General features: G+C 47.3%; 2 protein-coding genes across 2 annotated transcripts in view; both read left to right on the top strand.

The window, feature by feature from the left end:
* TMEM63B (transmembrane protein 63B) overlaps positions 1–15,312 on the top strand; it is a 68,895-nt gene extending 53,583 nt beyond the window's left edge. Inside the window, exons 20-21 of the mRNA XM_089665076.1 lie at positions 2,373–2,453; positions 8,846–15,312. Of these exons, the coding sequence (XP_089521202.1) occupies positions 2,373–2,453; positions 8,846–9,013 (249 nt within the window). The 3' untranslated portion in view covers positions 9,014–15,312. The remainder of the gene's footprint in view (positions 1–2,372; positions 2,454–8,845) is intronic.
* A 48,098-nt stretch (positions 15,313–63,410) lies between these two features.
* Positions 63,411–125,425, top strand: LOC149432666 (calpain-1 catalytic subunit-like). The gene is made up of 19 exons (XM_089665075.1): positions 63,411–63,643; positions 77,979–78,051; positions 101,359–101,612; positions 102,277–102,346; positions 106,652–106,770; positions 106,909–107,042; positions 109,305–109,473; positions 110,145–110,228; positions 110,349–110,434; positions 112,354–112,428; positions 112,892–113,052; positions 115,293–115,462; positions 116,021–116,032; positions 119,967–120,178; positions 120,618–120,657; positions 121,188–121,253; positions 121,361–121,418; positions 123,351–123,415; positions 125,306–125,425. Exons 2-19 carry the CDS (start codon positions 78,033–78,035, stop codon positions 125,399–125,401), a joined length of 1,890 nt encoding a protein of 629 aa, XP_089521201.1. The 5' UTR covers positions 63,411–63,643; positions 77,979–78,032; the 3' UTR covers positions 125,402–125,425.
* Positions 125,426–127,500: the final 2,075 nt, after the last annotated feature.

Here is a 127,500-nt window from a genome sequence, read left to right as displayed (position 1 = left end):
CCAGTGTCAGAAAGCTGGGTTTGCGTCCAAGATCCTGGGTCTTCCAGCAGGACAATGACCCCAAACATACGTCAAAAAGCACTCAGAAATGGATGGCAAAGAAGCGCTGGAGAGTTCTGAAGTGGCCAGCAATGAGCCCAGATCTAAATCCCATTGAACACCTGTGGAGAGATCTTAAAATTGCTGTTGGGAAAAGGTGTCCTTCCAATAAGAGAGACCTGGAGCTGTTTGCAAAGGAAGAGTGGTCCAAAATTCCGGGTGAGAGGTGTCAGAAGCTTATTGATGGTTATAGGAAGCGACTGATTTCAGTTATGTTTTCCAAAGGGTGTGCAACCAAATATTAAGTTAAGGGTGCCAATACTTTTGTCCAGCCCATTTTTGGGGTTTTGTGTGACATTATGTCATATTTGCTTTTCTGCCTCTGTTTTATATTTGTTCCAATACATACAAAGGGAATAAACATGTGTATAGCAAAACATGTGTTAATGCAATACCTTTTTTGTGTGAAATACTTGATTTTCAGGAAAAATATCAAGGGTGCCAACAATTTCGGCCATGACTGTATATATATATATATATATATATATATATATATATATACACACACACACACACACACACACACACACACACACACACACACACACACACACACACACACATATATATATTGTGTGTGTGTATATATGTGTATATATATATGTGTGTGTGTGTGTGTATATATGTGTAAATGTGTGTGTGTGTGTGTAGCGCTGCGTAAATTGACAGCACTATATAAGTACCTGTAATAAATAAAATATATGTGTGCATGGAGACAGGATAATATGGAGGGGCGTAAAAAAGCTTGACGCCCATAAAAGTGGCTGCAGAAACGCCCCATATGCACGAGGTCTTAAAGTGGAGCTAAAGTGAAAAAAGGCAGCTCTTGTCTCTTGCTATGTCTCTACTGCAATGATACAAGGGTACTTGCCCCTTTACACATGCACAGCTCAGTGCACGTTGTTGGCACACTTTGCTGCTTAAAACACCCACACGCATGCGCAGGAGTTATGTCATTCCCGTTGATAGACCAGCAAGACAGCGGAAGTTTCTGTAGGCCTCTTGGTAGCACCTGGAAGATGTTGGAGCTGTTGAGGGAACTTTTGGATGTTGCATGGATTAAATGGCATTCCAGCATCTGATTTCTGTTCTGACGAGCAGAGTCCACGGCACAGGCAGTAGGAGAGGTGAATGTAACGATCTTTCCAGATGCAGCTTTTCTTCTCACTCATTTAAAACTCAACTTCAATCAGAAGCAATAATGCCGTCTATTTATTTAGACAATTTTTACACTCTGCTATCTTCCCCTTATGCCTTCAGTTTGTGCGACCGTGTGCTAATTTCCACCTCCCATCACATTTCCTCCTCTTTTATACAGTGGTGTGTTTAGGTTTTGTGCTGCCCTAGGCAACATTAAAATCAGCTCCCCCCCATGGAGAGACCCTGACACCGACCAACACACACCCTCCTCCCCATGAAGAGAGCCTGGCATTGACCAACAACACCCCAGCCCTCTCTCCACCCCCACCCAAGAGAGCCTTCCACTACCACTGCCTCCCATACACTGACAACCCCCCCACCCCAGTGAGAGAGAAGACACTTACCTTCACAGTTCCGGACATCCCTGGGATCAAGAGTCAGGCTCTGCATACACCATCAAGCAGCCTGCAGCCTCTCTCAGATCCCACCTGGTCCCCATACTGTGTGTGTCCCTTCTTTCAGGCGGCGGTGCTGCCCCTTGAAAAATGCCACCCTAGGCAAATGCCTTGTGGTAAATAAGCCCCTGCTTGTGGAGACGTGTTTAACGCCATCGCTCCTTCTGTGGCTATATACAAGCTCCACCTTTCCCAGATGTGACCTACCTCCAGCCATTGATTGGTGGTGTGCAGCTGACTATCTTGGCGTCTGCCAGTAAGCGGGAAACAGTCCCCAGCACCACCCAAATCCATACCCACCCACGTCCATTCATTCCTTTGGAATCATGGGAAATGTGGTTCAGATTTCCCCCTAGAAATCACGGTGGACGTGGTGTGCACACTGTGCCTTGATCCTCCCCCTAGCATTGGACACAGTATGCATTAAACAAAAAGAGATTGGCTTACTTTTTAAAATTCGTAATTTTTCTGGAGAAAGCAATCTTCTGAAAAATTGATCTAACAGCGATTGTATGTGTATGGGGAAAGGAAGGTAAGTGTCCGAAATGGGCAGGATCCCCAGAGTTCACCTGTAAGCAGCATATTCACTTTAATGACCCTGACAATCCTCTCTATGCTGTACCGCCCTGCTACCTGAGCTGAACACGTCTCTCATCAATCCCTGTTCTCCCCTTTCAGATTGATCACACAGAGGTGAACGCTGTGGATGGAACACAAAATGGCCGCCCGTCATCCAATTCATCTTCTCAGAAGTCGGCGGTAAGTCTTGCGTCTCTCTCTTCTGCACTGGTCTGTTGGTCGCCAATATTGCTGATCACAGCCACTTTCTGGGCAGGAGATGTCTTGTGTGATTAAATAACAGCTCCAGTTTTGTTGAACATGTACAGTGGGTATAGAAAAGAATTACCCCCCCCTTTTGAAATTATCACATTTTGTTGCTTTGTAGCCTGAAATGAAGACAGACACAGTTTTTGTTTTATCCAGCTGTATTTACAACTTTTAACATCCAAGTAAAAGATATAACACCAGCATGTCAGAGAAAATGTTTAAAATTCACAGGATCACGGAGTTAGAAAAAGGATCACCCTCGCGCCCCTTCTAAAAATGACTTGTAACCCAATCAGGTGTGACTGTGTGTGTCACCTTCTCAATGACACACACAGTCATTTAACTTTCACCTGTGATAAGCTGGGGTCATTTTGATTAGCTCAGCATGAAAAGAACTTTCCTGGAGCATTTCAGTGCCTGGTAGTGCAGCTGAAGCAAACAATCAACTATGGGAGGCAAGGCACGGTCATTGGTATCTCTGGGATAAAATTGTGGACAGGAGATGGATACAAAGAAAGTCAAAGGCTTCATCAATGCCTAGAAGTAGACTGAAGTCTATTATTAAGAAGTGGAAGGTATTTGGTACAACACAGACCCTCCCTGGATCAGGATGTCGCCTCAAACTGGATGGAGGAGCCAGGAGGAAACTGGTCAGAGAGGTGACCAAGAGGCCTACGGAAACTCTGAAGCCGTGTTGGGAATTGATGACACAGAGTGGCCATTCTAGTCATGTGACACCAATATCACAAATCCTCCACAAATGTAAATTGTATGGGAGGGTGCAGGAAAAAAGCCACTCCTCAGGAAAGGCCACAAGCAGTCACCACTGAGCTTTGCCAAAACACACCTTGAAGATTCTGAGGCCGCATAGAAAAAGGTGTTCTGGTCAGAGGAGACTAAAATGGAATGATTTGGCCTCAACACTTCGAAATGTCTGGCGGAAATCCAAACTAGCTCACCATCCAAATCCCACCGTTCCTACAGTACAGCATAGAGGGGGGGATCTCCTTTTATGGGGGTTCTTTGCAGCAGGGACTGGAGCACTTGTCAGGATAGAAGGAACATGGATGGGGCAAAACACCGTCACATTCTAGAGGAAAATCTGCTGCTCTCTGCTAGAAGGTTTTCGATGGGAAGGTTTACCTTCCAACATGACAATGAGCCAAATCACACAGCAAAGATAACCCCACAGTGGTTGGAGGATGTCCTTGCATGGCCTAGCCAGAGCCCAGTCCTAGACCTCATTGATAATCGTTGGAATGACTTGAAAACTGCAGTCCACAATGGCCACCATCAAATGAAACAGAACTTGAGCCGTTCTGCAAATAAAAGTGGGCAAATATTGCAAAGTCTGGATGTGCAAAGTGAGTGGAGACATCCCAACAGACTAAAGGCTGGAATTAAGGCAAAAGGGGGTTCAACAAAATACCGACACAAGGGGGGGGGGTTCCTTTTCCCAACTCGGTGATTCTGTTTTCAAAATTTTAAAAGAATTTTCTGAGGTGTTGCTGTTATATCTTTCACTTGGATAAGTTGCACTGAGTAAATACAGCTGGATAAATCAAAAACTGTGTCTGTCTTCATTTCAGATGGCAAAGCAACAGAATGTGATTATTTTAAAGGGGGGGGGGTGATTTTCTATACCCACTGTACATGAGATATATAATAACTATATGAGGAATTTTGTGTTCTAACAATGACCCAACTGTTTTCAGTCTGTAGTCAGCTGTGAGATTTGTTTTTCCCGTTCTTGTAATTGGCTCACTTCCTCTCTTTGATGTCTAATACACACAAATCTTAAGTCACATTTCAGGCAACCATTGAACATGGTATCCCTGGTATGTCTTGTGCTGAGAGCAGGGGCGGACTGACCATTCAAGCACTCGGGCACTGCCCGAGGGCCCGGGGTAAGTAGGGGGCCCCATGAAATGCCCCTGGTATCTTTTTTTATAGGCTTTTTTTGAGTGTGGGCGAGGACATAGGGGCCCCATGATCCCCTATTGCCCGGGGGCCCCATGAGTTGTCAGTCTGCCCCTGGCTGAGAGTTCTTTCCTTGTAGAGACATTTGCACAGACTAGTATACATATGAAGTGGGTGCTTTACCTCCTGCGGCAATACGGGGGAGCAATCATGTGATATCGTTCCACTTCGCACTTAATTGCAAAGATTTCAGGTAAGGCACTGAAGCCGTTTATTTCACTATCTATAGAACAAAAGCACATTTTAAAAATGCAATAAATGTATATAGCTGACCTGGAGAGGATTTTTCTAAAATTAGAATTTAACCCTTGTTAAAAATATAATTTAATCCTTCTAACTCAACTTAAAGCGGAGCTCCACCCAAAAGGGGAAGTTCCGCTTTAAGGACTGCTCCCCATTAAGGATTGGCACCTTTGGGGGGCAGGGGGGGAGTGAGCACCTGAATTTGATAGGTACCCGCTCCCACTTCCAGTCCAATCGCCTAGGCAATCGGAAGCGGAAGGTGTCCTCCCTCCCTGTAGTCTTTTGGGACACGTGACAGGTCCCAGAAGACTACAGGACTATTCATGAAGCGCAGCGCTACTTGCGCATGCGCAGTGGGTACCCGGCTGTGAAGCCGCAAGCTGTCACAGCCAGGTGCCCGCACTGAAGATGCCGGCCTCCTGGAATAATGGACGGCCGGTGAAACGGGCTGCGGGGGACACACCACGGGACCGAGGGACAGGTAAGTGGATGTTTTTTTAAAAGTCGGCAGCTGCTGACTTTTATTGTTTGACAGGGTGAGCGGAACTCCGCTTTAAATCGTTCATATACAAGAGTCATTTTACACCAACTTTTCCCAATCGTGTACCTTTTGCTTTAGCAGTATCCAGATACCTTGCCGCCTCTCTGCTGGGCTTCCCTGTACTTTGGGTCGGGTGTTGTGCACTATTCACATCCTACTCAGATCATTTGCTCAGGGGGTTAGCTGGAACGGAGCTGTTGTCAATCACTAGCCTGGTGGGAGGAGCAGGGGAGAGATCTGGAGCAAGGGCTTGGGAGGATAGCTAGAACAGAGCTGCTGTCAATCATTGGCCAGTGATTGACAGCAGCTGTTTCATCTGTCCTCCTGAGCCTTTGCTGTAATTCCCTCCCCTGCTCCTCCCACCTATCTATCGCTGTCCTTTTGGAAAGAGAAGGAGAGGGGCTTGCTGTCAGTCACTGGTCTAATGGGAGGAGCAGGGGAGGGATCTAGAGCAAGGGCTTTGAAGGATAGCTGTCCTGTTGGGAGGAGCTTAAAGAAAGGGCTCAGGAGGATAGCAGGATTGATTGATTGCCATTGATTGACAGAAGTCAATTCTGTTTAATTTATCCACCTGAGCCCTTGTTCTATCACTGACCGTGTGGAATTGGAAGGGGAGGGACTTAGATCAAGGGCTTAGGAGGATAGATGGAACAAAGCTGCTGTCAATCACTGTCCTGGTAGGAGGCACATGGGGCGGACTAAAAGTAGGGGCTAAGGAGGATAAATGGAACAAAGCTGCTGTCAATCACTGTCCTGGTGGGAGGAGCAGGGGGCGGACTAAACGTAAGGGCTCAGGTGGATAGCTAGAACAAAGCTGTTGTCAATCACTGTCCTGGTGGCAGGATCAGGGGAGGGACTTAGAGCAAGGGTTCAGGAGGATAGATCGAACAAAGCTATTGTCAATCACTGTCCTGATGGGAGGAGCAGGGGGCGGGCTAAGGGCTCATGAGGATAGATGGAACAAAGCTGTTGTCAATCACTGTCCTGGTGGGAGGAGCAGGGGGCGGGCTAAGGGTAAGGGCTCATGAGGATAGATGGAACAAAGCTGTTGTCAGTCACTGTCCTGATGGAGGAGCGGGGGGCGGGCTAAGGGTAAGGGCTCATGAGGATAGTTGGAACAAAGCTGTTGTCAATCACTGTCCTGGTGGGAGGAGCAGGGGGCGGGCTAAGGGTAAGGGCTCATGAGGATAGATGGAACAAAGCTGTTGTCAATCACTGTCCTGGTGGGAGGAGCAGGGGGCGGGCTAAGGGTAAAGGCTCATGAGGATAGATGGAACAAAGTTGTTGTCAGTCACTGTCCTGATGGGAGGAGCAGGGGGCGGGCTAAGGGTAAGGGCTCATGAGGATAGTTGGAACAAAGCTGTTGTCAATCACTGTCCTGGTGGGAGGAGCAGGAGGCGGGCTAAGGGTAAGGGCTCATGAGGATAGATGGAACAAAGCTGTTGTCAATCACTGTCCTGGTGGGAGGAGCAGGGGGCGGGCTAAGGGTAAAGGCTCATGAGGATAGATGGAACAAAGCTGTTGTCAATCACTGTCCTGATGGGAGGAGCAGGGGGCGGGATAAGGGTAAGGGCTCATGAGGATAGTTGGAACAAAGCTGTTGTCAGTCACTGTCCTGGTGGGAGGAGCAGGGGGCGGGCTAAGGGCTCATGAGGATAGATGGAACAAAGCTGTTGTCAATCACTGTCCTGGTGGGAGGAGCAGGGGGCGGGCTAAGGGTAAGGGCTCAGGAGGATAGATGGAACAAAGCTGTTGTCAATCACTGTCCTGGTGGGAGGAGCAGGGGGCGGGCTAAGGGTAAGGGCTCATGAGGATAGATGGAACAAAGTTGTTGTCAGTCACTGTCCTGGTGGGAGGAGCAGGGGAGGGACTTAGAGCAAGGGTTTAGGAATATAAATGAAAACGGAGCTGCTGGTGAGAGGAGCCTTGAGGGACTTTGACAGCAGCTCCGTTCTATTTATCAGCCTAAGCCTTTGCTCGAAGTCCCTCCATGACTCCTCCCACCAGGCCAATGATTGACAGCAGATGGTTCATGGTTCCCTTGCTCTACATCCCTCCCTTCCTCCTCCCACCGGGCCAGTGATTTACAGAAGCTCTGTTCCATATATCTGGCCTCAGCCCTTGTTCTGTCACTGACCTCGTGGGAGGAGAGGAGGAGGGACTTAGAGCAAGGGTCAGGAGGATAGCTGGGACAGAGCTGCTGTCAATCACTGAATTGGTGGGAGTATCTGGGAGGAACTTTGACAGCAGCTTTGTTCCATTTATCAGCCTGAGCCCTTGCTCTACATCCCTGCCTGGCTCCTCCCACCAGACCAATGATTAACAGCAGCTCTGCTCCGTTTATCTGCCGGAGCTCTTATTTTAACACTCACCTCGTGGGAGGAGAAGGGGAGGGACTTAGAGCAATGGCTAATGAGGATAGATGGAGCAAAGCTGTTGTCAATCACTGTCCTGGTGGGAGGAGCAGTGGAGGGACTAAGAGCAAGGACTCAGAAGGATAGATGGAACTGAACTGCTGTCAATCACTGATCTGGGGGAGGAGCAGGGGAGGGACTTAGATGGAACTGAGCTGCTGTCGATCACTGATCTGGGGAGGAGCAGGGGAGGGACTTAGATGGAACTGACCTGCTGTCGATCACTGATCTGGGGGAGGATCAGGGGAGGGACTTAGATGGAACTGAGCTGCTGTCAATCACTGATCTGGGGGAGGATCAGGGATGGGACTTAGATGGAACTGAGCTGCTGTCAATCACTGATCTGGGGGAGGATTAGGGGAGGGACTTAGATGGAACTGAGCTGCTGTCGATCACTGATTTGGGGGAGGATCAGGGGAGGGACTTAGATGGAACTGAGCTGCTGTCGATCACTGATCTGGGGAGGATCAGGGATGGGACTTAGATGTAACTGACCTGCTGTCAATTACTGATCTGGGGTAGGATCAGGGGAGGGACTTAGATGGAACTGACCTGCTGTCAATCACTGATCTGGGGTAGGAGCAGGGGAGGGACTTAGATGGAACTGAGCTGCTGTCGTTCACTGATCTGGGGGAGGATCAGGGGAGGGACTTAGATGGAACTGAGCTGCTGTCGATCAGGGAATGCATTTAGATAAAGGGTTTCAATGCTTGCTCATGTGTGAGCCTGTCAGGAGCATGCATGTTAGGGTGGCTACACTGGGGCTGCAGAGAGACCCTAAATGACGGCGTAGCCAACCGTGAGGAGGAAGTAAGGTAGGCATCAGTTTGGATGAAAGAAAAAAAAAAAAGATGCACAGGAAAGGCACAGCAATATGAGAAGTGTGTGGATTTTGTTTTTCAATATATATGTTGTCTTTAAGGGTTTAGTAATACTTTAACAAAAGTAGAATTATAATTTAAATTAATGGCGTGAAAACACTCCAGATACTAGACCTGATGTTATCTGTCATGTGGAGTGATTATATATACTAGATCAGAGGGAGTCGCATGACATTTGTACAGAGGTTATGGAGATGGTGGGTGCAGCTTGGACCGTCAAGAGGGGACGTTTTATCTGACCGTGTCCTTTTTTTCTCCTTCTAGAAGTACATCGCTCAGGTCCTGCAAGACTCTTCAGCAGACAGCGAGCCTGCAGGGGACAGCGAGGAACCCGGTTCCCAGGATGAGGAAATGATCAATGCAGACAGCACGCAGGATGCCGAGTTCCAGTCTTGTGAGGACAGTCTCATCGAGAATGAGATTCACCAGTGACATCGAGCGGAGGAGAGAGGAGCGTAATACTGCACATGCTACAAACACTCCATCTCCTCTGCCCTGTACCTGGGGACCCGGCCCCTCCAACTTCTGGGGGCCCCCCCTCTCAGCCTGTGTGCTAGGAAATGGTCCCTTATAGACTGGCGTTGTCTAGGGCCGTCAGCTCGCCTGCTGCTCTCTGTACAGTATACGGACGAATATTTGGTGTTTGCACAGACGCTGCCTGCTGTCTATGTTCTGTGTTAGAGGAATTCATTGCACTCCTGCTGTCTGCTCTGTTCTGTTTTTGTGCTTTAAGCTATTGTGGAAAACTACTGCTGCTCCGCGGGGGCGGGCACTGTCATCGAGAGAGGCTGGCATTATGGGCGAGCACTGTGACCGCATGTTGGAGGCTGGTTCTTCACGTGAGGCACGCACTAGAGCCTGGCACTGCTATGGCAGTGTATACACATGTAGTATGATAGTATGACATTTATTGTCACTGGGATAACATGCAAATCATATATATATCATAGCTGCTCCCATGTTGCACACTATAGTTCTTTGGCACTTTTCTTCAGTCCATCTGCTGTTGCACTCACTGCAAGGGAGTTCAATCTTTCAAAGCAAGGATTCTCAGCATGGTCCTAGAATCGGTTCTCCTCCTCCTTACTCCCGTCAAACTGCAGCACCCTTCAGGCTCAACAGAATGTCAGCTGACAAAATGCATTGGGTATACTGCTGGATTTCCCTGTACACCACAAGACCTTGGAGCGAGTCAGATATGCTTTTGGGCTTTCCCAAATACCATCGAGACCTGTGAGGAAGTCAGTTGCCGAAATGCATGGAGTATGCTGCTGGGTATCCCCCACATACCAGCAAGACCTTTGAGAGAATCTGGTATACTGCATGGCCCCCTGGATACTTGTGAGACCTGTGAGTAAGTCAGCTTCTAAAATGCATTGGAATGCTGCTTGGCTCCCCCAGTTGCCAGTAAGACCTGTGAAAGAGTTGGGTATACTGCAGGGCTCTCTTGGGTACTTGTGAGACCTGTGACTAAATCAGCTGCCGAAACGCATTGGAATGCTGCTTGGCTCCCCCAGTTGCCAGTGAGACCTGGAGTAAGTTAGTTGCCGAATGCATTGGGATGCTGCTGGGCTCCCCCAGTTACCAGTAAGACCTGTGAAAGAGTTGGGAATGCTGCAGGGCTCTCTTGGGTACTTGTGAGTCCTGTGAGTAAGTCAGCTGCCGAAACGCATTGGAATGCTGCTTGGCCCCCCCCGTTGCCAGTGAGACCTGGAGTAAGTCAGCTGCCGAAATGCATTGGGATGCTGCTGGGCTCCCCCAGTTACCAGTGAGACCTGGAGTAAGTCAGCTGCCAAAACACATTGGGATGCTGCTGGGCTCCCCCGATTACCAGTGAGACCTGGAGTAAGTCAGCTGCCGAAATGCATTGGAATGCTGCTGGGCTCCCCCAGTTACCAATGAGACCTGGAGTAAGTCAGCTGCCAAAACACATTGGAATGCTGCTTGGCTCCCCCAGTTACCAGTGAGACCTGTAAGTCAGCTGCCGAAATGCATTGGGATGCTGCAGGGATCCCCCAGTTACCAGTAAGACCTGTGAAAGAGTTGGGCATGCTTCAGGGCTCTCTTGGGTACTTGTGAGACCTGTGAGTAAGTCAGCTGCCGAATGCATCGGGATGCTGCTGGGCTCCCCCAATTACCAGTGAGGCCTGGAGTAAGTCAGCTGCCGAATGCATTGGGATGCTGCTGGGCTCCCCCAGTTGCCAGTGAGACCTGGAGTAAGTCAGCTGCCAAAACACATTGGAATGCTGCTGGGCTCCCCCAGTTACCAGTGAGGCCTGTGAAAGAGTTGGGTATGCTTCAGGGCTCCCTTGTGTACTTGTGAGATCTGTGAGTGAGCTGCCGAAACGCATTGGTATTCCTGCTGCTGGTCTTCCCCAGTTACCAGCAATATCTGTGAGAGTCTGGTATGCTGCAGGGTTCCCCCAGATACTTTCAGGACCCATGAATAAGATAGCTGCCAAAACACGTTGAAAATGCTGCAGGGCTCCCCAGGACACCAACTAGGCCTGTGATAAAGTCAAGTGACAAAATTCGAGGGGATGCCGCTGGTCCATTTTTGTCAATTTTTGCACCATCGCTGCTGTGGAAGTGACCGTCCACCTACAGTGGGATCGCATGCATACTCCATTAAAGGATAAGCAAGGCTGCCATAGGAGATTAAAGCTTTTCCTTTCTGGTAATGGATGGGGCCCGGGGAGAGCTGTAATGCCCACTGTGAGTGTAAGGAGGGGGAGAGCAAATTCCAGGATCCTCAAGTCAGAAGAGTGATCTACAAGTGTGTTTAGTCCCTCAGGAATGTCTGAGCGCTGATGGTGAACAACAGGCGATGGGCTAAAACAAAGTGCCGTAGAGTCCTTATAATATACAACAGCAGCTGGCTATTTATACATTTGATTTGCATGTTATCTGAACCCAGGAGTGAGTGTGAAGGCTGCAGCCATAATTAAGGAGCGCGGTGCACGGACTGATGAATTCACTGAGATAAGCTGTGGTGTGTACATGGTCCAGGGTAGGTGGTGTGTGTGATGGAGACAACAAACTCACAAGTACAAATGGTATTCCAGTTGTGTGTCAGACGGTGGGCAGTGCGTTGTGTGGCAGTGCCGTGATCATTACAAGTTCTGTATGATGTGGGGTGAGTGACTTAGTGAATCTGGGTGGGTGTAGTGGGTAGACATTGCGGTGTAGAACAATGGGTGATGCTGTGAGTGCATATTATGGTGTGGCAGGCTCAGTAGGAGGTAGCGGGCTGGGTGGAGTAGTGGGCACACATTTGGGGTAAGTTACATAGTCTGGCTGAAAAAAGACAAAAGTCCATCCAGTTCAACCATAGGTGAGTGAGTGCTTTTTACAACATGGCTGGCCTAGTGAGCACAGGTTGCGGGGTGGGTGAGTGCAGATTACAACATGGCTGGCATAGTGAGCACAGGTTGCGGGGTGGGTAAGTGCAGATTACAACATGGCTGGTTTAGTGGGCACAGGTTGCGGGGTGGATGAGTGCAGATTACAACATGGCTGGTTTAGTGGGCACAGGTTGCGGGGTGGGTGAGTGCGGATTACAACATGGCTGGCATAGTGAGCACAGGTTGCGGGGTGGGTGAGTGCGGATTACAACATGGCTGGCCTAGTGAGCACAGGTTGCGGGGGGTGGGTAAGTGCGGATTACAACATGGCTGGCTTAGTGAGTACAGGTTGCGGGGTGGGTAAGTGCAGATTACAACATGGCTGGCTTAGTGAGCACAGGTTGCGGGGTGGGTGAGTGCAGATTACAACATGGCTGGCTTAGTGAGCACAGGTTGCGGGGTGGGTGAGTGCGGATTACAATATGGCTGGCCTAGTGAGCACAGGTTGCGGGGTGGGTAAGTGCGGATTACAACATGGCTGGCTTAGTGAGTACAGGTTGCGGGGTGGGTGAGTGCGGATTACAACATGGCTGGCTTAGTGGGCACAGGTTGCGGGGTGGGTGAGTGCGGATTACAACATGGCCGGCCTAGTGGGCACAGGTTGCGGGGTGGGTGAGTGAGGTAGTGAGTGCGGATTACTACATGGCTGATGTAGTGAGTGTTCATTACGTGGAGGAGGTCATGTACTGGCTACATTTCATGGTGTCATAACCTATGTGGTGAATGGTGCAGTGGTGTCATTATTGCAGACTATGTATCGTGATGCGGATGATACTTTGTGTGTTCATGATATGTGCGCGGCGATACGCATTGGGGGTGTATTTATAGAAAACAAAAATTGCATAGCTGTTCGTCCATTGAAATGGCAAGTAGTTCTATGTGAATGGGTCATAAGCGAATTTGCCGGGCTATATTCCCTGCAGTTCAAGTGTGTGAATGCAGAAAATGTGGAGGGGGGGTATGGGAATACGTAGAGATGTGGCAGGACAGCGCGGAATATTCATCAATGTAGTGGGATGGAGGGGCTGTAGGGGAATACACAGCCGTGTGGTGGTGGGAAGAACGGTCTCTACAGGATACACAGCCATGTGACGGGATGGAGGGGCTGTATAGGCTACACCACAGCCATGTGACGGGAGGGGCTTTATAGACTACACCACAGCCATGTGACGGGATGACGGAGGGGCTGTATAAGAATACACAGCCATGTGACGGGAGGGGCTTTATAGACTACACCACAGCCATGTGATGGGACGGCGGAGGGGCTGTATAGACTACACCACAGCCATGTGACAGGAGGGGCTGTATAGGAATACACAGCCATGTGACGGGATGACGGGGGGGCTGTATAGCCTACACCACAGCCATGTGACAGGATGACGGAGGGGCTGTATAGGAATACACAGCCATGTGGCGGGATGACGGAGGGGCTGTATAGCCTACACCACAGCCATGTGACAGGAGGGGCTGTATAGGAATACACAGCCATGTGACGGGATGACGGAGGGGCTGTATAGGAATACACAGCCATGTGGCGGGATGACGGAGGGGCTGTATAGCCTACACCACAGCCATGTGACAGGATGACGGAGGGGCTGTATAGCCTACACCACAGCCATGTGACAGGAGGGGCTGTATAGGAATACACAGCCATGTGGCGGGATGACGGAGGGGCTGTATAGCCTACACCACAGCCATGTGACAGGATGACGGAGGGGCTGTATAGCCTACACCACAGCCATGTGACAGGATGACGGAGGGGCTGTATAGGAATATGTGACCATGTGGGCAACAGAGGGGGGATCTAGAGAAAAACATGGCTATGCTGCGAGATGGTGGAGCTGTATGGGGATACACAGCCATGTGGTGGGGCGAAGGAGGTGTACGGGCCCACAGAGCCACGTCAGGAGATGGTGGAAGGGCTCTGTAGGCATATACGGCCATGTGGGGACATGGAGGTGTGCTGTATGGGAATATACTGCCTTGTGGCGGGACAGAGGGGGTCTAACGGAATACACAGCAATGTGTTGGGACAGAGGGGGTCTAACGGAATACACAGCAATGTGTTGGGACAGAGGGGGTCTAACGGAATACACAGCAATGTGTTGGGACAGAGGGGGTGTAACGGAATACACAGCAATGTGGCGGGACAGAGGGGCCTTGCGGGAATATACGGCCATGTGGCGGGACAAAGGAACTGTGTGGGAATACACAATGATGTGTCGGAATGGATGGTGCGTACAAGAACACCCGGCGATGAATGGTGTGCGCATGATGGGATTTGGCGTGTATGCATTACAACGCAGTGCTTGAACTCGGATGTGTTTTTTGCTGTTTTTGTCTTTTCCCTCTGCTGTACTGTAGTTTATTCTTTTGCCAGCCTCTGAGATGGAACAGCGCCCCCCCCTCTGGTGACACTAACCCTCCCCTGACAGAGCGGGACTCTACTATGTATTCATCGATCGATGCCCCTATTGCACACACCTGGAGCCGCTATCCTCTTCTCGGCCGTCACTTACCCAGAATGCTCCCACCACAATGGAACTCTTGAGCGATGGTTCTTCTATCTCTGCCAGCGTTTTCACAATGGACTACTGCAACGCCACCCAGGGCGTCTTCGGAGATGGCAGCCAATCTGGGGGGGGGACAATGGACCTGGGAGGCATTCGGCCCAATTGGAAGGGAACGTGTGTAGCAATGAGCGTGTGCTGATGTCAAGACTGTGACAGACCGAGCGTCTTTTTTCTTAGCGGCTTTTTGGGCGTAACTTCTAAGACATTTAGCGGAATAAGCTGAAATGAAGACTGACCCCCCCTCCCCCTGGGTGGAGCTTCATGTGCTGGTCGCGGTGTTTCCGAGAGGCAGTCAGGACGTACTTCGCTCTCTATGTTTACTTGTAGATTATATATTTGTCACCTGGCATCGTTCTCTCCATGCGATTCATCCGCCATCACTCTGACCGATCGCATCGGTTTGTGGAATCCGCAGGGTAACGCAGCCTAACCCGCCCTGCGCCATCTAATGACATTCCTACACTAACGTGTCCCTGTACTGACGTGACCTTCTGCACTACCACCATTAAACAACAGATCGGTTTCTTTTTTTTTTTTTCTTTTTTTTTGTAGGATTGATTGATTCTTCTTTATTATTGCTGGGATTTTATGTCTTTCTCATTTCGGATGGTCGCACCTCGGGGCCCCCAATTCCTGGGGCCTGGCTTTTCCTTTTTTTTTTTTTTTTTTTAACTTATTTTTAAACATATTTATTGAGTTTTCAATGATGTTGTATGATGTAAGAGCAAATAAATCTCAGATATGTAACGATAAAGTGGCGGGTGCGGCGAGAGAACATCTCTGCTTCTAAACTGTTACCGTTAGGTAGAGGAGGGGCCAACAATTGGTAGTCCGTTTACATCGAGACGATCGTTTTCTGTCATTGTATAGAAGCACGTCTCGGAAATGCGGATTCTACGGCCGTGAAGGGTTCTTTATTCATTTGTACGATACATAGGTTTAACAAAGAAATGTGTCCAACACTTGTAACCAATAAAAACTTTGATAGAAGACAAAAAAAAAAAGTGCAATCTTCAGAATCCTGTGGACGGTCCAGCTGAAAGGATTTAGAGTAGTTGTAAGCCCCTGAAAAGAAAAATGAACAAAGCGCATCTCTGTATGGTGTGTACTTGCCTCAACCCAAAGCACTAAGTGTGATTTCTGTTTCTTCTCTCATTCCTCTATCTCCATGAGTCACATATGACACCCTATGCCAGCAAGGAGCGATCATGGGAGACAGCCCCAGCACACAGCATGTGGTTGACAGCCTCAGCTGTGCATGTTTCCCTATGAGACTGTGTAGAAGGGGGGTCCATTCCCTCCACTCAGGTTTCATATTACACTGCTCAATGTTGTGCAGTATGTGACATCAGATCCCTGCCTTCTGAAGCTAAGAAATGCTGTCTAAATTCTATGCTTTTAATGACTAGAGAACAGAGGGTTGCAGGTAAACTGGTACAACCTTTGGAGGAGGATTTGTTTCATCTCTGTATCACCTGAGGCCAGACACTTCAGTTGGGATTAGTAATGCAACATTTTAAACTAGTGGTGCACCGAAGTGAAAATTCTGGTGCCAAAATTATACCACAAATTCAGAGTGCATGTGGCCAAAAACCGAAATGTCTGCGTATGTGGGGGTGGGGAGGCTCCAATATTTTTTTTTTACTTTCATGTATATATTATTTTTTTGTTATTTAAGCGTATGATTTTATTGCTATCACATAGGGGACCAATAGTCCGCTAAGTGATAACATGTAAGTGACAGGCCCTCTTTGTAGGGGGGAGGGGCAGTGTGTGCAAGGAGAGGAGCAGTGTATACAGAGAGGGTCCCTCACTGGCTGTCACTATAGGTCAGTGCAGGTATTTAAATGCAATCACCAGCTTTTTTTTTTTTTCTTTTCATCACTATAGCTCTCAGAATGAGCTGTCACATTCCCCAGAGCTAAAGGAAACAATGTTTTTTTTTTTTAGCTCTGGAAAGAAACTAAAACTAAACTTTGTTTCTTTTAGCCAGGAAAAGTGACAGCTCATTCTCTGCTCTATAATGAAGAAAAAAAAGACGGCAATTGCATTTAAAAACAATGCCATTTTTTAAAATGTAATTACCCCTTTTTTTTTTCCCTTCATTATAGCTCGGAGAAGGAGCGGTCATTCTGGGAGGGCTCAAAGAAACAAAGGGGAGGGGTCACCTTGTGACATTACCCTGTGACCCCGCCCCTTTGTTTCCTTTAGCTCCGGGGAAAGTGACAGCTGATTCTCTGAGCTATAGTGAAGGAAAAAAAATGCGGTCATTGCGTTTAAAAACTGGCACTGACCTATAGTGCCAGCCAATCACTGTACACACTGCTCCTCTCCTGTCTTTCTCCGCTGCCACCCCCGATAGGGCTATTTTCGGCTGATATGTTTCGGTGGCCGAAATTTTGGTGCATCTCTACTTTAAACACTGATAGTGAGGTCCTCATGCAGCGATTTACGTATTGTACATTCACATCAGTCCCTGCCCTCGAGGAGGTTGCAATCTTCATCTCACATACACATACTAGGACCAATGTAGACCGGGGCCAAGTAACCTACCAACATGCTACTGCTCTGTGGTAGGAAACACAAACAATGCAAACTGCAGATGGCACCCTGGTAGGGATTTGAACCAAGGTCTCCAAGTGCTGCTGTGGGTCACTAACACCACTGCCGTAAAGTGTAAGTAGCCTGACTGGTCGTTTTACCGCCCCCTTGTAGTTCTTGTAAGGCAGCACTGGTTATGCTTTCTGGAGTGGATCTCTCATCCTGAGATCAATGCCAGTTTTAACTACAGTGAAGGAAATGCGTATTTGATCCCCTTATGATTTTGAATGTTTGCCCCTCACAAAGAAATGATCGGTCTAAAAATCGAATGTTCGGTGTATTGTAACACTGAGAGACAGACGCATTTCTGCTGAATTTGTTGTTGTATTCTAACAAATGATGACTGATCTGCATGTTCATGAGGGAAATAAGGATTTGATCCCCTATCATTCAGCAGGATTTCTGGCTACCAGGTGTCTTTCATACAGGTAACAAGCTGAGATTAGAAGCAATCTCTTAAAGGGAGTGCTGCTAATCTCATTTTGTTACCTGTATAAAAGACACCTGTCCACAGGAGCAATCAAACCATCAGATTCCAAACTCTCCACCATGGCAAAGACCAAAGAGCTGTCCAAGCTCTTGTCAGGGACAATGTCAGGGACAAGATGGTAGACATACACAAGGCTGTACTGGGCTACCAAACTATGGCCAAGCAGCTTGGTGAGAAGGTGACAACAGTTGGTGCAATCATTCACAAATGGAAGAAACACAAAACAAGTGTCAGTCTCGCTAGGTAGGTGCACCTACCATTCGATTGTTAGACCGATCATTTCTTTGTGAGTGGGCAAACATTCAAAATCAGCCGGGGAGCAAATACGCATTTCCTTCACTGTAGATTGGCTCACAGTACCTATACAGAGATCAGGATAGGAGAGGAAGGAGCAGTACTTGGGAACAAATGGCATGTGCTAACAAGGAGCATGCTGATAGGAGGAGAAAACAGAGTGACAAAGCATTGAATTCACCAGTCTGTTGCTTCACCTTTCAGTGTCCAGCAACAGGAAAGGGGGTGGGGAAAAGACCTGCAAGTAAAAGTGAAACAGTAGCAGAAAAAGTTCAGGTCCTCCACTGCCTGGCAAGGATGTTTAAATCTCAGGACTGATGGACAGACATATAAGGTCGGTTTTACTTGCCAAAGAATTGATCTATGTCATTTATCTGTGTATTTAGCTATTCATCTGACATTCGGTTTTAAAACCTAGTTTGAAAGGAACTCGTGGACAGGTGAGGAGCCGTGCAACCAAGTCAGTGACCATATTTATTTATTATAGGTGCTTATGAAGTGCCATCAATTTACGCAGCGCTTTACATACACTCACCGGCCACTTTATGAGGTCCACCTTCCTAGTACCGGGTTGGAGCGCCTTTTGCCTTCAGAACGGCCTTCATTCTTCGTGGCGTAGATTCAACAAGGTGTCGGAAACGGTCCTCAGAGATTTTGGTCCATATTGACATGATGGCATCACGCAGTTATTATTATTATACAGTATTTATAAAGCGCCAATAGTTCGCTCAGCGCTGTACATTACAATGGGAGACAGAACATGTGACAGAACAATACCAATACAATGCAAAACATGAGGGGATTGAGGGCCCTGCTCCTTGGAGCTTACAATCTAGGAGGGAGGGGATGGTGGCACAGGAGGAGATAGCTGTGGGGGATGGAGTGGTAGGAAGAGTGGAGGAGGTCGGCAAGTTAGCAGGAGGTGGGGTAGGCTTCCCTGAAGAGATGGGTTTACAGGGTGCGCCGAAAGGAGAGTAGGTGATAATCTGATGGGTTGGGGTAGGGAGTTCCAGAGGATGAGTGACACCCTGGAGAAGTCCTGGAGGCGGGCATGGGAGGAGGAGACCAGGGAACTAGAGAGAAGGAGGTCTTGTGAGGAGCGGAGTGTGCGTGTTGGGTGGTACTTGGATATTAGGTCAGTGATGTAGTTCAGGGCAGTATGGTGGATGACTTTGTACATCAGTGTTAGGATTTTGAATTTGATCCGTTGCGCAATCGGAAGCCAGTGGAGGGATTGGCAGAGGGGGGTGGAGGCCAGTGGAGGGATTGGCAGAGGGGGGTGGCAGAGATGGAGTGGTTGGAAAGGTGAATGAGTCTGGCAGCCGTATTCAGGATGGACTGAAGCGGGGATAGCCAGCGGCGAGGCAGGCCAGTGAGGAGGGAGTTGCAGTAGTCGAGTCGTGATATGATGAGGGAGTGGATGAGCTGTTTAGTGGTTTCTGGGGTTAGGAACGTGCGGATTTTGGCGATGTTGCGGAGGTGGAGTCTGCACGAGTTTGTTAAAGATTGGGCTTGGGGCTGGAAGGATAGGTTGGAGTCCAGAATGACACCCAGTACTCTGGCCTGCAGGGCGGGTTTGATGGTGGCGTTGTTGGATGTGATGGAGAAGTCAATGGGGGGTGGTGTCCGGGCTGGGGGGAAGACAAGAAACTCGGTTTTGGCAGAGTTGTCGGCTGCACATCCATGATGTGAATCTCCTGTTCCACCACATCCCAAAGGTGCTCTATTGGATGGAGATCTGGTGACTGTGGAGGCCATTGGAGTCCAGTGATCTCATTGTCATGTTCCAGAAACCAGTTGGAGATGATCTGAGCTTTGTGACATGGAGCATTATCCTGCTGGAAGGAGCCATCAGAAGATGGGGACACTGGAGTCCTAAAGGGATGGACATGGTCAGCAACAATACTCAGGTAGGCCGTGGTGTTTAAACGTTGTTCAGTTGGTACTAAGGAGTCCAAAATGTGGCAAGAAAATCCCCTACACCATTACCCCTCCACCACCAACCTGAACCGTTGATACAAGGCAGGATGGATCCATGCTTTCATGTTGTTTATCCCAAATTCTGACCCTATCATCTGAATGTCGCAGTGAAATAGTGTCATGTACCTGATTGGAGACTAAAATGACGAGGTCGGCCTCACTTGTGTCACTAGCCCTGACCCCACTGGAAGTGGAACAGAGGGTGTCTAGGGACCAGGGGGACAAGAGCGCCAGCAGATGTTGTTTGCAGCTGGAGACTTTGGAAGACTGATGAACCCCTGATTCAGGATCAGTAGTGATATGCAGAGCTGGTATGGCGGGTTGCTAGGTGTGCACCAGAGCAAGGCAAGAAGCTGGGATGGGAGACAGGAGCAATGTCATAGGAATAGCCAGGGTCATCAACAGGCGGACAGCGAGGTACCAAATCTTAAGCAAGCCAAAGTCAGGTGCAGAGCCGAAGTCAGGAACAAGTATCAAGCAGGAGAGTAATCAGAGTCAGGTCAGGAACAAGCCGGGTCAGCAGCAAGGAAATCACACACAGGAACGAGCAGGAAACAGGGAACAGCTGAAGACCAGTCAGCACTCAGCACAGGCAGAGGCACCTTTTAAATAGTCTGTCTGGCGCCAATCTTCACTGTGCGTGTGCGCGATCACGCATTTCTGTGCGCACGTGCACGTCTATTCGCCAGCCGTCTCACGGGAATTCCCTTACAAATAGATTCATCAGACCAGGCAACTTTTTTCCCAAACTTCTATTTTCCAATTTTGGTGAGTCTGTGCGAATTGTAGCCTCCATTTCCTGTTCTTAGCTGACAGGAGTGGCACTCGGTGTGGTCTTCTGCTGCTGTAGCCCATCTGCTTCAAGCTTCGACGTGTTGTGTATTGAGATGGTATTCTGCATACCTAGGTTGTAACGAGGGGTTATTTAAGTTACTGTTGCCTTTCGATCATCTCGCACCAATCTGCCCATTCTTCTCTGACATCAGCCACGTGTTTTCCTCCACACAACTGCCACTCGCTGGATATTTTCTCTTTTTCAGACCATTCTCTGTAAACACTAGAGATGGTTGTGCTTCCAAATTCCAGTAGATCGGCAGTTTTTGGAAATACTCAGACCAGCCCGTCTGGCACCAGCAACCATGCCACGTTCAAAGTGATTTAAATCTTTGGAGTGTGAGAGGAAACCAACAGAGACACAGGAAAAATATGCAAAGTCCAGGCAGGTTGTGCAGTGCTTGGGATTCGAACCGACATCCCCAGTTTACCAGGAGGAAGTGCTAAACACTTAAGCCACTGTGCTGTACTGCACCATATTGGCTACATCTGTGCCACTCTGAATTCCTGCAAGTGACTGTCAAGTAATACTGCTGTGGATTGGTCACTGGCAAGTAATAAATGTGTGGGCCACCCAGTATAACCCCTTCTACTACCAGCAAGCTTCAGTTTTTTTGGTAGTGTCCCAGGAAGAGGGGCACCTTTTCTTGGCTCTGCTGAGAAAATCTTTTTTTGCCAGTTTTTTATTCCCTTCAATCAAGATTCTTACTACATCACCCCTGAGCTGATCTCTTTATTATCTGGATCAGGCGTTCCTCAGCTTGACCTTGGAGTGCTGTACCCAAACCTTGCTGGACTGGACGTTGCAGGGCTTGTCTGGCATGTGACCTTCCTGCTCTGGTCTCTGCATTGCGGCACTTTCAAGGCCAGAGTGTACTGGCCAAGTTAGCTGTGGAGCTTTCTCCAGGTCAAGAGCCATTGCATAGCCACAGGTGTGACCCTCTTCCTGAAGACTCGCTTTGTGAGAAGACTGCAGACAGAGTATACTTTACAGGGGTGGCTAACCTGTGGCTCTCCAGCTGTTGTGGAACTACATTTCCCATGAGGCATTACAAAGATGGGAAGTTACTGACTTGCAGAGGCATGATGGAACTTGTAGTCCTGCAGCAGCTGGAGAGCCGCAGGTTGGCCAACCTAGGAGCTGTGCTAACCTAGGAGTCTTTCTTGGCTACTTTTTAGTAGCTAGCTTCTTGGCTATACTGTGTCCCCAAGATTTCACTGCAGCCATGCAAGATTTTATGGGCGAAATAGCACACTGAATGGCTGATCACAGAAGCCATAAGCATGCTCCCACCTCTTCATGCAGAATCCTTATCTGTTCAAGTCCTCTGAGCCTGTAGCTGCAGAGACTTTCTGAAGCCGAGTCTCTCAAGTCCTTATTGGCCAAACCTACTCTTGAGAAGTCAGTTTTTTGTTATTACTCCCAAACTAGAAGAGACCATTCAATCCATTATTGATGCAAATCTCAAGGATCAGCTCCCTAGCTTCCACTAGTGCTGTCCCCAGGCTACTCCTTTTTAGGGCTCCTAAGATTGCCAAGACTGTTTTGTTGCACCCACTGTTCCTCACAATCTTCCTTTATGGAGATTTGAAAAACCTTAACAAGTAGTTTGTGCCTCTTAAGCGTCTAATAGACCTCTACCCATTTGAGGAGGAGTTTGTAAAAAAAAAATGCCCCCTCTGTGGATCTGGCAGTATCCCATAAAGATTGTATGTACTTTTCAGTGGAGGATGCATCTGTTTTTGAGGACCCCATCTAAGAGATATAGCTCTGTTCTCTATGTGTCATGCACTGCAACCTGTCATGGTTGTGTTCTTAGACTGTCAGACTCTAGTTGACCAGGGTAAGACCAATAGTACAGAGAGGATCACAATGGCAGTTGAACCCTTGATCATAGAATGTTTGGAGCTCATGTCCACAGCCTAGAACTAGCGTGGACATGTTGATTGTCTCCTGCCTCATCTTCTGTATTAGTCTCCTGCCAATGAACATGAGGAGGATGGCACCTCTTCAGAGCTGACTAGGAAAACTTATTCCTGGTTAGCATCCGCGAAGAGTCCTTTTCTCCTAGCCCTCAACTTCCAAAGTCAAACCCCAGTCTGACTCCCAGTTCACCCACTAATCTTGAACTTCAAGTCCCCCCAAACCTCCAGATAAATCCTAGGGGCTACAACTAGAGTTTTGCTCCAACCCCCTCCCCTGTTCATTGTGTATAACCTGCCTGTGTCATTGGTCATATTAGCAACTCTCCATACAGCCCTGCCAGGTCTCCTGGAGTGGGAACATCATTGTCCCAGTCCTGCGGCAGAAGGAGGCCTACTCCAACCTATTCAAAGTTCCCAAACTAAAAGGGGGAATCCATGCTGTTTTAGATTTCAAGGCTCTAAATGTCTTTTGGGCCCAGAAATTCTTTTCAGAATCCACCATGTCCATTATAGCTTCCCTTCATCAAACAGACTTTGTGGCCTCTGTGAACATCAAGGACCTGTACCTGTATGTACCCAATTTTTCAAGCCACCACTGATTACTTCGATATGCTGTGGGCCCTCTGCAGTTCCAGTTTGTAGCCCTGCTGTTTGGCCTGTTCTCTGAACCACAGCTGTTCACCAAGTGCTGCCTACTCTACTAAACTTGCACTCTCAGTACTTACCATTATAGGTTATCTAGATGACCTCCTGAAACAATTGATATTTGTTCTAATAGACATTGTAGCCATGACTGTCCAAACCTTGCAGTGGTTTGCTGGGTCCTGACCTCTCATGAAGTCAGCACTGGAACCAACTTGTTGCTTTGAATATCTGGGTCTTATTCTAGACACAGCTCCCCAGGAAAAACGTCACTCTTTGCTCCCAGAGGTAGCATTTTTTCAGGCAGTTCCATTTGCCCCCCCAGACCTCTACAACACAATATCTTGTTGGCGTGGGACAAGTCACACTAGTCTTCAGGCAAACCAATTTAATTGCTGCCAAAGACCAGGTTGTCCATGGCTTGGTGACTCAGGAAGCCTGCTGTGGAGTCACGGAAGTCCTTCCTTCTGGTCTTCTGGAAAATCCCCAAAATAGATGCCAACCTCTTGGGTTGGACACAGGGCAGTTAAACAGAGGAATCTTTCCTGAGTACTATTCTGGAACTTTGGGTAATTTTGGTTGTTCCTGCAATGTTAGACCTCCCAGCTGGAGGGTCATCTGATCCAAACTCAGTTGGACAATGCCATGGCAGTGGTGTACATCAACCATGATGGAGGAACCAGCTATTTTGCCATGACAAGAAAGGCAGAGCAGATCTTGTCTAAGGGCTAGTTCACACCAAGATCACACAGGAAGGTGTACCACATTCCTGTAGGGTGCACTTTTGCAGGCCATTCATATGAATGAACTGCAAATCACCCCGGAACAAGAGTGGGAAATTCTCACAGAATGTGCCTTTCCTGTACTGCGTTCTGGTGTGAGCCAGCCATGAGGCAGAACTGTATGTTACAGCCTCAGCCTGCACTTACATCCCAAGTATGGACAATTGGCTGGCAGACTTCCTCAGCCAACTGGACCCGAAGGGACCTGTCACAGATGCGTGGCACACTGGATGTTGACCTCCTGGTCTCCAGGTTCAACAAACTGGACAGGTTTGTCTCCAGGTACAGGGATCCTCTAGCAGAAGCAGTGAATGCTATAGTGGATACTTGGGATCAGTACACCCTTATCTTTGCCTTCACTCCCCTAAACCTCCTTCCTCATATGCTTTGCAGAATTGAAATGGAGGTCATTTTAGAGATCCTCATAGCTCTGCACTAGCCCAGGTGAGTGTGGTACTCCAACCTGAATCAGACCCCTGGCAGATGCTCCACGAGCTCTTCCAGCTCATTTGGTCCTTCCCTCTGTCTCGAGGACAGTTTGCTTCATGGTCACTGACTTTAACATGTCTGTTGAAGCCCAGGTTCTAAGAGACAGAGACATTTCTTGAATTGGTGATCCTAACAATCCTGAAAGCTAGGAAGTCTAGTTTCAGCAAGGTCTGTCACTGAATATGGAATACATACAGTGCATCCAGAAAGTATTCTCAGCGTTTAACTTTTGTCACATTTTGTTATGTTACAGTCTTATTCCAAAATGGATTAAATTCATTTTTTTCCCTCAACATTCTACAAACAATACTCCATAATGACAACGTGAAAGTAGTTCGTTTTGAAATCTTTGCGTAGGTTATCTCTAATGTGGCTCCCCCTGACTCCATGGGCTCGAAATTTGGTCTCCCCACACTCCAAAACCAGCCTTTCGAGCCGCCCAGGGATAATCTTCTCTCGAGGTTGCTTTCCTCGTTGCCATAATCTGGGAGACAAGTGTCTGGGCTGGCAGCCTTATCCTGTAAAGAGCCTTCTCTGGTCTAACACAATGACAAGGCCCAAAAGGCTTCCTACCTACAGTAGTTTAGGCCTTTCACCCTTAAATCAGGACATTATTCTTCCATCACTCTGTCCAACTCTAGTTCATGAAAAGGAGCTATTGCCACTGTATAGTTCATGCTTTGAGGGTTTATCTCGTAGTCACTGCTCTTATTCGAAAGACTGGCTCTCTGCCATTCCCAAAAGTCCCTGTATAGGAGAACCAGCCTCTCATTCAACCATTTCTCCATAGCTCAAACATTCATTCAAACTTCTGGTCGTAAGGATCTGGTTCCACCCTTTCCTTTTAAGGGGCACTCCACCAGATCTGTGAATATTTCTTGAGCTTCTCCAAGTTTTACTAGGTGGATGTTCAAACCTCATCTGATGTTATCTTTGGGTGTAAGGTCCTTCAGGTGACTAAGTTGGAGGCAAGGCCCGGTTCCTTTTTTTTTTTTTCTTTTCTTGTGGGCTTGTTTTGTTACCCACGCTCAGTTGGACTGTATTTGGAGATCCCACAGTCTCTGAACTTCAGTGTTCTTCAGTGGACAAGAAAATGTGATTCTTGTACTTAAAATCTATTTCTTGGAGTCTGTTGAAGTACACTGGTTCCACACCTCTGATTATGCTCCTGGTACTGCTTTACCAGAAAACCGAAGAATGTTGACAGTAGGAGGGGTTATGCTGGGCTAGTCTACATTTTTTGCTTGCTAGGGTCCTGTCCTCCTGTTGTAAAGGGCTCTGAGGAAGAGGCTAGTCCTCGAAACATGTTAGTCTGTTGGAGGTCCTACTGTATTGTCGGGTTCCATGACAAATCGCGGATTGGACTGTGCTGTTTCTGTATGATGAGATTGTGATATTTGCTGTTTTGTGAGTATATTACCTACCACCCTTCTAGAAATAAAAATGTTTTAAGGATGATGCATTAGGCCATTGTTCCCTCTGTTTCTGAATTGTGTGGTCCAACAAATGGATTTTGCAGTAACTACAAAAATCATATCTTGTCTTCTCTTACACTAACAGGCGTGGTTGGTTAGGCCGAAAAATCTTGTTCATGGATTGGGCACTTGTTCTTGGCACCTGAGAGTAGTCAGATTACAGGGTTTATCTCCCTTGCTGGCCTGGGGGTGGCCTTGTTTGTCCTCAGAAGAAGAAAATTCCTTCCTGATATCTCATGATGATCACATAAATCCTCAGATTAACTCTCTTCTTTGCTAAATGCAATATAATTCCTCCTTTGAATAGAAAGGTCTAATTTGCATCAACACGTTTGAAGATCTGGGCTGATTCAGACCAGCCTTTCTCAACCAGGGTTCCCAGGCACCCCGGGGTGCTTTGAGGTTTCTTCAGGAGTGCCTTGGCAAAATGTCTAAAAAAAATTTCCCAAAACTTGTATACAAGCCAGTGGGTGGAACAAGCCTGCCTTTTAGTTACACAAAGTCACAGATTTTCATTGTGCGCCATTACGACCTTCTAGCCGCCGGCATCCTGACAACCAATCACATCATCCATTGATAAGGAGGATGTCAGCTGCCTGCACAGCATCCTAGTTTGACCCTCCCCCGCCCTTCTCCATCAGTATTGGGGTCACATTAGCTCAGTGATGGATAAAAACTGAGGGAGAGGAGAAACCTAGGAATACTAGCAGGGTCGGACTGACCATTGGGGAACTCGGGCACTGCCCGAGGGCCCGGGGTCAGTAGGTGGCCCTATGAGATGGCCCTGGTACCTTTCATAGGCTTTTTTGAGTTTGGGTAAGGACACAGGGGCCCCATGATCCCCTATTGCCCGGGGGCCCCATGAGTTGTCAGTCTGCCCCTGAATACTAGTCAGTACCAGTGTGCAGGAGTGTATTTGGTTTGGAAGAATAAATCACCTCTAATGCTGGGGGTCCTACATGTGTGGATGTTGCTGCGTTATATAAAACGATTAGAATAGTTTTTCACATTTTAGGATGGGGTGCCTCAGGACTCTCCATAATTTTAACCCCTTGCCTACCGGACACTTATACCCCCTTCCTTACCAGGCCAATTTTCAGCTTTCAGTGCTGTCACTCTTTGAATGACAATTGCGCGGTCATGCAACATTGTGCTCATATGACATTTTTTTCATTTTTTTTATCACATATAGAGCTTGCTTTTGGTGACATTTACTCCCCGCTGGGTGTTTTATTTTTTGCACTATAAAAAAAAAAAAAAGCAAAAAATTTGAAAAAAAAAAAGTTTCTTTGTTTCTATTATAAAATTTAGAAAACCGGTAATTTTTCTCCTTCACTGATGGACGTTGATAAGGCTGCACTGATAGGCAGCACTGATGATGGGTACTGATAGTCGGCACTGCTGGGCACTGATGATAGGTACTGATAGTCGGCACTGACTGGCGGTACTGGTGGGTGGCACTGCTGGGCACCAATCATCAGTGCCCTGATGATCGGTACCGATCCCTGGTCCTGCGTGAGGAAAGTGCAGCCAAGAACTGGCAATTGCATTTCCCTGTGATTAGTATGTCATTGGACACGGCTGATCACGTGGTAAAAGGCCGCTGTGATTGGTCTTTTACCACATCATGTGATCAGCTGTGTCCGTAGGACACAGTGATCACAGAGATCGCCGGGTGCGCGCCACTGGGGGCGCGCAGGAGAGCGCGTTCTGGGAGGATGTCATATGACAGCCTCCCAGAACTGGACGGCCGCAGTGCAGCTGTCATTCGGCAATCTGCGGTCGGAAACTAATTAAAGGGTGCCTGGACTGAAAAAAGGTTGAGAAACACTGATTTAGACGATGCCATAGAGCTGTATGGGTGATTACATATAAATAGATTCCAGTTCATTGTAAAAATGTGGCCGATTGACCTTTTATCCAAAGGGCTGTGTGAATGGAAGATGAGTTTTCTTTCTGTGTAGGAAAGGGTTCTTCGCATTGCTGGGTGTAGGAGATCTCTGCTTAAAGGAGTGGGTGAGCAGCCACTGCTGGCCTCCGCCTAGGAAAAGGAGTGTTCGGAAACGCTGGGTATGTTCCGGATGCTTTTCTTTTTATTGGTTTTACAATTTAGCAAAACACAATAAAACAACCACAATGGTCTCGTAGGGCCCGAGTTGTACAGATAAGGTACAAAAACACATTTGTGGCTACAGTGCCACAAAAAAAAAAGTACAATACAAGAACCCAGAGGCAATACAACCTCCCCCCCCACCCAATCCAGGCAACACCCCCATGAGATACACTCCCTTGCAGGATCTGGTGGACCCCCTAGGGGGTCTTCAGGAAGAATAACACTGAGACTAAATGTGCAGCATGTTCCTGAAAGTGTTCCTAAACCCACAACAGTACAATCAGTCTGTATATACAGTAAAGCATGCTTGTTATACTAACTGTGGAATCTAAGGGGTTAATCCTCCACATTGTGTACAAAGGTTGTTTGATCCTGACTTCTCTAATCCTCCTCTTCTTCTATTGTCCTCAATCCATCTGATAGTACAGAGCCCTAGGTGTCACACTGCACATGCTCAGTTTAGTGTGGATGGCTAGAGTGTGTTTTTGTCTTCCTTTGGGAGGGTGCATGTGATCAGCACAGGCCCAATCAGCACTATCCAGACAGAGGGTCAGAGGTCATGCAGTCTCATAGGGCAGTCAGAAGAAAATGAAAACTCCTCCTACAAGCTTTAACCAGTGCACAGCTGGACACTGATAGACGTCACAAGACTGCTATATACTGCTGATGAGAAAAGGTATTTAGTAGTTTATATTCACTAAAATAATGAATTGCCATGTGTTGTGTGTACTGTGGGAGACCAGATATAGTGAATGCGGGGTCCGGGGAGAGCGGATATAGTGAATGCGGGGTCCGGGGAGACCGGATATAGTGAATGCGGGGTCCGGGGAGAGCGGATATAGTGAATGCGGGGTCCGGGGAGAGCGGATATAGTGAATGCGGGGTTCGGGGAGAGCGGATATAGTGAATGCAGGGGCGGACTGACAACTCATGGGGCCCCCGGGCAATAAGGGATCATGGGGCCCCTGTGTACTTGCCCAAACTCAAAAAAGCCTATGAAAAGGTACCAGAGGCATCTCATGGGGCCCCCTACTGACCCCGGGCCCTTGGGCAGTCCCCGAGTTTCCAAATGGTCAGTCCGCCCCTGGTCCAGGGGGAGCGGATATAGTGAATGCAGGGTCTGGGGTTTAGTAACACTGTAGCCTCCCTGGCGGTATTCCCGAGTGTAGCTCGGGGTAAAGTTTCAGCACCACAAGCGGTAACCCCCCCGAGCTACACTCGGGAATACACTGCAGCGTTGCTCCGGGATCTCTTCTGCACTTACCTTGTCCTGCACTCCCGCGATGTCCCTCCTGCAGTGTCCCCAGCAATGTCCTCCGGCCGATGCCGGCATCTGTCATCTGGGTTCCGTTCCCTGCGACGTCGGGACATACGGGGGACAGAACTGGCGGGAAATTTGAAAATGACCAAAAGTGACATTCACTAAATACACTAAAATCACATAGTATAACATTCCTGTATCAAACCATTTCACATACATTTTGTCCCGAGTGCTTTGTCCGGCGCCCTGCCTGCATTTTTACCGCCCTTTCTGCCTGGAAACTGAGAAACGTCCATGGCGTCCAAAAAGCGTCCCTTTAGGTCAGACGCAGTTTTAGACCGGCTAGAGAACAGCGATAGTAAATCAGAACCACTTGCAGAATTGAGTGATAATGATTCGTTGGGGAAATTCCTCATCAGACACTGAAAACGATTCTGCGACTAAGCTCAGCGATGTGCGAACTTGGCGCTCTATTTCACATTTCAGTGTTTTTGGTTTGATTATATTATTGAATGAAATTTATTATTATTATATTATTTTTTGATTATTTATTATATTATAATTTATAATTTCGTGTTTCAAATTTTATCATCCCCGGGATGTTTACTAGACTCTTGTTCGGACAGATTTCAGTGAGTTATTCCTAAGAATTACAGGCCTACAATAAAAAAAAATACATATTTCCATGCAAAAAAATGTACCGCTTTGAGCACAAAAATACTGACATAATCAGACCGCTAGGGAGGTTAAGGATGCCATGTGGATAAATGACAAAACATCTTCAATATAACAAGTCCAGCTAAATGTTGTCATCTGTTTCTGGCTGTGTTTTACAAGGTTCCACCAATTGGAATAGCTTATCCTGAGAAATTAAAAAAAAATGGAATAAAACCCTGCGCTATTAATACTCACAACTAAAAATAGATAACAAATTGGTGGTAGCTGCTTTCTCCATACAATTTGACTTAATTTATCCTAACTGTGCAATCACTCCATTGTGTTAATGAATCAGAATCATATACTGGTGAAGTGTTTCCAGAAAGACATAACAAACCAAATATCATATAAACTCACACATAACCCTTTATCATAAACAGATCCCCTCGAGTATTCACTATCCTTTTGTGAATGTGCAAAAAAAAAATATATATATATATGTACAGTCAGGTCCATAACTATTGGGACATCGACACAATTCTAACATTTTTGGCTCTATACACCACCACAATGGATTTGAAATGAAACGAACAAGATGTGCTTTAACTGCAGACTGTCAGCTTTAATTTGAGGGTATTTACATCCAAATCAGGTGAACTGTGTAGGAATTACAACAGTTTGCATATGTGCCTCCCACTTTTTAAGGGACCAAAAGTAATGGGACAATTGGCTTCTCAGCTGTTCCATGGCCAGGTGTGTGTTATTCCCTCATTATCCCAATTACAATGAGCAGATAAAAGGTCCAGAGTTCATTTCAAGTGTGCTATTTGCATTTGGAATCTGTTGCTGTCAACTCTCAAGATGAGATCCAAAGTGCTGTCACTATCAGTGAAGCCATCATTAGGCTGAAAAAACAAAACAAACCCATGAGAGAGATAGCAAAATCATTAGGCGTGGCCAAAACAACTGTTTGGAACATTCTTAAAAAGAAGGAACGCACCGGTCAGCTCAGCAACACCAAAAGACCCGGAAGACCACGGAAAACAACTGTGGTGGATGAGCGAAGAATTCTTTCCCTGGTGAAGAAAACACCCTTCACAACAGTTGGCCAGATCAAGAACTCTCTCCAGGAGGTAGGTGTATGTGTGTCAAAGTCAACAATCAAGAGAACACTTCACCAGAGTGAATACAGAGGGTTCACCACAAGATGGAAACCATTGGTGAGCCTCAAAAACAGGAAGGCCAGATTAGAGTTTGCCAAACGACATGTAAAAAAGCCTTCACAGTTCTGGAACAACATCCTATGGACAGATGAGACCGACATCAACTTGTACCAGAGTGATGGGAAGAGAAGAGGATGGAGAAGGAACTGCTCATGATCCTAAGCATACCACCTCATCAGTGATCATGGTGGTGGTAGTGTCATGGCGTGGGCATGTATGGCTGCCAATGGAACTGCTTCTCTTGTATTTATTGATGATGTGACTGCTGACAAAAGCAGCCGGATGAATTGTGAAGTGTTTCGGGAATATTATCTGCTCATATTCAGCCAAATGCTTCACAACTCATTGGACGCTTCACAGTGCAGATGGACAATGACCCAAAGCAGACTGCAAAAGCAACCAAAGAGTTTTTTAAAGGAAAGAAGTGGAATGTTATACAATGGCCAAGTCCATCACCTGACCTGAATCTGATTGAGCATTTCACTTGCTGAAGACAAAACTGAAGGGAAAATGCCCCAAGAACAAGCAGGAACTGAAGACAGTTGCAGTAGAGGCCTGGCAGAGCATCACCAGGGATGAAACCCAGCGTCTGGTGATGTCTATGCGTTCCACACTTCAGGCTGTAATTGACTGCAAAGGATTTGCAACCAAGTATTAATAAGTGAAAGTTTGATTTATGATTATTATTCTGTCCCATTACTTTTGGTCCCTTAAGAAGTGGGAGGCACATATGCAAAGTGTTGTAATTCCAACACCGTTCACCTGATTTGGATGTAAATACCCTCAAATTAAAGCTGACAGTCTGCAGTTAAAGCATATCTTGTTCGTTTCATTTCAAATCCATTGTGGTGGTGTATAGAGCCAAAAATGTTAGAATTGTGTCCATGTCCCAATATTTATGGACCTGACTGTATATACACAATACACACACAGTATAGCTCTTAAAGCATAAATATGTGTGTGTGTGTATATATATATATATATATATATAGTCCAATGTGAGTGTCCCATACACCAACCAATCTTTGATCAATATATTCAATCAATCAATGCATCCTGATTGATGCAGCAGTAGATATACAGCGCTTTGAGAAAGTCTTCCTCCCCCTTGAAATGTCCCCATGTTGTCATGTTACAACCAAAAACGTAATAAAAAAACAACAAAACAAAGTAAGTGAGCGCTTGAATGAATATGCAAATAAACAGCAGCTGTACACCAAAAAAGGCACCGTATACAACCTTCAGAGACGTACATATAAAAAGAGGGGAAGGTGCAGCGCTATATAACTTAGTAGACAATAATAAAATCAAACACACATAATAAACAGTGACTATGTGCTAATAAAATAAAGCCACTAAGTGGTGGCTGTGAAGTAAAAGAAGTGCAAAAATAAATAAAAGTCCAGTAAAGGGGTGCTCTTAAGATCCGAGATGATCCTCAGACGTCCAATATTTGGAACTGCCAGGTGATAAAAATTGTAAAGATTGCGCACTCACCAGATACGCAATCTTTATGCGCATTTATATATGATGTCACTGGACCTCCGGTGTCATCAAACTGGTCTGGTCAGGTCTGGTCAGTATGACTCTCACCGCCTGGTACTTGGATAGATGCGGCTGCTCTGAAGGTCTGGCTGGTTCCCACCAAGACTCAAATAAACAGAGAGGGCCACATAGTGTGATATCCTTAGAGTATCTTTATTATATGCAGGTACAGGATAGCAGAGACAATCCAATAAACAAAGAAAAGTACTGACCCAGATGTAAACAAAGATGGCCGCCGGGGCCCCTCGTGGAGATTTTATGTGATAGATCAACACAAAGTGGCACATAATTGTGAAGTGGAAGGAAAATGAGAAATGGTTTTCAAATGTTTTTTTTACAAATAAATATCTGAAAACTGTGGTGTGCATTTGTATTCAGCCCCTTGTATTCTGATACTCCTAACTAAAATCTAGTGGAACCAATTGCCTTCAGAAGTCACCTAATTAGTAAATAGGGTCCACCTGTATGTCATGTGATCTCAGTATAACTACAGCTGTTCTGTGAACCCCTCAGAGGTTCGTTAGAGAACATTAGAGAACAAACAGCATCATGAAAGCCAAGGAACACACCAGAAAGGTCAGGGATAAAGTTGTGGAGAAGTTTAAAGCAGGGTTAGGTTATAAAAATCTCCCAAGCTTTGAACATCTCACAGAGCACTGTTAAATCCATCATCCAAAAATGGAAAGAGTATGGCACAACTGGAAGCCTACCAAGACATGGGCGTCCACCTAAACTGACAGGCCGGGCAAGGAGAGCATTCATCAGAGAAGCAGCCAAGAGGCCCATGGGAACTCTGGAGGAGCTGCAGAGATCCACAGCTCAGGGGGGAGAATCTGTCCACAGGACAACTATTAGTCGTGCACTCCACAAATCTGGCCTTTATGGAAGAGTGGCAAGAAGAAAGCCATTGTTGGAAGAAAGACATAAGAAGTCCCGTTTGCAGTTTGTGAGAAGCCATGTGGGGGACACAACAGACATGTGGAAGAAGGGGCTCTGGTCAGATGAGACCAGAATTGAACTTTATGGCCAAAATGCAAAATGCTATGTGTGGTGGAAAACTAACACTGCACATCACCCTGAACACACCATCCCCACCGTGAAACATGGTGGTGGCAGCATCATGTGGTGGCAGCAGGTACAGGGAAGCTGGTCAGAGTTGATGGGAAGATGGATGGAGCCAAATACAGGGCAATCTTATAAGAAAACCTGTTAGGGTCTGCAAAAGACTTGAGACCGGGGCGGAGGTTCCCCTTCCAGCAGGACAACGACCCAAAACATCCAGCCAGAGCTACAATGGAATGGTTCAGATCAAAGCATCTTCATGTGTTAGAATGGCCCAGTCAGAGTCCAGACCCAAATCCAATGGAGAATCTGTGGCAAGACCTGGAAATTGCTGTTCCCAGACGTTCTCCATCCAATCTGACAGAGCTTGAGGGATTCTGCAAAGAAGAATGGGCAGAAATGTCCCTCTCTAGATGTGCAAAGCTGGGAGAGACACCCCCAAAAAGACTTGCAGCTGGAATTGCAGCGAAAGGGGGTCCTACAAAGTATTGACTCCGGGGGGCTGAATACAAATGCCACCACACTTTTCACAGATTTATTGGTCACAAATGTTGGAAACCATTTCTCATTTTCCTTCCACTTCACAATTATGTGCCACTTTGTGTTGGTCTATCACATCCAATCCCAATAAATACATTTACATTTTTGGTTGTAACCTGACAACATGGGGGAACATTTTGGGTAGGGGGGAGACTCACATTCATACATACACATACAAGGGCCAATTTAGACAGGAGCTAATTAACCTACCAGCATGTCTTTGGAGCGTTGGAGGAAACCGGAGTACCCGGAGGAAACCCACGCAGGCACAGGGAGAATTGGGATTTAAATCAACAAGTCTAGTGCTTCCAGGCAGAGGCGGTAACTACTAAGCTGTTGTGGTTTTACATATCTGTGATGAAAGCAATGTGGTTATACTGCCACCTTCAGGAGGTTGGGACACTGGCAAGCAGACTGTAGGCTCGCCCAAATATAAGCCCCCCCCACCATAGCCAGCATATCTCAGTTTTTGCTACTGCCCTTTGAGATTGGATGCCTTTTCCTCTGGATTGCCAAAAAAAGTATTTTGCTAGCCTTCACACAATTAAGATCCATCATTGAGTCATCCCTCGTCTCTGCCCAACTCTGAGCACCAACCCTTGGTTCCACCCCATACCCACCTCTCAGTACCGCCCCTTATAGAGAATACAGAACCAAGTAGCATTTTGTAAGTAATTTGTATGGAGTGTGTTAATCATAACAAGAAAATCAGTAAAACAGATCCCCTGCAGCCAGCCCATGGGGCCCCGGGGCAATAGGGGATCATGGGGCCCATGTCCTTGCCCAAACTCAAAAAAGCCTATGAAAAAGGTACCAGGGGCATCTCATGGGGCCCCCTACTGACCTCGGGCCCTCGGGCAGTGCCCAAGTTTCCAAATGGTCAATCCGCCCCTGAGCCAGCCACAATAGATCCCCCAGTAACCATAGATCCAACACAGCCAGTAGACCCAATAGATCTCCCAGCATCCAGCATGAATAGTACTGCCAGCAATAGCAACAATAGATTCCTCCCAGCAACAACTGACTCCCTCAGCAAAATAAGACCCCCTCCTCCAACAACAACAGATCCCCACCAGCAATAATGAACCTCCCCAAATACAAAGGACACCCCCTCCCATGTCCTCACTGAAATAAAAGTCCTGCCCTATACAACTAAGGGTCTGGTTTCAGATTACAGTCGTCAATGTCATTTGGAAATACCAGCTAAATGCCCCCTGAACCACTGGGGGAGTATGGGGTCACCCGTAGCAGCTCTGTGTTTTTGCTAAGACTTTTGTTGATGAGGGTTTCAGGTGGCCAGAGGTGACCAAGTAACTGTAGGCAGACTGTGTCACCAAACCAGAGGACCAAAGACCCATGTGGTGGTTTAGCAGCAGGAACGGGATGGTGCTTCCTTCAGGCTGAATGATGAGAAGAGTATCCATGGAGCACTCCACCTAGAGAATGTTGCCAGTGCTTTGATCCCTGAGCCCTAACTGCTCTTGGTAAGATCTGGCCGATGTGGGGATTATCGAAAAGACTCCCATTGGTAGGTAGCTAACCATGCTTCAGCCTGACCAGCTTTACTCTCTAAGTGAGTCTTCAGAGACCAGGTCACACCTCGGGCTGTGCAACAGCTCCGAACCTGGAAAGTACTCTGTAACTACCACAGTACACAAATATTTCAGGAGTGCCACAATGTAGAGCCCAGTGCTTGAAGGTCACATTTCAGGCTAGCCCTGCACCAGTCCAGCGAGGTCCACGTGGGTACAGCCTCCAAAGGTCCACGTGGGTACAGCCTCCAAAGGTCCACGTGGGTACAGCCTCCAAAGCTGGTGTTAAGGACACATCAATCTGGATAGCCCCTGAAACCGGGCCTACAGCCCCTGTTCTCAAGTCAGATTCTGAATTCCAGGAATCTGTATTGGTAGAGGCTTTTTTTTTTTTTCAAATGACCACAGTTGACCCACACATAGAGGGAGTGTGTATCACCTTGCATCTGGAGAATCTGTCTGCTGTTCCACTTTGGATCTTTTAGAGCTCCAACAGCTATAAAGACCTTTTTGGCTACACCCGCTTTTTGAGGCAATCCTCTACGCAGACTGGAAACACCATAAATGATCCTGGGTCCATCTGAGAGTGTTCTGTTTATGAAGTGATTTTTCAATATACAGTCTGTTCCTGCTGTAGATGCACCAGCAATCCAGGATAACAGAGAATGGGTACCCTACCAAGGGTTCAAAGTGCCTTCACCTTTCAGGACTTCATTGACCAGAAGTTGAGTTCCCTCCTTAGGAATAGACAATAGAGAAAATACAACTCACCGTTAAATATTTTTCTATGAGTCCATTGAGGGATATCGGTCCCGACTCCCAACCCTCTGTGCTCTTTGCCCTGTGTATTGCTTTATCGCAAAACTGAGGCATGCTGGGTAGAGGAATTATACTGGGGCTGGCTTACAGGTTTTCGGTTTGCCAGTGTCCCATCCTGCTGAAGATGGCAGTATAACCCAACTGTTTGTGAATTCCTGCGCTTTCCATGGACTCAAAGGAATAGATTTACATGGTAAGTGCAAACATCTTATTGTCTATATCTTTGGACTCATCTGCAGCTCCTATTGGAGGTTTTTGTTTAGAATCTGATACTTTCTGCTGATATCCACTCCCGCCCACACTTGGAGAATGATTTTGTGATGGGAACAGTAGCTGTAAGAAATTTGTATAGGGATTCCTGAAAACTCAAATTCCACACATATATTTACAGGGTGGGGTCCCCACACAAAGGACCCCTCCCCCAGGAGAAATCACAGGCAAGCTGCTATTTTTGTAAAAAGCTGAGAAACCAGTTCTTTGCTACACTGTCCTGACCTGGAGGTGTCTGAATGTGGCCTGATTCTGAAAATGGCCCTCTCTGGCTTCGTCTGTGTAATGCTCCGTCCCACTATTTCCATTCTGGTCTGCATTATTCTTCTTCCTATCCTGACCCAGTCCATGTAACCCCTTCATCATTCCCCCCCAACCCCACTCCATGTAACCCCTTCATCATAGTCCACTGTTCCCACTTCCTGTAACCCCTTCATCATTCCCCACCACCCCACTCTATGTAACCCCTTCATCGTACTCCACCGCCTCCACTCCATGGAACCCCTTCATCGTACTCCACTGCCCCACTCCATGGAACCCCTTCATCGTACTCCACCGCCTCCACTCCATGGAACCCCTTCATCGTACTCCACCGCCCCCACTCCATGTAACCCCTTCATCATTCCCCTCCATTCCACTCCATGTAACCTTCCATCATACTCCACCGCCCCACTCCATGGAACCCCTTCATCGTACTCCACCGCCCCCACTCCATGTAACCCCTTCATCATACTCCACCGCCCCCACTCCATGTGACCCCTCCATCGTACTCCACCGCCTCCACTCCATGTAACCCCTTCATCTTACTCCACCGACCCCACTCCATGTAACCCCTTCATCATTCCCCTCCATCCCACTCCATGTAACCTTCCATCATGCCCCACCACCCCACTCCATGGAACCCCTTCATCATACTCCACTGCCCCCACTTCAAGTAACCCCTTCATCATTCCTCTCCATCCCACTCCATGTAACCTTCCATCATACTCCACCGCCCCACTTCAGGGAACTCCTTCATCGTACTCCACCTCCCCCACTTCATGTAACCCCTTCATCATACTCCACCTCCCCCCCTTCATGTAACCCCTTCATCATACTCCACCGCCCCCACTCCATGTAACCACTTCATCATTCCCCACCATTCCACTCCATGTAACCTTCCATCATACTCCACCGCTCCCACTCCATGTAACCCTTTCATCATTCTACTCCATGTAACCTTCCATCATACTTCACCACCCCACTCCATGGAACCCCTTCATCATACTCCACCACCCCACTCCATGTAACATATTCATCATACTCTACTGCCCCCACTCCATGTAACCCATTCATCATTCCCCACCGTTCCACTCCATGTAACCTTCCATCATAGTCCACCGCCCCACTCTGTGGAACCTCTTCATCATACTCCACCACCCCAGTCCATGTAACATATTCATCATACTCTACTACCCCCACTCCATGTAATCCCTTCATCATACCCTACCACCCCACTCCATGTAACTTTCCATCATACTTCACCGCCCCATTCCATGGAACCCTTTCATTATACTCCACAGCCCCACTCCATGGAACCCCTTCATCATACTCCACCACCCCACTCTATATCACCCCTTCATCATTCCCCACCGCCCCACTCCATGTAACCCCTTCATCATAGCCACTCTACCCATCTGTATGATCCTTCATTCTCCCTAGTCTGTGTTCTCTCTATCCCACCCCCTCAGACCTGGTCCCAGTCCATGTATTCCTCTATCCTAACCCCTAACTTCTCGAACCCTTGTATCCTTCTACTCTACACCACTACCCAATCTATGTACTTCCCCATCCTACTCCATCCACCTCGATCTGTGTAAACATTTCATCTTACACCCTCAACCCCAGTCTATCGAACTCTCCATCCTACCCCCCTCCCAGTTCAGTGTAAGCCTTCATCCTACCCTCCCCACTACAATCCAATAGCTTGACCATGCTTTAAGGAGATTGCAGGGTGTTGATCTCATCAGCAGGTTTTTGCATCCTCATTGTCCAATCACAGGCAGCGTGTGGCCTGCAGGGAGGTCCAGGACCTGGCTATGCTGTCTTGGAAGGTATTTGTCAGAATAAGATTGCCTGAACAGAGTTATGAATCAATTGCAAAATCAAAGAGTTCCCATAGACTTACTTCAGCTCTGTATGTAGCTGTTTGCCTGGAGTTCAGCTCTATAAAAAATAATACAGGACAGGAAGATGTAGTGGGAGGGAACGGTATTATGAACACAGATCTGCATATGCAGGAAATCACCTAAATTCAGGCATGTGAATGAGGCTTAAAGTGAACCTGAATGTCAGTTAAAGTGGTTGTAAACCTCAGACATGAAATATGAACAAAGCACATCCCTCTACAGTGTGTACTTGTCTCAATCAAGAGCACTAAGTGTCATTTCTGCCTGCTGCCTCCTTTCTCTGCTATCAGCATGAATCACTTCTGACAAGGTTTCCAGACAGCAAGAGAAAAAAGGTGACAGTGGTTGGAGCTCCAGCTCACAGCCTGTGATTAACAGCCTCAGCTCTGTTGATGTGTGAAGGGGGTGTGCGTCCTTTCCCTCCAATTAGCTCTCAGAGCTCACCTCACCTCGCTGAGCTCTGCAGTGTGCAATTTCAGCTCTCCACCAGGGGCACACTGACAACTCATGGGGCCCCCAGGCAATAGGGGATCATGGGGCCCCTGTGTCCTTGCCCAAACTCAAAAAAGCCTATGAAAAAGGTACCAGGGGCATCTCATGGGGCCCCCTTCTGACCCTGGGCCCTCGGGCAGTGCCCGAGTTTCCAAATGGTCGGTTCGCCCCTGCTCCTCACCCCCCGCTTTCTGACAGCTCAGACAAGCTGTATAAATTCTGGAGTTGGAACAGCTGTAGAGGAGAGATGGCTGCAGATAAACATGTATAATGTATGCAGGATGATTTGATTCCTCTCTGTGTATCACCTGAGGCCAGTCACTTCCCTGGGTAGCTTTACAACCACTTTAAAGTGCTGCCTAGAAGCAGATATCACCAGATGTTCACTATTACATTTATTAGCCGGAAATCGCCTTTTTTGTGTGCCTCTCTGATCTAGCGTCACTGTCGTACTGACGGCTCGACTTTCCCTGTCTCCATAGCTAAGCCACCTCTTGTCCAATCAGACTGCCTCAATGGTAAGTAAGGCTAATCTCAATGAAGAGGAGGGTGGTAGTTGGTGGGGCATCACCAGAGACAGTCGATAAAAAAAAATGGACGTTTGCTTTTAAAAGCTTGGAATTGATTACAGGTTCTTTTTTAAAGTCCCCGACAAAAGGATCTCACAGCAGTACATAAGGTGACACCTCAGGTCTCAGCTGTTATCAGTGCTCTATAATCAGCTTCTGCGTCACCAGCCAGAGAGACCCCTGAGGACAATTGCAGGAAACGTCTCTAGGGTGACACCAAACATAAAGGCGTCAGTAGAATGCTGATGGGAATGTAGGTTGGGAGGAACCCTTACACCTTCCATAGAGGAGGAACCGGCTCAGCCATGATATTCAGCCCAGAAAAACCCCTCAGAGGCCCAACCAGAAGATGGATGGAAAAAATACAGCAGAGAAATGTTGTTTCATTTTGTGAATCATCTGCTGTAAGGCAGCCCAAGCCGACCGCATAGGCCCAGGGGTAGCGGGACCCCCTGCATCCTTTGTAGGTACCAGGGGTGGACTGACCATTCGGGCTCTCAGGCACTGCTCAAGGGCCCGGGGTCAGTAGGGGGCCCCATGAGATGCCCCTGGTGCCTTTCATAAGCTTTTTTGAGAGTGGGCAAAGACACAGGGGCCCCATGATCCCCTATTGCCCGGGGGCCCCATGAGTTGTCAGTCCGCCCCTGGTAGGTTTGGCTGTGAGGAAGAGGTACAACCTCAAAACATGTCAGTCACCAGCTATCCAGAGGTCTACAGTCCCCCACCAGACTACCTTAAGGGGTTTTTTGGACCACATTGCATTCCCTGTGACATGCTTTCCCATTTGATTTTATTTCTTATGTAAGTATTATACTTTTTATTTTATCAATAAATCTCATCTTTTAAGGTAATGCACTAGACCCGTGCGCCCCCTTTTTGTCTCTTTATATACAACCCTGGTAGGTACCCCCTAGTCTACCACCCTACCTTCCTTACAGCAGCAGTAAAGTCCACTGCCAGCCCCCAGGATTTAACCCCAGGTTCACAACTAAGCGCTTTTCTGCTGCGTTTTGCAGAAACGCACTACAGTCCATTTAATATGATTTCATATGGGACAGGTTCACATCTCCGCGTTTTCACCCGGTGCGTTTTTTGGAAAAGGTCAGGGATATTTTTGAATGCAAAAAGTTACGTTTTTGGTTCTATAAACTTCAATGGAGACACTGCAGAAAAACATGTAGTGCGTTTTTGATGCGTTTTGCATTTTAAATCTGCCCAACAACAAGAACATTAAAAAAAAAAATTAAACGCGCAAAACGCGTCAAAAACGCATGTGCAAAAACACAAAATGCAATACAGAAATGGATCAAAGGCAAACTGCATGGGGTGTACCTAGACTTAGCAATAGTGTGCAGGTTTGCATACCATATTATTATATTAAAGCGGAACTCCACCCAATAGGGGAAGTTCTGCTTGTCGCTACCCCTAACCCCCCCCTCTCCCCCCGCCAGGCCCACATTTTGGCACTTTTTTTTGGGAGGGGAGCTGGTACCTGGTTTTGAGAGGTACCCACTCCCACTTCCGAGCTAGATCGCACTGGCGATCTGAGCCGGAACCTTTGGCTCCCCCTCCTAACCCCCGCAGTCTTCTGGGATACTTGAGGGGTCCCAGAATACTGCGGCCCAATCATACATTACAGCACATTTCACGCCAGTGGTGTCCCTAGGCAGGTGCGGATTGGGGAGTATAATGGATCAGATCTGCGGATTGGGGAGTATAATGGATCAGACTCTGATCCATTATGCTCAATCCGCAGATCCGATCCATCCTGCGAGGATCGTCAGCATGCAACCTATACGGGGTGACACCGGACCCGCTCCACGAAAAGGTAAGTTGTAAAGAAAGCCGACGATCCCCGCAGGATGGATCGGATCTGCGGATTGAGCATAATGGATCGGACTCCGAGCCATTATGCTCCCCAATCCGCAGATCCCATCCATCCGATCCTAACCACTGGGGAGGATAATGGATCAGACTCCGATCCATTATGCTCAATCCACAAATCCGATCCATCCTGCGGGGATTGTCAGCATGCAACCTATAAGGGGTGACACCGGACCCGCTCCACGAAAAGGTAAGCTGTAAAGCAAGCCAACGATCGGATGGATCGGATCTGCGGATTGGGGAGTCCGATCCATTATGCTCACTCCGCAGATCCGATCCATTCTGCGGGGATTGTCAGAGGGGGTGTCACCAAGTGTTATCGCACCGGGTGACACCAACCCTAGGGATGCCCCTGGTTCATGCATGCGCAGTAGGAACCCGGAAGTGAAGCTGCAAGGCTTCAGTGCAAGTTTCCCTTACTGAAGATGCTGGCGCCAGCGCCCGAAGCTGATTGAAGAATCACCTTGGGTGGGGACGTCGCTGGACCCCCGGGACAGGTAAGTACCCTTGTACTAAAAGTCAGCAGCTACGGTATATGTAGGGGTTCACTTTGAATTTTTTTTTGGGGGGGAGCTTTAAGCAGGGGCGGACTGACCATTTGGGAACTCGGGCTCTGCCCAATTTAGACAGGAGCCAATTCACCTACCAGCATGTCTTTGGAGAGTGGGAGGAAACCCGAGTACCCGGAGGAAAGCCACACAGGCACAGAGAGAACATGCAAACTCCAAGCAGGTGGTGCCGTGGTTGGGATTCAAACCAACAACCCCAGTACTGCCAGGTGGATGTGCTAACCACTTAGCCACTGTGCTGCCCCAGAAAGGAAGAAAAATGCCTTCCATAGTGTAATCATTTATTTAAAACCAAAACGCACACCAACAAATGTGCTTAGAAAGAGCCGCAGGTCCACAGACCCCGATAAGCTGATAGGCTGATAAAAAAAACAGCATAAATCACATACAGTCCTACGATTGGGACCAGAAATAACATCCGTTTCTTGACGCATTGTGTCACAACCACGTGACGACCTCAGGAAAAACACAAAAAAATCTGCTGCCTGTTTGCTCGCCTGCCGCACGCAGACATTTTATATTGCAACTTTTGTGAGTATATTTCTTAAATCAATAAAATGACCAATTGCTTACTGAGGTCATGCGCAAGGTTGGTGCGCTTTGTTTTTGTTCTTTCCTACGGAGACAAGTATGCGCCTGAACAAAAACAAAGCGCACCAACCTTGCGCATGACCTCAGTAAGCAATTGGTCATTTTATTGATTTAAGAAATATACTCACAAAAGTAGTGATTATAAAAGGCGCATAAAATCCAAAATCGAAGCACCGGATCAGGAGACACGTGCGAATCCCATTGAGAGGGGGGACTCTCAGGGTTAATCTGCCACATTTGGAAGGGGATCCCTTCTTCCTCAGAGCTCCCCCCCCCCTTTACCCTGAGAGTCCCCCCTCTCAATGGGATTCGCACGTGTCTCCTGATCCGGTGCTTCGATTTTGGATTTTATGCGCCTTTTATAATCGCTACTTTTGTGAGTATATTTCTTAAATCAATAAAATGACCAATTGCTTACGGAGGTCATGCGCAAGGTTGGTGCGCTTTGTTTTTCATTACAGTTTGTATCGAGCTTCCCCAGCTTCGTGTTAGGAGCCGCACAACCTTCGATCGGTTTTGGATGAACTTTCATATATCCTACTGTGATGGATTTGGTAAAATGTCTATTTCGTTTCCTATTGAATATATATATATATACGCTATTTCTATAAGTTTTATACATATTTACTTTTATACTTTAATACATATGTTGTGTGAATATTTTCTGCCTGCTGGGCTTTGTGGTACTATAAGAAATCCTTGCTTAAGAAATGCTCACACACACAGACCCCCTCCCACCGTGTGATTTGGAAGACAAAAGGAATGTTTTTTTTTCTATAGATAAGACCTGGAAGATCACACCTATACCATGACAGAGATTGTTTTCGTGTGGAAATGACCAATCAAAGACTAATATAATGCTTATGCTGTTCTCACATGACTCTCGCATCATTCTGCATATATAAGTTCACTTTCTCATTATAATAAACTAGAAGTATTCATAGACTGAACTTGTGTGTCAGCGTGAGTCTCTTCCAGTGTGCGCACATTCCAAAGCTAGCGTCATAAATTAGGACAGGAACAGATAAGCACCGGACATTTTTAGTCCTCTACTAAATCACTACCATATATTGTTCCATCGGCCCTCTTCTGATCTGGGTTCCTGAGCCCAGGAGGTGTTGTATTTGTGCATACTTGTCTCCTTCAGGGGTAGTGACCTGGTATGTTGTATATAGTCGGTTGCAGGGGCCCAACCACAGATCATGGGGCCCCAAAGTTATGGGAAATAAACAAGTTTGAAAAATACACCTAACCACTTCAGTACTGGGCCCTTTTCACCACTGTCATGCTTTGAATGACAATTGCGCGGTCATGCAACACTGTACCCCTATGACATTTTTAATCATTTTTTTCACACAAATATGAGTTTTCTTTTGGTGGTATTTAATCACCTCTGAGTTTTTAATTGTTTGCTTAACCTCTTGCCGACCGCGCATAGCCGAATGACGGCTTCACCGCGGCCGGCCAGTTCTGAGTGGACGTCATATGACGTCCTCCCAGAACGCGCTCTCCTGCGCGCCCCAGGGGGCGCGCACCCGGCGATCTCCGTGATCGCTGTGTCCTACGGACACAGCTGATCACGTGATGTGGTGAAAGGCCGATCCCACCGGCCTTTTACCACATGATCAGCGGTGTCCAATGACACGCTGATCACAGGGAAATGCAAGTGCCGGTTCTCGGCTGCACTTTCCTCACGCTGTCAGATCGTGAGGAAAGTACTGCCGAGAACCGGCAGTTGTCAGAGCGGGGATCGGCACCGATCATCAGGGCACTGATGATCAGTGCCCTGATGATCGGTGCCCAGCAGTGACACCCGCAAGTTCCGCCCAGCAGTGCGCCCACTAGCCCCGCCCACCCGTTCCCAGCAGTGCCCCCACCTGTGCCCAGCAGTGCCCCCACCTGTGCCCAGCAGTACACCCACCTGTGCCACTCTGCAGTGCCACCTACCTGTGCCCAGAAGTGCCACCTACATGTGCCCAGCAGTGCCACCCACCTGTGCCCACCCACCTGTGCCCACCAGTGCCACCCACCTGTGCCCACCCACCAGTGCAGCCCAGCAGTGCTGCCAGTCAGTACCACCAGTCAGTTCCCAGGGGTTGTGCCAGTCAGTGCCGCCAGTCAGTGCCCAGAAGTGATGCCAGTCAGTGCCGTCTATCAGTACCCATCATCAGTGTCACCTATCAGTGCTGCATATCAGTGCCGCCTATCCGTGACCCCTAATTAGTGCTGTCTATCAGTGCCGCCTATCCGTGCCACCTCATTAGTACTGCCTATCAGTGCCCTTTAGTGCTGCCTATCAGTGCCCATCAGTGCCGCCTCATCAACGCAAATCAGTGAAGGAGAAAAAATACCTGTTTGAAAAATTTTATAAAAGAAACAAATAAACTTTTTTTTTTTTTCAAATTTTTTGCACTTTTTTTAATTTATAGCGCAAAAAGTAAAGTGCCCAGTGGTGATTAAATACCACCAAAAGAAAGCTCTATTTGTGAGAAAAAAATGATCAAAATTTCATATGGGTATAATGTTGCATGACCGCGCAATTGTCAATCAAAGTGCGGCAGCGCTGAAAGCTGAAAATTGGCCTGGTAAGGAAGGGGGTATAAGTGCCTGGTAGGCGAGGGGTTAATAAATAAAAAAGGCTCAATATTTTGAAAATAATAACACATTTTCTTTGTTTCTGTTATAAAATGTTGCAAATAAATCGTTCTTCATAAATTTAGGCCGAGATGTATTCTGCTACATGTCTTTGGTGAAAATAACCCAAATTAGGATGTATTATTCAGTCTATAGGAAAGTTATAGAGTTCACAAACTATGGGAGATATCTGAAGATCGATCAATCCTGAAGTACTGACGACCAATCTAATTTCATGAGGCAGAAAAGTGCTAGGACAGTTCAAATACCCCCCCCAATGAGCCGTGTACAGCGCTGGTTCAATTGAGGACTCAGGGAAGGATTTAGGGCGGCGGGGGAGCACAGCGAGCTGTAGGACATTTGTTACCCGGATGCAGGGGTCAGGGAAAAAAAAAAAAAATGGTAGTTTTATAGACATTTTAGTGTTAAATTGCTCTGTGATCTATTTTTCATGAATTTGTTTCTTACTGTGTTCTTCTTCCTCTTTGTAATGTCCTCCATGAGCTCCAGAACCTCTCCTCTTCCCTCTCACTCCCACTTGTTTGGTACAAGCAGTGCAGGTTAGCTGTGTCCTGTGCTCTGCTCTGTGCACATTACACCTTCCATAGTCCTTCTTGGGGATGAGCAAGAGATGGCGGCTACATTCCTACATACAGGGGGACCATGAAGAAGGAGCCTAGGCACCCTCTAACAGGAAGTCAGATCACAGCAGCTGAAAAGGAACGGAATTTGGAGATTTGGAGGAGACTGAGAACAATAGGCGGGACTTTACGTACCCGCCTCCCGCACCCCATATAAGGAACTGACAGGTGGGCGGCGGCTCTCTCAGTCTGGGAGGACTTCATATGGCATCCTCCCACTATCTGCGCATGCGCGCCCGGGGGAGCATGGTGATCAGCGGTGTGCAGTGTCCCTGAGATAGAGAGGATCACCGATTACTGTAAAGAGCTAATGATGTTGGCTCTATCATGTGATCAGATGTGTCCAATCACAGGTGATCGCATGTACGTAGGAAATGCCGGTTATAGACAGTCCTCTCCTCACACTGACAGCACATGGGGAGAGGAGAGCCGGCAATCAGCATTCCTCAGAGGGGACATCTACACTGATCATCAGGGCCCCATCATTGCTGCCTTTCAGTGCCCATAATTACCACCTGTCAGTGCCCATCAATGCCACATACCAGTGCCCATCAGTGTACATCAATTCCACATACCAGTGCCCATCAGTGTACATCAATTCCACATACCAGTGCCCATCAGTGTACATCAATTCCACATACCAGTGCCCATCAGTGCCACATATCAGTGCCCATCAATGCCACATACCAGTGCCCATCAGTGCCACATACCAGTGCCCATCAGTGTACATCAATTCCACATACCAGTGCCCATCAGTGCCACATATCAGTGCCCATCAATGCCACATACCAGTGCCCATCAGTGCCACATACCAGTGCCCATCAGTGCCACATACTAGTGCCCATCAGTGTACATCAATGCCACATACCAGCACCCATCAGAACTGCCTTTCAGTGTCAGCTATCAGTGCCAGTCAGTGACACATATCAGTGCTTATCAGTGCCACTTATCAGTGCCATATATCAATGCTGCCTTACAGTGCTCATCAGTGATGCCTGTCAATGCCCATCAGTGTGGCCTATCAGTACCATCTATGAGTGCTGTCTTTCAGTGCCCATCAGTGCTGCCTAACAGTGCCTCATCATCAGTGCAGCCTATCAGTGCCCATCACTGCAGCCTCATTAGCGCACATCAGTGAAGGAGAAAAATTACTTATTTACAAAATTTTATAACAGAAATTAAGAAAGAAAAACTATTTTTTTCAAATATTTCAGTCTTTTCAGGTTTGTTTAGTGAAAAATAACCCCCCCCCCCCCCAACAGTGATTAAATACACTAAAAGAAAGCTCTAGTTGTGTGATCAAAATAGAGTTTGGGCACAGCGTCGCATGACTGCGCAATTGTCATTGAACGTGAGACAGCGCTAACAGCTGAAAACTGGCCTGGCCAGGAGGGGGTAGAAGTGCCCTGTAGGCAGGAAGGGGGTAGAAGTGCCCGGTAGGCAGGAAGGGGGTAGAAGTGTCCGGTAGGCAGGAAGGGGGTAGAAGTGTCCTGTAGGCAGGAAGGGGGTAGAAGTGCCCTGTAGGCAGGAAGGGGGTAGAAGTGCCCTGTAGGCAGGAAGGGGGTAGAAGTGCCCTGTAGGCAGGAAGGGGGTAGAAGTGTCCTGTAGGCAGGAAGGGGGTAGAAGTGCCCGGGAGGCAGGAAGGGGGTAGAAGAGCCCTGTAGGCAGGAAGGGGGTAGAAGTGCCCTGTAGCCAGGAAGGGGGTAGAAGTGCCCGGTAGGCAGGAAGGGGGTAGAAGTGCCCGGGAGGCAGGAAGGGGGTAGAAGAGCCCTGTAGGCAGGAAGGGGGTAGAAGTGCCCTGTAGCCAGGAAGGGGGTAGAAGTGCCCGGTAGGCAGGAAGGGGGTAGAAGTGTCCGGTAGGCAGGAAGGGGGTAGAAGTGCCCTGTAGGCAGGAAGAGGGTAGAAGTGCCCGGGAGGCAGGAAGGGGGTAGCAGAGACCTGTAGGCAGGAAGGGGGTAGAAGTGCCCTGTAGGCAGGAAGGGGGTAGAAGTGCCCGGTAGGCAGGAAGGGGGTAGAAGTGCCGGGAGGCAGGAAGGGGGTAGAAGTGTCCTGTAAGCAGGAAGGGGGTAGAAGTGTTCTGTAGGCAGGAAGGGGGTAGAAGTGCCGGGAGGCAGAAAGGGGGTAGAAGTGTCCTGTAGGCAGGAAGGGGGTGGAAGTGCCCAGTAGGCAGGAAGGGGGGTAGAAGTGCCCGGTAGGCAGGAAGGGGGTAGAAGTGTCCGGTAGGCAGGAAGGGGGTAGAAGTGCCCTGTAGGCAGGAAGGGGGTAGAAGTGCCCTGTAGGCAGGAAGGGGGTAGAAGTGTCCTGTAGGCAGGAAGGGGGTAGAAGTGCCCGGGAGGCAGGAAGGGGGTAGAAGAGCCCTGTAGGCAGGAAGGGGGTAGAAGTGCCCTGTAGCCAGGAAGGGGGTAGAAGTGCCCGGTAGGCAGGAAGGGGGTAGAAGTGCCCGGGAGGCAGGAAGGGGGTAGAAGAGCCCTGTAGGCAGGAAGGGGGTAGAAGTGCCCTGTAGCCAGGAAGGGGGTAGAAGTGCCCGGTAGGCAGGAAGGGGGTAGAAGTGTCCGGTAGGCAGGAAGGGGGTAGAAGTGCCCTGTAGGCAGGAATAGGGTAGAAGTGCCCGGGAGGCAGGAAGGGGGTAGCAGAGACCTGTAGGCAGGAAGGGGGTAGAAGTGCCCTGTAGGCAGGAAGGGGGTAGAAGTGCCCGGTAGGCAGGAAGGGGGTAGAAGTGCCGGGAGGCAGGAAGGGGGTAGAAGTGTCCTGTAAGCAGGAAGGGGGTAGAAGTGTTCTGTAGGCAGGAAGGGGGTAGAAGTGCCGGGAGGCAGAAAGGGGGTAGAAGTGTCCTGTAGGCAGGAAGGGGGTGGAAGTGCCCAGTAGGCAGGAAGGGGGGTAGAAGTGCCCTGTAGGCCGGAAGGGGGTAGAAGTGCCCGGTAGGCAGGAGGGGGGTAGAAGTGTCCTGTAGGCAGGAAGGGGGTAGAAGTGTCCTGTAGGCAGGAAGGGGGTGAAGTGCCCGGTAGGCAGGAAGGGGGTGGAAGTGCCCGGTAGGCAGGAAGGGGGGTAGAAGTGCCCTGTAGGCCGGAAGGGGGTAGAAGTGCCCGGTAGGCAGGAAGGGGGTAGAAGTGCCGGGAGGCAGGAAGGGGGTAGAAGTGCCCGGTAGGCAGGAAGGGGGTAGAAGTGCCCGGTAGGCCGGAAGGGGGTAGAAGTGCCCTGTAGGCAGGAAGGGGGTAGAAGTGTCCTGTAGGCAGGAAGGGGGTAGAAGTGCCGGGAGGCAGAAAGGGGGTAGAAGTGTCCTGTAGGCAGGAAGGGGGTGGAAGTGCCCGGTAGGCAGGAAGGGGGGTAGAAGTGCCCGGTAGGCAGGAAGGGGGTAGAAGTGCCCTGTAGGCCAGAAGGGGGTAGAAGTGCCCGGTAGGCAGGAGGGGGGTAGAAGTGTCCTGTAGGCAGGAAGGGGGTAGAAGTGTCCTGTAGGCAGGAAGGGGGTAGAAGTGCCGGGAGGCAGGAAGGGGGTAGAAGTGTCCTGTAGGCAGGAAGGGGGTGGAAGTGCCCGGTAGGCCAGAAGGGGGGTAGAAGTGCCCGGTAGGCAGGAAGGGGGTAGAAGTGCCCAGTAGGCAGGAAGGGGGTAGAAGTGCCGGGAGGCAGGAAGGGGGTAGAAGTGCCTGGTAGGCAGGAGGGGGGTAGAAGTGTCCTGTAGGCAGGAAGGGGGTAGAAGTGTCCTGTAGGCAGGAAGGGGGTGAAGTGCCCGGTAGGCAGGAAGGGGGGTAGAAGTGCCCTGTAGGCCGGAAGGGGGTAGAAGTGCCCGGTAGGCAGGAAGGGGGTAGAAGTGCCCGGTAGGCAGGAAGGGGGTAGAAGTGCCCGGTAGGCAGGAAGGGGGTAGAAGTGCCCGGTAGGCAGGAAGGGGATAGAAGTGCCCGGTAGGCCGGAAGGGGGTAGAAGTGTCCTGTAGGCTGGAAGGGGGTAGAAGTGCCCTGTAGGCAGGAAGGGGGTAGAAGTGCCGGGAGGCAGAAAGGGGGTAGAAGTGTCCTGTAGGCAGGAAGGGGGTGGAAGTGCCCTGTAGGCAGGAAGGGGGGTAGAAGTGCCCGGTAGGCAGGAAGGGGGTAGAAGTGCCCGGTAGGCAGGAGGGGGGTAGAAGTGTCCTGTAGGCAGGAAGGGGGTAGAAGTGTCCTGTAGGCAGGAAGGGGGTAGAAGTGCCGGGAGGCAGGAAGGGGGTAGAAGTGTCCTGTAGGCAGGAAGGGGGTGGAAGTGCCCGGTAGGCAGGAAGGGGGGTAGAAGTGCCCGGTAGGCAGGAAGGGGGTAGAAGTGCCCGGTAGGCCGGAAGGGGGTAGAAGTGCCCAGTAGGCAGGAAGGGGGTAGAAGTGCCGGGAGGCAGGAAGGGGGTAGAAGTGCCCGGTAGGCAGGAGGGGGGTAGAAGTGTCCTGTAGGCAGGAAGGGGGTAGAAGTGTCCTGTAGGCAGGAAGGGGGTGAAGTGCCCGGTAGGCAGGAAGGGGGTGAAGTGCCCGGTAGGCAGGAAGGGGGTGAAGTGCCCGGTAGGCAGGAAGGGGGTGAAGTGCCCGGTAGGCAGGAAGGGGGTGGAAGTGTCCGGTAGGCAGGAAGGGGGGTAGAAGTGCCCTGTAGGCCGGAAGGGGGTAGAAGTGCCCGGTAGGCAGGAAGGGGGTAGAAGTGCCGGGAGGCAGGAAGGGGGTAGAAGTGCCCGGTAGGCAGGAAGGGGGTAGAAGTGCCCGGTAGGCCGGAAGGGGGTAGAAGTGCCCGGTAGGCCGGAAGGGGGTAGAAGTGTCCTGTAGGCTGGAAGGGGATAGAAGTGCCGGGAGGCAGGAAGGGGGTAGAAGTGCCCGGTAGGCAGGAAGGGGGTAGAAGTGTCCTGTAGGCAGGAAGGGGGTAGAAGTGACGGGAGGCAGAAAGGGGGTAGAAGTGTCCTGTAGGCAGGAAGGGGGTGGAAGTGCCCGGTAGGCAGGAAGGGGGTAGAAGTGCCCTGTAGGCCGGAAGGGGGTAGAAGTGCCCGGTAGGCAGGAGGGGGGTAGAAGTGTCCTGTAGGCAGGAAGGGGGTAGAAGTGTCCTGTAGGCAGGAAGGGGGTAGAAGTGCCGGGAGGCAGGAAGGGGGTGGAAGTGCCCGGTAGGCAGGAAGGGGGGTAGAAGTGCCCGGTAGGCAGGAAGGGGGTAGAAGTGCCCGGTAGGCCGGAAGGGGGTAGAAGTGCCCGGTAGGCCGGAAGGGGGTAGAAGTGCCGGGAGGCAGGAAGGGGGTAGAAGTGCCCGGTAGGCAGGAAGGGGGTAGAAGTACCCGGTAGGCAGGAAGGGGGTAGAAGTGCCCTGTAGGCAGGAAGGGGGTAGAAGTGCCGGGAGGCAGGAAGGGGGTAGAAGTGCCCTGTAGGCAGGAAGGGGGTAGAAGTGTCCTGTAGGCAGGAAGGGGGTAGAAGTGTCCTGTAGGCAGGAAGGGGGTAGAAGTGCCCGGTAGGCAGGAAGGGGGTAGAAGAGCCCGGTAGGCAGGAAGGGGGTAGAAGAGCCCGGTAGGCCAGGGGTTAAAGAATACATACTGGAATATAGTTTTCTTTTTTTTAAACTGGAGTTGAGTGTCACCTTGAAGGGGGTCATGGGGGGAGGGGGGCTGGGCTGGGGAGGGGACATATTCCAACAGTGAACTTGTCCTTTAACAGAGATCACATTGCTGAATGCAGAGACAAGCCTGGTTAGTCACAACAGAAGTCCAAATCCCAATCCTGACCCATCTCTCTGACGTCTCCTCCAATCTTCAGCTTCATACTGCTGTACAAGTGTGTGACCTCCCCCAGAACAAGAAACATGTGACACTGGGAATCAGCCATCACAGGACCGCAAAATGATGAACTTCTTACAGATCTCATCATCCAACAAACTGACATTCATATGATACAATGTAACAGATGTGCATCGCCTGAGACAGAGACCAGAGAGAATGCTGAGTATAGGGGGAGTCATCCAACACTGAGAATCACCCAGAGAAAAGGAGAAGTGGGACTGTGCAGAGTCCATACATACAGAACAAGGAGAGATACCGAGAATGACACCCGGCATCCAGGACAGGAGAAGTGGGACTGTGCAGAGTCCATACATACAGAATAAGGACAGATACTGAGAATTACACCCGGCATCCGGGAGTTTACAATCTAATGTCCCTAACTCACATTCCTCTACTAGAACCAATTCACCTCCCAGCATGTCTTTGGAAACCAGAGAACCCGGAGGAAACCCACGCAGGCACAGGGAAAACATGGAAGCTTCAGGCAGGTGGTGCCCTGGTTGGGATTTGAACCAACAACTCCAGTGCTGCTAGACAGATGTACAAACCACTGAGCCACTGTGCTGCCCATCCAGCTTCCATGACAGGAAGCAGTACTCTGATATTGATATAATAGATCTAAATAAAGCTCTTGTGCTCAGAATTGTAAACAATGTTTCCTGTGTCAGTTGTGTTTATAATGAAAATGCTGAGTTAACCCTTCGCACTCTGCTATACACCCCAAGGTGTATAGCAGCAGTGTTCATTCCCATCCCCCCGCCACTACAAAAAAAAAAGGCTGAGAAACATTGCTTAAAGTGTTACTAAACCCCGGACCCTGCATTCACTATATCCAGTCTCCCTGGACCCCGCATTCACTATATCCTGTCTCCCCGGACCCTGCATTCACTATATCCAGTCTCCCCGGACCCCGCATTCACTATATCCGCTCTCCCCGGACCCTGCATTCACTATTATTATTATTATTATTATTATACAGTATTTATAAAGCGCCAATAGTTCGCTCAGCGCTGTACATTACAAAGGGGGACAGAACATGTGACAGAACAATACCAGTACAATGCAAAACACAAGGGGTTCGAGGGCCCTGCTCTTTCGAGCTTACAATCTAGGAGGGAGGGGATGGTGGTACAGGAGGAGATAGCTGTGGGGGATGGAGTGGTAGGAAGAGTGGAGGAGGGAGGCAAGTTAGCAGGGGGTGAGGTAGGCTTCCCTGAAGAGATGGGTTTTCAGGGTGCGCCTAAAGGACCCTGCATTCACTATATCCAGTCTCCCTGGACCCTGCATTCACTATATCCAGTCTCCCCGGACCCTGCATTCACTATATCCAGTCTCCCCGGACCCTGCATTCACTATATCCTGTCTCCCCGGACCCTGCATTCACTATATCCGCTCTCCCCGGACCCCGCATTCACTATATCCGCTCTCCCCGGACCCTGTATTCACTATATCTGGTCTCCCCGGACCCTGCATTCACTATATCCGCTCTCCCCGGACCCTGTATTCACTATATCTGCTCTCCCCGGACCCCGCATTCACTATATCCGCTCTCCCCGGACCCTGCATTCACTATATCTGGTCTCCCCGGACCCTGCATTCACTATATCCGCTCTCCCCGGATCCTGCATTCACTATATCCGCTCTCCCCGGACCCTGCATTCACTATATCCGCTCTCCCCGGACCACGCATTCACTATATCCGCTCTCCCCGGACCCTGCATTCACTATATCCACTCTCCCCTGACCCTGCATTCACTATATCTGCTCTTCCCGGAACCTGCATTCACTATATCTGCTCTCCCCGGACCCTGCATTCACTATATCCGGTCTCCTGGACCCCGCATTCACTATATCCGCTCTCCCCAGACCCTGCATTCACTATATCCGCTCTCCCCGGACCCTGCATTCACTATATCTGGTCTCCCACAGTACACAGAACATGGAAATGTAATTATTTTAGTAAATATAAACTGCTAAATCCCTTTTCTCATCAGCAGTATAGAGCAGGCTTGTGACTTCTATCAGTGTCCAGCTGAGCACTGGTTAAAGCTTGTAGGAGAAGTTTTCATTCTCCTGTACGAGGATGCAGGACCCCTGACCTCTGCCTGGACAGTGCTAATTGGTCCTGTACTGATCACATGCCCTCTCCACAGGGAAAAAAAAAACCTTTCTAGCAATACACACCAAACTGAGCATGTGCAGCATGCCCCTAAGCATGCCCTCTGTTCTATCAGTAGATGGACTGGAGACAGTAGAAAAAGGGGAGGATCAGAGAAGACAGGATCAAACAGCCTTTTTACAGAATGCAGAGGATTAACCACTTAGGTTCCACAGTGAGTATAACAAACATGCTTTACTGCATCTACAGACTGATTGTACTGTGGGGGGTTTAGTCTCCATTCACAGCAATGCGTTTTTTAGTGCTTTTTGCAGAAACGCACTACAGTCCATGTAACATGGTTTCCTATGGGACACCTTCACATCCAGGCTTTTTTTCAGCTGCTGTATTTTTGGAAAGGGTCGGGGACTTGTTTAACCACTTCCAGTCCGGACACTTTCCCCCCTTCCAGTCCGGACGCTTTCACCCCCTTCCAGTCCGGACACTTTCCCCCCCTTCCAGTCCAGACACTTTCCCCCCCTTCCAGTCCGGACACTTTCCCCCCCTTCCAGTCCGGACACTTTCCCCCCCCCTTCCAGTCCGGACACTTTCCCCCCCCCTTCCAGTCCGGACACTTCCCCCCCCCCTTCCAGTCCGGACACTTTCACCCCCTTCCAGTCCGGACTCTTTCCCCCCCCCTTCCAGTCCGGACACTTTCACCCCCTTCCAGTCCGGACTCTTTCCCCCCCTTCCAGTCCGGACACTTCCCCCCCTTCCAGTCCGGTCACTTTCCCCCCCTTCCAGTCCGGACACTTTCACCCCCTTCCAGTCCGGACACTTCCCCCCCCCCCTTCCAGTCCGGTCACTTTCCCCCCCTTCCAGTCCGGACGCTTTCACCCCCTTCCAGTCCGGACGCTTTCCCCCCCTTCCAGTCCGGACACTTTCACCCCCTTCCAGTCCGGACACTTTCCCCCCCCCTTCCAGTCCGGACACTTTCACCCCCTTCCAGTCCGGACACTTTCACCCCCTTCCAGTCCGGACACTTTCACCCCCTTCCAGTCCGGACACTTTCACCCCCTTCCAGTCCGGACACTTCCCCCCCCCCCTTCCAGTCCGGTCACTTTCCCCCCCTTCCAGTCCGGACGCTTTCACCCCCTTCCAGTCCGGACGCTTTCCCCCCCTTCCAGTCCGGACACTTTCACCCCCTTCCAGTCCGGACACTTTCCCCCCCCCTTCCAGTCCGGACACTTTCACCCCCTTCCAGTCCGGACACTTTCACCCCCTTCCAGTCCGGACACTTTCACCCCCTTCCAGTCCGGACACTTTCACCCCCTTCCAGTCCGGACACTTTCACCCCCTTCCAGTCCGGACACTTTCCCCCCCTTCCAGTCCGGACACTTTCCCCCCTTCCAGTCCGGACACTTTCACCCCCTTCCAGTCCGGACACTTCCCCCCCCTTCCTGTCCAGGCCAATTTTCAGCTTTCAGTGCTATCACACTTTGAATGACAATTGCGCGGTCATGCAACACTGTACCCATATGAATTTTTTAGCATTTTTTTGAGACAGATAAAGCTTTATTTTGGTGGTATTTGTTCACCGCTGGGATTTTTTTTTTGCTATATAAATGAAAAGGTCCACAAATTTAGAAAAAATGTGTTTTTCTTATAAAACTTTGCAAATAAATAATATTTCATCATAAATCTTGGCCAAAATTTATTCAGTTAGTTTTTAGCAAAAAAAAAACCAAATTAGTTTATAACCAAAAATTATAATTTTTTTTTAATTTTGTACATTATTTTATTTTTTATATTATTATTTATGTTGTTTTTTTTACATACTGTCACCCTAGCAGTACAGTGTCACCATAGTGACACTGTACTACTTGTGGGGGGCGATGAAGATTTTTTTTTCTCTTTCTTAACACCGATTGCTTTAAAAGCCTATTATGGGTGTAAAAGCATTCATTTCTCCTTCTCTCTGGCTGCATTCTTGCAGCCATTGAGAACTACTGTGTGAGCTGTGATTGGTCACAGCTTGTCACATGGTACAAGGCTGTTGTGAATAGCCCTGTACCATGTGATCTCTGTGATCATTCAGAGATCTCACACGTAGTAAGCATTGATGTCAGAAGTGACATCTTGCTTACTACTCTGCATGTGATCACTGATTGGCCAATCAGTGATCACATGATCCAGGACCTCACACAGAGGCCCTGTACAGCGATTGGTGTTCCACTGTGTCCAGAGGACATAGCGGGCACCGGATCGCAGTGCTGCTCGCTCCCAGGGAGCGCGCACAGTCCATGAGGGTGGGTGCCATTTATGAACGGCAACCCGCCCCTGGACTGCCACCACCGCCCGTTTATATACAGCGGCCGGATGGGAAGGGGTTAAGAGCAAAAAGCAGCATTTTTGCTACAGCAGAGTTCAATGGAGAAGCTGCTGAAATGCACAGTCGTGCGTTTTTGCTGTGTTGTGCGTTTTGCATTTTTATTCTACCCAGCAACATAAAACTTTCCACTTAAAAAAAAAAAAAAAAAGCTGAACAAAACGCAAATCGCAGTAAAAATGCTTGAAAAACGCAAAACAAACTGCAAAAAGCACTGGAGAAAGCATCAAACGCAAAATGCATTTATGTGCACTTATGCCGACCATAGACAGGTCGAAAATCGGCCGAAAAAAAAAAAAATCGGCCGATTTTCTCACTGTTAGTGGGGTAATTGGTTGGCTGTTTTTCGGGTTTTTTGCACATTTTTTTTTTATCGGTCATATTGGAAAATTTGCGGCCGATTTTCCCGGCAATGATGGGCAAATCGGCCGATCGTTTTACCGATAAAAAATCCGCACATGAGCCGTGACCTGCAAGAGACAGAAGTTATGGGGTTAACTTTGCGCTTTAGTCGGCCGATTTTTTTTTATCGTTGGTGGTAACGTCAGCCGAACGAACAAACGACCGATTTTTCTTTTTTTTTTTTTTTAAAAATCGGCCGATATTCGACCCGTCTATGGTCTGCATTAGGCTTGGCTCCACCCATGATCTTTGCTTTTGATCCGTTTTTTAATGCTTTTTTGCATTGTGCTTTGCGTTTTTTACACGCACGCTTTTGTTGCATTTTTACTGCGTTTTGCATTTTGTGTTTTTTTCAGCTTTTTTTTTTAATAAAGTGGCAGCAAAAAAGCGGCAAAAATGCTCCACATACGTTTCAGCAGCGTCTCCATTGAACACTATTGTAGCAAAAACGCAGTTTTTTTGCCTTAAAAAAAAAAGTCCCCGACCCTTTCCAAAAAACGCAGCAGCTGAAAAAAAGCCGAGTTGTGAACGCGTCCCGTAGGAAACCATGTTACATAGACTTTTCTGCAAAACGAACTAAAAATCTCATTGCTGTGAACCAAGGGTTAATGAGCAGATAGGGGCTTATGTATTAACAATGCGGAGCCCAAAATCTGCTGCATCCATGCACTGCAACCAATCCGCTTCCAGGTTTTATTGTCAACCCATTACTGAACAAGCTGAAGTTAGAAGCTGATTGGCTGCCTCCGCACCAGATTCTGAGTGCTTTGGTTTTAGTAAATCCCCCCCATGGTGACAATATGAGGCAGACAGGCAGGTTGGGGGATGGGCGTGAATGGGGAAACCTTCAGCATTAACCCTTTGCGCACTGCTACACACACTCCTAGAAAACCTTTGCAGAAAAACAGGGATTCTGGATGCAATGCAGGTCAGCGCTTTCACCCGGTGCGTTTTTTGGAAAGGGTGTAGGGGCGTACTGACAACTCATGGGGCCCCCGGGCAATAGGGGATCATGGGGCCCCTGTGTCCTTGCCCAAACTCAAAAAAGCTTATGAAAAAGGTACCAGGGGCATCTCATGGGGCCCCCTACTGACCCCGGGCCCTTGGGCAGTGCCCGAGTTTCCAAATGGTCAGTCCGCCCCTACACACAAAAGTCAGGGACTTTTTTGAACGCAAAAAGCGGCGTGTTTGGTTCTATAGACTTCAATGGAAATGCTGCAGAAAAGCATGTAGAGTGTTTTTGCTGCATTATTGCCACGTTTTTGCTGCGTTTTGCATTATAAATCTGCCTAGCAACAAGAGAAAAAAAAAAGAAAAAAAGAAACCCCTGCAAAATGCTTTAACCATTTCAATACCGGGCACTTTTACCCCCTTCCTGCCCAGGCCAGTTTTCAGCGCTCTCACACTTTGAATGACAATTGCGCGGTCATGCAACATTGTACCTAAATTAAAATTTTATCATTTTCTTCACACAACTAGAGCTTTCTTTTGGTGGTATTTAATCACCGCTGGGGTTTTTATTTTTTGCTAAATTAACAAAAAAGACCAAAAATTTTGGAAAAAAAAACACGTTTTTCTTTGTTTCTGTTATAAAAGTTTGCAAATAAATAATTGTTCTTCATAAATTTAGGCCGAGATGTATTCTGCTCCATGTCTTTGGTGAAAATAACCCAAATTAGGATGTATTATTTAGTTTGTAGGAAAGTTATAGAGTTCACAAACTATGGTATAGATCTGAATATTGATCAATCCTGAAGTACTGACGGCCAATATAATTTCTTGAGGTCCAAGAATGTCAGAACGGTACAGATATCCCCCAAATGTCAGGACAGTACAGATATCCCCCAAATGTCAGGACAGTACAGATATCCCCCAAATGTCAGGACAGTACAGATATCCCCCAAATGTCAGAACAGTACAGATATCCCCCAAATGTCAGGACAGTACAGATATCCCCCAAATGTCAGGACAGGACAGATATCCCCCAAATGTCAGAACAGTACAGATATCCCCCAAATGTCAGGACAGGACAGATATCCCCCAAATGTCAGGACGGTACAGATATCCCCCAAATGTCAGGACAGGACAGATATCCCCAAATGTCAGGACAGGACAGATATCCCCCAAATGTCAGGACAGGACAGATATCCCCCAAATGTCAGGACGGTACAGATATCCCCCAAATGTCAGGACAGGACAGATATCCCCCAAATGTCAGGACGGTACAGATATCCCCCAAATGTCAGGACGGTACAGATATCCCCCAAATGTCAGGACAGGACAGATATCCCCCAAATGTCAGGACAGGACAGATATCCCCCAAATGTCAGGACAGGACAGATATCCCCCAAATGTCAGGACAGGACAGATATCCCCCAAATGTCAGGACAGGACAGATATCCCCCAAATGTCAGGACGGTACAGATATCCCCCAAATGTCAGGACAGTGCAGATATCCCCCAAATGTCAGGACAGGACAGATATCCCCCAAATGTCAGGACAGGACAGATATCCCCCAAATGTCAGGACAGTGCAGATATCCCCCAAATGTCAGGACAGGACAGATATCCCCCAAATGTCAGGACAGTACAGATATCCCCCAAATGTCAGAACAGTACAGATATCCCCCAAATGACCCCTTTTTGCAGAGTAGACAGTCCGACGTACTTCATAAGAAGAATGGCGAGTTATTTGAAGTTGCATTTTTTTTGTCATAATTTTTCGGAAAATGAAAAAATTAAAAAAATTATTTTTACTATTTTTTTTTTTACATACTGTCACCAGTGCAGTACAGCGTCAGTATATAACTGGCATGGCGGTGATCAGGGACACTGACTGGTGACAGTATGAAAAAAAAATATTTTTTTTAAAAATTTTTTATTATGTTTTATTTTTTATTACATTTTTTTTAAGATTTTTTTTTCATATTTTTACTATGACCAAAGTAGTACAATGTTACCATTGGTCACAGCAGGTCACATGGTACCGGCAACAGGGGTCGGTACTCAGATCTGTCATCGGAGGTACACGGCCGGTGACAGATCGCGCCGCTGCGCGGCTCTGAAACCGCGCATGTGCGGGAGGACGCCAAATGGCGTACACCCCGGAAAGGTAATACATTTTTGTGGCCGCCAAACGGCTATAGGCCGGGCGGCAAATGGTTAAAACCGCAGGTGCAAAAATGCAAAGCGTAATGCAGAAACGGCTCAAACACAACCTGCATAGCTGTGGACCTAGCCTTACCCCGGGTTCACACCGATGCGTTTTCCGCAGCATTTTGCAGAAACACAGTACAGTCCATTTAACATGATTTCCTGTGGGACAGGTTCACATCTCCACGTTTTCACCCGGTGCGCTTTTTCAAAAGGGTCAGACTTTTTTTGAATGCAAAAAGTTGAATTTTTTGGTTCTAAGTATAGACTTCAATGGAAACGCTGCAAAAACGCATGTAGTGCATTTTTGCTGCCTTATTGCCACATTTTTGCTGCGTTTTGTGTTATAAATCTGCCTAGCAATAAGAACATTTTTTAAAAATGAAAAAAAGTCAAAACGCGGCAAAAATGCAAAATGCAGAAACAGCTCAAACGTAACCTGCATAGGTGTGAACTTAGCCTTAAAACACAAAACGCATCAAAAACGTGGCAAAAACACACTACATGCTTTTCTGTTGCATTTCCATTGAAGTCTATAGAACCAAAAACGCAACTTTTTGTGCTCAAAAAGTCCCTGACCCTTTCCAAAAAACGCACCGGGTGAAAACGTGGAGATATGAGCGTGATATGGTTGTCAATGTCATAGTTCACATCAGGGCTGGCAGTTCCAGTGCGTTCTGGGTGTAGGTTAAAAAAAAAAAAAAAAAGTAGAACAGGCTGCATTTTTCCTGCACAGAACTGGAACAGGGTAAAACGCATCAAAAACACACTGGGATGCACGTCACTATATAAATTGAAGAAAAAGAGGGAGGAAGGAATGAATCGTAAAGCATCACAAATGCACCAAAAATGCATAAAAAATGCTCATGCAGAAATGCATCTGGAATGCATCTGAACTGCGTTTCTATAGTGTGATCCAGCCCTAAGCCCGGGTTCACACTGATGCGGTGAGGAATTCACAGCATTTTCCGCACCGCATCAGAATCGCACCCCATTCATGCGAACCGCTGCGGGTGTGTATGTTAAGTTACCGACACCCTGAGAGCGGTCCGAAAAACGCGGTGCGATGTGCAGAATCGGATCTCATAGGTGTGAATACCCGTGTGATCCGATTCTAATGTGGACCCAAAAAAGGGTCCTGCACATTTTTGGTGTCGGAGCGATTAGAGCCATACAAAATGTACAGCTCCGATCGCACCGCACACAAATCACAATGCAGTGCAGTTCCTGTCCAAATCACATGCGACATACCGCACCGCATGTATGTGAACCCGGGCTTAGTCTGCAGCTCCGGCCATCTGTCTGTCCCATATTGGTTCTATAGGCTGGCCGGCAGGGACATGGATTGCAATATATGTGGACCAAAAATCACTTATTATTATTATTATACAGGATTTATATATTATTATTATACAGGATTTATATATAATTATTATACAGGATTTATATTATTATTATACAGGATTTATATATTATTATTATTATACAGGATTTATATATAATTATTATTATACAGGATTTATATATTATTATTATACAGGATTTATATATTATTATTATTATACAGGATTTATATATTATTATTATTATACAGGATTTATATATTATTATACAGGATGTATATATTATTATTATACAGGATTTATATATAATTATTATTATTATACAGGATTTATATTATTATTATACAGGATTTATATATTATTATTATTATTATTATACAGGATTTATATGTAATTATTATTATTATACAGGATTTATATATTATTATTATTATACAGGATTTATATATTATTATTATTATACAGGATTTATATTATTATTATTATTATACAGGATTTATGGCACCAACAGTTTGCTCAGCGCTTTACAATATAACGGGAGACAATACAGCAACAATACAGTTCAATACAAGAGGGATAGGAGGGCCCTGATCCTGGGAGCTTACAATCTATTATAATATGATGCAAACGTCTCCTAGAAATCTGTCTGGGTGTGTAGCAGCGTTTAAAGGGTTCATTCTGGATTTTCAGGGTTAACATGTAGCCCCCCCTTTGTTCCATACGTGTAATATGTTTGGCTGTGATGTCAGACATCTCTGGGGGCTCACAGAACATTGTGCAGCAGAGGACACACAGTACTGACATTGTGTCACCCCCGCACCGCCACACCGATACAATGTATCACCCCGCACCGTCACACCGATACAATGTGTCACCCCCGCACCGCCACACCGATACAATGTATCACCCCGCACCGTCACACCGATACAATGTGTCACCCCCGCACCGCCACACCAATACAATGTGTCACCCCTGCACCATCACAATGTATCACCCTTCACCGTCACACTCATACAATGTATCACCCCGCATCGTCTCACTCATACAATGTATCACCCCACATCGTCTCACTCATACAATGTATCACCCTTCACCGTCACACTCATACAATGTATCACCCCACATCGTCTCACTCATACAATGTATCACCCTGCAGGGTCACAGTCATACAATGTATCACCTCACACTCATACAATGTATCACCCTGCAAGGTCACACTTATACAATGTATCACCCTTCACCGTCACACTCATACAATGTATCACCCCGCATCGTCTCACTCATACAATGTATCACCCTGCAGGGTCACAGTCATACAATGTATCACCTCACACAATGTATCACCCCGCACCTCACACTCATACAATGTATCACCCTTCACCATCACACTCATACAATGGATCACCCTTCACCATCACACTCATACAATGTATCACCCCGCACCTCACACTCATACAATGTATCGCCCTTCACCGTCACACTCATACAATGTATCACCCTTCACCATCACACTCATACAATGTTATCCTCACATTTAAAGGGGAAGTCGTCAGGACATTGCAGATGTATTGATTCTAGTTTGGAGGGGATGCTGTCCCTTTAATTGAGGAGTGGCCCTGCTGGTGGCTCCGCCCCCTGTCAGGCTGCAGTCAGGGAGGGGTGTCTGTAGTCTCAGCCGCCTCTGCTGCGGGGAATCGTCTCCCTCTGGCCGGCTCTCTCTATATACACACACATATATATATATATATATATAATCGCATATCCGTCCGTCCGTACGCAGCGTCCTCTCCGCTCAGATCCGGGTGTCGGCGGTGCAGACGAGCAGGCGGAGGGCGAGGCAGCAATCAGGACTCCACTCTGCACAGTGTGAGTATCTCTTCCACTCCTTTCAGCCACGCCCAGATTGGGGTCACCCCTGCAGGGCTTACAGGGTGGTGGGGTGAGCCTGTAACTCTTCTCTGCCTGGCTCCAGGCCCCCCACACCCACCTCTCTGCAGCCAGGCCCTGCAGGGGCCCCTCCAGCTGTCATTGATTACAGGAGGGGAGGGGGGGGAGTGCTGTCAGGGTGTATTAACCGTTTATTGCCCGGGGTGTGTATGATGTGGGTGGTGGCGGAGTGCTGGCAGAGACCCAGAAGATGGAGGGAACTTCCGCCCTGAAATTAAACTTTTCCTTGATGGGGGGGGAGGGGGTGTGATGTGTATATACACTGGATATCCGCAGTGCTGCCAGAGAGGTGTGTACTGAACGCAGATGGTGCTGTGTGCATGTGGGGTGTTCTCAGACCTGGGGTGTATGTGGGGTGCTCTCAGACCTGGGCTGTATGTGGGGTGTTCTCAGACCTGGGCTGTATGTGGGGTGTTCTCAGACCTGGGCTGTATGTGGGGTGTTCTCAGACCTGGGCTGTATGTGGGGTGTTCTCAGACCTGGGCTGTATGTGGGGTGTTCTCAGACCTGGGGTGTATGTGGCGTGCTCTCTGACCTGGGGTGTATGTGGGGTGCTCTCAGACCTGGGGTGTATGTGGGATATATGTAGGCTACTTTCAGACATGAGGTGTATGCGGGGTGTTCTCTGACACTGGGTTTATGCGGGGTGTTCTCAGGCATGAGGTGTATGTAGGCTACTCTCTGACACGGGGTGTATGTGGGGTGTTCTCGGACATGGGGTGTATGTGGGATATATGTAGGCTACTTTCAGCCATGCGGTGTAAATGGGGTATGTGGGCCGCACTCTGTCACGGGGTGTATCATTGTATGTGGGCCGCACTCTGTCACGGGGCTGTTCATAGATATGGGATGTATATGGGCTGTTCTCACACATGGGGTGTTTATGGTGCATACATGGGCGATGTGTTGTACTCCTATACATAGATGGGACGGAATGTCAGTTGATTCTTCTATATGTAGATGGGACAGAATGTCAGTTGATTCTTCTATATGTAGATGGAACAGAATGTCAGTTGATTCATCTATTGCCGCTGCTGAACCCAAATCCACTGCAGTCTTCTGAGGAGGTGATGAACTGCCAGAGACTGTATTGTGTTGATTCCATAGGGGTCAGATCAGTAGCCAGGCAACATGCATTTTCAGAAGTCAGCATTAGCAATGGCGTCCCCTTCTCTCGGCTGTCGTTTGGTAATTAGAGCATCCTGGGAGCCGAGCGATTAGCACTTTTAGATACAGAAGTCACAAGCTGCAACCGCCATGTTGGCCTCGGGGCAGATTTCTTCTAAAGACCTGCTGAGCTGGAAACTCTCCGCCCGCCATCTTCACGCGGCCATTTCTTCTTTTCTTTTTTTCTTTTTTTTTAATAATGTAACTGTAAAATAATACTTTGTGTGAACTGGTCAAGGAGCTGGTCTCTGATTGGATGGTGGGTTGGGGAAGTTGTACGCAGAGCTGACGCTTCTTGTAGGTGACCTGAGCATGGTCTATGACTATATATAGTTAACCCTTTCATTTCCAGTGCACAGTCCTGGGCCACGCGCCTAACCCTTTCATTTCCATCACACAGTCCCGGGCCACGCGCCTAACCCTTTCATTTCCAGCGCACAGTCCCGGGCCACGCGCCTAACCCTTTCATTTCCAGCGCACAGTCCCGGGCCACGCGCCTAACCCTTTCATTTGCAGCGCACAGTCCCGGGCCACGCGCCTAACCCTTTCATTTGCAGCGCACAGTCCCGGGCCACGCGCCTAACCCTTTCATTTGCAGCGCACAGTCCCGGGCCACGCGCCTAACCCTTTCATTTGCAGCGCACAGTCCCGGGCCACGCGCCTAACCCTTTCATTTGCAGCGCACAGTCCCGGGCCACGCGCCTAACCCTTTCATTTGCAGCGCACAGTCCCGGGCCACGCGCCTAACCCTTTCATTGCTGCCAGCAATGTACTAAGATACAATCTGATTTGCGGAGGCACGCCGCTAGTGACCACCCTCTTGTTGTTTGGGAAGTTGTACGGTGCAGAAGGGTGGAGGGGGGGGGGGTGTTGGCTGCTTGAAACCATTACAACACAGGTACTTGTAAAAGATTTGCATGGGCGTCCATCCTATGGGTGTGTCAATTCTTTCCGTGTGAAGGAAGCAAAATTAAATGTTCTCGGGTGATATATTCTGAATATCGAATATTTTACATTACAAAAAAATTGTTAATGGGGGAAAAATACCGCAATATGGCCATTAGTGGGAACTGAGGAGCACGTTTATTTCCTCTAATACTCAGCACCATCTAGTGGCAACAATGCAGTATTTTCCCAATCACACTGTGTTTTGTTTTTGTTTTTTTTATTTTGTTTTTTGGGTGGATTTTTTGTGTTTGTTTTTTTTTGTGTTTTTTGTTTTTTTTTTTGTTTGTTTTTGGAGCTGTTGTTGGACCAGAGCACCTGTTCTTCGTCCATCACTAACCTGGTTATCTAGTACCTTTTTGTTATGAGGCTGTATACCCATACAGGTTATGGTGAGAAGGATTAAAGGAACAAGAGATGTGTGAGTAAGAGTCAGTTGGTGGGTTGTTTGATCCCTCTAGTCCTGGAGTGGGCAACTGTGGCCCTCCAGCTGTTGTAGAACTACAAGTCCCATGAGGCATTGCAAAACTGACAGTTACAAGCATGACTCCCAAAGGCAGAGGCATGATGGGACTTGTAGTTCACCAACAGCTGGAGCGTCACAGTTGCCCACCCCCGCTCTAGTCCATGGGTGTCAAACTGGCGGCCCTCCAGCTGTTGCCAAACTACAAGTCCCATGAGGCATTGCAAGATTGACAGTTGCAAACATGAATCCCAAAGGCAGAGGCATGATGGGACTTGTAGTTTTGCAACAGCTGGAGGGCCGCCAGTTTGACAACCCTGCTCTAGTCCCCTTCTTCATGATGTACGAGGTGGTATCAAAAAGTTTCGAGACTAGTTTTGTAGCACGCCAACAGATGGCAGCATAAGGCTGCAGTCACAGAGAGCACCGACCTTCATAAGTTAGTGTACCAAAAGACATCGTCTGGTGTACATCAGGAGCTGTGCAACTGGTGCTATTCTGACCACGTGTGTTACCGTGTCTGCTATTTCATCATGGACCGCAAGTTAGAACAAATAAATTCTGCCTGAAACTGGGCAAATCTGCCACGGAGGCGTTTGACATGAGTCAGTAAATTTACATTGATGCTGCAACAAATCGCTCGAGGTGTTCTGAGTGGCTCACGCGCTTCAAGAGCTGGAGAACGAGGAAGATGACGAGAGATCAGGAAGACCTTCAATGACTTCAACCCTTGAAAACGCCATCTTTCTGAAAATGAATGTAGAGATGTGCTGGGTGCTTTAAATCTTAAACAGCAGTTGCAAAGCATTTTTTTTTTCCTTTCTCTCTTTGTGAGTGACAGACAGGAAAAGCAGGACTGTGCTCTAATTGGTTGTTGCTACAGCTAAAAAGGATCCACCCATAGCAGCACTGTTGCAGCTGAACTTATAATTGGCTGTGGAGGAAAGGAAAGAGGAAAAAGGAAGAAGAAGCACATGTGGGGAAGAAGACATTTTCAGGGGACCGCATGGAGCAAGGGCTCCTGTTGTAAAGTGTAGAGTCTCATTCTCTGTGCTGCTAGAGCCCATGGGCTGGGCTGGCAGTGTGTAGCAGAGGAATTGTTGCAGGAGGATAGTGCAAATCAAGGATTGTCCTGCCTGACACTCAGGATTACAGCCACTCAAGTGCATGTGTCTCTCAAAGTCTGGAGCTGCTGAAAAAGAGAGGATTTCTACTACTGTCTAATGCTATCTAGAGGACAATCCAGAAACAGTGCGTACTCTGTGATGAAAGGGGATTTTGGTATTGCTGCACTTGCTGTTCATCTCTGGAGACTGGTCATGAGAAAGCCTGCTCTCTAATTCTCAGAGTGACACAGATCTTGGAAAGCCCAAGCTGCTCAGAATTAGCTATTCCTGCTGCTGATTGATGATAGAACTCTGTCTCTGTATATTACTGGTTTGTCTCCTCAAAACTTGTGCTGTGGCTGATGAGTGTGTTTAGTTCCAAGTCCCCACAGAAGCTTGCTGCTTTGAATATACTGAGCAAGTGTCAGTACATCAGGATTTCACCTGTATGGTAAAGATTTGTTCAAGTGTTTTTCTTCTATTGCGATGTTCACTGGAAGATTCTGCTTAAAGGAGACTGTGCTATCCTGCTACCCCTGGATTACAAATACTCTCCCATGCAGAGAGTGGGCGCTCTTCCATTGATTAAAGGGCCCCAACGTTGAGAGACTTTCAGTTTCATCCCACTAGCCAATGGTTAGGTAGGATATTTCTGCTCTAGATCGTACTGCTATAGCAAATGTCAATAAGCTGCTAAACCTCATTAACAGTCATTGTTTCATGTGTCAATGTCACTCTCCTATGTCACTCTAGTCAGTGTGATACTAGTCAGTTTTTGGAGAATTTGGCGAGTGAATTGTGACTTCTTACTGTGTTATGCAAAGTGGTATCTGTGTTTTATGTACATTACCTGTGTTAAATCAGCTAGTTCTTTTTCAGGGTTTGCCTTCAATAAAACCCATAAAAAAATATTCTCAGAGTGTCAGAGTTCTGGTTATAATCGGAGGTGTCACCAGATTCAGGTGGGAGCAGAACCTATATATCTAGCCAAGCATCACCCAAGGGTGTGCTACATGAAGATCCAACTCAAAGGTCGTCGTTTTGACAACCAGATCCAGCAATTTGCCCAGTTTCACTTAGAATTTCACATTTGCTCTTCGTTCTAACTTGATGTCCGTGATGAAATGGCAGACGTGGTCAGAATAGCACCAGTTGCACAGCTCCCGATGTACACAGGACGATGTCTTTTTTGGCACACTGACTTATGAAGGTCGGGACTCCCTGTGAGTGTGCGTGCAGCCTTGTGCTACCAGCTGTTGGTGTGTTACAAAACTAGTCTCAAAGCTTTTTGATACCATCTGGTATATGGTTGTATTGTCTCGTTGAATCCCAAGCCCCACTCCATAGAAGTCGTGGTTTCCAGGCACTGCACTGATGAGGGCCAAAAAGCCTGGAACAGCAGTCTGTGGTTTGGCTCTATAATCGGGTTTGTATTCTACAACAGGCGTTCTGGATGCATTTCTGCCATGATTTGCATGTGACTCCTGTCTGTTCTAAGAGGACTCTACTGTGCTGGTCCAGATATGTTTTATAATGTGTTTATGACACCTGCTAGGTGGATTCTACAGCTTTGTAGGTTTACAATTCCCTCGCTGAATGGATTATCTGCCTTTTTATGTACATTTGCATACTTGTGGTTCCATATGTTCTGATAAGAAGAAGGGACTAGTATAACAATCGTCACATATGAGGGTTTTTTCAGATGAATGAAAGTAGAGGTGAACACTAGAGCAAGAGACTGCAGACATGGGATTGGTACTGGAGCTGGCCGGAGACTGGAGGCGCGCCGCAGGAGCTGGCCGGAAACTGGAGGCGCGCCGCAGGAGACTGGAGGCGCGCCGCAGGAGCTGGCCGGAGACTGCAGGTAGGGGCATATTCACCACAAGGCAAACATGGCGTTTGCCTAGGGCGGCATTTTTCAGGTGGGTGGCGGAAGAAGGAACAAAAGAGGCACACGGCATGGGGACAAGGTGTGATCCGTGAGAGGTTGCGGGCTGCTTGACTATGTAGAGCCTGGCTCTCGTTCCCGGGGATGAGCTGTGAAGGTGAATGTGTGTGTTTCTCTCTTGCTGGGTGGGCGGGAGGCGGGTGTATGGGGGGTATGTTGGTTGGTTGGTGTTCGGCTCTCTCTGGGGGGACTTTCAATTTTTATGTTGCTTAGGGCAGCACAAAACCTAAATACACCACTGGCTACAGGAGATGTCCGGAGACTGCGGACACGGTACAGGAGATGACCAGAGACTGCGGACACGGTACAGGAGATGACCAGAGACTGCGGACACGGTACAGGAGATGACCAGAGACTGCGGACACGGTACAGGAGATGACCAGAGACTGCGGACACGGTACAGGAGATGACCAGAGACTGCGGACACGGTACAGGAGATGACCAGAGACTGCGGACACGGTACAGGAGATGACCAGAGACTGCGGACACGGTACAGGAGATGACCAGAGACTGCGGACACGGTACAGGAGATGACCAGAGACTGCGGACACGGTACAGGAGATGACCAGAGACTGCGGACACGCTACAGGAGATGACCAGAGACTGCGGACACGCTACAGGAGATGACCAGAGACTGCGGACACGCTACAGGAGATGACCAGAGACTGCGGACACGCTACAGGAGATGACCAGAGACTGCGGACACGCTACAGGAGATGACCAGAGACTGCGGACACGCTACAGGGGATGGTCAGAGACTGCGGACACGCTACAGGAGATGGTCAGAGACTGCGGACACACTCTGTGTCTGTCTTTATTCTGTATGTATGGATTCTGCACAGTCCCACTTCTCCTGTCCTGGATGCCATTCTCGGTATCTGTCCTCGTTCTGTATGTATGGACTCTGCACAGTCCCACTTCTCCTGTCCCGGATGCCGGGTGTCATTCTCGGTATCTGCTCCTATTCTGTGCTGGTGACTCGGCAGAGCTCTATGGAGGTAGTGTGACAGTCATGTAACCACATCCCTGTGTGGGTGACACATGTGACATCTCTGTACAGACACATGGCTTCCTCTGCAGTCCTAGCCTGTCCTTGATATTACACCTACATCCTAAGTGAAGCTCTGTCCTAGCTGGGACTTGTAGTTTGCCAACTGATGATCCTCTATGGTGTGACCAGGTAACCTGTGACAGCCACTCAGAAATGTCCTAGTTTCTGGTGTAGAAATGTGATCTCTGTCCCTCCTATTGTACCCAGTACAGTCAGAGGGGTAACTAAAAGGGAGCAGAAAACAAACGTGCAGCAAGTGGAGTGAGACTATCAGGATTCCTGAGGTGTGTGCTTGTTGTACATCTGTTGGGACTCTGATAGTTTCCAACATTTCAAAATTTCAGGGACACCTGTCAGGGAACCATTGGAAAATGTACTTTATCTGGTGGGGGGGCATTCATTTAAATGGTGGCCAGTATGTGCAGGAGAGGAGTGCAGAGTGTATGACGGCAGGTATTACGCAGAGGGGAGGAGTGCGGGGCGCGTGGCGGAAGGTAGTAGGCAGAGGGGAGGAGTGCGGGGCGCGTGGCGGAAGGTAGTAGGCAGAGGGGAGGAGTGCGGGGCGCATGGCGGCAGGTAGTAGGCAGAGGGGAGGAGTGCGGGGCGCATGGCGGCAGGTAGTACGCAGAGGGGGGGAGTATGGGGCGCATGGCGGCAGGTAGTAGGCAGAGGGCAGGAGTGCGGAGTGTATGACGGCAGGTAGTACGCAGAGGGGGGGGGGGGGAGTACGGGGCGCATGGCGGCAGGTAGTACGCAGAGGGAGGAGTATGCGGGGCGCATGGCGCAGGTAGTACACAGAGGGAGGAGTATGCGGGGCGCATGGCGCAGGTAGTACACAGAGGGAGGAGTATGCGGGGCGCATGGTGGCAGGTAGTACGCAGTGGGGAAGAGTGCGGGGCACATGGTGGCAGGTAGTACGCAGAGTGGAGGAGTGCAGGGTGCTTGGCAGCAGGTAGTACGCAGAGGGAGGAGTGTGCGGGGCACATGGCGGCAGATAGTACGAGGAGTGCGGGGCGCTTGGCGGCAGGTAGTACGCAGTGGCGGGGCACATGGCGGCAGGTAGTACGCAGTGGCGGGGCACATGGCGGCAGGTAGTACGCAGTGGCGGGGCACATGGCGGCAGGTAGTACGCAGTGGCGGGGCACATGGCGGCAGGTAGTACGCAGTGGCGGGGCACATGGCGGCAGGTAGTACGCAGTGGCGGGGCACATGGCGGCAGGTAGTACGCAGCGGCGGGGCACATGGCGGCAGGTAGTACGCGGAGGGGAGGAGTGCAGATAGTGTGACAGTAAATGGTGTAAGGGCGGGTTCACATTATCGGCAAAGAAAACCGCTCCGTCTGTCTTTGTGAGTAATGATCGTAGTTCGGGAGTGGTGCCTTTTTTTTTTTTTTTTTTTTTTTTTCTTTCCATTTTGGATACAGTAAGGAAGGGTTATAACCCCTTTCAGAATTTTTTTTTTTTTTTTTTGACAGCTGTGTCCCATTGGGGAGATTTCCCTTCACTTCCTGTCCCATAGCCAAACAGGAAGTAAGAGGAAATCCCTGCAAATTAAGGGAATTCCTTGGAGGTCACCAGAACTAGTGTCTCCATTGGAAGTTTTCCCCTCTGTTACATTTCTGGGGACAAAACAAAATTTGGGATTTTCTTTTACTTTCAATGATAATGCTGAACAGGACATATAGAGAGGGGGGAGTCTCCCTAACTGGGCACAGACAGCAATAAAAACTGACAGGGAGTCTAACACCACCATCACCACCACCACTCTGTCCAAAACTAACAAAAAAAAAAATTTGCCTTTAGTTATATTATATCATCCATTTCTATGCACCGCAGCTCAGCTACCCTCTACAGAAATGTAAGAAGTGGCAAACCGCTGCGGTGCGGAAAAATCCAACACACCTGCATGGAATCCCACACTAATCCAGGGGAACCCACACCGCACCTTGGTTGAGAAACACTGCTATAGATCCACATTGATCCCTGGTCCTGCTGTCCTAGTGTATACTGAACACCCATCCCCCGCACTGCAACTACATTCTGTGTATTATTCCAAATCCAAACATTTATCATTACAGGCGTACCTCTGTTTACAAATTTGAACTTTTCATATCGCGAAAATTTTTTTAAAAAACGAAACGCGGTTTCCCATAGGAATGCATTGAACACCAATTAATCCATTCCGGAGGTCAGAAAAAAGTTTAAAAAAAAGTCTTTTATGTGTTCAAAACTCTTTATAAAGTTCACTTTAAAGGCATAAATACTGTACAGGGACATCATTAAAAAAAATGTCATAAATTCACTGAAAACCAATTAATCCGTTCGTATTGCGAAGAAAAAATTTCGTAAACCGAGGCGTTATTTTCAATGGAGTTTTATTCGTTAACCGAGGCGTTCGGAAACTGAGGTACGGCTGCATTGCAGGACCCTATATCATTGGTCGTCTACATACATTAGGACAGGGGTGGGCAACTGTGGCCCTCCAGCTGTTGGTGAACTACAAGTCCCATCATGCCTCTGCCTTTGGGAGTCATGCTCGTAGCTGTCAGTTTTGCAATGCCTCATGGGACTTGTAGTTCTTCAACAGATGGAGGGCCACAGTTGCCCATCCCTGCTTTAGGAGGAAACATGTTGGACAATGCAATGCGTGCTGATGGATTGTCCCTTTAACTCTTTCACTGCCTGAGCAGTTTTTGTATTTTCTTTTCTTGTCTTTTTTTTTTTTTTTTTTTTTTTCACACATGTAAAAAAAAAATAATAATTTTACGCCTATAGACTAATTATTCCCCCCTAAACATGATCTGTATTCTGGAAATGAAGAATAAAACGGTGGTTGTACCAATGTTTTTGTGGGCCGTGCAATGGGCAGCACAGCGGCTAAATGGTTAGCACTTCCTCCTGGCAGTACGAGGGTCGTTGGTTCGAATCCCAACCACGGCATCACCTGCCTGGAGTTTGTATATTTGTAACTCTTCAGAAAGAGTTAAAGGGACAATCCATCAGCATGCATTGTCCAACATGTTTCCTCCCTGTGTCTGCGTGGGTTTCCTCCGGGTACTCCGGTTTCCTCCCACACTCCAAAGACATGCTGGTTGGTGAATTGGCTCCTGTCTAAATTGTCCCTAGTATGTGTATGTATGAATGTGTTAGGAAACGTAGATTGTACACCCCTTGAGGGTTAGGGACCTTAGATTGTACGCTCCTCAGGGGCGGGGACTGATGTGAATGTTCAATATATATGTAAAGCGCTGCGTAAAATGACGGCGTTATATAAGTACCTGAAATATTAGCTCAACAGTAAAAATGTGCGGCTGAGCTGGGATTATACTGCCCCCCCACCCTCCGCCCTTGAGCTTCAATAGGCAATGGACGGGAGGTGTTTACATGCTGCAGTTGTGATGCTTTGCGCCCCGTAGCACAAACTATCTGACGTGTGGCAATCGGGCACACGGAAAAGCACCGCAAACGCCCCGTGAAATGCACGCAGTTGTGACATGTTTGTCAGCAAAAATGGATGTTAAAAAAACAGGTGGTGAGGAGGCATTACTTCTGAAAAATGATCCGAATGCAGATCACACTTCAGAGGAGATGTAGGTTTAGACGCATGTCTCCAATGTGGTAATAATGGGAAATGCAAAAATTTGCAGTTGTCACCGGGACAGGAAAAGAGGTGAAATGGGGACACGTGTCCCAGTGATGAATTTTCTGCACTCCACAGTTTGTATAGTAATGACCGGTGCTGGTACCTACCTGGGAGATGGTTCTCTGCCCCCAGACATGTGCAGCTCCATCATCCCCAGCCAGGCTATTCAATAGGGCCCCCTTCTAAATGGGGGCCCAATGGGGCCGTCCTCTGTTCCCCCAGCAGACAGACAAATTAGGAGATCTTTCACTATACATGTCGGTGACAACAGCCGTGTCCCCCTTGTGGTCACATGAGCCACGTCTAGAAGTCTTGTACAAGATGATGGGAACTCCGACCCGTCCTGCAGAGGAGAGATAAGCTCAGCATACGTTCCCCGAGCGTCCCCTCCTGCCGCGTCCCCTCCTGCCGCGTCCCCTCCTGCCGCTCAGACAGCTGGAAAGGCCCAAATATCCTGCGGTGAGTGCAAGAGAGAGAGACGAGCGGTACAGGAGGGGGACTATACTGTACAGGAGGGGGGATCATTCTCTATATACAGGAGGGGGACTATACTGTACAGGAGGGGGATCATTATATACAGGAGGGGGATCATTCTTTAAATATAGGAGGGGGACTATACTGTACAGGAGGGGGATCATTATATACAGGAGGGGGACTATACTGTACAGGAGGGGGATCATTATATACAGGAGGGGGACTATACTGTACAGGAGGGGGATCATTATATACAGGAGGGGGACTATACTGTACAGGAGGGGGGATCATTCTCTATATACAGGAGGGGGACTATACTGTACAGGAGGGGGATCATTATATACAGGAGGGGGATCATTCTCTAAATATAGGAGGGGGACTATACTGTACAGGAGGGGGATCATTATATACAGGAGGGGGACTATACTGTACAGGAGGGGGATCATTATATACAGGAGGGGGACTATACTGTACAGGAGGGGGGATCATTCTCTATATACAGGAGGGGGTCTATACTGTACAGGAGGGGGGATCATTCTCTATATACAGGAGGGGGGACTATACTGTACAGGAGGGGGTATCATTCTCTATATACAGGAGGGGGTCTATACTGTACAGGAGGGGGTATCATTCTCTATATACAGGAGGGGGTCTATACTGTACAGGAGTGGGGATCATTCTATATACAGGAGGGGGGACTATACTGTACAGGAGGGGGGAATCATTCTCTATATACAAGAGGGGGACTATACTGTACAGGAGGGGGGATCATTCTCTATATACAGGAGGGGGACTATACTGTACAGGAGGGGGATCATTATATACAGGAGGGGGATCATTCTTTAAATATAGGAGGGGGACTATACTGTACAGGAGGGGGATCATTATATACAGGAGGGGGACTATACTGTACAGGAGGGGGATCATTATATACAGGAGGGGGACTATACTGTACAGGAGGGGGATCATTATATACAGGAGGGGGACTATACTGTACAGGAGGGGGGATCATTCTCTATATACAGGAGGGGGACTATACTGTACAGGAGGGGGATCATTATATACAGGAGGGGGATCATTCTCTAAATATAGGAGGGGGACTATACTGTACAGGAGGGGGATCATTATATACAGGAGGGGGACTATACTGTACAGGAGGGGGATCATTATATACAGGAGGGGGACTATACTGTACAGGAGGGGGGATCATTCTCTATATACAGGAGGGGGTCTATACTGTACAGGAGGGGGGATCATTCTCTATATACAGGAGGGGGGACTATACTGTACAGGAGGGGGTATCATTCTCTATATACAGGAGGGGGTCTATACTGTACAGGAGGGGGTATCATTCTCTATATACAGGAGGGGGTCTATACTGTACAGGAGGGGGGATCATTCTATATACAGGAGGGGGGACTATACTGTACAGGAGGGGGGAATCATTCTCTATATACAAGAGGGGGACTATACTGTACAGGAGGGGGGATCATTCTCTATATACAGGAGGGGGACTATACTGTACAGGAGGGGGATCATTCTCTAAATATAGGAGGGGGACTATACTGTACATGAGGGGGATCATTATATACAGGAGGGGGACTATACTGTACAGGAGGGGGATCATTCTCTATATACAGGAGGGGGACTATACTGTACAGGAGGGGGGGATCATTATATACAGGAGGGGAGGATCATTCTCTTTATACAGGAGGGGGACTATACTGTACAGGAGGGGGGTCGTTCTCTATGTACAGGAGGGGGACTATACTGTACAGTAATGGGCTTTTTCTCTCCATACAGGTATGGGGAACTATACTGCGTGTTAAGGGGAACGTTCTTTTATATACAGGCGAGGAGGGGAGGGGATTATACTGCATGTTAAGGGGATTGTTCTTCTGTACATCATAAAGCTGAATTCCATGTATGGTTTGTATTGCATGGACCAACATAAGAATGCGTTGATGGACTGATGTGGATGCGGAGAATCACTGTAGTAGTCGCTGCTACTACAGTGTTCACCGCTGTCTTCTAGGCCCCGTGCTGAGCAGCTGCACATTAACCACAAGGAGATTCTTACTTAGCATGGGCACCATTCACAGAACACTTTGCATTTTTCTCAGTGAATGCAAGGTAACCTCTGATTGGATGAGATGAAGAGGCAGTGCTGTGATGCCAGGCTGGACCAATGTCACTAGGGAAAACAATCCAAGCTGGAAGTTGAGCCTTGGGGCATTATGAGGGGCTCCCACCATCCTTTTTGGATTTGTACTTTTTATAATCTTGAGAATATAATGAGAGCAGCTGAATCACACAAAAGGTTTGAGGACACCTAAAACTCCCAGGTGTGCAGGAGCAGAGTCAGGAGAAACTTTTTTTTAAGTCTTTTTATCTGGATTTACAAGTATACAATGGTAATGTATATGGGTAATATACAAATAATACTGCTCACGCAGGAGCCATTGCCCTGGTGTATTTCCAAAAAGTACATAGAAAATATCTTAAAAGAACAAAAACCAAAGAGGCACATATAGGATCAGTAACCAATCACACCATGCCACCTAAGGGTATTGGACATTCAAGTGTCAGATGAAGTGGCAGTTGAAGAATTTCCTAACCAACAGGACCAGACTCTGTTGAATTTAGTCGGGCAGTGCCAGGAGAAACTTTAGCACACCAATATAAGATCTGTTTTATGGTCCAGATACGGGTCTATTAGGGTCGTGCAAGTTGGGTGAATTAAGAATTGTAAAAAAAAAAAGCCTTCCGCTTACCCTAATGGAATCGCTTCTTCGCTGGCCTGGAATGCAAATGAGTACCTCAGCGCTCCGGCTGGCGAGGGAGCGACTCCATAGGAAAAAGGTTGGCTGCTAACAATTGTCTTACTGGCAGGTTGCCAACAACGGCAAGGTCACTCGTGTGACATTTTAAGGAAATCATAAATTGTACAAATGTAAATAATATGAAAAAAAATTATAAAAAATAAGGAAATGATAAAAATATAAACAAGGAAAAAAATAATAAATAATGAAAAGGAAATAACAAATAATAAAATAATTAAATGTTTAAAAAAAAAAAAAAAAGTAAATAAATAATAAAAATAAGCCAGAAAGAGCTCCCACTTACCTTTTAACATACAAAATGCCTAAAATTAAAAAAAAAACAAAAGCAAAACCTTGCGCATTAAAAAGGACATATATGTAACAAATTTATGTGTGTGTTTTAATGCCTGTTAGTTAACCTAATAATCAATTTTCTGTTCCAATAATACGGAAAGAGCGCTCAGTAATGAATGCATGTCCTGTGCCTCTTGTGTACTGAGCCTGTTGTGGACTTGTGATGCCAGTTTGTATAGTTTTTTGTCTAGATTTGCTTATGCCATAAGCACAGACTTGTCCTCACCCTCTTTTTTTCTTTCTCTCTTACCTGCACTCTGCAATCAATGTCACTCCATGCAGACCGCTTGCACACAAGACATTTGCGCACAATTCTGCTTCTGCAACTAAGTACTGATGGCGACCTTCTCCGCAGGTACGTTAGGTGATGGGTATAACACAGCTGCCCTCCTATGCGGTGACACTGGGGGTAAGGCCTACTGTGGGCTATGCCCACCATGGAGGGGAGGTGACCCCCCCCCCATTGCCGGTGTCATTGCCAGGAGTGTGCATGACATAATTACGGTGACATAATCAGGGTGATGAGGATGACATAATTATGGTGTGATCCTGCACAAAGGGTATTATCTATATAATGGTAGGCGGTGGTGGTATTATCTCTGTAATTGTCTATCGCTATCAGAGTAATCTGGATGTTGGTGATATGAGGATTATTTCTTGGGAACTGTAGAATGTAGAACTAAAAACAAGAAGATTGGAGATTGCCTGACTAGTGACTTACCCGACTCCTGGTTTCAGACTGTATGAGTTAAAGCTGAACTCCAGGCATACAGCCAGGATTGCTGTTAGAACCCATGGGGCCCCATACAGCCAACTTGACATGGTGTCCGCCCCCCACTCGCCAGAAAAAAACAAAAAAACAGTTCACTATGCTTCAGTTATGAATGAACACAGTGAGTGATTGGTACAGATCACTCATTGTGTTCATTCAGGAAAGGAAGGGTGTGCTTGCAGCTGCTGGTGGAATGGAGAGGAGGGAAGCTGGCTGCACTGTAAGGGTGGAGGGCACACGGGGAACGTATGGTGCACAGGGAGGGAGATGGGTGTGGAGGGGGGAAACAATTACTAGAACCGATCCCCTGTATGGCTTTCTCAGCTGAAAGCCAGCAGGAGAGAGGAGAAGAAGCTGGCTTTCAGCAGCTGCAAAGAGGGCCATACAGGGGATCGGTTCCAGTAATTGCCCCCCCCGCCATGCAGTCTTCTGTGGTGGGTGTTGGTGGGACAATCACTCCGTAATTGGCATGGGTGGTGCAGTCTCCTGTGGCAGGGGTTGGTGGCGCCGTCTCCTGTGGCAGGGGGTGGTGGGACAGTCTTTTGTATTGGGGGTTTGTGACGCTGTCTCCTGTGGTATGTGTTGGTGGTGCCTTCTCCTGTGGCAGCGGTGGTGGGACAGTCTTTTGTGTTGAGGATTGGTGTGCTGTCTCCTGTGGTGGCGGTTGGTGGTACTGTTTCCTGTGGCACGTGTTGGTGGGACAGTCCTTTGTATTGGGTGCTGGTGGCGCCGTCTCCTGTGGAGGGTGTTGGTGGCACCATGCGTCTCCTGTGGTGGGGGTTGGTGGGACAGTACCTTCATTTGTATTGGGTGCTGGTGGTGACATCTCTTGTGGTGGGTGTTGGTGGAGGAGGTTGCTGGGATAGTTCCTTGTGTTAGGTTTCGATGGTGCCGTCCCTTGTGGTGAGTGTTGGTGGCATCATCCCCTGTGGTGAGTGTTGATGGTGCCATCCCCTGTGGTGAGTGTTGGTGGCACCATTACCTATGGCGAGTGGTGGTGCCATGCCCTGTGGTGAGTGTTAGCGATGCTGTCCCCTGTGGTGAGTGTTGGCGGCTCCATTCCCTGTGGTGAGTGTTGGCGGCTCCATTCCCTGCGGTGAGTGTTGGCGGCTCCATTCCCTGCGGTGAGTGCTGGTGGCTCCATTTCCTGTGGTGAGTGTTGGCGGCTCCATTCCCTGCGGTGAGTGTTGGCGGCTCCATTCCCTGCGGTGAGTGTTGGCGGCTCCATTCCCTGCGGTGAGTGTTGGCGGCTCCATTCCCTGCGGTGAGTGTTGGCGGCTCCATTCCCTGCGGTGAGTGTTGGCGGCTCCATTCCCTGCGGTGAGTGTTGGCGGCTCCATTCCCTGCGGTGAGTGTTGGCGGCTCCATTCCCTGCGGTGAGTGTTGGCGGCTCCATTCCCTGCGGTGAGTGTTGGCGGCTCCATTCCCTGCGGTGAGTGTTGGTGGTATGATTCCATGTGGCTGGTGTTGGTGACACCAACCACTATGGCAGGTGATAGTAGCTGATGGGGGTTGGTAGCACAGATCAAAGTAGAGGGAGATCTCAGCAACTGAGGCAGTGCTGCCAATCTAGAGAGCAGTGGGCAGGACTAGGCGTGGCCAAGTGCAGATTGACAAGCTGCAATGCAGATAGCCACGCCACACCCCCTCCCCTCCCCATTCCCAACATCTTCTCCTTCCTCGCATAGTGCAAGCAGGCACAGCCTGAACAAGAGGGCAACTCTGCTGTGAATGAAGGAGGCAGTGGTGCATCGTTGTCACCCCATCACAGGAATCTACATCAGATGGCAGGATCCACAGGTATTTGTGGGACTTTGCAGGGGACTAAGAGAAAGCTGCGAGCGCAGATGAATTTATAATGAAACATTGCAGCGCTTATCCTTTTAATAGGAGGTCCGAGCTCTACTAAATCTCCTGGTAATCATTTAGACTTTTTCCTTTTTTTTTTTTTTTTTTTTTTAAATTCATTGAAAAAATACAAAATATAAATATTGTTTCCATTGAATGTCATAATATTGTATTCTGATACTTCACGTTTCTTTCATGTCAGCATTTGTGTACAAATGTGGAATCCTAAACTGGGCGAAAAGAATAAGTTCGCAATCGAAAAGCCAACAACTCGGCCAACTCTTTTTGAAAAATCTTTATCGGCTACATATCAACGCATACAATGTCTGAAAACTAACGCATTTCGACCGCAGCGGCCTTCTCATAGCTAGATGCTATGAGGAAGGCCACTACGACCGAAACTAGTTAGAATTTCACAAACTGTATATGCTGACATGTAGCCAATAAGGATTTTGCAACGAAGAGTTCGCCGAGTTGTCGGCTTTTTGTTTGCGGGCGCTGTATTTGGGGATGGAACTTCCCAGCCTGCGCTTCGGGTCCCAGCCACCAAAGTAAAGCAGTGGAGCTCGGGTATGTTATCCACGAGCGTGAAAATAATGTACTGCTGGCGGGTGTTATACCAGGGTGGTATGTACTATGAAGGGGGGGGCGGCACAGCCATGGAGGTGGGGGGGGGGGGCACAGTGAGAGGGATTGTTGAGAGGGATCACAAGGCTCTTTATAGCTCACATGACATGAAACATCCACTTTCTCCTGTTTGGTGGGCTCTGCAGTAGTCTGGCATATAAAGCAGACGACTTCTAGCCACCAATCATGTATTCGTTTTTATCCTTTATTGCAAAAAATGTGATCATGTAATGAGAAGGGGGGGCTGCGGTATGAAGAGCTCCCTCCTGACCAAAGGGTTGTAATGGGTACAATCGTGTGTTAGGTCAAGGGGCGGACTGACCATTTGGAAACTCGGGTCAGTAGGGGGCCCCATGAGATGTCCCTGGTACCTTTTTCATAGGCTTTTTTGAGTTTGGGCAAGGACACAGGGGCCCATGATCCCCTATTGCCCGGGGGCCCCATGAGTTGTCAGTCCGCCCCTGGTTAGGTCTATAATTCTGTCAAAGTGTGGACACACATTTCCGTCCAAGGCTACAACTGGGCTGCCAACAATGCTACGTGCAAAAAAAAACAGAAAAAAATCCATCTAAAGGCTTCACCTTTTGCGCAATCTTGCATGTTACACTCATATTTAGGATGTAATATGGTGCAAATGGGAATACCCTCCCACCCAAAAGAATATTCCAATGATTGGAGTTGCAGTGCTTTTGCAGGCTGATTTGCAAAAAAATAAATACATCCATAAAAAGATACATAACTACAAATAAAAATGCATAAATAAAAAATATATTATCTTCAAATATATGTGCATTTAATATTTTTTTTGTAAAAGACAGACTTGGCTCCATTGATATGGTGGACATTTATTATCATTATTATACTAATTATTATTACTATTATTATTATCTTACATTATTATTCTAATTATTTATTATTATCCTACATTATTATCCTTATTATTTTATTATTATTATCCTACATTTTTATACTAATTATTATTCTGATTAATGGTATTGTTAGTATTATTTTAAAATGATATTACATTGTTATACCGATCTCACCGCACCTTCAGTGTCACTGACAACTCTACTTCCTCCTCTCCTACTCCTCTTCCTGTCGGGGTCCCCCAAGGTTCTGTCCTTGGACCTCTCCCATTCTCCATTATTATTATTATTATTATACAGTATTTATATAGCGCCAAAAAGGTTTGCTCAGCGCTGTACATTATAGTGGGGGACAGTACATGAGACAATACAGTAACAAATAATACATGAGGGGTTCGAGGGCCCTGCTCCTTGAAGCTTACAATCTAGGAGGGAGGGGATAGTGGTACAGGAGGAAGTGGCTGTGGGGGATGGAGTGGAGGAGATCGGCTGTTAGGTGAGGGCGGGGTAGGATTCCCTGAAGAGATGGGTTTTCAGGGTGCGCCTAAAGGTGAGGAGGGAAGGTGACAGTCTGATGGATTGGGGTAGTGAGTTCCAGAGGATGGGGGAAGTCCTGGACAAGTCCTGCAGTCGGGCGTGGGAGGTGGAGACCAGGGAACTAGAAAGTAGGAGGTCTTGTGAGGAGCGAAGATTACAGGTAGGGTGGTATTTGGGTATCAGGTCGGTGAGGTAGTTTGGGGCAGTATTATGAATAGCTTTGTATGTCTGTGTTAGTAGTTTGAATTTGATCCGTTGGGCAATCGGGAGCCAGTGGAGGGATTGGCAGAGGGGGGTGGCAGATGCGGAGCGGTTGGTAAGGTGGATGAGTCTGGCCGCTGAGTTCAGGATCGACTGAAGCGGGGATAGTCTGTGATGAGGTAGGCTGGTGAAGAGGGAGTTGCAGTAGTCCAGACGTGAGCTGATGAGGGAATGAACGAGTTGTTTAGTAGTGTCTGGGGTGAGGAACGAACGTATTTTGGAGATGTTATGGAGGTGGAGCCTGCATGAGCTTGCCAATGATTGGACATGGGGTTGGAAGGACAGGTTTGAATCTAGAGTGACACCTAGGACTTTGGCTTGTGGGGTGGGACTGATGGTGGCGTTGTTGGTCGTGATGGAGAGGATGGGGGGGGGAAATCAGGAGCTCGGTTTTGGAGAGGTTCAGTTTGAGGAAATGGAGCGACATCCAGTCTATGTCGTTCAGTAGGTGGGTGATGCGGGCGGAGACTGAGGGGGTGAGGCAAGGGCTGGAGAGGTAAATTTGTATGTCGTCGGCGTAGAGGTGATAGCTGAAGCCATGGGAGTGTATCAGTTTGCTGAGGGAGGAGGTGTAGATGGAGAAGAGAAGGGACCCGGGGACAGAGCCTTGGGGGACCCCAACAGAGAGGGGGAGGTGGTAGCTTTATAGGTAACACTGAAGGAGTGCTGTGATAGATAGGAGGAAAGCCAGGAGAGAGCGGAGTCTCTGCTGCCAAGGGAGTGTAGTTTATTAAGGAGGAGGGGGTGGTCAACTGTGTTGAAGGCCGCGGACAGGTCAAGGAGTAGGAGGACTGAGTAGTGGCCATTAGCTTTGGCGGTTAGCAGGTCATTAGTGATTTTGAGGAGGGCGGTTTCGGTGGAGTGTAGGGGACGGAAGCTGGACTGTAGGGGATCAAGGAGGTTGTTGTCAGTGAGGTGGGAGCTTAGGCGATTGTAGACTAAGCACTCAAGGTGCTTGGAAGTAAATGGCAGCATGGAGATGGGTTTAAGGTTGTTCAGGTCAGTGGGGTCCAGGAAGGGTTTTTTGAGTATGGGGGTGATGTGTGCATGATTTAGGGGGGAGGGGAATGCGCCAGTAGAGAGGGAGAGTTTGAAGATGTGGGTGAGGGAGCGTAGGATGGAGGGGGAGGGTGCCCAGAGGAGTTGTGTGGGGACAGGGTCAAGGGGGCAAGTGGTGAGGCGGGCTTCTGAGAAGACCTTGGTGACCTCCTCAGTGGTGGCAAGGCTGAAGGAGCAGAGTGTTGGGGAGGTTATAGTGTGCGGGATGTTAGGTGTGGTGGGGGGCAGGGCGGTTGCGAGGTCAGAGGAGGGGAGATTTGATGGGGTTATAGTGGAAGGGAGGCTAGTTGGGGAGGTAGGTGAAGCATTGGCGATGTCCTTACGGATTGCGTCGATCTTATTTTGGAAGTGAATGGCAATCTCGTGGGTGGTGAGTAAGGTACTGGGTGGGGAGAGAGTAGGGCGTTGAAGGTGGAGTCGGCGAGGACAGGAGGAGAGGGTGTTGATGAGGAAGTAGGCTTGTTTGGCGGCGTGGAGGGAGGAGGTGTAAGTGAGGAAGGCGGATCTACACTTCTTCCTTGGGTCAGCTGATGGCTCCCATGGCTTCCAATACCATTTCTATGCTGATGACACACAAATCTCTCTCTACTCCTCAGCTCACCCCATCAGTTTCCTCCCATATCACCGATTTACTAACAGACATATCAGACCGGATGTCACACCACTTCCTAAAACTCAATCTATCCAAAACTGAGCTAATATTTCCTCCCCCACGTGCCTCTTCCCCTCTCGGTCAGGATCAATAGCACCACTATCAACCCATCCCCACATGCCAGGGTGCTAGGGGTAACCCGGATTCTGAACTATCCGTTCAGGCACATCCAATCCCTGTCCATGCCATGCCGCCTCAACCTCCGCAACATCTCCAGAATATGTCCCTTGTTAACCAATGATACCACAAAGCTCCTGATTCACTCCCTGGTCATCTCTCACCTCGACTACTGCAACTCCCTCCTCATTGGATGACCTTTACATAAGCCACTCCCCCTCCAGTCCATCATGATTGCTGCTGCCAGACTCCTCCACCTTACCAACCATTCAGTGTCCTCCACCCCTCTCTGCCAATCCCTCCACTGACCTCCACTCAGTGTCCTCCACCCTTCTCTGCCAATCCCTCCACTGGCCTCCACTCAGTATCCTCCACTCCTCTCTGCCAATCCCTCCACTGACCTCCACTCATTGTCCTCCACCCCTCTTTGCCAATCCCTCCACTGGCTTCCACTCAGTGACCTCCACCTCTCTCTGCCAATCCCTCCACTGACCTCCACTTAGTGTCCTCCACCCCTCTCTGCCAATCCCTCCACTGGCCTCCACTCATTGTCCTCCACCCCCCTCTGCCAATCCCTCCACTGACCTCCACTCAGTGCCCTCCATCCCTCTCTGCCAATCCCTCCACTGACCTCCACTCAGTGCCCTCCATCCCTCTCTGCCAATCCCTCCACTGGCCTCCACTCAGTGTCTGCATCAGAATTGCACCCCGTTCATGCGAACCACTGCAGTTGTGGATGTTAAGATAACAACACCCTGAAATCGGTCCGCAAAACGCGGTGTGATGTGCAGAATTGGATCTCAAAGGTGTGAATACCCGTGCGATCCGATTCTAGTGCGTACCAAAAAAAGGGTCCTGCATGTTTTTGGTGCGGTGCGATTAGAGCCTTACAAAATGTACGACTCCGATCGAGCCACACACGTGATTTGCTCAGGAATGTGGTGCGGTTCCTGTGCGAATCACATGCGATATGCTGCACCGCATCAGAATCGCACCCCATTCATGCGAACCGCTGCGGGTGTGTATGTTAAGTTAACAACACCCCAAAAGCGGTCCGCAAAACGCGGGGCGATGGGCAGAATCAGATCGCATAGGTGTGAATGCGACCCGATTCTAGTGCGGACAAAAAAAAGGGTCCTGCACCTTTTCAGTATGGATGTACTGATGTACCGTACCGCATATACGGTATGTGAACCCGGGATCAAGGAGTGTACAATCTAAGGTACATAACTTACAATAGGATTGTGGCATGTGTGGGCCCCGGGGCCCTTCTCACATCTTATATACAAACAATGGACCCAGCACACAGCCAGCTGAATAAACCAGATCTGGGAGCAGCGGGAGCCACTGAGCAAATATTGACTTCATTAGTAACATGAGCAACACAAAAGAAGAATTATTAGGACAATAAAGGCTGAGTCGCTCAGACTGAGGGATTCTGGGTAATGCCGATACAGTGGCTGCCAAGAATCTATCAGTCCTCACGCACACGGGACGATTTTACAGCGGCAGTTTTTGGCTTTTTGTGTTTTTTGTTTTTTTTTTGTTTTTTTCCTGGGGCCAGTAAACCCCCCAGCATGTTATCCTATGTGTCCATACACACACAGACTGGAATCAACAAGTTTTTTGGCTGGAAAAAAACCCCCAGAACTAGTGGGATTCTAGAGGAGTTTTATAGCTGGAAAAACGTTCTAACGCTGCAAAACTTTTTTTGACAGAAAAAAATTTTTTTGGGGGGGTTAGAAATAAAACGCAAAAAAACCCTCTAAAATCTGCAAATGCGGAAAAATGCTGCTAAATGCCAAAGCAAAAATGCTAAAAAAAGATGAAAAACTCCCGTTTTTAACATGACTTTACACAGCTAACGTTACCAGCGTTATGAAAACGCCCCGTGTGCATGGAGCAGGGGCGGACTGACCACTCGGGCACTGCCCGAGGGCCCGGGGTCAGTAGGGGGCCCCATGAGATGCCCCTGGTACCTTTTTTCATAGGCTTTTTTTGGGTGTGGTTTGAGAGTGGGTGAGAACACAGGGGCCCCATGATCCCCTATTGCCCGGGGGCCCCATGAGTTGTCAATCCACCCCTGGCATGGAGCCTCATGGTCAGTAGAGGAATCAATATGGATCCTTCATTTCCTTTATATAGAGGGAGGATCACACCGACACCCATACCACCATCCGAAACTTCCCATGACCATTCACAGGCCAGATCTCCTCATTGGTCTGCAATAATGATCCCCCCCCCCCAGTCTATTGACATTTATTTCAGGTACTTATATAGCGCCATCAATTTACGCAGCACGGAACTGCAAAGTTATGTGTGTGTGTGTGTGTGTATGTGTATATATATATATATATATATATATATATATATTTATATATATATATATATATATATATTTATATATATATATATATATATTTATATATATATATATATATTTATATATATATATATACAGTGGGGCAAAAAAGTATTTAGTCAGCCACCAATTGTACAAGTTCTCCCACTTACAAAGATGAGAGAGGCCTGTAATTGGCATCATAGGTAGACCTCAACTATGAGAGACAAAATGAGAAAACAAATCCAGACAATCTCATTGGCTGATCTGGAAAGAATTTATTTGCAAATTTTGGTGGAAAATAAGTATTTGGTCACCTACAAACAAGCAAGATTTCTGGCTCTCACAGACCTGTACCTTCTTCTTTAAGAGGCTCCTCTGTCCTGCACTCATTACCTGTATCAATGGCACCTGTTTGAACTTGTTATCAGTATAAAAGACACCTGTCCACAACCTCAAACAGTCACACTCCAAACTCCACTATGGTAAAGGACACCAGAAACAAAATTGTAGACCTGCACCAGGCTGGGAAGACTGAATCTGCAATAGGCAAGCAGCTTGGTGTGAACAAATCAACTGTGGGAGCAATAATTAGAAAATGGAAGACATACAAGACCACTGATAATCTCCCTCGATCTGGGGCTCCACGCAAGATCTCACCCCGTGGGGTCAAAATGATCACAAGAACGGTGAGCACAAATCCCAGGACCACAAGGGGGGACCTAGTGAATGACCTGCAGAGAGCTGGGACCAACGTAACAAAGGCTACCATCAGTAACACACTATGCCGCCAGGGACTCAGATCCTGCAGTGCCAGACGTGTCCCCCTGCCTAAGCCAGTACATGTCCGGGCCCGTCTGAAGTTTGCTAGAGAGCATTTGGATGATCCAGAAGAGGATTGGGAGAATGTCATATGGTCAGATGAAACCAAAATAGAACTGTTTGGTAGAAACACAACTCGTCGTGTTTGGAGGAGAGAGAATGCTGAGTTGCATTCAAAGAACACCATACCTACTGTGAAGCATGGGGGTGGCAACATCATGCTTTGGGGCTGTTTCTCCACAAAGGGACCAGGACGACTGATCCATGTACAGGACAGAATGAATGGGGCCATGTATTGTGAGATTGTGAGTGCAAACCTCCTTCCATCAGCAAGGGCATTGAAGATGAAACGTGGCTGGGTCTTCCAACATGACAATGATCCAAAACATACCACCCGGGCAATGAAGGAGTGGCTTCGTAAGAAGCATTTCAAGGTCCTGGAGTGGCCTAGCCAGTCTCCAGACCTCAACCCCATAGAAAACCTTTGGAGGGAGTTGAAAGTCCGTGTTGCCCAGCGACAGCCCCAAAACATCACTGCTCTAGAGGAGATCTGCATGGAGGATGGGCCAACATACCAGCAACAGTGTGTGCCAACCTTGTGAAGACTTCCAGGAAACGTCTGACCTCTGTCATTGCCAACAAAGGATATATAACAAAGTATTGACATGAACTTTTCATATTCACCAAATACTTATTTTCCACCATAATTTGCAAATAAATTCTTTCCAGATCAGCCAATGTGATTGTCTGGATTTGTTTTCTCATTTTGTCTCTCATAGTTGAGGTCTCCCTATGATGCCAATTACAGGCCTCTCTCATCTCTGTAAGTGGGAGAACTTGCACAATTGGTGGTGACTAAATACTTTTTTGCCCCACTGTGTGTGTATATATATATATATATATGTATATGTGTTATATGTATGTATGTGATTTTGAGTACCCGTGCCGTTCTGTTGCAGCATTTCTGACATGGGGAGGTGCGGGAGCGGTTAAAACATTTACACAATGTATTTACATTTTTTTTTAATTAATACACTTTTTACTCTCTTGTTTTTTTTTGTTTTTTTCACTTTTTTGCGCTCTCAAGTGATGAACTACATCTCCTGTGATAGCAATAGGCAGTGACAGGTTCTTTTTACTGAGACATCTGGTGCCTATTAGACCCACGCCTCTCCTCTGCCCTTTTAAAAAAACATCTGACCCAATCGAGATCGGTTTGATTTAGATGCTTTTACAAGCCAGCAAAACCCGAAGTGTCACTTCTGGTTTCTTAGACCATAGAGATGATTGGGGACGTTTCCAGTCCTAGAGCATCTCAGTCCTGGGCTCCCCAATGGGACAGGAGAGACCCGGGAAGGCGGCGAGTGGGTGACCCCCGTTCAGCCACTTGTAAAAGCGATCCAGCTGCTAATTAGCAGCTTGGATTGCTTTTACATTTTTCAGCACTGCCAGCTGTAGTCCATCCACTGCCATCCTGGTATAACTATTTCAACCTGGTAACATACAGGTATGTCGAGGAGGCTGAAATGGTTAGGGTCACCCTATGCTGGACAGAGGCCAGCAGCTTTTAAACCTCCCCTTGTTCTATACCAGGAAACCATTACCAGAATCGCATTCCGCTGCCACACCTTCACTTCTTTTTTTCTTTGCCTCTGCAGTTTTTTTGGTTGTGTTCCCAAATTTCTAACACGATTCAGCCCCATGCTGCAGTCTCCTGCCGCGTGGCTTGCTACAAAGTTGCAATGTACAGTCTGATCACTGGGGGAGGGGAGACTGATGAAATGCTTCCTCCTGCCTGCAGCAGACTGGTGACATCATCTCAACTCACACAAAGTTACTGACTTTGCGCCACAAAAAACTCATCCACCACACACCCGTAGAGGTGAACTTGGCCTAGTCAAGCATTTGTTTACTTGCTGGGTGGCCTTGTTGACTGAAGGAGGCATGGAACGTCTCCCCGGCAGGGACACTCCAGCCAAAGCAGAAATAATCCTGCTGGATTTCAGTTTCCAGTCTGAAGGCCTCCACAGCATGATGTCTTTTGCCAAAAAATGTGTGACTTTACAGGCAGCATTGAATCCTGGGATCTCGCCATTGCTGAGCGTTCAGCCGTCAATAATGAGCTCCACACCCGGCATGGTCAGCTGTGCATGTAAAGGGACAAAGTGTCAATACAACCTCAAATTCTGCCGGGATTAGTGACTAGGAAGGTGATACTCCTAAACTGTTTGCTCATTTCACGCTCCGTGTGTGGGGAGTGTATGGGAAAGCGTGGGAACGTGTAACGTGGGATGACTAACCGATACTGGGTGACCTGGACACTTTTGTCCCCATTATTGGCACTACCCACATGGAAGAAAAATCTATTTTAAATATATTTAAAAACATTCTTCCCAAATATATTGACATATATTTGAAATATTTCAATTTTGGCCGTATTCAATATATTAAAATTTATATATATATATATATATATATATATATATATATATATATATATTTTAGATATTACAAAATATATGAAAATATATGAAAAATACATTTTCAAATATACTGTATGTCTTTTAAAAGTACATTTAATCTACATTTTTGGAATGCATTTCCAAGTATATGTAAAAATATGTTTTAAAATTACTTTTTTTAAATGTTAAAAAATCTAAAGGATATATTTAAAAAATATATATTTTTAAAAATTTTTTTCATATACTTTGTTATATATAAAGAACCTATTTCATCATTGTGTGTATACTGTATGTTGAAATACGTTTTTATATATTACAAAATATATGAAAATTATTGTACATATATTTTGTAATATATAAAAAAATGTAATCTATAAAAACGTATTTCAACATACAGTATGTGTGTGTGTGTGTATATATGTATGTGTGTATATATGTATGTGTGTATGTATGTATGTGTGTGTGTGTGTGTGTGTATGTGTATGTATATGTATGTGTATATATATATATACAGTCATGGCCGAAATTGTTGGCACCCTTGATATTTCTCCAGGAAATCATGTATTTCTCACGAAACGTATTGCATTAACACATGTTTTGCTATACACATGTTTATTCCCTTTGTGTGTATTGGGACAAAACAAAAAAAGGGAGGAAAGAAAGCAAATTCGACATAATGTCACACAAACCTCCAAAAATGGGCTGGACAAAAGTATTGGCACCCTTTCACAACTGCGGATAAATAAGAATGTTACAAGCATGTGATGCTCCTGTAAACTCACCTGGGGCAAGTAACAGGTGTGGGCAATATAGAAATCACACCTGAAAGCAGATAAAAAGGAGAGACGTTCACTTAACCTTTGCATTGTGTGTCTGTCTGTGCCACACTAAGCATGGACAACAGAAAGAGGAGACGAGAACTGTCTGAGGACCTGAGAACCAAAATTGTGGCAAAATATCAACAATCTCAAGGTTACAAGTCCATCTCCAGAGAACTAGATTTGCCTTTGTCCACAGTGCGCAACATTATCAAGAAGTTTGCAACCCATGGCACTGTAGCTAATCTCCCTGGTCGTGGACGGATGAGGAAAATTGATGAAAGATTGCAACGCAGAATAGTCCGGATGGTGGATAAGCAGCCCCAAACATGTTCCAAAGACATTCAAGCTGTCCTGCAGGCTCAGGGAGCATCAGTGTCAGCGCGAACTATCCGTCGACATTTAAATGAAATGAAACGCTATGGCAGGAGACCCAGGAGGACCCCACTGCTGACACAGAGACATAAAAAAGCAAGACTACAGTTTGCCAAAATGTACTTGAGTAAGCCAAAAGCCTTCTGGGAAAACGTCTTGTGGACAGATGAGACCAAGATAGAGCTTTTCGGTAAAGCACATCATTCTACTGTTTACCGAAAACGGAATGAGGCCTACAAAGAACAAAACACAGTACCTACGGTAAAATATGGTGGAGGTTCAATGATGTTTTGGGGTTGTTTTGCTGCCTCTGGCACTGGGTGCCTTGACTGTGTGCAAGGCATCATGAAATCTGAGGATTACCAAAGGATTTTGGGTCGCACTGTAGGGCCCAGTGTCAGAAAGCTGGGTTTGCGTCCAAGATCCTGGGTCTTCCAGCAGGACAATGACCCCAAACATACGTCAAAAAGCACTCAGAAATGGATGGCAAAGAAGCGCTGGAGAGTTCTGAAGTGGCCAGCAATGAGCCCAGATCTAAATCCCATTGAACACCTGTGGAGAGATCTTAAAATTGCTGTTGGGAAAAGGTGTCCTTCCAATAAGAGAGACCTGGAGCTGTTTGCAAAGGAAGAGTGGTCCAAAATTCCGGGTGAGAGGTGTCAGAAGCTTATTGATGGTTATAGGAAGCGACTGATTTCAGTTATGTTTTCCAAAGGGTGTGCAACCAAATATTAAGTTAAGGGTGCCAATACTTTTGTCCAGCCCATTTTTGGGGTTTTGTGTGACATTATGTCATATTTGCTTTTCTGCCTCTGTTTTATATTTGTTCCAATACATACAAAGGGAATAAACATGTGTATAGCAAAACATGTGTTAATGCAATACCTTTTTTGTGTGAAATACTTGATTTTCAGGAAAAATATCAAGGGTGCCAACAATTTCGGCCATGACTGTATATCCTTCAGATTTTTTGTAGCATATAACATATAAAAGTCATTTTAACATATACTTTTACATATATTTGTAAATGCATTCCAAAAATGAAGTTTAAATGTACTTTTAAAAGACATACAGTATATTTGAAAATTTATTTTTAAAAATACTTTTCGTGTGTGTGTTTTTCTTCCATGTGAGTACCGATCTTGGTTGGTGACCCAGTAAATGCTGTACTGGAGTGGATACCAGACCACAGTCTGTAGAGGGCTCTTCCCTGACCACTAATATCTGAATACCTATCTTCAGGCCAAAACTAGAAAACGTTTTATGACTGTCTGGAGTTCAGCATTAAAACCTCTTGGTTAATTTCTTTGATTAAATTACATTTTATATAGACCTTAGAGTGTCTTTTCTCAACCTTGTTACCCCAGAGGAACTTTTGAAATAATTTTCAGATCTTGGGGAACCCTTACAAATTCATTGGTGGTCAGAGGAACAAATACCCCTTACACTGGTGGTCAGTGGAAAGAATGTCCTCCTTACAGTAGTGGTCAAAAATGCCACCCTTAAACAGAGCTAAAAAGATTATTGGGTTCATGCAGCCGGCTCTACCAGGTGGCGTTGACCCCGGAACTATGTAAGTACTATCAAATGATAGGTCAGTTGGTCACAACTCAAGGAACCCCTGACAACCTCTGGAGGATCCCTAGGTTCCACGGAACCCTGGTTGAGAATGGCTGCCTTAAATTGTTATTCCACCCATGAGTAGCAATGGGCCAAACACCCCCTTGTTCAGTTTGCAGTTGAATGTTTGAACCTAATAACAGTTCGACCGTAAACTTCGAACTCAATGCAAGTCTATGGGACTTGAACTTGTAAATTCAAAAGTGCCCATTTTGAAGGCTTCTTTGCAAGTTATTGGCCATAAAAGGGGTGTGGGGACTCGGGTACTGCCCTGAGGGACATGAATCAGTAGGAAACTTTTTTTTTTCTCAAAAATTAGACTTTTTAAAGGGGCAGTAATTATTCATTGCTTAAAAAATTTAAACAAATACATAAAAAATTCCTTTAAATATCATGCCGGGGGGGGGGGTCCCCTTAAACTACCTGCAAAGTTGCACATCTGTACAATGTATGGAACAAAGAACCAGCAAACACAAATGCTCCTGCGTTTGGGGATGGACTCGATGCAGGCTACAACCACATAAGGAATGTCCTGGAACATGCACACCTTGCTGCCCTCAAATGGACCGGGGAAATCCAAATATACTGAATGAGGAAAGACAAAACAGAAGGCGCACAGGCCTAGTGCATTACCATAAAAAATGTTTAATAAAAAATAAAGTAGGTGTTGTACTCACAAACGACAATATAGTCAAGGTACATCATAAAGAACAGCTGGGTCAACACCGCGCTGAGTAACAGTCCGCAATAGGGAGTGTAGACATCCAAAAGGCTGACTTGTTTTGAGGACTTGCCTCTTCCTCAGAGCTCTGAGGGAGAGGCAAGTTCTCGAAACGCGGCCTTTGTCTTTCCTCATTCAGTACAATGTATGGAACCTGCTGCAGCACAACTGACATTTTTATTTAAAAAAAACAGCATGAGGTTTCCCCCACAATCCATACCAGACCCTGATGGGAAGGTTAGGAGGGACCCCACGGTAAAATATTTTTTTTTTTTAAAAGTGCATGGGGTTCCCCCTAAAAGCCTACCAGGCCCTTTAGGCCTGGTAGGACTTTTAAGTTGAACCCCACATCCCAAAAATGGAGAGGAAAAGTGCGTGGAGTTCCCCTTAAATTCCTATCAGACCCTTGTCCAATCAGAGGCCTGACAGCCCAGGAAAGGGGGACGTTTGAGCGCCCCCCTCCCTGCGGCTTACCAGGCCATGTGCCCTCGGTATCGGGATGGTTTCCCAGTGCCGATGGGGACAGGGGCCTCTTCCCCACAACCCTGGCCCGGAGGTTGTGGGGGGTCTGCGGGCAAGAGGGCTCATTAGCATCAGGGTACCCCTTTAAATAAGAGGGCAACCCTGATGCTGACCCCACCCACCCTTGTGAATGAGTAAGGGGTACTTGTACTCCTCATTCATTAAAGGGTTACATTTAGAAAAAATAAAGTCGCCAGACTTTTGAAAAATTCCTTTTATTTAACAAAAAACAAACCTTTTTTGACAAAGCCAAACAAATGGTTCCATTGTTGTAATCCAAAGTCAGTTATGGTGTCCAGCATTGTCATGATGACGCTGACTCGCCGAAATGTAAAAAAAAAAACCTGATGCCCGCCGACCCCGTCCGCACTCACTGCAATCTGACAATTGCTGGTCAGATGTAAACAATTGGGTGGAGCTGACGGTGACGTCGTTGGCTTTCACTATGCATTGCATTGTGATTGGCCAAAGCCATGCACCTGACCGCTTTGGCCAATCATAGCTGTCATAAAGCACTGTGAGAGCGCAGTGCATTGTGGGGTGCTAGGCAGGCAAACAACCCACCGAGCTCCCTTCCCGTTCGTGTGTTCAGTGAACACACGAACAGCCAAAGTTTGAGCTGTACTTACGTTACGATGGGCTATCCAATCTAATGTGTTAGCATCACTCATATGTTGGTGTGGTTCTTTCTCTGTGCCCTCAGGTCTTGAGAAGAACTAGAAATTCTTCCAGAATTCCATGGAACACTAGGTTCCTCCTGAGGTTGCTAGGAACAGTGAGCAATAGTGGATTGATCTCTTACCTATGCTGACCACCAATGCAAGGGGCAATTTTCCGCATAACTAACATAAGGCGTCACTTCTCCACTGACCACAGATGTTGGAGTGCACCACAATTTTTACTGTTTGCCTTGGGGGAGTCTAACCTGATACTTTAGCCCAGTGTTCCTCAACTAGGGTTTCATGAAAAACCAAGGGTTTCTTCTTAGGTTGCTGGGGGTTCCTTGAGCAATGGTGGATTGATCCTCTTCTATCTACAATGACCACCAATGCAAGGGGCAATTTTCCGCAAGCACTAACATAAGGCGTCACTTCTCCACTGACCACAGATGTTGGAGTGCACCACAATTTTTACTGTTTGCCTTGGGGGAGTCTAACCTGATACTTTAGTCCGGTGTTCCTCAACTAGGGTTTCATGAAAAGCCAAGGGTTTCTTCTTAGGTTGCTTGGGTTCCTTGAGCAATGGTGGACTGATCCTCTTCTATCTACAATGACCACCAATGCAAGGGGCAATTTTCCGCAAGCACTAACATAAGGCGTCACTTCTCCACTGACCACAGATGTTGGAGTGCACCACAATTTTTACTGTTTGCCTTGGGGGAGTCTAACCTGATACTTTAGTCCGGTGTTCCTCAACTAGGGTTTCATGAAAAGCCAAGGGTTTCTTCTTAGTTTGTTTGGGTTCCTGGAGCAATGGTGGATTGATCATCTTCTATCTACAATGGCCACCAATACAAGAGGACAATTTTCCACTACCTATGTTAGAGGACACCACAATTGTTACGGTTTGACTTTATTTGCTGCATTTTTTAAAGAGTATTGTTGGAAATCATTGTGTTGGAGGTTAGTAAGAAAATGATCTGCCCTGGGTGTCAAACACGCAAGCGACATCATATTTTTCAGGGCTCAAAAAAAATGAAAGGAAGACTTTGTAATCAGAGTCTAGCATCAAATCAATGAAACTCCTGGGATATTGATCTGGTCAGGTAAGTAGCAGAGGGGGTTGTTTATCAGTTTCAGCTGCTTTGGTGTTGAAATTACCAACAGGTGCACCAGATGGGCAACAATGAGACAACCCCCAAAACAGAAATGGTTTTAAAGGTGGAGGCCACTGACCTTTTTTCCTACTCATCTTTTCTGACTGTTTTTCACTAGTTTTGCATTTGGCTAGGGTCAGTGTCACTACTGGTAGCATGAGGCCATACCTGGACCCTACAGAGGTTGCAAAGGCAATCCATCTCCTCCAGGATGGCACATCAATACGTGTCATTGCCAGAAGGTTTGCTGTGTCTCCCAGCACAGTCTCAAGAGCATGGAGGAGATTCCAGGAGACGGGCAGTTCCTCTAGGAGAGCTGGACAGGGCCGTAGAAGGTCCCTAACCCATCACCAGGACCGGTATCTGCTCCTTTGTGCGAGGAGGAACAGGATGAGCCCTGCCAGAGCCCTACAAAATGACATCCAGCAGGCCACTGGTGTGAATGTCTCTGACCAAACAATCAGAAGCAAACTTCATGAGGGTGGCCTGAGGGCCCGATGTCCTCTAGGGGGCCCTGTGCTCACTGCCCAGCACCATAGAGCTGGATTGGCATTTCCCATTGAACACCAGAATTGGCAGGTCCACCACTGGCACCCTGTGCTTTTCACAGATGAGAGCAGGTTCACCCTGAGCACATGTGACAGACATGAAAGGGTCTGGAGAAGCCGTGGAGAACATTCCTCGCCTGTAACATGGTTCAGCATGACAGTCTTGGTGGTGGGTTAGTCATGAGGTCAGACCTCCCGGACTCTTGTAGTCCCAATGTTATTAAAGGCCGCTGCCATGGAGTGTAATGGAGGATCAGGGATTAAAGGTGCTGATGTAGGCTGAGCATGCTGAGACTTGTAGTGGAGGTGCTGCCTGTCTCTGTCTGTCTGTCTGTGGGCAGATCTGAGGTTGCTGGTTGAACCCTGCAGACATTCTGTGATCTCTTAGTTCAGGACAGTGTCATTGAACGAGATGGAATCCTCTCTCCGCTCACACAGGGATGGGACTTGGCCCAGGACCAGCACTGACTCAGGGCCAAGCTATGAAGGTGGGGGTGGGGGGGTCTGAGGCCGCTGCGGTTATATATTTCCCAGCATGCTCTGCAGTGCTGTCTCATTCTCTTTACAGGATGTTATCTGTGTGCGATGTATGCAAATAATAGAAGAGAAGCGTGTTGGTGCGTGTAGTGTCTTCTAATGGATTCTAGAGAAAGGCGTGTTCTAGGAGGGACTGAGCACCGGCGTAGGCTATACTCCGGGGACTGTATCCAAACTTTGGTGTCACACCCTGTGATTGGTCATGTAGGGTGTCAGATCAAACCGGATGATACACAGCCACATCAATCCAACTGACACACCGAGATACTGAAGAATGAGAACTAATATCAGCTGACTGTCGCATTTTGTTACAATGTATCCTCTGCATTACGGAATGCATCTTCCTCTGTAATCTGGATGGAACCTTGGAGGGCTCGTTCACACCAGCTGCGATGCTGAAATGCGTGCGCTTGTTTCACCGCACAAAAACACGCTGACTTTTGCATTCGTTCTCGGCACCTTTGCGTACTCAGCAAAAAGCATGCAAGTTTCCATCTGTCAAAACGCATGGTACCGCAGTACCATGCATTCTGGTGCAGCGCAATTTTCATTTTTGTGGTGTGAACTGGCCCTTGGTGTCGTTTTTAAATTAAAGCAGAACACGCTGCATTTTTTCTGCACAGAACTGTACTGAAACACAGTAAACTGCATCAAAGCTGCACCGGAACTGCGTGTGGTGTGAACTGGAAGCAAAAACGTATCTGGAATGCATCCGCAGGGCGCTTTTGTGGTGTGAACTGGCCCTTGGGGGCGTTTACACCAGGAGGTGCTTCTGAGTGCATGCACTTTTTTTTTTTTTTTTTTTTTTTGCACATTCCACACCCATAGGACAGCCCATTGAAATGAATGGGCTGCTCTAAAATGCAGCACACAAGAACGCACAAAAAAAAAAAAAAAAACGCATTCACTCAGAACATGCAAACTTCATGGAGGTAGTGCAGAGATTCAAACAATCCCAGTGCTGCTAGGCAGAAGTGCTAACCACTTAGCCTCAGTGCAATGTTTATTTATGTGCATTTTTATGCATTTTCATGTATGCTTTTTTTTTTTTTTTTGGAGAAGACTTGTTGTTTAACACACAACCCTGCCAAAAAGCACCGAACACTCATGTATAAGTCTATGGGACCTAAAAAAGCACTATGCAGCAACAAAAAAGGCACCTTTTCAAAAAGCAGTGTAGCATGTTGTAGTGATGTGAATGGGCACCATAGGGAATGATGTGCTTTTCATTGTCTTGCATTGCAGTGTGACGACCGACGCAAGAGAAATTGTGCTAGTGCAAATGGGGCCCAAAAAAAAAACCACAGCAAAAGACAGTAGTACAGGGGGTGATAGGTTCACACTGCTTGCAGTTCCTGTTAAAGCAGGGGCTGTGTGGGGTATTGATTTTTTAAAATGATTAATTCTTGTGAGCCAATCAGGATAAAGATTAGGCTCAATGCACACGGGGCGTTTTAATATCACTGGTAATGCTAGCTGTGTAAAGTCACATTAAAAATGTGAGTTTCTCAGTGTTTTTTAGCTTTTTGCATTAGCGTTTAGCCGTGTTTGAATTCACACTGATGCGGCGCGGAATTTGCAGCGTTTTCTGTGCGAATTCTGCACCGCATCAGAATCGCACCCTGTTCCTGCGAACCGCTGCGAGTGTGTATGCTAAGTTAACACCCGGAATCGGATTGCAGATGGTGAGTACCCATGCCATCTGATTCTAGTGCGGACCAAAAAAAGGGTCCTCCACCTTTTTGGTGCAGTGCGATTAGAGCCATACAAAATGTATGGCTCCAATCGCACCGCACACAAATCGCATGTGATTTGCACAGGAATGCGGTGCGGTTCCTGTGCGAATCACATGCTATATACCGCACCGCACATATGTGAACCAGGGCTTAATGAAAAAAATATATATATTTATTTTTTTGCTCAAAAAAGTCCATAAACGCTGGTTTGCCACGTTTTTCAGTGCTGCAGCTTTTTTACAGCTAAAAAAACTCCTCCAGAAACCCACTAGTTCGGAGATTTTTTTTTTTTTTTTCTAGCCAAAAAACGTTGATTCCAGTCTGTGTGTACGGACACATAGGATAACATGCTGGGGAGTTTACTGGCTGTAGAAAAAAACACTAAAAGGCAAGAACAGCCGCTGTAAAAAATATCCCGTGTGCAGGAGGACTTACAGGCTGTTCTTTATTTCTGGTGGTGAAATTGTAAACGCAAAAAGTTTGCGATTTTCAGGTTTTGCAAATTCTTAGGATTTGCTGTGCAAACTTGAACCTCATCCCTACTGAGAGAAGCCATCCAGCAGGAGGCTAGGAATGGAGCCAGCGGTGCTACGTGACAAGCAACCAGGACGCTGGGAAATCTTTGTTGTATTGTGCTGTTGAAAATTCCCTGCAACTTTTTGGTATAGTTCCTGGAGGATGAATCGGTCCTCATGCACTCTGGATGTTTTTACATCAGTTGTTTTTGGCTTTTGATGTTTTTTTTTCTACAGCCAGTAAACTCCCCAGCATGTTATCATATGTGTCCATACACACACAGACTGGAATCAACGTTTTTTTGGCATAGAGCCTTACAGGGGATTGGTTGCAGCAAATTTCCCTCACCATGCTGATCACCCAGCTGCCTGGGCCCCCTTCTGGCCTGGGCCCTGTACAGGAGGTCCGGTGGTACCCCCTTATCCACGGCCCTGCTTCCCACTGCCCCCAATGTAAGGAGCATTTTTCCCACTGATCACCAGTGTAAGGAACACACTTCCCAATGGCCACCAAGGTAAAGAACATTATTTCTACTGACCACCAATTAAGGAGCATTCTTCCCACTAACCCCCAATGTAAGGGACATTCTTCCCACTGACCCCCAATGTAAGGGACATTCTTCCCACTAACCCCCAATGTAAGGGACATTCTTCCCACTAACCCCCAATGTAAGGGACATTCTTCCCACTGACCCCCAATGTAAGGAGCATTCTTCCCACTGACCCCCAATGTAAGGGGCATTCTTCCCACTGACCACCAATGTAAGGGGCATTCTTCCCACTGATCACCAATGTAAGGGGCATTCTTCTCACTGACCCCCAATGTAAGGGACATTCTTCTCACTGACCCCCAATGTAAGGGACATTCTTCCCACTGACCTCGAATGTAAGGGACATTCTTCCCACTGACCACCAATGTAAGGGACATTCTTCCCACTGACCACCAATGTAAGGGACATTCTTCTCACTGACCTCCAATGTAAGGGACATTCTTCTCACTGACCTCCAATGTAAGGGACATTCTTCCCACTGACCTCCAATGTAAGGGACATTCTTTCCACTGATCACCAATGTAAGGGACATTCTTCCCACTGACCCCCAATGTAAGGGACATTCTTCCCACTGATCACCAATTAAGGAATATTCTTCCCACTAACCCCCAATGTAAGGGACATTCTTCCCACTGATCACCAATGTAAGGGACATTCTTCTCACTGACCCCCAATGTAAGGAGCATTCTTCTCATTGACCCCCAATGTAAGGGACATTCTTCCCACTGACCCCCAATGTAAGGGACATTCTTCCCACTGACCTCCAATGTAAGGAGAATTCTTCCCACTGATCACCAATGTAAGGAGCATTCTTCCCACTGATCACCAATGTAAGGGACATTCTTCCCACTGATCACCAATGTAAGGGACATTCTTCCCACTGACCTCCAATGTAAGGGACATTCTTCCCACTGATCACCAATGTAAGGGACATTCTTCCCACTGATCACCAATGTAAGGCGCATTCTTCCCACTGATCACCAATGTAAGGAGCATTCTTCCCACTGATCACCAATGTAAGGAGCATTCTTCCCACTGACCCCCAATGTAAGGGACGTTCTTCCCACTGACCACCAATGTAAGGGACGTTCTTCCCACTGACCACCAATGTAAGGGGCGTTCTTCCCACTGACCCCCAATGTAAGGGACATTCTTCCCACTGATCACCAATGTAAGGGGCATTCTTCCCACTGACCCCCAATGTAAGGGACATTCTTCCCACTGACCCCCAATGTAAGGGACATTCTTCCCACTGATCCCCAATGTAAGGGACATTCTTCCAATTGATCATTGATTAGCATTTGCTAATGTTGGTGAATTAAAAAAATAAGAATCAGAGGAAATACTTTCTGGCAAAATACATGTCTCACATTGTCCCTATGCTCAATGTTTTGCGTAATTCGGTTCTGTGAGCTCTTTATTGTTTGTATATATGAATTCTGACATAGATCAGTGTGATATTGGATGGCTGTTCTGCTTGTGCTGGGGTACCCATTTCTTCTGAGTGTTGTCCATTCACCCCTCGCTGTTCTCTTTCAGGTAAGAAGATGATGCCGTTTGGCGGAATCGCGTCGAAGCTGAAGATCGATCGGCTGAAGGCAGATGGGGTGGGGTCACATGACCGCGCTGTGAAATACCTCAAACAGGATTATGATAGCCTGCGGCAGTCCTGTCTGGAGAATGGGACGCTGTTTGAAGACCCCCACTTCCCCGCCATCACCTCCTCCATGGGCTTCAAAGAACTGGGACCCGGCTCCAGCAAAGTGCAGGGAGTGCGGTGGAAGCGTCCCGGGGTGAGTGACTTTGCGCACACTCTCATTTGCTAAGATGGATTAAAAAAAGTGACCCCTACTGACTCAGGGGGAGATGTACTAAAAATGGTTCACTCTGGTGCAGCTGTTCATGGCAGCCAATCAGCTTCTAACATCAGCTTGTTCAATGAAGCTTTGACAATAAAACCTGGAAGTTTAATCATTTTTATGCAGAGTTGCACCATATTTTGCATTCTCAGTTTAAGTAAATCTCCCCCAGTGCCTTCTCCGAGGGTACATCCCGGACGAGCCCCCAATTTCTTTTAATTTTGAATAGTGTAGTGCCCTGTCAGGTTTTTATTGGTGAAGAGATTCACCCTCTCTATTGGTCCTGGAGACTGTCACTAGAACATAAAGTGACTGGAAATCCAACATTTTTACAGTTGTCACCAGAAAAGAAGGTGCGGGGAAATCTTGCAATGAGAACACCTTTTAACTGTCTAAGAGGAGATTTCTTCTCACTGCCTGTTGAGTCTCCAGGGCAGGAAATGAAGTGAAATCTCTTAGATGCAACATATTACAAATAAAAAAATCTTACGGGATGTAACCCTTCCTCGTTCCAACCAAAAGCAAAAATGATGACTTTAGATTTCTTCAAGACTTCAGTGATGGATAGTGGACCTCATATCATTTTATTTCTCTCCAGGAAATTTCTGGCGATCCGCAGTTTATTGTAGGCGGAGCCACCAGGACTGATATCTGCCAAGGGGCGCTGGGTGAGTACACTGTGCTATTTACCCTCCAGTATTGCATGTGTGGGGAACATTTCCTGGGGCACAAGTCCTCAGTTAAAGGCTGAGTCCACCATGGGGTGCCTGCTCCAGCAGATTGAGTCCTACTGCTTATTCACCATTGTAATTCAACATTCTAGACCCCTCTAGATCAACAATATGGCCACTGCTCCCCCCCCCCTTTCTTTCTACATAGGCTGCAGCCAGGGGCGGACTGACAACTCATGGGGCCCCCGGGGCAATAGGAAATCATGAGGCCCCTGTGTCCTCGCCAACACCTAAACCACACCCCAAAAAGCCTGTGAAAGGTATCAAGGGCATCTCATGGGGCCCCTTACTGACCCCAGGCCCTCGGGCAGTGCCCGAGTGCTGGAATGGTCAGTCCGCCCCTGGCTGCAGCATATCCAGCTGGGAGCACAGCATACAGCCATGCCAAAAATTCCAGCAGGGCACCAAGTCAGTCCTCACCCCCAATTATGAGTTGTCCTATTTTACCATTATGTGCACCCATAAGTCCTCACGCACACGGGACGTTTTGATAACTCTGGTAACGTTAGCTGTGTAAAGTCGCGTTCAGGGGCGGACTGATAACTCATGGGGCCCCCGGGCAATAGGGGATCATGGGGCCCCTGTGTCCTTGCCCACACTCAAAGCACACCCAAAAAAGCCTATATAAAGGTACCAGGGGCATATCATGGGGCCCCCTACTGACCCCAGGCCCTCGGGCAATGCCCGAGCACTCGAATGGTCAGTCCGCCCCTGGTAACGTTAAACATTTTAGTTTTTCTGCTTTCTTTAGCGTTTTTGCATTAACGTTTAGCGGCGTTTTACCGAGATTAGCTGTGTTTTTCCGCATTCACGATTTTAGCGTTTTTTTTATCAAAAAAATGTGTTTTTGGTCAAAAAAGTCCAAAATTGCTGGTTTGCAGCGTTTTACCACGTTTTGCCGTGTTTTTCAGCATTAGAGTGTTTTTACAGCGAATAAATTCCTCCAGAAGCCCACTAGTCCTGGGTTTATTTTCCAGCCAAAAAACATTGATTCCAGTTGTTTCCAGTCGATTCCAGTGCACGGACACATAGGATATCATGCTGGGGGGGTTTACTGGCCGTAGAAAAAAACGTTGAAACCCAAAAACAGCTGCTGTAAAAACGTCCTGTGTGCATGAGGGCTAATACAGGTGACTTGTAGGCCTTGCTCACATGGGTGGTCAAGTGGTCAGTAAACACAGGCAGTTGATCTGCCTTTTTACTACCCCCTGACCTCCCACTAAAACTGCCATTTGGGGGGTGGTATATATTGCCACAACTGCAATGCTCTTTGCAGCAAAATTATGCAGCGGCAGGAGCGGACTGACCATTTGGAAACTCGGGCACTGCCCGAGGGCCCAAGGTCAGTAGGGGGCCCCATGAGATGCCCCTGATACCTTTTTCATAGGCTTTTTTGAGTTTGGGCAAGGACACAGGGGCCCCATGATCCCCTATTGCCCGGGGTCCCATGAGTTATCAGTCCGCCCCTGTGCAGCAGGTTACATTCAGCAGGCAATATCTCAAGGGAATGGAATGGGTGAGGTCCAGCCATGTCCACCCTGCGGTATTTGGGGTGATCAATGACCAATATGTAAGAATAACCCCCCTTATATGTACATTGGGTTTCCCCTACTGCAATGCCCAGCATGTGCGGTCAGCTCTGTCCTGGTTCTGGATGAGATTGCAGTCCCAGCTTAGAGGCCGCTGCTAAGTATAGTGACAGGGATTGTCCGTAATCCTTAACCCCCACACTGCCAGTCTTTATCCTGTGTGAGTACAGAAATGAAGGCATGAAAGGATATATATATACATATATATATAGTGTGTGTATATATTTATATATCATACACACACATACATGTGTATATATATGTATGTATATATATGTATATATATATATATATATATAGTGTGTGTGAGTGTGTGTGTGTGTGTATATATATATATATATATATATATATATATATATATATATATATATATGCACACACACACACTCACTCACACACTATATATATATATATATATATATATATATATATATATATATATATATATTCTCCATCTGAACCACCAGTCATTAACATTTTATGAGTGCTTTAACACGTCACTCCTCCCCAAACCAATGGCTGAGCTTTGTGTGGATGTGGACCGAATGAGTCACCCACTGGCGTCTTTTGTCTTTTTGGATCTCCAGTGACGGACTATAGAATACACAACATACTTTATCAGATACATGCAAAGCGTTGTCTCTTTGGCACAATTTGCAAATCAAATATTACATTAAAATATGTTGAAATACATAAAGAATAATAAGATAGTGTTCGTTGTGTGACCCCTACAGGGGGAAAGGGAGTATGACAGACCGGGGGCAACCTAGGGAGGCCGGATACACAGATCTGTTATTTATTCACTTGTACAGTATATCATTGAGGTATACAGTGATGATTTAACAGAGAACACTTAACCCTTTTATATCAGTCGCTGCACCAGAGGAGTTTACACGCTAATATCACCCGAAAGTCATACATTTCTATTGCTCTGACATATAACGCAGTGCTGTACAGAGAACATCAGTCTCTGTACCAGAGGAGCTTACACTCCAATGTCCCCTCCCCCACAGTCACATCAGTCTCTGTACCAGAGGAGCTTACACTCTAATCTCCCCCCCCCCCCCCCCCCCCCCGCAGTCACACAATATTATTATTATACATTTATATAGCTCTGACATATACCACAGCGCTGTACAGAGAACACTGAGCCAGTCACATCAGTCTGTGCACCAGAGGAGCTTACATTCTAATGTCCTCTCCCCCACAGTCACATCAGTCTCTACACCAGAGGAGCTTACACTCTAATGTCCCCTCCCCCACAGTCACATCAGTCTCTGTATCAGAGGAGCTTACACTCTAATGTCCCCCCACAGTCACACATTACTATTATACATTTCTTATAGCTCTGGCATATACCGCAGTGCTGTACAGAGAACACTGAGCCAGTCACATCAGTCTCTGTACCAGAGGAGCTTACACTCTAATGTCCCCTCCCCCCAGTCACATCAGTCTCTGTACCAGAGGAGCTTGCACTCTAATGTCCCCTCCCCCACGGTCACACACTATTATTATTATACATATATATAGCTCTGACATATACCGCAGCGCTGTACAGAGAACACTGAGCCAGTCACATCAGTCTGTGCACCAGAGGAGCTTACGCTCTAATATCCCCCCACAGTCACACACTATTATTATTATACATGTATATAGCTCTGACATATACCGCAGTGCTGTACAGAGAACACTGAGCCAGTCACATCCGTCTCTGTACCAAAGGAGCTTACGCTCTGTCTCTCCACAGTCACATGCTATTATACATTTCTATAGTTCTGACATATACCGCAGCGCTGTACAGAGAACACTGAACCAGTCCCCACATTTCCTGCACCAGAAGAGTTTACACATTTTAATACACTTAAAGTTCTTCTCCAAGTTCACAGTCTGAGATAACATATACAGTTTGTGTTTCCTGTAGGCAGTAGATTGGTTCTCCTCTCAGTGTGATCTTTATAGTAGTGGCAATACCCAGCACCCCTCCAAACCCCCACCCCCATCTGTAATGGAATGTGATATATAAGTGATAAAATCTCAGGCAGGAAATATGTTGATCTGTGAGATGCATTTTGCGGCATTTTTCTTCCCTATGAAGAGACACGGTTATGGGAGTGAGAGTCAATAGAAGAGTCAAAGAAGAGCTCAGGACTGCTTCTATCTACCCTGGAGACTGCCAATCTATCATGGGGATATATTTAGAGATCTGAACTTCTGTCTAAACTGGTGACCTGGATAACTTTCAGTCTTCTGTGAACCAACACCAACTGCATACGGAGTTCCAAAATGTCTAACAGTTATATATATATATATATATATATATATATATATATAAAATAAGAATTCTCCTCCCGACCCAAAATCTTCCTGTGCTTGCTATCTTATCGGAGATCTTCCTGAGAACTCATGTCAATCATAATGGAGCGATGTTGAGAATTGAGCTTGGACATGGCTGGTGACCTTGAAGCATGGTGATACCACCAATGAATACTTTGGGGTTTCTGGTTTTAGGTATTTAGACTAATTTGCATAGCAGTTGCCTCCCTGCCAAAAATGTATTAGGGGTATCGTTAGAGATTTGAGTAGTTCAGGCATTAAAAAAAGAAGAGATTCTGGTTTAGCATGGAGTTTGAATCGTCTAACAAATTTATTCTAGGTGACTGTTGGCTCCTGGCTGCTATCGGTTCTCTGACGCTGAACGAAGATCTCCTGCACAGGGTCGTCCCCCATGGACAGAGCTTCCAGGAGAACTACGCTGGAATCTTCCACTTCCAGGTAGGTGGAGGGAATGTGAATTCATGGAGGCTCCATGAGTCTTCTAGTATAAATATTCTCTGTCTTGATATTTCTACATTGTCTCCTGTCCACCGTATCTTCTGCCAACCCCGTTGCGTTATTTCCTCCCCCCTCCAGATCTGGCAGTTTGGTGAGTGGGTGGACGTGGTGGTGGATGATCGCCTGCCAGTGAAGGATGGAGAGTTGGTCTTCGTTCACTCTGCCGAGTGCTCTGAATTCTGGAGTGCCCTCCTGGAGAAGGCCTATGCCAAGTGAGTATGACATGGCTCATGAGTGCCAGCCTGTGCATTTGAATGGGGGAAGAGGAGGAATTTTAATCCTCTGAATGCATCCATTAGTTCAAAGGAATGACACCCCATGTGATCCTCTGCTACATTACAATGCCGTCACACCATATGCCTCTGATATACCATAATATCAGCACCCTATGTGACCACCTGGTACAGTTTAATACAACCATTCCACACTTCCTCTAATATACAGTATATCATGACACTGCCTCCAAGTGTGAGTCTTTGATACGTTGTAATGCAACCATACCACATTGCTTCTGATACTTATCATAACGCAGATATCCTGTGTGACCACTTGGTACGTCAAAATACAACCACACCGCACTGCCTCTTGTATACCAAAATGCTAGCACTCTATATGACCCTCAAGTAGCATTAAGAGGTGTGAAGTGTTGCTAATGTAGCACCCTCCTAGTTAGTTCGCTAGGGAGATCTAGCAAATTATTTTTTAGATAGAGGGCTGAGTAGCAGCCTGGGTGATAGAGGGTCCAAATTTGGGTCAGGGCTGAGAGGCTCTGCAGATCAGCTCACGGATACCTCCCCCTGATCTAGAAACTTAGAGAAGTCTCTGGGGTGGGCTGGGGTGAGGAGTAGCTGGTCTGCACTCTTGAGGGATCCTGGCCAATCCCCAGGCAGGAGGCTTGGCATGGGGTCAGGACAGCCCTTAAAAGTGGAAGAGTCTGTTCAGAGGCAGGAAAGTTCAGGTGGAAGATGTGAGGAAGGCTGAGATTCAGGAGCCTGGGTGGGGGCCCAGTGGAAAGGGGACTACTTACAAATGCAGGGACCTGGAAAGGAGGATCACTCAGCCTCATCAGTCCCTGGAGGGATGACCACCTGTGGAGCCAGGGAAAGGAGCCAGCCCAGCAGAAGGCCTGAAGGCAGCCACCAACTCAACCAGTTCACAGGCAAGGACTGAGTGAGTAATCCTACACCCCCTGGGCCAGCTAAGGAGAAAGTGCATTCTGATGGGAAACCTGACTAGATTCTTATAAGAGACTGTTGAGTTTAAAGTGGCAGACACTGGATCTCCTTGCCCAGGGATTCCTCTAGACAGCTGGGTAAAGAAGAGGATTTATCTGGGGTCTGGGGTGGTACACCAGGAGAGGCTGGAGAGCTCTCCAAAAAGAGAAGTTCTGTCTTTGGACTTGTCTATAATTGCCAGGAAGTTGTCCTCTTGGGCATCCCATACACCCCTTACCCTATGCAAGTTCAATACCCCTAATAGAACTAAAACGAAACAAGCTCAAGGACTGTGTTCTGTCTCCAGAATGCAAGTCTGTGAAAATGTGTGTTGCCTGGCTGTGCAGGACTACAGGGGGACCCAAAACTTCAACTCCTAAAGAGGTCGTGCTACACTCCCAACCATCTCAATACACAGGGGAATGCTGATCTGGGGATATAGGGGTCAAGATGTTTTTCCTCCATTCTCTCGACCAGTTTGGAGTTTGGGGAATGCAAAATGTTTGCATCATATTTTTTTCTAAGTATAGTTTTGATGGACCTGTGCCTTTGTTTTAGCCAACCTTAATATGGAGTTTTGTCCCCATGGCCATTAACATGGAGTTGTACCCTCCCCTCCCCCCCTCTTCTCCATGGCCATTAATATGAAATTTCCTCCTTTATGGCTATAATATGCCCTACTCTTCTGTGAAGGCTTTCCATAATATTTTGGAGGGTGTCTGTGGAAACATGTGCCCATTTGTGAGGTCAGGTACTGATGTTGGATGAGAAGACCTGGCTCACCATCGGCATTCCAATTCATCCTAAAGATATTCAGTAGGGTTGAGGTCAGGGCTTTGTACAGGACACTCGAGTTCCTCCACACCAAACTGGTCAAACCATGTCTTTATGAAGGTGGCTTTGTACACAGGGGACAGTCATGCTGGAACAGAAAAAGGGTCTTCACCAATCTGTTAGCTCAAGGTTGGAGCACAATTGTCTAATATGTCTTTGTATGATGTAGTAACTACCATTGGTAACATCTGAACACAATAAACTGGAGAAAGCTTTCCATACTATTGACCATGTAGTGTATGTTACAATCCTGTTTTATATGGGCATGTTTGTGTGAGGTGTACATACGGTATAGAGGGATGTGGAATCACCTCTAATGTTGGTGCTCCTTGGGTTGTGTTGGGTTCTCAGCTCTTCTGGATGCTCATCGCCCCCCACCACCGCAGACCCTGACATAGGGGCTGACACACTCTTTCTCTTCTGCAGACTGAATGGCTCTTATGAGGCTCTGTCAGGTGGCAGTACTACTGAAGGGTTTGAAGATTTCACAGGCGGTGTGGCCATCATGTATGAGCTGCGGAAGGCCCCCCGAGATCTGGACAAAATCATCGGTCGGGCACTGCAGCGAGGGTCCTTAATGGGCTGCTCCATTGATGTAAGAAACTGTCATTTGGGGACATTGTATATTGGGAGATACACATTATCCAATAATCCTGTTTATTATTTCCAATATTCCTTTATATTTATTTTTTAAAGTAAATCAAAGTGGGTTTGGGGAACTATAATTTAACAAAAATTTGAGTATTCTAACAACAAAAATATTTAATGAAATCTGAAATTGATGAAGAATTTATCAAAGTAGACCTGGCCTCAGGAGTTATTTCCTTATTGTATCAATTCTATTGCTAGCATTTATTTATAATTATATTTGTGATGTATTTTGTTCCATATCTAATTTTTCTTCTTCCTTTTTTTTTTTTCCTTCAATGCCAAAAAACAAAAATGTTCAAAATACAATCCAAAATTTTAGTTGTCACCAGAACAGAAATGAAGGTGAGATCTTCCAATGGAGACACCTGTGACAACTACGAGGAGATTTTTCTCTCTTCCTGTTCTGTGTCTGGGACAAGAAGTGGGAAAAAAAACCTGATAGGAACACTAAGTGCAAGCAGGGAGACATGTAGAATATCTCTCTGGGAAATATATATCATAAACCTCTCGTGAAGGAGAAATGCCTTCCGGGTAAATGCTCCACGTACATTTCTTTGCCCATAAAGAGAATTTTACGTCATAGGGCTGTAGCTGACCACTTGTCCTCTTGCTCAGATCACCAGTGCCTTCGACATGGAAGCCATAACCTTTAAGAAACTGGTGAAGGGCCATGCGTACTCCGTGACCGGTCTAAAAGAGGTGAGTTAGTTGGGTCACACTATGACCAGATAAAGGCAGAGCTCACCTGTGTATTCATGGCGGAGCCTTCTCCGTGGTCACCTGGCTTCACATTGATTATTTCCCTCGCATCTCTGGCAGGTCAACTACCGGGGACAGACAGAGAAGCTGATCCGGATTCGAAACCCATGGGGGCAGGTGGAATGGACAGGAGCCTGGAGCGACAAGTGAGGGCACAATCCATCTATATCCTATTACAATGTTTCTGTTGTTGCGTAGAAGGAAATGTGTGAAATGCTGGATCCATTGAGCCTGTGGGCAAAAGTGGTAGTTTCATGGAATATTACATTTTTCTAAAATCACTCCAGTCATCTCCATCCACTATGCCTTGGACCATGCCCCCCTCCCCCCAAGGTTTAATTAACATATAAATGGAAGAGAATGTATTGGTTGCCAGGGTTGGCTTGGTGGGGAAGGGGTGGGGGCAGTTTTAGCACCCAAAGTAAGGGCCAAAGTGCACCCTTGTCACCCCCATGAGCTGTAAAATACTCCAGCAGCATAGGTTGCAGGTCCTGCCCTTTTTGCACCACCTTCTGCAGAAGTGTCCATGGCAGCCGCTTCTTCTGCCACGACCAGGCCCTGAAGAGGATAGGGGTTTTTTTTTTTTTTCAAGAAAATTTTACCCAGGCAGCACAGGAAAAAAAATTAGATGCTCATGTTTCTTATCCATAGTGAAAGAAGAGGGCAACTTAAAGAACATTCCTTCTCCAGCTTCCCTTCTTTGAAAACAATGGATCATACCAGTTTTGAGTGGTAGTCATGGCAGAAGGTCTTTCCACACTGGCCGACACTAATTAAAGGGACAAGTCTCCTCCTGTAGCATGCAGGGTGATTTAAATAGGCTAACTGAATGCTGATTCTCCCTGAGAAGGATGGGGCGATGGGGAGGAACCCATAGGTGAGAGAGTATAATACTGTTGGTTCTGGTCACGGCTGTGTAGTGCCACCCAGGACTGATGGAGCAGTGTTTGTAGCAATGCACATTCTGTACAGGTCTGGGAATGGACTTTAGCAACACTATAAGGGATCAGTTGTTACTCTGTTCAATAGAGAAGATGGGACTTTCAGGGTGCATGAACATGAATACAAAACATATAAAAAAGTTATAGAATTTTTATTTCGTATTTTTGTAAAAAACACAAAAGGGAGAAATAATACAGAAACATAAAAACAATTTCAGTACTAAGAGTAAAACTGAGATACAAACTTGGTTATGTAATTGTAGTTACTCCCTACATGTTTCGCCCTCACAGGTTTCTTCAGGGGAGATTTTTTTTTTTATTCTAGCGCCGAGGCAGTCTACAGATATATCAAAGAAAAATTATACAATTACCAAACAACTTTAATATGTATGTGATAGATAGATATAGATATATATATATATATATATATATATATATATATATATATATATATGGGACTCAATGGTTCACCCTGGATGTGAAAGCTCACGGAGCTAGGAGAAAATGACCTAAGAAAGATCTTAATTGGCCTACACGTCCCTCCTCTGGCATGCAGGGTGATTTGAAATAAGCTAACTGAATGCTGATTCTCCCTGAGAAGAGTGCCATGATGGGGAGGAACCCATAGGAAAGAGAGTATAATTCTGTTGGTTCTGGTCATGGCTGTGTAGTGCCATCCAGGACTGATGGAGTAGTGTTTGTAGCAATGCACATTCTGTACAGGTCTTGGAATGGGCCTTAGGAACACTGAAAGGGATCAGTTGTTACTCTGTTTCAGCCCCAAACACTCATAATGACTAAGGCCCAGAGTGTTTGAGGCTGAAATGCGTCAATCTTTTTACATGATGGATTTCATTATGTCTTGATGGATTACAAATGAAGTCTACCACAATTTTATCTCGTATCGTATTTCCTGGCATAGACCATACAACCTTATCCCACAAACATTGAAAAAAAATAGGGTTTGCAACACCGTGGACTCTTTTTCTCAGTACTAGTTATAACTCTGTGGTGGGTTATGATGGGATCTGCTGGATGGGGAAGATTCTTGCTTCTGGAGAGAGCAGACTGTGATGTACAGTGACAATCCCCCTTTACCTGACTTCTCTCTTCTCTGATCTCAGCTCCTCGGAGTGGAACGAGGTGGATCCTTCTGAGCGTGAAGACCTCCGCCTGAAGATGGAGGATGGAGAGTTCTGGTGAGTTGTTGCTGGGGATGTCTGAGATGTCTATATTGGGGGGGGGGGGTTGTCAGTGTGGATGAATTAATTTTGAAAGGTTTCTCTCAGCAAAATTAAAAACTTTGTTTATCCCCCATTCTTGTCCTGTGCCCCCCTTTCCTCTTGCATTCTGTGTGTTCTCTCCCCTCCTTTTTATCCTACATTGGCTCTGTCCCCTCTCATCCTTGGTTTTCTATGTCACCTCTTGTCCTCCACCCCCTCTGTCCTCCCCTCATCCTACACTCCTCTTCTCCCCTCGTCCTACGCTCCCTCTCTTCTCCCCTTGTCCTACGCTCCCTCTCTTCTCCCCTTGTCCTACGCTCCCTCTCTTCTCCCCTCGTCCTACTCTCCCTCTCTTCTCCCCTCGTCCTACTCTCCCTCTGTCCTCTCCTGATCCTGCACCCCCCTTCTCTGTCCTTCCATCATGCCCTTTCCCCACCAGGATGTCTTTCCAGGAATTCCTACGCCAGTTCAATCGGCTGGAGATCTGTAACCTTACCCCCGATGCGCTCAACAAAGATGACGTCAGCAAATGGCACACAACGCTGTATGATGGCTCATGGCGAAGGGGCAGCACTGCTGGTGGTTGCAGGAATAATCCAGGTAGGTGGACTTTTTGGTATTAAGAGGCCTCCACTTTTTTATTGTCAGTCAGGCAGGTTTATTCAGTTGCCCTCCCATGTGACAAGTATGTTGTTTTTTTTTTTTTATTTATTTATTCCAGCTTTCTCCTTTTACATCAGAGAATACCCTCTCTGTGAATCTCACCCAACATGTAGGCCATGTAAAATTCCATCAGGAATGCTGGGACAAGCAATCCTCTACATAGGATAGGGATATGTATAAAGAAAGGTTTTAGCAGAATGAATGTAGCTGCAATATGACTGGCTTTGCCTTTAATGAAAACTCTGTGTTTTCCATTGTAATCTTGAAGACCACCCTAATTCCAGCTTTCTCAGCCATGAACGTTCCAGGCATGGACAGTTGGCAGGCAGCAAATCTCAGGTGGCAGCTACTGGACTGTGGAAGGTGTCCTCTGGGTTTGAAAGTCTTCCAGGACCTGTGTCACAGTTGGGAGGACACTGGATGTGGATCTTATGGCTTCAAGTTCAACAAGTTGAACAAACTGTGACCCAGTGGCCAGATGCAGCTTTTATCTGGCCCTTGGGGCAATATTACATTCATTGATTCCAACAATGGGGCATAATTCCCCCCACTCACACTAATGAAGGGGCGTAATTCTCCCCACTGACACAAATGAGGGGGCACAGTTCCTCCCGATGACATCAACAATGGGGACCAATAGCACCAATGATGGGGCACAATTCCTCCCAATGTTGCCAGTGACAAGAATGGGGCACAATTTCTCCCAGTGACATCAATGATGGGGCACATTTCCTCTTGGTGACCCCAATGATGAGGTACAATTCCTCCCAATTATACCAACGATGGGACAATATTCTTCCCACTGACACCAAAGATGGGGCATTGTTTTTTTCCACTGTCGCCTGGACCTTTTTTTACTCCCAGTGGTCAAAGTCCCACCTCCCTAAAGTCTGAAGGACAGTAAACTGGTCCTTAGAAAGTTTGGAGACCCCTACTCTAGTGGAAACAGTGGATATTCTGTTGTTTCTGTGGAATCTGTAAACCTTGATCTATACCTTTTCTTCCCCTGAACATTTTTTGTTGTCTTTTCAACAGGATCAAAATGGAGGGTATTCTTGTTATCCTCCTTGTTCAAGATTGTAAGACTCTTTGCAGATGTACATGGGCCCTGCCAGGCCACCCAAATCTACTGCCCTAAGGGCTGATTTGCCATTCTGCTCTATATTCACTGGATTTAATGGCTTGGCGGTTAAAGCCCAGGTTTGGAGGAAAAGGGCAGCTTTGAAGTTGATGATTCCTACAATGCTCAAAGGCTAGCAAGTCCGCTTTCCAAAAGGTCTATCTATTGAAAGGCTTACTTCACTTGGTGGGAGTCTAGGGCTTTCATCTCAGGAAAATCTGTCTGAGATGAATTGTCTCCTTCTTGGATCTGGGTCTGAACCACCATTTAGTTCTTGGCACTATTATAGGTCAGGTTTCTGCTCTTTCAATTGCATAGGGGGTCTCCTGTGTAGCTTTTCTTGAACATTCCCCTTTGACTCTTTGGGATCTAAATCTGGTCCTTTCTGCATGTAGGTAACCACCATTTGAACCCATTAGAGACATTCTCCTATTTACTCCCTCTCATAAGGTGGTATTTCTTGTAGACCTCAACTTTGCAAGGTGAATGTCTGAACTGACTGCATTAACATGCTTAAGGAGAAGGTGGTGCTGAGGCCCAGGACTTCCTTCTTGCCCAGGGTAGTTTCTGCCTTTCACCCCAAGCAGAACATTGTCCTCTATTCCCCCCCCCCCACTTGTCAGGCTGTAATTCATCAAAAGGAAATTTCCATCCATTGAATGGATATGGTTTGAAATATGGGAGTCTGTTTCTCAGGCATCACTTCTTTCAGAAAGACTGATTACCTTTTGTTTTCATTCCAAATGGTCCCTGGAAGGATGCCCCAGATTTATTGCTCCAACATTTGTAGATGGCTCAGTCAGACCATTGCTGAAGTTTATGGTCTTTAGGATCAGGTTCCCCCCCTTTATTGTTAAGGCGCATTCTACTGGATCTTTAATTGCCTCCTGGGCTTTTTGACATCAGGCTACTGGTGCCTATATTGGCAAGGTTGCCACCTGGTCTTCTGTTCACATGTTCTAACAGATGGTTATTTCTGCTTCATCTGAGTCCCATGTGTTACATGTATTGCTACTTTTGGATCTCTCACCTGGTTACCACAAATTTCTGCTTTCAGCCACATTCTGGATCAATCCTCAGTTTAAGGTTACACTGCTGGAGGAGGACGATGACCCGGATGATAATGAGTTGGCCTGCAGCTTCCTTGTCGCCCTCATGCAGAAAAACCGCAGGAGGGAGCGGAAGGTCGGAGGTGACATGCACACGATTGGTTTTGCTGTGTATGAGGTGGGTATAATAAGAGTGGATTTCAGATGATGGGGGAATTAAGAAAGTGGGGTGGGGGGTAGGTGAGTGGTTAAAACCTGATGTATGAGGTGGCTAATAGTCCGTGTATAAGTGGGTCTGTGTACATCTGTGAAGGGTTTTCAATGGGGGGTTCCAGGTGAGGGGTGTAATACTTTGTATAAGGTGTGGGTGTGAAGGCCTATAGAGTGTCCCAGGGACGGATAAATGCTCTGTATATGAAGTACTACTACTACTACTACTACGAGTTTATATAGCGCCAAAGGGTTTGCTCAGCGCTGTACAATAGGGGGGGACAATACATGGCACAGTACAACAAAGACAGACAGCGTACGAGGGGTAAGAGGGCCCTACTCTTACGAGCTTACAATCTAGGAAGTAGGTGTTCAAGTGTCTGTAGAGGGTTCCTGCGCATTATAGAGTTGGATGATCCAGTATTGTAAACACTGCATTGTGTGAATTCATAATGTGAACATTGTATGAAATCACCGGACCTTTCACTTCTGTAACTTTGTCTCTTCTCTCTTCTATTCCTTTCAGGTGCCAGATGAGGTACGTACACTTTATTTCTAAAATGGTTTCAAACATGACTTTGGGTTTTTCTTTTGGCCATCTGAGTGGAATGCCTAATTAACTGGTGGTGAGGTAGCCCTAGAAAGAGCAGATAGACAGGTAGGTGGAGCGATGGAAAGGTAGGTATCAGTGGGTAAGTACATAGGGTGGTCTGCAGAGGTTGGAGAGACAAAAAGGTAACAGATTTGTGAGCACTCAGGTCTACTAGAGAAAACAGTAATGGAGGTGGGTCTGGGTAAGGAAGATCAGAAGAAGGGCAGGTTTGGGGAAGGTGGACTAGAGTTGAGACTGGTCTGGGGAAGACTGACTGGAGGGGAAACTGGTCTGGGGAAGACTGACTGGAGGGGAAACTGGTCTGGGGAAGACTGACTGGAGGGGAAACTGGTCTGGGGAAGACTGACTGGAGGGGAGACTGGTCTGGGGAAGACTGACTGGTGGGGAGACTTGTCTGGGGAAGACTGACTGGAGGGGAGACTGGTCTGGGGAAGGTGGACTGGAGGGGAGACTTGTCTGGGGAAGACTGACTGGAGGGGAGACTGGTCTGGGGAGGACTGACTGGAGGGGAGACTTGTTGGGGAAGACTGACTGGAGGGGAGACTTGTCTGGGGAAAGTGAACTGGAGAGGGACTGGTCTGGAGTAGATGGACAAAAGAGGAGTTTGGTCAGGTGAAACTAGACAGGATAGGAGGTGGGCCTGTAAATGTCAGACTGGCATAGAGGCTGGTCTGGGGAAGGTGGACAGAAGCAAATTATGTCTGGGTAAGGTGGCCAGGAATGTGTGGGGAAGGCAGACAGAAGGGCAGGCTTGAGTGCAGATCAGAGGAAGGGCAGGTCTGGGGACAGTGGACTAGAGTTGAGACTGGTCTGGGGAAGACTGACTGGAGGGGAGACTGGTCTGAGGAAGACTGACTGGAGGGGAGACTGGTCTGAGGAAGACTGACTGGAGGTGAAACTGGTCTGAGGAAGACTGACTGGAGGGGAGACTGGTCTGAGGAAGACTGACTGGAGGGGAGACTGGTCTGAGGAAGACTGACTGGAGGGGAGACTGGTCTGAGGAAGACTGACTGGAGGGGAGACTGGTCTGAGGAAGACTGACTGGAGGGGAGACTTGTCTGAGGAAGACTGACTGGAGGGGAGACTTGTCTGGGGAAGACTGACTGGAGGGGAGACTGGTCTGGGGAAGACTGACTGGAGGGGAGACTTGTCTGGGGAAGACTGACTGGAGGGGAGACTTGTCTGTGGAAGACTGACTGAAGGGGAGACTTTTCTGGGGAAAGTGGACTGGAGTGGGACTGGTCTGGAGTAGATGGACAAAAGAGGAGTTTGGTCAGGTGAAACTATAGAGGATAGGAGGTGGGCCTGTAAAAGGCAGACGGGCATAGAGGCTGGTCTGGGAAAGGTGGACAGAAGCAAATTATGTCTGGGTAAGGTGGCCATGAACGTGTGGGGAAGGCAGACAGAAAGGCAGGCTCGTATGGTGAAGGTGGGCAGGAGGGCAGGCTTGTGTGCGGAAGGCAGACAGGGGTAGGCTCGTGTGGTGAAGGCGGACAGGAGGGTAAGCTTGTGTGATGAAGGCAGACCAGAGGGCAGCTTCCTGTGGCGATGGCAGACCAGAGGGCAGGTTCCTGTGGGGAAGGCAGATGGGAGCAGGCCCGTGTGAGGAAGGCAGCCAGGGGGGAGCAGGCCTTTGTGGGGAAGATGGACAGGAGGGCAGACTTGTGTGGGGAAGGTGGACAGGAGGGCAGACTTGTGTGGGGAAGGTGGACAGGAGGGCAGACTTGTGTGGGGAAGGTGGACAGGAGGGCAGACTTGTGTGGGGAAGGTGGACAGGAGGGCAGACTTGTGTGGGGAAGGTGGACAGGAGGGCAGACTTGTGTGGGGAAGGTGGACAGGAGGGCAGACTTGTGTGGGGAAGGTGGACAGGAGGGCAGACTTGTGTGGGGAAGGTGGACAGGAGGGCAGACTTGTGTGGGGAAGGTGGACAGGAGGGCAGACTTGTGTGGGGAAGGTGGACAGGAGGGCAGACTTGTGTGGGGAAGGTGGACAGGAGGGCAGACTTGTGTGGGGAAGGTGGACAGGAGGGCAGACTTGTGTGGGGAAGGTGGACAGGAGGGCAGACTTGTGTGGGGAAGGTGGACAGGAGGGAAGACATCTGAGGAAGGCGGACAGGAGGGCAGGCTCATCTGAGGAAGGCGGACAGGAGGGCAGGCTCATCTGAGGAAGGCGGACAGGAGGGCAGGCTCATCTGAGGAAGGCGGACAGGAGGGCAGGCTCATCTGAGGAAGGCGGACAGGAGGGCAGGCTCATCTGAGGAAGGCGGACAGGAGGGCAGGCTCATCTGAGGAAGGCGGACAGGAGGGCAGGCTCATCTGAGGAAGGCGGACAGGAGGGCAGGCTCATCTGAGGAAGGCGGACAGGAGGGCAGGCTCATCTGAGGAAGGCGGACAGGAGGGCAGGCTCATCTGAGGAAGGCGGACAGGAGGGCAGGCTCATCTGAGGAAGGCGGACAGGAGGGCAGGCTCATCTGAGGAAGGCGGACAGGAGGGCAGGCTCATCTGAGGAAGGCGGACAGGAGGGCAGGCTCATCTGAGGAAGGCGGACAGGAGGGCAGGCTCATCTGAGGAAGGCGGACAGGAGGGCAGGCTCATCTGAGGAAGGCGGACAGGAGGGCAGGCTCATCTGAGGAAGGCGGACAGGAGGGCAGGCTCATCTGAGGAAGGCGGACAGGAGGGCAGGCTCATCTGAGGAAGGCGGACAGGAGGGCAGGCTCATCTGAGGAAGGCGGACAGGAGGGCAGGCTCATCTGAGGAAGGCGGACAGGAGGGCAGGCTCATCTGAGGAAGGCGGACAGGAGGGCAGGCTCATCTGAGGAAGGCGGACAGGAGGGCAGGCTCATCTGAGGAAGGCGGACAGGAGGGCAGGCTCATCTGAGGAAGGCGGACAGGAGGGCAGGCTCATCTGAGGAAGGCGGACAGGAGGGCAGGCTCATCTGAGGAAGGCGGACAGGAGGGCAGGCTCATCTGAGGAAGGCGGACAGGAGGGCAGGCTCATCTGAGGAAGGCGGACAGGAGGGCAGGCTCATCTGAGGAAGGCGGACAGGAGGGCAGGCTCATCTGAGGAAGGCGGACAGGAGGGCAGGCTCATCTGAGGAAGGAGGGCAGGCTCATCTGAGGAAGGCGGGCAGGCTCATCTGAGGAAGGCGGGCAGGCTCATCTGAGGAAGGCGGGCAGGCTCATCTGAGGAAGGCGGGCAGGCTCATCTGAGGAAGGCGGGCAGGCTCATCTGAGGAAGGCGGACAGGAGGGCAGGCTCATCTGAGGAAGGCGGACAGGAGGGCAGGCTCATCTGAGGAAGGCGGACAGGAGGGCAGGCTCATCTGAGGAAGGCGGACAGGAGGGCAGGCTCATCTGAGGAAGGCGGACAGGAGGGCAGGCTCATCTGAGGAAGGCGGACAGGAGGGCAGGCTCATCTGAGGAAGGCGGACAGGAGGGCAGGCTCATCTGAGGAAGGCGGACAGGAGGGCAGGCTCTTCTAGGGAAGGCATACAGGACAGAAGGTGAATTTTTAGGAAAGCAATCGGGGTGTCATAGGTCTGTAACAGGGGTTACAGCAGGAGAATTAGGTCTGTGAAGGACAGATGGGTGGTAGAGGTAGGTGAGTACACTGTCATCAGTAAGTTGGTGTTACTGCACTTTTGTTGAAGGGAATGTATGCTCTGTGTCTGCTTGGACACTTCTAGGTTATATCAGATCTCACATCATTCCACCTTCCATGAATCAAAGTAAGCTAAATAAACCAATCAGATTCAGAATTTCAGATTCAAGCTGTTGAAATGGAAACTCTGGTAGTTGGGGGAAGCTGATACATTTTCTTTTCAGTTTAATGAGTTGTTCTTATCTTTTCCCTTTCTGTAGTTTAAAGGTTGCCAAAATGTCCACCTCAAGAAGGATTTCTTCCTCCGTCACCAGTCCTGCGCCCGCTCAGAAACTTTCATCAACCTGCGAGAAGTCAGCAACCCAATTCGCCTGCCCCCTGGAGAGTATATCATCGTCCCCTCAACGTTCGAGGCACACAAAGAGGGCGATTTTGTGATGCGAATATTCACAGAGAAGCATTCAGATATCCAGTGAGTGTGCGGAGCTGTCTCCTCTGTACTGCCAGATGAAACTCTGATCCAATGACTCCAATTATATGCCAGCATGCTGATCAATAGCCAATACGATTAGCTAATATGGCTTAATGCATTAAATTGGCTTTAGAGACGGGAACGTGGACACAACGTAAGGCGTGCACCAGAACTCCTAAGCTACTATGTATGTTTAAAATCCTACCAGCCAAAGTTTCAAACAACCTGGCAGTGGAATTGGTTTCAGTGGCAACTAAAATGAGGAAGAAGGAAAAAGCTTCAGTGACCGACAAAAGCTTCTGCGGGCAGTCTGTCTGTCCAGGGTTGCACATTCAGCAATAGATTTTCTTTGTTTTTTGCCTCTGTAAAATATTGTGTGGGGGTGATGGTAGAAATTGGGAAAGCAGAGTTCTTCCTAAATTCCATTTGTTCTGTTTAGGGAGCTCGATGATGAAGTCACTGCAGATCTACCTGACCAGGTAAGAGACTCCAGTACAAGGAATTGATCATTTGTATTGCATTTAGACAAATATGATGGCAATATACAACACATATACCATGTCCCCAAAGAGCTTACACTCTAACGTCCCCACCATAGTCACACATTATTATTACTGTTATTATGCATTTATAAAGCGCTGACATATTCTGCAGTGTTGTACAGAGACCACTGAACCATTCACATTAGCCGACATACCAGAGGAGTTTACGCTCACATGCCCTACCAAAGTCACACATTACTATATAATTATTTTTCTTTCAGGTTTGATAAATATGTTCCCCTTTTTAATTTTACAATTGCCCCTCCGGCTATTTGTGGCTGTTTGTGATTCTGAGCCTTCACCATGTTCATTTGTTAGTTCAAGTTAATTTTGCCAGTCAGGATATCCTTTGATGCACTGACACATGGTGACAGATAGGGGGCAGCAGAGCTCAGTGTCTGTACATTGGGGTAGAATATGGAGGTGGCATCACACCTGAAGTATCTGGTGGCCTTGTGTCTTCTCAGGAACAGCTCACAGAAGATGATGTGGAAGATTCTTTCAAGTCTATGTTTCGGCAGCTGGCAGGAGATGTGAGTTAACTGGTGGAGATAATCTGACAAATCAGATGTGTGGAAGGGTTATAACCATCATAACCAGTCTGTAATTATAATAAAATCTGTTTGTTTTCTCCACTAAGGATATGGAGATCAGCGTTTTTGAGCTGAGGACCATCCTCAACAGAGTGGTGGCCAGACGTAAGTGGAAGATGGGCTCCTGGGAGGCAGAATGGAGCAGGTGTCTGGGGGTACGGTATAGTGGGTCAGGTGTCTGGGGGTACGGTATAGTGGGTCAGGTGTCTGAAGATATGGTATAGTGAGTCAAGTGTCTGAGGATATGGTGGTGAGTCAAGTGTCTAAGGCTATGGTGTGGTGGGTCAGGTCTATGGGGATATGGTATCGTGGCTCAGGTGTCTGGGGTAAAGATACGATAGGTCTGATGTCTGGGAAAATGGCATGGTAGGTCAGGTATCTAGGGATATGGTAAAATGGTTCAAGTGTCTGAGAATATGGTTGGATGGGTCAGGTGTCAGGGAATATGGTAGGATTGTTTAGGTGTCAGGGAATATGGTAGAATGGTTCAGGTGTCAGGTAATATGGTAGGATGGTTCAGGTGTCCGGGAATATGGTAGGATGGTTCAGGTGTCCGGGAATATGGTAGGATGGGTCAGGTCTCTGGGAATTTGGTAGGATGGGTCAGGTATCCGGGAATATGGTAAGATGGGTCAGGTGTTGGGGAATATGGTAAGATGGGTCAGGTGTTGGGGAATATGGTAAGATGGGTCAGGTGTTGGGGAATATGGTAGAATGGTTCAGGTGTCCGGGAATATGGTAGGATGGGTCAGGTGTCCGGGAATATGGTAGGATGGGTCAGGTGTCAGGGAATATGGTAGGATGGTTCAGGTGTCCGGGAATATGGTAGGATGGTTCAGGTGTCAGGGAATATGGTAGGATGGGTCAGGTCTCTGGGAATTTGGTAGGATGGGTTAGGTATCCGGGAATATGGTAAGATGGGTCAGGTGTTGGGGAATATGGTAAGATGGGTCAGGTGTTGGGGAATATGGTAGAATGGTTCAGGTGTCCGGGAATATGGTAGGATGGGTCACATGTCAGGAATATGGTAGGATGGGTCAGGTGTCAGGGAATATGGTAGGATGGGTCAGGTGTCAGGGAATATGGTAGGATGGTTCAGGTGCCCGGGAATATGGTAGGATGGGTCAGGTGTCTGGGAATTTGGTAGGATGGGTCAGGTGTCAGGGAATATGGTTGGATGGGTCAGATGTCGGGAATATGGTAGGATGGGTCAGGTGTCGGGGAACATGGTAGGATAGGTCAGGTGTCCGGGAATATGGTAGGGATGCGTCAGGTGTCCGGGAATATGGTAGGGATGCGTCAGGTGTCCGGGAATATGGTAGGGATGCGTCAGGTGTCTGGGGATATGGTATGGTGGGTCAGGTGTCTGGCGCTATGGTACAGTGAGTCAAGTGTATGGAATGGTGGGTTAGGTGAATGGACATGTGATATGGTGGGTCAGGTGGCTGGAAATATGGTAGGATGATTCAAGTGTCTGGGGATATGGTATGGTGGCTCAGGTGGCTGTGGTACAGTGAGTCAAGTGTCTGGGGATATGGAATGGTGGGTCAGGAGAATGGACATGTGAAATGGTGGGTCAGGTGTCTGGGTATATGGTATGGTGGGACAGCTGCCTGGGATACAGTACAGTGGGTCAGGGGTTCAGGAATATGGCACAGTGGTTTCAGGTGAACAGAAATATGGAATAATGGTTCAAGTGCTCTGGGACAGAGTATGAGATGGCAGGTCTGCTGTTCATTGATAAAGTATGGTGGGTCAGGGTTCTGGGGATGTGGTACAGAGGGCCAGATGTCTGGGCTCATGATATGGTGAGGTGTCCAGGGATATGCTATGGTGGGTCAGGTATCCAGTGATGTGGTACAGTGAGTCAGGTTTTCTGGGACAGTGGGCCAGGTTTCTTGGTATATGGTATGGTGTATCAAGGGTCCAGGGTTATGGAATGTTGAGTTGGGTGTCTATGGATATTGTATTTTGTCTCTGGGGTAGGGATAGATCATTAGTAGTCCCTTCTTACCATATATCTTCCTTCCTCCCCAGACAAAGACCTGAAAACCGATGGCTTCAGTATGGAGTCCTCCAGACAGATGGTTAGCCTGATGGATGTATCCTTCTTCCACCATTCTATGATATTTCATTGTTAGCGGATTCTTGCTTTAGAATCAAACATACCATTTACAGGTGAAACTCGAAAAATTAGAATATCGTGCAAAAGTTCATTTATTTCAGTGCAGCAACTTAAAAGGTGAAACTAATATATGAGACTCATTACATGCAAAGCAAGATAGTTCAAGCCGTGTTTTGTCATCATTGTGATGATTATGGCTTACAGCTCATGAAAACCCCAAATCCACAATCTCAGAAAATGAGAATATTACATGCAATCAATAAAACACGGATTGTACATAGAACAATATCGGACCTCTGAAAAGTAGAAGCTGCATATGTACTCAGTACTTGGTTTGGGCCCCTTTTGCAGCAATTACTGCCTCAATGCGGCGTGGCATGGAAGCTATCAGCCTGTGGCACTGCTGAGGTGTTATGGAAGACCAGGATGCTTCAATAGCGGCCTTCAGCTCTTCTGCATTGTTCAGTCTCATGTCTCTCATCTTTCTCTTGGCAATGCCCCATAGATTCTCCATGGGGTTCAGGTCAGGCGAGTTTGCTGGCCAATCGAGCACAGTAATCCCATGGTCATTGAACCAAGTTTTGGTGCTTTTGGCAGTGTGGGCGGTGCCAAGTCCTGCTGGAAAATGAAGTCAGCATCCCCATAAAGCTGGTCTGCAGAAGAAAACATGAAGTGCTCCAAAATCTCCTGGCAGACGGCTGCGTTGACCCTGGAGTTAATGAAGCACAGTGGACCAACACCAGCAGATGACATGGCTCCCCAAATCAGCACAGACTGTGGAAACTTTACACTGGACTTCAAGCATCTTGCAGTGTGTGCCTCTCCATTCTTCCTCCATACTCGGGGTCCTTGTGCCTCTCCATTCTTCCTCCATACTCTGGGTCCTTGTGCCTCTCCATTCTTCCTCCATACTCTGGGTCCTTGTGCCTCTCCATTCTTCCTCCATACTCGGGGTCCTTGGGCCTCTCCATTCTTCCTCCATACTCTGGGTCCTTGGGCCTCTCCATTCTTCCTCCATACTCCGGGTCCTTGGTTTCCAAATTAAATGCAAAAGTTGCTCTCATCAGAAAAGAGGACTTTGGACCACTGAGCAACAGACCAGGTCTGTTTTTCTTTAGCCCAGGTAAGATGCCCATGTCCAGGATCCATCTGTGTGTGGTGGCTCTTGATGCACTGACTCCAGCCTCAGTCCACTCCTTGTGAAAGACCCCAACACTTTTGAATGGCCTTTTCCTGACAATCCTCTCCAGGCTGCGGTCATCCCTGCTGCTTGTGCACCTTTTTCTTCAACACTTTTCCCTTCCACATAACTTTCTATTAATGTGCTTTGATAGAGCACTTTGGGAACATCCAACTTCTTTTGCAATTACCTTTTGAGGCTTTCCCTCCTTTATGGAGGGTGTCAGTGATGGTGTCAGGTCAGCAGTCTTTCCCATGATTGTGATTCCTACTGAACCAGACTGAGAGACCATTTAAAGGCTCAGGAACCCTTTGTAGGTGTTATGGCTGAATGAGCTGATTAGAGTGGGACACTTTGAGCCGAGAATATTCCACCTTTTCACAATATTCTCATTTTCTGAGATTGTGGATTTGGGGTTTTCATGAGCTGTAAGCCATAATCATCACAATTATGACAAATCACGGCTTGAGCTATCTTGCTTTGCATGTAATGAGTCTATCTCGTATATTAGTTTCACCTTTTATTGCATTACTGAAATTAATGAACTTTTGCACGATATTCTAATTTTTTGAGTTTCACCTGTAGTTTCAGCAACATACTACCATTGTTTCCTGTGAATGCTATGTGTTCGGGTTCCCTTTAGGATTTGTATTAGTATATAGCAGATCCTTAACTCTCTCCTTACAGAAAGATGGCAGCGGGAAACTAGGCGTTGTGGAGTTTCAGGTTCTGTGGAATAAGGTCCGAAACTGGCTGGTAAGAGCCACTAGAGAGAGTCCATAAATATTATCATTATATTTGTTTATTAATATTATTTTATAAGCGATATAAAGGAAACACTGTGAGAGTGTTCTTGTGAGGCTGCTAAAGCTGGCCACACTCTAGTAGAATTTGGATTTGATATTTTTCATTTTAAGAATGTTCGATTTTTCTAGTAGTTTTTTTGGTCAAATCAACGTTCATTTTTCTACCACGGTGACAAGAAAATTCAAGGGAACGAGATGAAACGTTTTCCTCACATGAACAAATTTCTAACCATGCATGTGGTTTTCATTCAGGAAATTGCATTCATTCCAGAATGGAATGTTAAAAGAAAATTAAATTTTAAAAAACTATTGAATGACATTCGTCCAGTCATCGGATTTACTGAGAATTTTCATTCAAAAATGTTTGTACCAAAAAAACTACACTAATGACACTATTTGACACCAATAACATGATATTTATTAAATGGATACATCTGACTATAATCATTTATTAAATTGAAACGTTTAATAAATATCTTATTAATATATTCAAATGTTTCAATGCATTAAATATTTTATTATAGTCAGATGTATCCATTTAAAAAGTATTGTATTATTAGTGTTAAATATATCTATTTAATAAATATCTTATTAATATATTCAAATGTTTCAATGTATTAAATATTTTATTATAGTCAAATGTATCTGTTTAAAAAATATTGTATTATTAGTGTCAAATATATCTATTTAATAAATATCTTATTAATATATTCAAATGTTTCAATGTATTAAAGATTTTATTATAGTCAAATGTATCCATTTAAAAAATATTGTATTATTAGTATCAAATATATCTATTTAATATCTTATTAATACATTCAAATGTTTCAATGTATTAAATATCTTATTATAGTCAGATATATCCATTTAACAAATATTGTATTATTAGAGTCAGATGTATCCATTTAAAAAGTATTGTATTATTAGTGTTAAATATATCTATTTTAATAAATATCTTATTATAGTCAAATGTATCCATTTAAAAAGATTGTATTAGTGTCAAATCTATCTATTTAATAAATATCTTAATAATATATTCAAATGTTTCAATGTATTAAATATCTTATAGTGAGATGTATTCATTTAAAAAATATTGTATTATTAGTGTTAAATGTATCTTTTTAATAAATATCTTATTATAGTAAGATGTATCCATTTAAAAAATATTGTATTATTAGAGTCAAATGTATCTATTTAATAAATATCTTATTAATATATTCAAATGGATACACAACTATATTTAATAAATGGATGCATTTGACTATAATGATGAGATTCTTAAAGCGGATCTCCAGGCTTTCCTCCAAAAAATTAAAAGTTAGCAGCTACAAATCCTGTAGCTGCTGACCTTTTAATTAAGGACACTTACCTGTCCAGGGATCCATCATCATGTCCTCACCCGAGCCGATTCTTCAATCTGCTTCGGATGCAGGGGCTGGCATCTTAAGTAGGGGAAACTGGCAGTGAAGCCTTGCAGTTTCATAGCCGGACTCCTTCTGCACATGTGCGGAGCGTGCTGCGCTTTGTGAAGCGTCCTGCAGTTTTCCGGGACCTGGGATGTGTCCCAGAAGGCAGCGGAGGGGCGCGAAGGCCTCGCTCAGATTGTCGTGCTGCATCTGACCATAAGTGGGACCGGGTACCTGTCAAAACCAGGTACTCGCCCCCCCCCCCAAAAAAAAAGTGCCAAATGCGGCAGTGAAAGGGGGGGGGGGGATGCAAACAAGCTGAACTTCCCCTTTTGGGGGATGTTCTGCTTTAATAAATTGAAACATTTGTAGTATGATATCTATAATGTGGATACATTTGACTATATTAATAAGATATTTGATACATTTTACTATATTTAATAAAAGGATAAACCTGACACAAAAAAGATATTTATTAAACAGATACAGTTGACTCTAATAATGAATTGAAACATTTGACTGCAACAATAGGATATTTCTCACACCGTTTCATCATTTTTTATTTTTATGTTCAGCCGCTCTGGTAACACCAACTTTATATACTTCTTTCTTCAATGAAAACTATCAATGATGGAACCTGTTTTGTCGGTCTGATCTTCTTTTGTGTAGA

This window comes from Staurois parvus, unplaced genomic scaffold (genome assembly GCF_062004578.1).
Source record: "Staurois parvus isolate SC_StPar_1 unplaced genomic scaffold, SC_StPar_1.0 ptg002114l, whole genome shotgun sequence".
NCBI lineage: Eukaryota > Metazoa > Chordata > Amphibia > Anura > Ranidae > Staurois > Staurois parvus.
This window is presented reverse-complemented; position numbering and strand designations above follow the sequence as displayed.

Excerpts from the sequence above, each read along its gene's own strand:
- LOC149432666 (XM_089665075.1), top strand. Across the intron at positions 107,043-109,304 it reads CTGGAGAAGGCCTATGCCAA|ACTGAATGGCTCTTATGAGG; the intron begins GTGAGTATGACA and ends TCTCTTCTGCAG. Across the intron at positions 121,419-123,350 it reads CAACAGAGTGGTGGCCAGAC|ACAAAGACCTGAAAACCGAT; the intron begins GTAAGTGGAAGA and ends CTTCCTCCCCAG.